This window comes from Pristiophorus japonicus, chromosome 5, assembly GCF_044704955.1.
Source record: "Pristiophorus japonicus isolate sPriJap1 chromosome 5, sPriJap1.hap1, whole genome shotgun sequence".
In the NCBI taxonomy this organism is placed as follows: domain Eukaryota; kingdom Metazoa; phylum Chordata; class Chondrichthyes; family Pristiophoridae; genus Pristiophorus; species Pristiophorus japonicus.
The window spans coordinates 21,986,037-22,107,982 of NC_091981.1; the positions used below are offsets into that span (position 1 = coordinate 21,986,037).

General features: G+C 46.0%; 1 protein-coding gene across 1 annotated transcript; it reads left to right on the top strand.

The window, feature by feature from the left end:
- Positions 1-8,516: 8,516 nt before the first annotated feature.
- LOC139263756 (solute carrier family 22 member 23-like) lies at positions 8,517-112,136 on the top strand. Its single transcript, XM_070879804.1, has 9 exons — positions 8,517-8,957; positions 32,313-32,416; positions 33,851-34,005; positions 67,745-67,913; positions 71,959-72,086; positions 72,255-72,357; positions 79,182-79,408; positions 94,722-94,845; positions 110,602-112,136. The coding sequence occupies exons 1-9, from the start codon at positions 8,517-8,519 to the stop codon at positions 110,954-110,956; spliced, it is 1,806 nt and encodes a 601-aa protein (XP_070735905.1). The 3' UTR covers positions 110,957-112,136.
- The last annotated feature ends 9,810 nt before the right edge of the window (positions 112,137-121,946 follow it).

The window sequence follows — 121,946 nt, forward strand, 5'->3', positions numbered from 1 at the left end:
GGATAGTAGAATTCATGCATTAACAGTATTCTTCAGTCACTGAATATTTTGACTGGAAATAACATTACATATTCTCTTCTCACTTCATTACCTCCTCCGCCCCCACCCCCCACAACACGCACACACAGACACACGCATTAACAGAATAAAGGAGAAGAAATACACAATGGGCCAAATCTTGCTGGAGTGGGGTATCATGCGCCGCGTGGTTAGTTAGACCTTTCCCCTGCTCCCTTCAGCTCTAATATAAATTGCGTCATAATTCGCTGGACGTGCGAGCTGATAATGGCAGGGCACAGACAATGCGGACCTCAGTGAACGAAAGGACCAACAGTCTATCTCCTTAACCAATGAGGTTTAAGGATTGAGAAAGAAACTGAGGAAGGGCAGCGAAGGAGGGTGAGTTAGAGTAGGTGAATTATTAATCAGTGTGTTAAAGTAGCTTTATTGCTTCTAATTTACTTGTGAGCAAATGGCTGCCATGTTTCCCACATTACAACAGTGACTACACTCCAAAAATAATTCATTAACTGTAAAGCGCTTTGAGACGTACGGTGGTTGTGAAAGGTGCTATATAAATGCAAGTCTTTCTTTCTTTCTAATTATTCCTACCCAAACCCAATGGCAGTTACTGAGGAAAATGCAATTATTTCTATGATTGGGCATTATATTTTTATTGTTATGATAGAAATTGAATACTTGGTAAGTTCCTGCAATACTATTAACGGCCCACTCATACAGTGATCATCGTATCTCAGTCATGAGTTATTTGTGAGTCATGAGGCCCTGGGATAAAATGGTATGATTATTATATTTCACGTTTAATACTGCAACCGCACTGGCAATAGTTGAAATCTGTTCCAAAGAATTGCCTCACACAGTTTTGATGCGTTCGTGCACACCTCGGCCCAGCACAAAAACTGCCACTCCCAGGTAATCCATTAATATCATGCTGAGGTCGAACTATAAAAGAGCTGGAGGGGCGGGTCTGGGACATCGTGCCCCCCCCCCCCCCCCCCGACCTGCGAGAGAACAGCTCCACAGGTCGGGCTATAAAAGAGCTGCAGCGGTGTACCACTTCAACCTCCAGCTGGAGCTGCTCCAAATGTGCGACAATTTTGAGATGGGCGACTGGGTGACGTCATCAAAACCCCGGTCGCTGTTTTGAAGCGTGGGCAGGAACATCGGCAGGGCCCAGGAACAGAGGAGTGGGAGGGTCGGGGCGGATGAGTGGCGAGATGCGGTGAATGTTTAGGGCGGAGCAGCGGCGAGAGATCGTGGCGGAGGTGCGACAGATGAGGGTACGGGGCCCAGAAGAGCCGAGGGCCCAGGGGCAGCACGGGCCAGCCCACATTGCAATGTGTGTGTGCGCATGCTAGGTCCGTGCAGCAGAGCAGGTCTCCAGTCGTCCTGGTTGACCCTTGCCACTGGATAAAGGCCTAGCTCTGTCAAGCCCGTGTGGTGGCTGGTGTGCAACAGTCACCACACGTTAAAAACATTCATGCACAGGCATCTTCCACCCCTTCAACTGGAGTTCAGGACTGGAGCATCGGATCCTTCATCGAAACACCTGTGAACTCGTGGAAGCAAGTCATCCTCGTTCGAGGAACTGCCTATGATGATGATGGTTGCTAAGACAACTACTAGCCAGTATAGCATCCCTGACACTCATAGGTAAGGTGGTGAAAGAAATATAACTGATAGGCAAAAATAAAAATAATTGAAAGGGTCATTTTTAATTCCTCTTGTTTCCTCTTGTGAAGGTTCTGAGCTATGCTGGAGTATGTGTCTGTGTGTCCTCGGATACCTTGTTCAAATTCTTTTTCTTAGAACTTCTTTTGCGAGGGATGTTAATGCTGGGAAATGGAATGCTTCAGCATCAAGCACTTCCAGGTCAAGTAATACATAGGATTACATAGGATATACAGCACAGTAACAGGCCATTCGGCCCAACCAGTCCATGCCGGCGTTTATGCTCCACTCGAGCCTCCTCCCGTCCTTCCTCATCTAAATCTATCAGTATAACCCTCTATTCCCTTCTCCCTCATATGCTTATCCAGCCTCCCCTTAAATGCATCGATACTATTCACTTTAACCACTCCCTGTGGCAGCGAGTTCCACATTCTCACCGCTCTCCGGGTAAAGAAGTTTCTTCTGAATTCCCTATTGGATTTTTTGGTGACGATCTTATATTGATGGCCTCTAGTATGCCCTTCCCCACAAGTGGAAACATTCTCTCTGTATCTACTCTATCAAAACCTTTCATAATTTAAAAGACCTCTATTAGGTCACCCCTCAGCCTTCTTTTTTCAAGAGAAAAGAGACCCAGCCTGTTCATCCTTTCCTGATATGTATACCCTCGCATTTCTGGTATCATCCTTGTAAATCTTCTCTGCACCCTCTCCAGTGCCTCTATATCCTTTTTATAATATGGGGACTAGAACTGTGTGCAGTACTCTAAGTGTGACTTCCTACAGGCATTCTGTGGCCTATGAACGAAATTGTCAATTTAATGCTAAATAATGTTGAATTCAGTGCACAGTGGTATCAGTCAAACGGTCTTTCAGGTGGGTCCAGTTTATAGCACCCCTGCAACCAATTTCATGGTTTTTCTGACCTTAGATGCCCAATTAAAGCAGGGTAATCAACTAGAGCTCATACATTTAGTGTGAAGTAACTGATACATAGCAGAGAAAAGAAACACAAATGATCACATGTATAAGCAGTAACTATTAATGGCTGATGGTAGAATCAGAGAAGACTCAACCTTCAGTCGGATTCAGGTGAATTATAAGGGGGAACAAAGAAATGGCAGACCAATTAAACCAATACTTCGGTTCTGTCTTCACAAAGGAAGATACAAATAACCTTCCGAAGGTACTAGGGGATAGTGGGTCTAGTGAGAAGGAGGAACTGAAGGATATCCTTTTTAGGTGGGAAATTGTGTTAGGGAAATTGATGGGATTGAAGGCCAATAAATCCCCAGGGCCTGATAGTCTGCATTCCAGAGTACTTAAGGAAGTGGCCCTAGAAATAGTGGATGCATTGGTGATCATTTTCCAACAGTCTATCGACTCTGGATCAGTTCCTATGGACTGGAGGGTAGCTAATGTAACACTACTTTTTAAAAAAGGAGGGAGAGAGAAAACGGGTAATTATAGACTGGTTAGCCTGACATCAGTAGTGGGGAAAATGTTGGAATCAATTATTAAAGATGAAATAGCAGCGCATTTGGAAAGCAGTGACAGGATCGGTCCAAGTCAGCATGGATTTACGAAAGGGAAATCAAGCTTGACGAATCTTCTGGAATTTTTTGAGGATGTAACTAACAGAGTGGACAAGGGAGAACCAGTGGATGTGGTGTATTTGGACTTTCAAAAGGCTTTTCACAAGGTCCCGCACAAGAGATTGGTGTGCAAAATCAAAGCACATGGTATTGGGGGTAATATACTAACGTGGATAGGGAACTGGTTGGCAGACAGGAAGCAGAGAGTCGGGATAAACGGGTCCTTTTCAGAATGGCAGGCAGTGACTAGTGGTGTGCCGCAGGGCTCTGTGCTGGGACCCTAGCTCTTTACATTATACATTAACGATTTAGATGAAGGAATTGAGTGTAATATCTCCAAGTTTGCGGATGACACTAAACTGGGTGGCGGTGTGAGCTGTGAGGAGGACGTTAAGAGGCTGCAGGGTGACTTGGACAGGTTAGGTGAGTGGGCAAATACATGGCAGATGCAGTATAATGTGGATAAATGTGAGGTTATCCATTTTGGAGGCAAAAACACAAAGGCAGAATATTGTCTGAATGGCTGCAGACTAGGAAAAGGGGTGCTGCAGCGAGACCTGAGTGTCATGGTTCATCAGTCATTGAAAGTGGGCACGCAGGTACAGCAGGCGGTAAAGAAGGCAAATGGTATGTTGGCCTTCATAGCTAAGAGATTTGAATATAGAAGCAGGGAGATCTTAATGCAGCTGTACAGGGCCTTAGTGAGGCCTCACCTGGAATATTGTGTTCAGTTTTGGTCTCCTAGTCTGAGGAAGGACGTTCTTGCTATTGAGGGAGTGCAGCGAAGGTTCACAAGACTGATTCCAGGGATGCCTGGGCTGTCATATGAGGAGAGACTGGATCAACTGGGCCTTTATTCACTGGAGTTTAGAAGGATGAGAGGGGATCTCATAGAAACGTATAAGATTCTGACGGGACTGGACAGGTTAGATGCGGGTAGAATGTTCCCGATGTTGGGGAAGTCCAGAACCAGGGGACATAGTCTTAGGATAAGGGGTAGGCCATTTAGGACTGAGATGAGGAGAAACTTCTTCATTCAGAGAGTTGTTAACCTGTGGAATTCCCTGCCGCAGAGAGTTGTGATGCCAGTTCATTGGATATATTCAAGAGGGAGTTAGATATGGCCCTTACGGTTAAGGGGATCAAGGGGTATGGAGAGAAAGCAGGAAAGGGGTACTGAAGGAATGATCAGCCTTGATCTTATTGAATGGCGGTGCAGGCTCGAAGGGCCAAATGGCCTACTCCTGCACCTATTTTCTATGTTTCTATGTTTCTACACTGAGGCTCTTCGGCCCACCGTGTCTTTCCTAGCTCCACTTTGCAGGTAACTAATCTAATCCCATTTCCCTGCTCTTTCTCCTTAATACCTTTTTTGAAGTGTTTCTCTAATTTTCTCTGAGATGCTGTGATTGATTCTGCTTGTGATAATGCATTCCACATTCAAATAACCCATTTTATGACAATTGTTTTTCCAACTTCTTTATAGTATTGGTCCTACATTTATTTGTGGGAAGCAGATCCTGAGCATAAAACTGTAGTGGTGATTCTGCCTGGCACTTGCAGGGAAGAAATCTTGGGGAACTGGTGATGCACAACACATGATTTTCCATTCACTAACATTAATGCATAAAATATTACAGGCTGTAAACTTGCTACGGTATTTCCTGAGATATGCTTTCTGTGAGCACTGCACCCCACCAGAAAGCCAGATGGAAGAATCATCCCTTTCATCTCCAGTAACTATTCCAAAGCCCTACATAACATAGTCTAGACAATGCAGAGGTTGCTTGATATCCAGGTGGCTTTCAAACCGAATTCCAGTGGCTAAGTACACAGTAGTATAGGAGTGCGAAGGTCGTGGTGGATTTGCGACGAGTGATCAGGGCGGAGGAGCCATGTGGGATCGTGGCTGAGATTTGGTGGGTGATCGTGGCGAAGGTTCTGCAAATGTTATGGTGCGGAATTGCGGTGGGAGATCGTGGCGGAGGTGCGGCGAGTGTTTTTGTGGCGGAGGAGCGGTGAGGGATCATGACGGAGGTGCAGCAAATGTTTGTGGTGGAGGAGCAGTGAGAGATCGTGGCGGAGGTGCGGCGACTGAGTGTACGGGGACCAGAAGAGCCGAGGGCCCAGTGGCAGCACGGGCCTGCCCACACTGCGATATGTGTGCGCACTAGGTCCGTGCAGCAAAGCAGGTCTCCAGTCGTCCTGGTTAACCCTTGCCACTGGATAAAGGCCGAGCTCTGTCAAGCCCGTGTGGTGGCTGATGTGCAACGGTCACCACACGTTAAAAAAATCCACGCACAGGCATCTTCCACCCCTTCAATTGGAGTTCAGGACTGGAACATCGGGTCCTTCATTGAAACATCTGTGAACTCTCGTGGAAGCAAGTCATCCTCTATGGAGGGATTTCAAAAAACGATGTTGTACTATCCGCTGTTTATTGTGGAACTATTTACTTGTAAGGCAATGACAGATAAATATTGGAAATAAGCAACTATCAATTTCTCTCCAGGATCAACAAGCTAATGTTTAATTACAAGTAATGCTAGATAGGTTCACTCATGCTACAGGATACCAGAAGAAACTTCTATATAAATTGATGCTGAAAATCTGAATTTAAACTCTTTAAAGAAAAGACACTTTGGAAATTATGAAACTCACATAACACCATCCTTAAAGCATTGGGAGCAACTTAATGTCACATTTTAGGATCTAATACAGATAGACATATAAAAATGACTGGGTCACATACACGTCAAGATATGAATGGTTATGCTTTGAATGCCCACCAGTCAATGGCCCGGATTTTTCTGTAATAATAATGGTGAGGCTGTCAGCGCTTGCCGTTATTACAGGGTAAAAATGACAGCAACTTCTGGCGTCCGCACATGCGCAGTTAAACGCGGAAATCCGGAAATTGCTGTAAGAGATACCCTGCTCCTCCACAGGGTGTGCTGTTTCAGTCCTCGCCAATAGACCTGGTATTGAAATCACTGTAATGGCGTGTACTTGCTGTACCTGCCCACTAGTTCCGTACTAAAGGCTGCTGAAAAAGTTAGGGCTGATGCATTCAAGATGAGTTTTGAATGGCATTATAAGTGATAATTACTGCTTGACAACCTCTGAGGCCCTGAAAAATTAATGTTTCAATTGTGAAGCCTTATTCCCTCTGAAGAAAATTAATGTTGCAAATTTTTAAAAATTAAAATTACATTTTTCTTTTACTTTTTATGTTTGTCACTTTTACCTCTCTTTTAATCCTTTCTGTATTTCCTAATCTTTATTTTGCCTTTTCTATATGACTTAAATCTAATTTATATTTTCTGCTTTATACTTCCTGGTTTGGACTCTGCATGGCTCAGTGAGGATTCTTCAATCTGATTGGTTGAAGAGTCTCGCTGTTACATGCCCTGTCCACAGATACTACAGATCCCCTGTAGAGGGTGCCTTGTGGGAACAGAGGCCCGATGATTGGAAGTCTGCGCTTTGAAGCCAGTCAAACCTTTGTGGGCAGTTGTCAGCGAGGTAAATGATGATGATGATGATGAAACGCCATTCCTTCACTACAAAAATCCAGGACAATGTTGACAGAAAGTAGAGAAAACATGATACCAGTCAGTATAGACATAGATACTTATGCAACTCATCGCTATTTCTATAACTTGTAAATCAAAGTTGTGTATTGTTCTGAGTTCTGAAGCAGGTTATTTATGTATCTATGGAATCTGTTCAAGGTTGCTTTTTCTGTTCCCCAGTCTGATCTGATGTGTAACAAAGTGGGACCCATTACTGGTGGGCAAAAAAAATGTTGATTTGATTAGTGTGTACATGTGCCGGCCTTTAGAGAGAGCATTTCACAGAAACTACAAAAGTTCAAAACTTCAGAATAGGGTTACCAACCCTCCCGCATTGAGCGGGAATCTCTCGGGGTTGCAGACCGATCTCTAGGAATACATCCAAGAAGAGTTGGCGACCCTGTTAAAAGCCTAGACAGTAAACACCAACCCTTAGATTAGCCATTGCTATTTGGTCATGTGTTTTTGTTTTCAGAAACAAATAAAACAGTATATTAAAAAAACACAATATTCCCAGGGATGTGGAACCAACCCACCTGTGCTCAGTGTCTGGAGGTGCAGCCTCTCAATAATGGGTAAAACTGAGAGAAAATCAAAATTGGACACCAGGCACTTACTGCCAGTCACACTTTACACTAGACCTGTGTTATTTTACCCTTGTTCCCCAAATGCTGTCCCCTCCAAGCCATCAATGTTTTAAAAATATGTCTAAATAAGACATAATTATTATATTTAAGCGTTTAAACATTATTCAGTGACATCAAATTACTGGCGCGTCTATTCCCAGGGTTGCAGGAGCTCTTAAAGCTGCAACTCTAAGCGATCAGACATATTTTCGATTGTACAACGAAAATTGCACGGCGAACACTTTTGTTGTTGCAGGAAGCTTTTAACCGCGACACGAAAGGAGGGAGCACGACAAGCAGAGAGGGGGCGGTGGAAATGATCGTGGTGTCAGGTGCAGGAAAGCAGGGGGGTGGTGAACGGGAGGCGGCAGTGCAGCTTTAAGAGAAGGGGGTTTCGGTGTGATTCACAGCCAGGTATTGGCGGAGGCTGGCTCGCCCTGGTTGAGAAGGGAGTTGGAGAGGGAGAAAGAGAATGCAATCTTTTTTTTAAAAAAAACAAAAAGAAAGTCAATATCATTATTTTTTTTAAGTGGTGTTTCTGATTAGTGCTGTGGGTGGTGGGAGGGTGAGAGTGAGCTGCAATGGGGCACATGTTGCACAAGGTGTGGTTACCTGTCGCCAGGGGAGTGAAGTCATGAGGAGGGCAGGTCTGGGAGCTTAGAGTTCCGGGAAGGCTGTGTCACTATCACAGTGTGTCAGTATCAGTGTCGGTGGGGCAACCCAGGACTTGCTGACTGACTGAATTCAGCTCCCTCCTGCCTGGATCTGGATCTCTCTCTCTCTCTCTCTGCCCCCCTTCTCTTTTAAGCAACATTTACAGCTCGAAGTGGGAGAGGAAAGGCAAAAAAGAAACTGCTTTTAAAGCAAAAAAAAAAGGCGGAGGGGAATCTGCGAAAGCCCAATTGAATAATTTGCAAGTGCTGGAATAATTCCCCCCACCCACACACACGCCCCAGAAGGAATTTATTTCATTAGTGGGCATTTTTTTATTTGTATTTATTTTTTTAAAATAAAAGGGTTATTAATTCAATGGCTGTGGAAAGGGACGATGCACGTCCCGCAGCGGCGGACGGCAGGACTCCGGAGCCAGTGTACCGGGGATTTGACGGGACGGTTTTGCCTCTGTTGGGAGGGCTGGGCAGCCAGCAGAAGAAGCTGATCCTGCTGACCTGGATCCCGGCCATCCTGATCGGCCTGAGCCGCAGCTCCGACTGCTTTTTCAGCGCCCAGCCGCAGCTGTCCTGCCGGAGTAACGCCACCCGGCTGGGCGATGTCCATATCGCTCACGCCCGGGTCGGAGGCGGAGGCGCAGGCGGCCGCAACCAGAGCAGCGAGTGGGAGATCAGCAACCCGCAAGGGGCCAAAGGCCGGCACACCGGCACCAACACCAACACCAACACCAGCCAGTGCCAGTGCAAGGAGTGGGATTACAAGATTCACGCTGCACTCACTCAAAACATCATCACCAAGGTAAGGGCTGCTGCACATTCACCTGGGCTCCAGGTGACCACCTTTTTTTCCCCTCCAAAAATATACTTTATTCATATAAAATTTTCACAATACATTGGAAAATACTTCCGTACCTTGCGGTCAGCAATTCCATACAATTCGTTTGGATGCTGACGGCAGTTCCTTACAAGTTCCATACAACACACTAGCGTGCATTTCATTTCTAGGTACAGTTTAGTACAATCGGTAAATCACGTTACATGTAGTTCTGTGCAAATAAGGGTATTACATGGAGCAGATGAGAACAGGTTTACATTACATTCCAGGATACATACCGATCACGAATCACTATGCAGGTGAAAGCGGCAGACGGAACATTTACATTTCTTTACAAGTTACTACACAGTGCAGAGACTTTGATTATACATGGCACAACACAGGTGTTTTTCAGTACACGGTGCTCTATGTATACAAGCAGATTAACAAGTATAGCCCAAGGGGGTGGTCTGATTCCATCCCCTGGGTTTACCGTGGCGTAAGGGCCTTAAACTGTGGCTCTTCCCCATCGTGCCTTTGCGGCGACTACCTGTAATGTGGATGTGGGTAAAAGCAAAAGACTTCCATTTCTATCGCTCATTTTTTGTGTGCTCAAATTGAAGCCACAACCTTCTGACTGAGGCCAAGTGTCAGCTGTGGTTCAGTGGGAAGCACCCGCGCCTCAGACTCTCAAGGTCGTGGGTTCAAGTCTCACTCCAGAGACTTGAGCATGAAAAATCTAGGCCGACAGTTCAGTGCTGAGGGAGTGCCGCACAGTCGGAGGTGCCGTCTTTCGGATGAGACGTTAAACCGAGGCCCTGTCTGCTCTCTCAAGTGGATGTAAAAGATCCCACGGCACTATTTCGAAGAAGAGCAGGGGAGTTATCCCCGGTGTCCTGGCCAATATTTATCCCTCAATCAACACAACAAAAAAACAGATTATCTGGTCATTATCACATTGCTGTTTGTGGGAGCTTGCTGTGTGCAAATTGGCTGCTGCATTTCCCACATTATACCAGTGACTGCACTTCACGTTACACATTACAACATTTCAAAAGTACTTAATTGGCTGTAAAGCGCTTTGAGACGTTCGGTGGTTGTGAAAGGCGCTATATAAATGCAAGTCTTTTTTAATGGGATGTGCATGCAACCGGTTTTGTTTCACGTGGATTTAGATATCCATCAAAATATTCCTCCAAAGGAAACAATCTTCAGTGGCTAGCTAACTTTCTCTCTTTTTGATGATAAAGTACCATTTTCAAACTATAGAACATTAAAGACAGTTCTTCACTTTTTCCTCTGGATTTTAAGGCAGTTTAGAGAGTGACATTTGTTACGAACGCTCGGAATACATCAACAAATTGAATAAATGGGAGTGATAACCGCCTTGGTCCACCGTCGGATAGTTTAAGGTGATGTGACAGTGAGCTTTTATTTTTTTAAATAATTGTAATTTTCTGTTTCCTCCCTTCCCCCCCGCCCCCCCCCCATAAAGTTTTGCTAACGCAAGAGCTGGGTCATGTCGAGATACAGTTCCACAGGCGGTGGAATCTATGCAACAATTCCTCGTGTGTTGGGTCAGACAGTGAGGGTATGGGTCAGATGATAAGCCAGTTATCTTGTATTGCTGCGCAGTACTTTTGGCTGCACAGCATTGCAAAATGTGCAGCACAACTGAAGCCGGGCCAGTGAGTTCCGATTTTGGGTATGAGACCTCCAAGAGGGGGTAATCTCCAACTGTTTGGGCTTCATAGATTCTGTAGTACACTTGTAACTGGTGAGAAATAGATTTCAAAACTAGATCCAGGCAATTCACTGGAACCTTTCTTTTAAAAAATTTTTAAAACTTTGATAAAGAGTTGGCTGTTTTAGCAGCTCTTGACTAAACATTAAGAACCAGCCCACACTGCGATATGTGTGCGCACTAGGTCCGTGCAGCAGAGCAGGTCTCCAGTCATCCTTGCCACTGGATAAAGGCCGAGCTCTGTCAAGCCCGTGTGGCGGCTGATATGCAACGGTCACCACACGTTAAAAAAATCCACACACAGGCATCTTCCACCCCCTCAACTGGAGGTCAGGACTGGACCATCGGGTCCTTCGTTGAAACATTTGTGAACTCTCGTGGAAGCAAGTCATCCTCGTTCGAGGGACTGCCTATGATGATGAAGAATACCATCATTCAGATAGTGATAGCAGGGCTTTGCACATCTATTTTTTTTCTCTGCCAATGTACTCCAGTCGCCTGGTCTGACTTCAGCTACCAGTGGACACCACAGGATGCAAACTGCATAATTGACTACAAGAAGATCCCAGTTTAGGCTTTATGCTAAGCTGTTAGTTTAGCTGGTCCTTGTGTTCGATCAAGGGTGGGGGGTGGGGGATGGGGGGCGGGGGGCACTCGTGATGCTGATTTCAGTCCTGGTTACACTGGGTTCCTGTGTCACCTTTATTGGTCGCACTAAAATAGACCAGTTCTGAAGGAATTGCCTCTCAACTGGGGTAGCTCTCCACACGTACCAGCCCTATCCAATACTTTGCCCATTATTCATGTATGGGCGTTGATGGGGTTTCTGGATAAGCTCTCTGTCAGAGGGGCCATCACAGCTGAGCCCGATCTTGACCTCGCCCACGTCCACCTATGCACAATTCCAGTGATCCAGAAGAGTAGAAACGCTGGCTGATGTGCCTCCCCTCAACCGGGTCACCGAGGTCTGTTATAACATCCTTCGAGCTGCCTTACCAGCGATCAGCTTACTCAACACAGACTGGGGATTGAACTTGGAATTTTACCTGCCTGCATCAGCTGTTGGCTCGATAAACTCAGCCATTGGGGAAGTGGCATCAGTTCTGAGTACGTTTACATAGAGGACTAGTACTTCATCCTTCTCTTTCCCCCACCCCTCTGCGAGTAGTGCAGGGCTGGCAGTATAACTTGATCCCGCTCCAAAAGCTGTTTCTGCTTTCAAATGGCCCCTACAGTATAACAATTTGAGGACCCATCGGCCATCAAATAATCCATATCCTACCCAGCCTGCCCAATAAGCTCAAAATTACCCATTGTATTGCCACAAAGCCCAACCCTTTAATTTTGGGAGGGAAAAAGACTAGAAAAGAAAGAAAGACTTGGATTTATATAGCGCCTTTCACGACCGCCGGACGTCTCCAACCACTTTACAGCCAATGAAGTACTTTTTTGGAGTGTCGTCACTGTTGTAATATAATAGAAAACTAATGTAGAGAAGGCAGCTTTGTGAGAGTCCCTGGTTATTATCTTGGTTATTCCCACATCCTGTAAAGACAATGTACAGATCACCGTAGGACAGTAGGTGCTAAAATTTGGCTATGGTTTAGAATCCGTATGTTTAAACAAAGCACTTGTTCTTCCCTGAAAATCACTGATCCAGGTAGTTTTAAAAATATTGTTCTTGGGATGTGCACAATACTGGTAAAGCAATATTCAGTGCCTGTTTTTAGTTGCCCAGAGCACATTGAGTCAACCACACAGTCTGTGACAGGAGTCACGTGTAGGCCAAACTGAGATGGGGAGATGGGTTCCTTTTCCTGAAGGACATTAGTGAACCAGTTGGGTTATTTATGGCACAATCACTTTATTTATGGCTATCGATAACATTCTCAAATGTATTTGCCATGTTTTCCTTTATTCCATATTTTAATGTTGCTTTCTATATTTTTCCATTCCTACTTAACTTTCGATATTTTTCTTAATCCGCTGACAGAGGCCAAGATTTGACATTTTTTGGAAAACAAACATTTTCACCTGAAATATTTTCCTCTTGGCCAGTCAGCCCATGTTCATTCCCATGTTATTAAATCCTGTGGGATAATAGACTGGCAGACCTGAAGTAAAGAGGAATAAACGGGTCCTTTTCAGAATGGCAGGCAGTGGCTAGTGGGGTACCGCAAGGTTTAGTGCTGGGACCCCAGCTATTTACAATATACATTAATGATTTAGGCAAAGGAATTGAAAGTAATATCTCCAAGTTTGCAGATGACACGAAGCTGGGTGGCAGTGTGAGCTGTGAGGAGGATGCTAAGAAGCTGCAGGGTGACTTGGACAGGTTAGGTGAGTGGGAAAATGCATGGCACATGCAGTATAATGTAGATCAATGTGAGATTATCTACTTTGGTGGCAAAAACAGGAAGGCAGAATATTATCTGAATTGTGACAGATTAGGAAAAGGGGAGGTGCAACGAGACCTGGGTGTCATGGTACATCAGTCAGTGCAAGTTACCATGCAGGTACAGCAGGCAGTGAAGAAGGCAAATGGCATGTTGACTTTCATAGCGAGAGGATTTGAGTATAGGAGCAGGGAGGTCTTACTGCAGTTGTACAGGGCCTTGGTGAGGCCACACCTGGAATATTGTGTAGTTTTGGTCTCCTAATCTGAGGAAGGACATTCTTGCTATTGAGGGAGTGCAGCGAAGGTTCACCAGACTAATTCCCGGGATGGCAGAACTGGCATAGAAAGACTGTATCGACTAGGCTTGTATTCACTGGAATTTAGAAGAATGAGAGGGGATCTCATAGAAACATATAAAATTCTGATGGGATTGGACAGGTTAGATGCAGAAAGTATGTTCACCATGTTGGGGAAGTCCAGAACCAGGGGTCACAGTCTAAGGATAAAGGGTAAGTCATTTAGGACCGAGATGAAGAGAAACTTCTTCACTCAGAGAGTGGTGAACCTGTGGAATTCCCTACCGCGGAGAGTTGTTGAGGCCAGTTCGTTAGATATATTCAAAAGGGAGTTAGATGTGGCTCTTGCAGCTAACGGGATCAAGGGGTATGGAGAGAAAGCAGGAAGTTGCATGATCAGCCATGATCATATTGAATGGTGATGAAGGCTCGAAGGGCCGAATGGCCTACTCCTGCAGCTATTTTCTATGTTTCTATGTCCTCAATTAGATCATTTGTGTCTGTCTAGTTTTAAAGCATGAAGAGAATGTCTGAGGTATTCTGCCATGAGTGAAGCGGGAAGGGAGCACTGTATAGGGTCGAGGTGCCCCCTTCTCTCGTTACACAGAATAACATGGACACCAAAAACCACACACACAAGGTGGTATAACCACAACTAAAAACTAAGGTGTTCGGCAGGAAAAACCCTTGTTTAGAATAAGCTTTTTTTTCTCTCTTTCCACATAAATCTTTTCACTACTTCCACATGAATCTTGCCTCTAAGTTAGTGATGTCAGGATAATCTGGTGTGGCAACAAAAACTGGAGGATGGTTCTGTTGGAGCTGGGACTTTTAAAACACAATGGGCTGGATTTTCAGTTGCCAGACGCCTCAGTTAGCGGCCAGAGCGGGCGTTAATGGGAGCGTAGGTGCTTACCGACCAGGAGCGCAGTGTTTAGCGCCCAGACCGACAATTCATTAGAAGCTTACCGGGGGCACAAACCAGTAGCGCCTGGCTGCTGACCATCACTCCGATCATGACGTATTCCTTGGTGCAACGCCCACACTTGCGCTCCGGTCGGTAAATTACATGCGGCTGCCTCATTTAGCGGTTGCCAAGAACAACGTCTGGAAAAACAGTGGGAACAGGCTTGCAGAGGCATTAACTGGTGACTACTTAAAGGGATGAGGAAGTGATTCCCTCGGAGGTCACAGTCAGTGCAACGTTTACACACAGCACGATGGTGAGCCGCCCGAGTTTGCAGCGGCAGTCAGAAATACGATTTCAGTTTGAGAAAAAGTGATTTTGAAAATTTAATGGGTGCATTACTATACCGCGCCTTTAAGACTCGGCTTTTCCCGGGATCTGAATCGGAGTTCGGCGCATGCACAATAACTCGGTTAAATTTAGTGCTGGCATTTTCGTTATCCTCCCCCAAATTTCTCTTTCAATTTCTCCAATTTCTAGTCTGTATCAGACTACCCACGCTCCTCATGGTCTGGCATTCTGTATCTTGGGTTGCGTAGCCCAGGGCTAGCAGTTGCCCCATTGAGCAGTAACCCTAAAAGCAGAGGAATTCACGTAATATTCTTACTACATTGCTTCCCCCTCAAAAGACGGGAGATAGCATTTCCAGGACCTGAATGTGACTGCTAAATAATTTTATATTAATCTTCCAAGGCAAATACTACACAACGCAATACATGTTCATGAAAGATGTAAGAAGTGGCTGCAAGCGGTTAATTTACCCTTTTCAAATTTTAGCCCTCCTTCAGTTAAAGTCGAAAGTCCAATAAGCTGCGATGCCTTGTAGTCTGTGAAGCCTCCCTTCATGAGAATAATGTAACATAAGCTTTTGTTGTGGAGTTTCTTCCTTCTGACATGTCCGGAATGAGAAAGAGCAGCAGTAGACTGGGCCCTCTGTATTTTTGCCTTGACACTAGGGTTGCTCAAAGCAATGTCTTTTCCTGATACAATAATGCAGACTCTAGAATAATATTTCCTTCAGAATAGAACACATTACAGAGACCAATTGCTGCAGATGATTAAAGGAACCTTTTTAAAAGAACAATATTACAATTTACAGTGACATTGTCAATGTTACTGACTGCTCCCTTACAATCTTGCATTTGCATTTCAATGCCGGCCCAGATGACGTGAACCTTTTATCTTAACTAATTCCTCATTTTAAAATAAAAATTCATACATTATCACAGACAGTCCATCTCTGCTAAATTCTTTTAAAATTAAAGAAAGAATAGCTGCCATTTTAGCCTGTTGTTACCATTGCTGTTTAAATCTATTCCTATTTTTGTCAAAGGTTCCATCAAAGACCACAGACCCTGGAAATAAGTTTTTTATTAAAGAGTCAGCCAATTCTGTTAACTGAATGGAATCATTTTTATATTGTTTCTATACAAAAAATAATTGAAACAACCCAACTTCCTTAGTGTTGGATAACTTTTCCATCTAGAATTTGTGTTAAAGTATAAGGCTCCATTTTACAAATCTGTATATCAGGAATTCAGGTCAGTGGGTCCCACAGAATTTTCAAGGCAAGATGTTACACATGGACAAGGGGAGTAGATATATACTTGAAGGGGAAACACTTGCAGGGCTATGGGGAACTAATTGGATAGCTCTTTCAAAGAGCTGATGCCGATACAATGGGCCGAATGGCCACCTTCTATGGCTGTATGATTCTGTGACAACAACTACTTGTATTTATATAGCATCTTTAACGTAGTGCCAAGACGCTTCACAGGAGTATTAATGAGATAAAAAGTTTGACACCGAACCGCATAAATAGAAATCATGGCAGGTGGTCAAAAGCTTTGTCAGAGAGGTAGGTTTTAAGGAGCATCTTGAAGGAGGAACAAGAGGCGGAGAGGTTTAGCAGGGAATTCCATAGCTTATAGCAGCTGAAGGCATGGCCACCAATGGTTGAGCAGTTATAATTAAGGGTGCTCAAGAGGGCAGAATTAGAGGAGCGCAGACATCTCTGGGTTGTGAGGCTGAAGGAGATAAGAGATAGGGAGGGGCGAGGCCATGGAGGCATTTGAAAATGAGGATGAGAATTTTGAAATCGAGGCATTACTTAACCGGGAGCCAATGTAGGCCAGCGAGCACAGGGAGGGTGATGGGTGAACAGGACTTGGTGCGAGGTTAGGACACGGGCTGTTGAGCTTTGGATCACCTCTAGTTTACAAAGGGTAGAATGTGGGAGGCCAGCCAAGAGTGCGTTGGAATAGTCAAGTCTAGAGATAACAAAAGCATGGATGAGGGTTTTGGCAGCAGGTGAACTGAGGCAAGGGCGGAGACGGGCGATGGGCGATGTTGGAGGTGGCAATTGGTGGTCTTGGTTACAATACAAGATGCAGTTCACTCACGAGTGCAGATGCTACTGACTGAACAGGCAGAGCTGTCATATATCGGAAATCAAAACCTACCGTGAAGAAACTACAAAGCAAGTCTGTCAGCATCAGTAAAGATAAAAAATGAGTTAATGTTCTGGGTATAATCCTTTTGTCGGGAACACAGTGATATACGCCCTGGGGCATCCTTCATGTTGTATTTGAAGGAAGACAAGTTGAGGTGTTTAAAGTCTATTTTTCTCCATGATGGATGCTCCTTGTAACTCAGTATTCAGATAGAAGAGAATAATCTACATGCTGTTTCTCAACCCACTTATATTAACATTTAAATGAAGGATTTCCCGTCACTAAAGTAACTTTGACTTAATTGGTCTCGGAGCAAAGAGTTTCCCATAGATTCGAAACGTCAATCTTTAATTCCTGAATTGGGAGGCCAGATTTAATCTTAACTCCAGCTAGTATAAAGACTGTATGAAATCAAGACAGAAATTTTCTTCTTTGTCACAAGTAAGCCAATACACTTCGCATCTAAAAATAAATTGTACAGAGTTAATATTAAAGGTCTAGTTCCATGTAAATCACTATTATCACAACCCATTTGATCTCTTTTAAATTGAGTTAATGTTTTCTATTAATTTGAGTGCATTTACCCTCAAAGTTTCCCCCAGGTCCCTCACCACCTGCAAGGACGGAGCCAGCTACCATGATTCTGCCATCATTTCTTGAACCAATTGCAGGAGGCGTGCATGAAGGACCCCAGTGATAACTCTTCCCATGAGTTTGTTTATTTTCTCTCTAAGCTGACACTTCAGTGCAGTACTGAGGGAAGGTCCTTCAGCTGAGACATTAAACCAAGGCCCTATCTGCCCTGGATGTAAAAGATTCCATGGCATTATTTGGAGATGAGTTTTCCATAGTGAGAGGTGTCCTGGCCAATATTTATCCCTCAACCAACATCACTTAAAAAAAAAAAAAATCAGATGAACTGGTCATAATCTCATTAGTGTTTGTTGGACCTTGCTGTGGGCAAATTGGCTGTTGCATTATCCTATATTATATTTTATAACAGTGAATACATTTCAAAAAAGTACTTAATTGGCTGTAAAGCACTTTGGCATGTACTGAGATCGTGAAAGGGGCTATATAAATGCAAGTTACTTCTCGTTCTTTCTTTTTTTTTCTTTCTCGGTCTCTCCTTTTCTCTCGCGCTCGCTCCCTCTCTCGCGCTCGCTCTTTGCATCTCTCTTGCGCTCTCTCTCGTTCTCTGCATCTCTCGCTCCTCCTTTAAAAACATAGTTAAGATGGCAGCTTTGCTCAGGAGGCCAGAAAGTGTGTAATTTATAAAAATACAAGAATTTTATTTTTCAGATAACTGAAAATAAGGACGCACATCCTTATCCTGAGAGATTCCTTGAATAAAATCCTTGTTTTGTAGGAATAAGAAAATAAAATATTTAATACAATTTATTTACGACATTCCTGAATGTCTTGATGATAGATCAGATATGACCGTGCACTTCCTTCCACAAGCATCAGTTCTCGAAGGACAGCAGAACTGCTTGCATGTTGGGAACAATACTGAGCTGTAAATTTTGCTCGGAGGCATATTTCTAAAGAAATGAAACAACTTCAAAATGATTTTGGGATACAAGGAGAGATGACCCAAGTCCTCCCTGGTGGCGAGCGCTCTGACCCGTTGTGGAGGCAGCTTGGAAAATTGTAGCCAGGGTGTGTGTGATTTTTGCAATCTGCATTCACAGTGGGTCATTTACCCCACCCTCGGGTCTGGAACTCACCACCTGAAAGGGTGGTAGAGGCAGAAACCCTCATCGCATTTTAAAAGTGCTTGGATACTTTTAGAACTAGGGGGCATAATTTCAGAAAAGGGGTCGCCCATTTAAAATGGAATTGAGGAGGAATTTCTTCTCTGAGGGTTGTAAATCTACGGAATTCTCTATCCCAGAGAGCTGTGGAGGCTGGATCATTGAATAAGGTGGAGATAGACAGATTTTTGAACGATAAAGGAGTCAAGGGTTATGGGGAGTGGGCAGAGAAGTGGAGTTGAGGCAAGATCAGATCAGCCATGATCTCATTGAATGGTGGAGCAGGCACGAGGGGCTGTATGTTCCTTATGTTCTTATGTGCACTTGTGTAAATTTCTGTGATCCTATGATTCACCCCAGTAGTGGACTCAGAAAATGTACTTTTATCATGTGTTTAGTAGTAAAATTAATTTTAGTAGGAAAAATACATTTCTGTTACTGTGGGAGTGCACTCTGATTTATCATCAAGGCATTTCGGAATATTGTAAATACATTTTATTCAATATTTTATTTTCTCATTCCTTCGAAACTCGGATTTCATTCAAGGAATATCTGCCTACAGTTCTGGTCGCAATATTATAAAAAGGATATAGAGGCACTGGAGAGGGTGCAAAGAAGATTTACAAGGATGATGCCAGAAATGCGAGGGTATAGATATCGGGAAAGGATGAACCGGCTGGGTCTCTTTTCTCTTGTAGGGCTGACCTGATAGAGGTCCTTAAAATTCTGAAAGGTTTTGATAGAGTGGATACAGAGAGAATGTTTCCACTTGTGGGGAAGAGCATAACTAGAGGCCATCAATATAAGATAGTCACCAAGTAATCCAATGGGAAATTCAGAAGAAACCTCTTTACCCAGAGAGTGGTGAGAATGTGGAACTCACTACCACAGGGAGTAGCTGAAGCGAATAGTATCGATGCATTTAAGGGGAGGCTAGTCACCCCTACGAGGGAGAAGGGAATAGAGGGTTATGCTGATAGATTTAGATGAGGAAAGACTGGAGGAGGCTGGAGTGGAGCTTAAATGCTGATATGGACTGGTTGGGCTGAATGGCCTGTTTCTGTGCCGTATATCCTGTGCAATCCGATGTACAATTTACTGAAACCTCTCGAGGATACTGGACCTGGTGTTGCACTGATCCGAAAGTTCCAGGTTCAGTTCCCAATCAGTGCTGTCCTTGCTGATCTTAATTGGTGAGCTGCAGTAAACCTCAATGTCCCTAGGAAAATTAAGTCCGGGTTTCTACCCAGTAACTCCCCACCAGAAAGAAAGACAGACTTGCATTCATATAGCGCCTTCCACCGGACATCCCAAAGCGCTTTACAGCTGTTTGAAATGTCGCCACTGTTATAATGCAGGAAATCTAAATCGGTGTCCACCCATGGATGTTGGTTGAAGATGGGATCAGGCTCAGCTGTGATGCCTTTTATGGTCAAATAGTCTCCAAACACCAACTAGCGAGGCTCACACATTAGAACATTACATAATTAAAGGGCGCGAAAGCATCATTCAGCCCACTAAAACGTATCTATCTAGCACCCCACAGTGTTTTGAATGGGCCTAAGGACATTGGTCTTGATATTAACGCCACCGTCTCCCACCGCCCCACATGGGTGGGAGAGAGTCGGGGGAGGTTAAAGGTTTAAATATGGAGCACAAGCACGTTACCCTTTTTACGGCAGCAGATATTTAAGAGTCTGAGTGTCCTGCCGTGGAAAGGCAGGACACTCGGACCATTGTCATATTTAAATTGGGCTCCCACAGTGCGATTGCGAGCCTGATTTAAAACTCGCTGCTGCTGCGCAGGTTTCCCAGGGATTGGGAAACGTGGCAGTGAAAGGGAGGCGGTAGCTGCCCACCCCACAGTACGTGCCCCTTGAGCAGCCGTTCGGAGCACTACAGCATCGACCTTGACGTTCATGGCCACACTCTCCCTCCATCCCCACTGGATGACCTACTTGTCCTCTCTTCCCCTGCCACCCCCCACCCACACCCTCAAACTCACTTTGTCCCGCTCACCCATCACCCCTGTGCTCGCTGACCTACATTGGCTTCCGGTTAAACAGCGCCTCGTATTCAAAATTCTCATCCTTTGTTTTCAAATCCCCCCATGGCCTCGTCCCTCCCTATCTCTGTAATCTCCTCCAGCCCCTCCCCCCCCCTCCAGCCCCTCCCCCCCCCCCCCCAAACTCACCTTGTCCTGCTTACCCATCACCCCTGTGCTCGCTGACCTACATTGGCTTCTAGTTAAGCAACGCCACTTAGAAACATAGAAAATAGGTGCAGGAGTAGGCCATTCGGCCCTTCGAGCCTGCAGCACCATTCAATATGATCATGGCTGATCATTCAAATTCAGTACCCCATTCCTGCTTTCTCTCCATACCCCTCGATTTCAACATTCTCATCCTTGTTTTCAAATCCCTCCATGGCCTCACCCTTCCCTATTTCTCTAATCTCCTCCAGCCCTCCTCCCCTCCACTCCCCCTGCCGTCGAGATGTCTGCGCTCCTCTAATTCTGATCTCCTGAGCATCCCGGATTGTAATCGCGAAGCCATTGGTGGCCGTGCCTTCTGTTACCTAGGCCCCAAGCTCTGGAACTCCCTGCCTACATCTTTCTGCCTCGCTACCTCTCTTTCCTCCTTGAAGACGCTCCTTAAAACACACCTCTATGACCAAGCTTCTGGTCACCTGCGCTAATTTCTACTTATGCGGCTCGGTGTCAAATTCTTATCGCCTAACACTCCTTGTACAAAAGCTTCTATTTATATAGCGTCGCTAACGTAGTAAAACGTCCCAAGGTACTTCACAGGAGTGTTACAAGACAAAACAAATAAATTTCACACCGAGCCAGATAAGAAGAAATTAGCGCAAGGAGCATCTTATAGGATGAAAGAGAGGCAAGGGGAGGTCTAGGGAGGGAGTTCCAGAGCTTGGGGCCTAGGCAGCTGAAGGCACGGCCACCAGTGGTGGAGAAATTAAAATCGGGAATGCTCAGGAGGCCAGCATAGGTGGAGTGCAGAGGTCTAGGGGGATTATAGGGCTGGAGGAGATTACAGAGATGGGGAGGGGCGAGGCCATGGAGGGACTTGAAAACCAGATGAGAATTTTAAAATCAAGATGTTGCTTAACTGGGAGCCAATGCAGGTCAGCGAGCACAGGAGTGATGGGTGAGCGGGACTTAGTGCGGGTTAGCAAATGGCCGGCAGAGTTTTGGATGACCACAAGTTTATGGAGGGTAGAAATAGGGAGACCGGTCAAGAGTGCATTGGACTGGTCAAGTCTAGATGTGATGAAGGCACAGATTGATTCTATGGCTGGCTCTCGCGATGTTGATGCACACGGATTACTGGCCAGGAAATTGTAGGCCTGTGTTGCCTGATTTCTTGTCTTTTTAATTTAAATGGAAAGAGTATCTGCAATTTGCAGGCCATCTTTCCGCACGAGGCCTATTCTACACAGGGAATGTCTGACAGCAGAATCAGTCCTATGAAGAATTGACATGGGTGAGATACCAGTGGAACCAAACCCAAGCTAGATGGGTGATCATGAGGTTCCTTGTTCCCAGTCTGCACTGCCGCACGGGTTGGAGATGGGGTTATAACATTGCAATGAAGAATGAAAGAGCTTCTATTTATATAACACTTTTAACATCCCAAAGCACTTTATGATCAATGGATCACTTTTGAAGTGCAGTCATGGCTATTATATAGGCAAATGTGGTAACTAATTTGTGCACAGTAAAGTCCCACAGACAGTAAATGAATGACTGACTGGATAATCTATTTTTAATGGCATTGCTACAGGGTGCAATGTTGAGCAAGACACCAAACGAAATCCTTGCTCTTTGAATCTTTTGGGATTTTTAGTGTCCACCTGAGCAGGCAAAGGGGACCTCCGTTTAATGACCCTACTGAAAGACCGTGCAGTGCTTCTGACAATGCAGCGCTCCTTCATTGCTGCAGTGAAATGTTAGCCTTGATTATATGCTCAGGTCCTGGAGCGGAGCTTGCACTGGTGACCTTCTGACTCCGAGGCCAGAGCACGACCACTGAGCTAAGACTGATGTTGTAGCCTGATTCCCCCGCCCCTGATCCTTCGTGGTTCCCGCTCGGATGCAACATTGCGGAATCGCTTCTTCGGAGTGAATGTCCCAAAGAGAAACGGAGGGAGCAGAGATACATTGAAATGTTTGAGACTGTAATGTGTAATGCAAGGAAGATAATCCTGTGTGGACCAGCCATTAATTTGTCTCTGGCACTCTGCCTGGCATTTGGTGCAGACAGGGAATTCTCATCCATTGACTCTCTGGGTGGTAGTAGTAGAGGATTTATTTCACCGCCCAAGCCTTCAAGCGTGTGTCAGAGGACACTAATTAAACGGCATTTCGAGCAAATGTCTGGTAGCTGATCGCGGTAAATGAGGGAATGAGTTGGCAAGTAACTGGCTTTTAAAAATTCTTATTCAGATGGTTTCTTTGTCATGCACTGATCATATTGCTATGTACAGTTGGAATACACTTTTACAATTTACTTCTGAAATATGATGGACTTCAAAAAATTGAGGAGTGCAAAATTAAACGCCAAGGAATATCTGAGAAGTTACCCCACCCCAAAATGGCACTGAAAATATCGCTGATTTCCCACCATCTCTGAGCCAGTTTGATGTGGCATTAGGTTTCTCTAAAGGGCAGTGTTATGTCCCAAATAAAACAATGCGACTGAGTACTGTAGACTTGAGTAAGTGTGACCTTGGTCTCTTTATTCTGACTCCAGAGTGCCGGCACAGCGTGGGAGGCCTGCTTTTATACAGTGCTCCCACGGGATGCTGGGATCCCTTGGGATTCCAACAGATGCGCCCTCTGGTGGCGGTAGAATGCTGGTTACAAGATGTTGCATACATAACATCACCCGCCGCCCCCCCCGCCAAAGTCAATAGTACACTTATTTACAGGGTGAGATGATCTGTGTTTGTACCTAGTCGATCGTCTTGGTACAAACACAGGTGCAGGTGAGTTGGTTGGTTCTTCGCTGGCCTGCTGCGCAGCTGGCCTTCTGGGGATGATGAGTTCAGCTTCATGGTCAACCGTGATGTCGGTTGCCACTTGTGTGTGTATCAGAAGGTCGAAGTTGGTGGTGTCTTCTTCAGGTTGCTCGTGGCTGTCTGTGAATCGCAGTTTGGTTTGGTCCAAATGCTTTCTGCAAATTAGTCCATTTGCAAGTTTGATCTCAAACTCCCTTCTTTGGCTACGACAGTGCCAGCAAGCCATTTGGGACCATGTCCATAGTTGAGTAAAAATGCAGGGTCATTGACTTCAATATCGCGTGACAAATTTGCGCGATCATAGTACATGCTTTGTTGACGCCGCCTGCCCTCGATATGATCATGGAGATCAGGGTGGACTAGAGAGAGCCTTGTTTTGAGTGCCCTTTTCATGAGCAGTTCGGCAGAGGGAACCCCGGTGAGCGAGTGGGGTCTTGTACGGTAGCTGAGCAGGACTTAGGACAGGCGGGTCTGCAGGGAGCCTTCCGACATGCATTTCAAGCTATGCTTGATGGTTTGGACTGCATGTTCTGCCTGGTCGTTAGATGCGGGCTTGAACGGGGCAGATGTGACATGCTTGATCCCATTGCGGGTCATAACTTCCTTGAATTCAGAGCTGGTGAAGCACGGCCCATTGTCGCTGACAAGGACATCAGGCAGGCCGTGCGTGGCAAATATGGCTCGTAGGCTTTCGATTGTGGCAGTGGACATGCTTACAGACATTATTACACACCCAATCCATTTTGAATAAGCATCCACAACAACCAAAAATATTTTGCCGAGAAACAGGCCAGCGAAGTCACGTGGATCCTAGACCACGGTTTGGAGGGCCATGACCACAAACTTAGCAGTGCCTCCCTGGGTGCATTGCTCAGTTGAGAGCAAGTGTTGCATTGGCGCACGCAGAACTCCAAATCTGAGTCGATGCCGGGCCACCACACATGGGATCTGGCTATAGCTTTCATCATTACTATGCCTGGGTGGGTACTGTGTAGGTCGCGTATAAACGTTTCCCTGCCTTTCTTAGGCAAACCCACGCGATTACCCCACAAAAGACAGTCTGCCTGTGTGGACATTTCGTCTTTACGCCCCTGGAACGGCTTGATCTCGTCATGCATCTCCGCTGGGTCACTGGACCAGCTCCCATGGAAGACAGTTTTTTACAAGGGACAGTAAAGGATCCTGGCTGGTCCAGGTCCTGATCTGGCGGGCTGTAACGGTTGACTTTTCATTTTCAAATGCATCTATCACCAAGAGCAAGTCTGCAGGCTGTACCATTTCCACCTCGGTGTTGGGCAATAGTAGCCGACTGAGAACATCATCGCAGTTCTCTCTGCCAGGCCTGTGGCGAATTACATAGTTATATGCAGACAGCATGAGCGTCTATCTTTGGATGTGAGCAGAGGCAAAGGTATTAATACCTTTGCACTCTGAGAATAGCGATATGAGCGGCTTATGATCAGTTTCTAACTCTAACTTAAGCCCAAACAGATACTAATGCATTTTATTTACCCCGTAAACGCATACCAGAGCTTCTTTTTCAATCATGCCTTGGCCTTTCGGCCTTGGACAAACTCCTGGACGCATAAGCGACCATTTGCAATGTTCCTGATTCATTTGCTTGTTGTAACACACCCAACCCTGTACGAAGACTTATCGCAAGCTAGCACTAAACATTTACATGGGTCATACAGAACATGCAGTTTGTTGGAACATAACAGATTTTGGGCTTTCTCAAAAGCTGTCTCTTGTGATTTCCCCCATACTCAGTCATCTCCCTTGCGTAGCAACACGTGTAGAGGTTCTAGCAAGGTGCTTAACCCGGGTAGGAAATGACCAAAATAATTGAGGAGTCCCAGGAACGACCACAGCTCCGTCACGTTCTGTGGTCTCGGCGCGTTCTTGATGGCCTCCGTCTTGGCGTCGGTGGGTCTGATGCTGTCTGCTGTGATTCTTCTCCTTAAGAACTCGACCTCTAGTGCCAGGAAAACACACTTCGAGCGTTTCAACCTGAGTCCCACATGATCTAGCCGACTTAGAACCTCTTGCAGGTTCTGCAAGTGTTCGATGGTGTCCTGACCTGTGATCAGTATGTCATCCTGGAAAATCACGGTGCACGGAACCGACTTTAGCAGACTCTCCATGTTCCTTTTGAAAAATAGCCGGGGCTGATTGAATCCCAAACGGGCATCTATTGTAGATGAACAGACCTTTGTGCATGTCGATGCAGGTGAAGCCTTTCGTAGATTCCGCCAGCTCCCGCATCATGTGGGCCGAGGTCAGGTCCAACTTGGTGAATGTCTTCCCTCCTGCCAGCATCGCAAATAGGTCGTCTGCCTTGGGTAGTGGGTACTGGTCCTGTAGCGAAAAATCGTTGCTTTATAGTCCCCACAAATTCTGACCGTGCCATCGCCCTTGAGAACCAGAACAATCAGACTGGCCCACTCGTTGAACTCAATCGGCGTGATGATCCCCTCTCATTGCAGCCTGTCCAGCTCGATCGCCACACTTCCTCGCATCATGTATGGCACCGCACGTGCCTTGCGGTGGATGGGTCGTTTACCGGGAACCAAGTGGATCTGCACCTTCGCCCCAGAGAACTTTCCGATGCCTGGCTCAAACAACGACGGGAACTCGCTCAAAACCTGGGCACATGAGGCGGCGGCCGCGGACGAAAGCGCTCGGTTGACGTCCCAGTTCCAGCGGATTTTTCCCGGCCAGCTTCCACCAAACAGTGTGGGGCCATCTCCTGGTACAATCCATAGCAGTAGTTCATGCACTGCTCCATCATAGGAGACTTTAACTGCTGCACTGCCAATTACAGGGATCAGCTCTTTAGTGTAAGTTCTCAGCTTGGTATGAATAGGGCTCAGCTTGGGCCTTTGTGCCTTGTTGCACCCCAGCCTCTCGAAGGCCTTTTTCCTCATGATAGACTGACTCGCACCCGTGTCCAATTCCATGGATACTGTTCAACTTTGAACATGATCGGTGGCTATTTCGTGGTGAAGGTATACACCCCGTTCATTTCTGCCTCCTCGGTTCGAGTCTCTAGTTCAGTTTGATCCGCCATGGATCGGTCTTCCTCTGCAACGTGCTGGTTTGCAGAGTTTGCAGCTCATCTGCACATTCGCTGACGGTGTCCCATTGCTCCACAGCCTTTGCACGCATAGTGTTTGAAGCGGCATTGATGGGCTCGATGATCCCCTCCGCAGCGCCAAGAAGATGTTAATTGCCTCGCATTAACGTTTGATGGTGGACTCTGAGTCATCTGAGGTTGTGCAGCTGCAGGCATGTACGTTCTGCCATATGCATTTCTGCCTGAAAACGACATTACTTTGTGTACAGTACTTGCCGATACATCTTTATGCTGCGAAATTTGTTTGGTATTAGCCCAGGCATTTATGTCCGCCAGTGGTATCATTATGGCTTTGCTCAGGTTCGGTGTTTCAACAGTCGATAGTTTGCAAAGGATAACCTCATGGCCAATGCCAAGCACAATAAAGTCTCTTAACATTTGCTCCAGGAAGCAGCCAAATTCGCACTGTGCCTTAGTTCAGCAACGTAGCTCGCCACTTCCTGGCCTTCAGACTGTTGCCATGTATAAAATCGATAGCTTACCATCAGAACGCGATCCTTCTTTTTTAGGTGCTCCCGGACTAGCGTACACAGTTCTTCACACGATTTGGTTGTTGGTTTCACCGGAGCAAGAAGATTCTTCATGAGGCTGTAGGTTGTTGCCCCGCAGATGGTGAGGAAGATCGCCCTTCGTTTGGCAGTGTTCTCATTCCCTTCCAGCTCGTTGGCCACAAAATATTGGTTGAGTCGCTCCACGAAGGCTTCCCAATCGTCACCTTCTGAGAATTTCTCCAGGATACCAACAGTTCTCTGCATTTTGCGCGATGGTTCGTTACCTCTTGCTCGTCGCCAGTTGTTATGTCTCAAATAAAACTAACGTCTTCCTTACTATTACGTTAATCTCCTCTTTAACCAGTAACGCTACCCCACCTCCTTTTCCTTCCTGTCTATCCTTCCTGAATATTGAATACCCCTGGATGTTGAGTTCCCAGCCTTGGTTACCCTGGAGCCGTGTCTCCATAATCCCAATTGCATCATATCCGTTAATAGCTATCTGCACAGTTAATTCATCCACCTTATTACGAATGCTCCTCGCATTGAGACTCAGAGCCTTCAGGCTTGTTTTTTTTTAACACTCTTTGTCCTTTTAGAATTATGTTGTAATGTGGCCCTTTTTGATTTTTGACCTTGATTTCTCTGCCCTCCACTCTTGTTTTTCTCCTACCTTTTGCTTCTTACCTCTTTTTACTTTCTTCTGCCTTCCTGCATAGATTCCCATATCCCTGCCATATTAGTTTAAACCCTCCCCAACAGCACTAGAAAAGACTTCCCCCTAGGACATTAGTTCCAGTCCTGCCCAGGTGCAGACTGTCTGGTTCCACCTCCCCCAGAACCGGTTCCAATGTCCCAGGAATTTGAATCCCTCCCTTCTGCACCATTCCTCAAGCCACGTATTCATCTTAACTATTTTGCTATTCCTACTCTGACTAGCACGTGGCACTGGTAGCAATCCTGAGATTGCTACCTTTTGAGGTCCTACTTTTTAATTTAACTCCTAGCTCCCTAAATTCAGCTTGTAGGACCCCATCCCATTTTTTACCTATATCGTTGGTACCTATATGCACCATGACAGCTGGCTGTTCACCCTCCCCCTCCAGAATGCCCTGCAGCCACTCCGAGACATCCTTGACCCTTGCACCAGGAAGGCAACATACCATCCTGGAGTCTCGATTGCGGCCGCAGAAACTTCTATCTATTCCCTTTTACAATAGAATCCCCTACCACTATAGCTCTCCCACTCTTTTTCCTGCCCTCCTGTGCAGCAAAGCCACCCATGGTGCCATGAACTTGGCTGCTGCTGCCTTCCCCTGATGAGCCATCTCCCAAAAAGGTGTATCTGTTTTGGAGGGAGATGACCGCAGGGGACCCCTGCACTACCTTCCTTCCCTTGCTCTTCCTGTTGGTCACCCATTCCCTATCTGCCCGTGTAACATTTACCTGCGGTGTGACCAACTCACTAAACGTGCTATTCACGACATCCTCAGCATCGCGGATGCTCCAGAGTGAATCCATCAGCAGCTCCAGTGCCGCAATGCGGTTTGTCAAATAGTGAAAGGCGCTATATAAATACAAGTCTTTTTTTTAAATATATGTAAAGCTTCCAACAGACATCAGTGAATCTTGGGAGCCCCCTGTGCTTGTTACAGCTGTCTCTGGCCACATGCTGATTTTCCATTTGATCTAGATAGGATATTTTTTTTAATAATTTGGGTTAATGTTCCAAGTACATAACAATTTTAGTTTGAGCTCATAGTTTTGCTGTAAGTGAACTTGCATGTATCCATTTATGGGTACGGTAGCATAGTGATTATGTTACTGGACTAGTAATCCAAAGGCCTGAACGAATGATCCGGAAACATGAGTTCAAATCCCACCACAACAGTTAATTAAATAAATCTGGAATAAAATCTAGTGTCTGTAATGGTGACCATGAAACTACCAGATTGTTGTAAAAACCCATCTGGTTCACTGTCCTTTTAGGGAAGGAAATCTGCCATCCTTACCCGGTCTGGCCTATATGTGACTCTAGACCCATACCTGACCCTTAACTGCTGTCTGAAATGGCCTAGCAAGCCATTCAGTTGTCAAGAAGGCGTATTGCCTTCTCGAGGGCGATTAGGGATGGCCAATAAATGCTGGCCTTGCCTGCGACGCTCACATCCACCAAAAGCTCAATCAAAGAAGTATGTTTTAAGGAGCGTCTTGAAGGAGAATAGAGAGGTTTAGGCAGGGAGTTCCAGAGCTTGGGGCCGAGGCAACAGAAGGCACGGCCACTTGCTTTCCAAGTTTTAGTTTTTTGCTAAAAATAAGAGATTTTCTTTTTAACTGTTTGTGCTGTTTTATGTCGTTCTTCACCTGCTCAATCCCGCAAGAGCAGATCTCCATCATCATCATCATAGGCAGTCCCTCGGAATCGAGGAAGACTTACTTCCACTCTAAAAATGAGTCCTTAGGTGGCTGAACAGTCCCATACGAGAACCACAGTCCCTGTCACAGGTGGGACAGATAGTCGTTGAGGGAAAGGGAGAGTGGGACAGGTTTGCCGCACGCTCTTTCCGCTGCCTGCGCTTGATTTCTGCATGTTCTCGGCGACGAGCTCTCCACGTAGCTGGCAGCTACGTTAAAATAAACATGTAGTGGCTTTTTTCAATTGGAGGTCAGGAAGACCCATTATTTTTTTCCGGGGTCGTTCTACCTGCCGCGGGTCTACCTGGGAGCAGTAGATGTGCTGCTCCAACAGCAGTGTATTTGAGTGCTAACAAGCTGACTCAATACTACGGTGCAAGATCACGGCCTCATACACGTCATTCATTTTCTGTAATGACGCAGTGATTATGATGTCCCGACATTGTTACTCTGCATGACTTTCCAAAAAGTTGCCACCAATCTATGCTTGCGTAGATCGATGGGCACCACAGCTCTGTGGGTTTACAGAGGTTTGACCGCGTTTAAGTAAATGTGGGAGATCCAAGTGGTTTGTTCCCTCTGTCCCGCTCCCAAGACCCAGACTGCATGATCCGAGCAGCTTGTGAACTTGGGGTCATTGCGGCAGAAGTTTTGAAGTAGGTTGTTCCATGTTCTTCCTGCCTGAAAACCCCTTTAATAATCTTGTTCTTTTAGCTGAGTACAGGATCACCGGTGTCCTGTTTAATATCACTGTGAGACGTCCAGTGACGTTGGGTTATAGAGAATTTAATGCGGTATAATGAACAGTGTGACAAAATGTTGCACTTTGACATCATTGAGAAGCTCTGGACTTTAAGATGTATTCAGTGTTGAAATAATTGTGCTGATGGTGTATTTTGCATGTGGTTTCTGTGTTAATTCTGACCTTTTATTGTACGTTTCTGGAAATATAGGTATAGCTTTCCCTCCAAACCCTGCCAAACATGTTTCCTTTTCCTTAATTTTCTTGGAACGAGATGGAGGGGAGGAGGGGAGGGGAGGGGGAGGGCAGGGGTGGGGAGGGGGAGGGCGGGGGTGGAGGGGTGGAGGAGGGGCGCGGGGTAGAGGACATATGTTTCTTCCAAATAACTGCCCTGACTTTAAATTCTATTCACGATGGTGATTGATAGCAGTTAAATAGATACACACCTAGCAGTTAGATACAATTGTTATCCCATGAGTGGATAAGTCCTGTATGAGCACGACAGCAGTCAGTTGCATTTAGGGCAAGTACAAAACACCAAGCGGTGCATTGGGTACTCTGGTTGTATCACAACAATGAACACCCCTGCATCTAATTTTTTACTCTTTTAAAGATGTGCTGTGTTGCTGGTTCTGCTGACATTACTCTGAATGTTTCTCCCCCTCGCCATGCTGATTGTTATCAGTGATGATATTCCAAAAGTATTTTGGGTAGATGCTGCGTTTGTTAGTAATTCAGAGTAAAACTGACTAAATTACTACTATTAAAGAAATAGGAGGGGAGACTAATTTTGCGGTATTGGAAAACTGAGGCCACATCAACAGGGATGGGAAGAGTCTTATTTTACAATCGGGATATTGGCCCAGATTTTGCAGTTGTAATGACGATGAAACTGTCAGCATCCGCCGTCATTACTCTGTGAACCTGACAGCAACTTCTGACGTCCACACATGCGCAGTCTAATGCTGAAATGCACAAGTTGCTGTCAGTGATTCCCTGCAGCTCTCGAGGGCGTGCTGTTGAACTGTACTGACAGAAACTTCCCCTTTTACCCTGTAATATCACTGTTTAAAAAATCCCTGATAAAGTTGAACGAGGTGTAACTGGTTTTTAACGGCGTACTAGGTCACTACTGCTGAACAATCTCTCTGGCCCTGAAAACCTAATTTTATCTTTGCAGAATGTCAAATTTTTCCATTATGATAAAATTCATCAGGTTTTTAATATAATTTTTTTTGAAGTTTAGGATATTTCAGCTTCTAGCATAATCCCATGTGTATGTCCCAATCTTTATTTCGCTCTTCGTAATATTGATTGAAAGTAAAGAATTATCAGTGCATGTTACTTCCTGGTTTGCTGTCTGTGAGAATTCTTCAATGTGACTGGCTGCTTAGCCTGCTTGACGACATCACTGTTGCTGGACGCTCTGGACCCTGGAGTTCCCCTAGACTTGGCGCCAGATTCTAAGACCGGGGAAGATGAAATCGACACCACGGAGATCACTAGATCTTTGTGGGCGGCTTTCTTCGAGGTCAGCGGCGAGTGTCATCATTTCGCTGTTGACTGCAAAATGTGAGTCAATAAGGATGAATTTTTTTGTTGGGGTGTGGGGGCGGTGGGGTGGGGGAACAGTAGGGGGAAAAGGAAATGTAGAACCAGGAGAGAAAGAAATTTACCCCTGGAGTGGCATACTAGCCTTGTTGTGTACTGCTTCATAGTGGACAAATGGCAGGGTTTTGAAGGGAAAGCTGCACTTTCTAAAGTGTACACCAAAAGGACTGAGTTAGTGCAAACAAACCTCAGGAAAAATGTCCTACCATCAGCACGATTATTTTGACACTGGAACTGTGCTTACTGCTAACAATATTCTAACTGTGTTACTATTTCTTTACCCTCTCCAGTGGAACCTGGTTTGCAATTCTTCATGGAAAGTTCACATCGCCAAGTTTTCATTGCTGGTTGGATTGATTGTTGGTTACTTGGTAACGGGATGCTTAGCAGATTGGTAAGTTCAACATTTTCTGTTTTACCAACAGTTGGATGTGAATTATATTTGGGCATTAAAGAGTAGGATTATAGGGTTAATTCCCCAGTTAAATGGGGTCTTGTGCCTAGTAACATTATGTTCTCGCTCTCGTGTAACACAGAGAGGGAACATAATGGGCTGAAAATGGCGACCGCGCCGGGTCCATATGAAGCGCGCGCAGGCACCCAGCGAGGCCTCGCAAAAATGTCTTTAGACAGATCCTACACATTCCCGCAGGATGGACATCCGTGCTGAAGATATTGGACTATTTTCCCAACACTTGCCCAGCAAATCTCCTTCAAACTCTTACGCCTGGTAAAAGCAGGCATATATATAGCCTACTTTTACCAGCATAACTCTTTTAACACACAGAAAAATTAAATTTAATAATTCATTTTATATTAAAAACCCTGTCCATGAAGGTAAGTTTTATTTTTAACCCTATTAAAACACATTAAAAACCCCCCCAATATTTTTTTTTCTGAAACATTTAATTGAAATTAATTTTATATATGAGGTGTTTTTTTTTTTAATTTATTATGCTGTGTTTCTTGTTTTAGGGTTTTTTTTCTCATTGATAGTAATGGGAGCCCGTACAATTAGAGCTCCCATTTCTATCAATGAGAATACTGCATAGTGATTGGTGGTCCAGGCCCACGTGATTCCAGCAGATGCGTCTGTACACGGAAGACAGGTCCCCGTACTCTGCGCCGTGAATGAAAGCCTCCGACCAGAATCCTACATTCCTCCGGGACCAACCGGCAGTTTCATAGATTTTTTTCGGGACAGAGGCATTCGTACGAAGGAAGCCTCTGACCGCAATTTTCTGCCCAATGTTTGTTACTCAGGTACAAGAAGGCGGCCTTTAATATAAATATGTCTTGACCGTGTTCTAAATAGGGATCTCCTAAATCAGTTATCCTTTATGTACCTCTTTGTTTAGTATTGGTAAACATGAATTATTGAAGAGAAACAGGCGATTACAGATATCCAAATACATCTTGTCCACATGGTTAATCTAATGTACCACAATGTGGTTTGGTAAGATTGAGGAGATGACTATTGGTGGTTAACCTGTTCGGATAGCTGTTAGAAAGAACTGGTTAAGGTTGGTCTATTTTAATGAGTCAAATGACATAGCAGCAGAGTTCCACGTTTTGTCGAGGAAAGAAGGTTCTATTCACTTTGATGGCTGAAAAATCTGAGTCTTGTACACTGTGGAGAAAAAAGGCCCAAATAGTTGGGGGAAGACTAACTTATAGTTTGATCGTAGCTGTGTTTTGGTGAATTTGTCTTTAAAATTAGGGTTTTACTGTTGGGTTTTACTTGATTTAAAAAAATAAATAAAAGAGCACCTTAGTATTGCTGTTGTGAGCCTGTCTTCTAATGATCTCATTCTTATTTCATTCTTAGGATTGGCCGAAAGCTTGTGCTAATGGTGTCTGTCATGTTGGTGTTGGTCTTTGGACTGACGCTAGCTTTTTCTGTGAATGTGACGATGTTCAGCACATTAAGGTTCTTTGAGGGCTTTAGCCTGGCAGGAGTATTCCTCACTCTCTACGTAACACGTGAGTAACACTTTTGATAAAGCAGCTCTGTTAGGTGGGTCAAATTCTGGGTAGCCTCTTAATCCAGAAGCCTTTAATATAAATACAGCTTTACGATGTTCGAAATGGGGATCTCCTAAATCAGTTGTCCTTTATGCATCTCTTGGTTCAGTATTGGTAAACATGAATTATTGAAGAGAAACAAGCGATTACAGATATCCAAATACATCGTGTCCACATCGTTAATCTAATGTACTATAGTGTGGTTTGGTAGGATTGATGAGATGGTTATTGGTGGTTAAGCTGTTCGGATAGCTGTTCTAGTTAGTAGGCTATAATCCATACTGATAACTTGACACCAGGACTGTGTTTCTTTGCTTGTGGTCCCTCGGCAAGAGTGGCCCAACAATTCTGTCAGCTTTGTTTTTTTTTTATTCATTCACGGGATATATGCATCGCTGGCAAGGCCAGCATTTATTGCCCATCCCTAATCGCCCTTGAGAAGGTGGTGGTGAGCCGCTGCCTTGAACCTGCAATCTTTGTAGTGGTTTGTTTCAACTGAGTGGCTCGCTAGGCCATTTCAGAGGCCAGTTAAGAATCAACCACCTTGCTGTGGGTCTGGAGTCACATATAGGCCAGACCGGGTAAGGACGGCAGATTTCCTTTCCTGAAGGATTTTTGTTATATATGTAAACCTGAATATACCTTGTATAGCCACCAGAGGGCCCATCCCCTGGAGTCCCAAGGGATCCCACAATCCCTTGGGAGCACAGGTACTTAAGGAGGCCTCACAGCCTGGAGAGGCACTCTGGAGACCTGCAATAAAAGACTAAGGTCACACTTTACTTTGAGCTTACAGTATCCAGTCAGACTCTTTATTCATACATAACAGTTTTTAACGACAATCTGGTGATTTCATGGTCACCATTACTAGCTTTTTAATTATTTATTTAACTGAATTTAATTTCCCCAGCTACCGTGGTGGGATTTGAATTCCTGTCTCTGGATCATTAATCCTGGCCTCTGGATTACTGGTCCAGTAACATAACACTGTGCTGCCATATCCCATGCTGAACATTCAAAAATCTGACTGTTTTGGCCCGCATGTTTCTTTTTATTAGGAAAATAAATGAATAACGTTTAAAGATATCATGTTGGTGCGTCCTATAAACACATTGTGTCCTCTCCCTCCCTCCCCTTAAAAGATGCATTCAGCTCTGCCTCAACCATTCCATGCACCAGCAATCCATTGTCTAAAGTCATTTCTGTGGCTCAATGGGTAGCACACTCGCCTGAGTCAGAAGGTTGTGGGTTCCAGTCCCACTCCAGGAATTTGAGCATAAAATCCAGGCTGACACTCCAGTGCAGTACTGAGGGACTGCTGCACTGTTAGAGGTGCTGTCTTTCGGATGAGCCGTTTAAACCGAGGCCCCAGGTGGCTGGAACAGATCCCATGGTACTATTTCGAAGAAGAGCAGGAGAGTTATCCCCAGTGCCTTGGCCAATATTTATCCCTCAACCAGCATAATAAAAACAAATGATCTGGTCATTATCACATTGCTGTTTGTGGGTAAGTTGGCTGATGCTTTTCCCACATTACAATAGTGACTACACTCCAAAAGTACTTCATTGGCTGTAAAGTGCTTTAAGACGTCTAGTGGTCGTGAAAGACGCTATATAAATGCAAGCCTGTCTTTCTGTGTCTGTCTGTCTTTCCTTTCCTTTCTCTCTTTTCTTAACAAATGTGTTTCACCATTCAGTAACCAGCGAAGGGCCCACAGTGGCCACTAGCACATTCTGCTTTTCGTCTTACCAATTTATCAACAAACCCACAAAAAGATTAAAGTACACGAACATGTGCCATGTGACTATGAATGTTTGAGATAACATGGCCAAAGACAGTGCCTCTTACTCATATTTTTTATTTACCAATTATAAAGGCAATTTATCATATGTTGATTCCCAGTTAGCCACATGTGGCTAGTGGCCAACATATTGGAGGACGTTGCTCTAGTGAACCTACATTCTTGCTTCCACATCATTTGCAAAAATTGATGGAAAATATTTATTTAATATCTCCACCATATCATCATGCGCCACAATTAGATTCCCTCTTTCATTCCTGAGTGGTTCTAAATTTTTTTTTTTAGCTATTATTTGACTTTAAATTTTCTTATAAAAGAAAACAGTAATGGCTTTTATGTAATCCAGGTCTTTTTTAAACTTCTCTCCCTTTTCACCTACTACACGTTCTATATTCCTCATGATTATCTTTAGTATTTTTAGCACAAAGTTTATTACATGCGTTCCTTTTAAGTTTCGGTTTAGTTTTAATCTTTCAAATGGTCCAATTGGATATAAAACTATTTGAAGAAGAGCCAGGAGTTCTGGCATCCTAGCCAACACTCCACTGTCTCACCCACAGAACCTAAAATACTTGTCTTTCATCTCGTGTCTGCTTGTGGGACCTTGATCTGTGCAAATTGATTGCCTAGCCCTTCAAAAAGTCATTCTTTGAACGTGAAGTGCCTTGGAATGTACTGAGAGATGTGATCATTTGCTCAATAAATGCAAGTTCTTTAATGTATGGAATTTGTGGGAGGTTTAGAGGGGATTTGAGAGGAAATTTCTTCACCCAGAGGGTGGTGGGGGTCTGGAACCCACTACCTGAAAGGGTGGTAGAGGCAGAAACCCTCACCACATTTAAATGTGCACTTGAAGTGCCGTAACCTCTTGGGCTACAGACCAAGAGCTGGATAGTGGGATTAGGCTGGCTAGCTTTGTCGGCTGGAACGGACACGATGGGCCGAAATGGTCTCCTTCCGTGCTGTAAATTTCTATGATTCTAATCTGCACCCTGTGTCTTTTTAACTGCGGTGGTACCTATCGTTGTTGTTAATGGTGCTAATCTCCTGCTCTTAAAAAGGCAAACTGATTTGGTCAGAAATAAAGTTACTGATTTATAGAATGTTAAATATAAAGTATAATATGTGTAAATACAATTGGGTGTTGGCACAGCTAGGTTTCAAGTTGAAGACTATAATAGAATGCATGTATCTTCTTCACCTATAATCCCTGCTCCCGTACAGTGGTCATGTGACTGGTCTATGTCCAATATCGTGGTGATTTGGGGGAAGGGTTTATTTTGTGGTCTTATTTTCCCACCAGTTTGGGGAAGAGGAAAGGCCTACGCGTTCTTATTGAAGAGGGCTCGGTGTAGAGCCAAGCCCCCGAGTGCAGGGCAGGACCCAGGCTAAAGAGAGCAAGGGAGGACAAAATAAATCGGTTAGCAGTGGCGCCAACCTTGGTTTTCAAAAGCCTGAACATTTTTGGAAGATGGAAATATTGAGGGAGGGAAGGGGTTCCACAGTTTAAAGATTCTTTGACAAGCTGAGTTACTGTAACTGGTTTTATTAAGTATACATATTCTTCTGTCCCATATAACAGGCCTTTCTAGGTATCAGCTGTGGCTCAGTGGGTAGCACACTCGGTTATGGGTTCAAGTTCCACCCCAGGGACTTAAGCTCATAAATATCGGCTGACACTCCAGTGCAGTGCTGCACTGTCGGAGGTGCCGTCTTTCGGATGAGATGTTAAACCGAGGCCTTTCTGCTCTCTCAAGTGGTTGTAAAAGATCCCATGGCACTATTTTGAAGAGGAGCAGGGGAGTTATCTGTTATGTATTTAACCCTTTGTAACTTGCATTACACCACCACCAGAGGGCCCACCTGTTGGAGTCCCAAGGGATCCCAGCATCCCTTGGGAGCACAGTATATAAGCAGGCCACCCACGAGGTACCTGCACTCTGGAACCTTAATAAAGGAGCTAAGGTCACACTTGCTCATTACACACCGTACTCAGTCTGACCATTTATTATGAGTATAACATTATCCCCGGTGCCCTGGCCAATATTTATCCCTCAATCAACAGAACAATGCAGATTATCTGGGTCATTATCACATTGCTGTTTGTGGGAGCTTGCTGTGCGCAAATGGCTGCTGCATTTCCCACATTACAACAGTGACTACACGCCAAAAGTACTTCATTGCCTGTAAAGCGCTTTGAGACATCTGGTGGTCGTGAAAGGCACTATATAAATGCAAGTCTTTAATATTTTTTTGGAGCAGCAATTAATTTTTTCGAAGCCATCGCTGCCTCGCCATGTCTCGTGGTTCCTCCCGTAGCCATGGAAACCGCCTATGACCCTGAAATTCCGCAGGATTACCACCGGCCTCCCACCACAACCGCGGCCAGCGGCAACCTCTGAAACTATTCCCAATTCGGGATTCGCGGCATTTCGCTGCGGTTTCCGCTGGCCTCCCACCAAAGCTGTGGTCGCCCCACAGAATTTCAAGATTCTTTAACTGATGCACCATTTGTTGCTGCTATACAGAAAATGATACTGCCATATAAACCACCAGAGCGTGTCCTGCATACAATTAGGAAAAACTTGATTCGAGAATGAAGATATAATTCATATTTACTGTATCGTGAATTTCCAAATAGTCTTCCAGCAAACCATGTCACCGAACCCTTTCGTGAAGCATAGGACTGCCACTCTGCAGTTGTAATGTGACAGGAGATGAAAGATTCTCCGATATCATCAGAAAGTTGACTTATAGCATAAACAAAAAGAGTTATTTTTTTAATGTACAAATTTGGAGCTCCCTTGGATAAATAAGTAATAGGTGTGACGAACATGTCACATCAATGACCTATTTTATCTATACACACACGCGCGCACACACACACACACACTCGGCAGTAGCACTAAGTTCAGGTCACTCCACAGCTCCTGTTGTCTTAACAGGTTACCGTAAAAATTACCCCCCCCCCCCCCCAAATGGTTTCATTTGGGGGGGGGGGGATCATTTTTAAGGTAATCGATACCATTGTGAGATTTTAGATATTTTTATTTTGTGCTCCAACACCGTGTCCCATATTCGCAGCGATGTTGGCGCTGTTATTAATGTGTACGGAACGGAGTGTGCACATCTACTTTCCCCATCTGATGGCCTTAACCCAGCAGCAAAACCGTAGGCCACAATTGTGTGGATCTACAATGCTGTTGATTCCTGGAACCTTGGGTTGTGCAGCTGATGGAGGGAGACATGTGCGTTGACAGCCATGGTCTTTCAATTGTGCCTTTGTGCTTTGTGTGAACGAAATCCCGATTAGCAAAACGCCGCAGTCTTGTGCGTTTGGGGTCATTTCTCACCATAGTGTAGACTTGAGACTGGTGGGGTACACAAGAGGCACAATCCACTCCTGTATGTAGATCCATTGTTGCTGCGTGGTGACTCATCATTTCTTCTTTTCTCTTGGTTGCTCTGCTGCTATTTTGGACTGTAGAATTCGTTTTATTGTGCTGTTGCACTGTGCTGATCTCTCTCTACAGTGGCTTCTGAAGAGTTCAAATCATTGATATTGTCAGGTCTCCTATTGGCTGATCAGTTCCTCATCTACATTCGAACCCGTCTTGCACCAGTACATGGAACTGACTATGGTGCTGGGTCCTTGTGGATTTCTCATTTGGGAGACTAACACGATAGACGATAGTTTCCACGAAAGCTGTGGGTAGATAAACTAATACAGCACAGTATGGTAGAGGCCTTGAAACACACGTCTGTAGTATGGCAGAGGCTTGACTCCTTCCTGACTGCAGATAGATTGGGCCATCTGCTTCCCTTATTTGATGGCCTTTTATCTCTGCCTTTTTTTCCCATGTCTCTACCTCTACCTCTAAATATGGTGGCTTTTGCTGAGGTGCCATTTTATGGATTCCGGAGGCCCTTGGGTACCTTACTCAAGTGGTCATTTCTCATGTGTCTCCATGGTGAGTAAGGGAGGGTGTTCAACCGTGTGGAGCATCAGCATCAAGCCGAACCTTGTTCTCCTGACAGCCACACGTCATGGGTTTTCTAGTGGTTGTGACTGGACAGAAAAGAAAGACAGACTTGCATTTATATAGCACCTTTCACAACCACCGGATGTCTCAAAGCTCATTGCAACCAATGAAGTACTTTTATAACGTGGTAAACGCATCAGCCAACATGCGCACAGCAAGCTCCCACAAACAGCAAAGTGATGATGAGCAGACAATCTGTTTTTGTTATGTTGATTGAGGGATAAATATCGGCCAAGACATCGGGGATAACTCTTCTTCTTTGGGATCTTTTACGTTCACCTGAGAGAGCAGACAGGGCCTCGGTTTAACGTCTCATCTGAAAGATGGCACCCCCGACAGTGCAGCGCTCCCTCAGCACTGCACTGGAGTGTCAGCTTGGATTTTTGTGCTCCAGTTCCTGGAGTGGGACTTGAACCCATGACCTTCTGACTCAGAGGCGAAGGTGTTAAACACTGAGCCATAGCTGACGGTGGTCAGGACCAGAAACTATGGGTAATTTTTTTTAAACTTTGCTAGCCTACGGCCACTGGCCAATTGTAGCAAACCCCTGCCACTGACCAATTGTAGCGCCCCTGCCACTGGCCAATTGTAGCGCCCCTGCCACTGGCCAATTGTAGCGCCCCTGCCAGTGCCCTGGGTGGGATCAGCCAACGCACCATGTTTCAGGGATTGAAGTCGGGGCATTCCCTCACGAATATGATTCAGTGCCGCACCAGCCAACGTTCTCAGCCTTTGCCAAACCTCCGTATCTTCATAACGCGTTGTGAACTGCCTGTGAGCATGTGCGCTGTCACAGAATGGAGTTCTCAAGCTATTGCGATAGTGCACCTGTGGAGTGGGTGGACAGATGTTTGTCCATAATTGGTCCCACCATCTCGTCCTTGGCCCCTCCCCCGATCCCACCGGCACCTCCTGAAGGTCCTACTGATCATTATCATCATCACCATAGGCAGTCCCTTGTATCGAGGATGACTTGCTTCCACGCCATAAAGGGGTGAGTTCATAGGTCTTTCAATGAAGGACCTAATATTCCAGGTCCCGAACTACATCCTGAAGGGTGGAAGATGCCTGTGCGTGGATTTTTTTTTAACGTGTGGTGGCCGTTGCACACCAGCCACCACACGGTCTTGACAGAGCTAGGTCTTGGTCCAGTGGCAAGACGACTGGAGACCTGCTCTGCTGCACGGACAGAGTGTGCACACGTATATCTCCGTGTGGGCTGGCCCGTGCTGCCCTGGGCCCTCTGCTCTTCTGGGCCCCGATCACACCGCTCCACCATCTCGCGCCGCTCCTGCTGTACCTGCCCACGCTCCAATCACCGACCTGGGTTATGGTGACATCCAGTCCAGTCGCCCTCTTCACAGCCGTCGCTCATTCCCATCATCCTACTGATCATTAGCCGAATGGCAGACATGTGCTCTTTGTCAAAATGTCCTCACTGCAGCGCAACTGTTAACCGTAAGCAGGTCAGTCCTTCTCAGTACTTCAGTGATGGCTGTAACACTTTCTCCAGGAATAACATTTTACAAACAAAGCAAAATTCTGCTCTGCAAAGCAGTTGGGGTGCTTTCAGCAATGGTGGTTTGCTTGATGTCTCAGCCTCTTATGCTTGCCCTGTTGCATGCTGTCAATATAATCTCAAAGTTGCTGAAATGGTGTCAGCAAACCGGTGTTGTGCATGGAATCGAAAAGAACAGCACATTCTGTTTGTTCGAGGGTGACCCACAACTGTTTTACGCCAGGGCTCAGTGTGATCATTTGCCAATCAGTAATAACTACTTCACGCAGCGAGGGAGCGTTTGATTTGCCTGATAACAGGGCCAGAATGTACGGCTACAACAGGTGTGGTATTGAACGGGTTGATGGAAAGATTCCCGGTCATGGCTGCTCACGTAACATTCCCATTTTAGTCTATTGCTGAGAGTTGCAATGGAAGTATGTGGGGGAGGAGAGGGAAGAGACCGCCTCGGTCGATTAACTTCTTCAGCTCTCATTTGTTCAGATTGTTGCTGTGTTCAATTTTCAAAATAAAGTTGAAAGCAAGGGGGAGGAACTTGCGCCACCCGTTACGACTTTTCGCACCGCTACCGACTCCCGTGAATTTCCGCGGTGGCGATGACATCATCACCGTCCACGGCGACCCGTTTTCGTCCCGGAGCAAAAATATAGTAGCGCCCTGTGGTGTTGCGCCGGGCGATGACAGCGACACCTTCATGGGGCACGTACCGGGCTGTAGGCCACTCGCGGGGTGAAACTTAAAGGGGAGGTGGGGAATTATTTTTAAAATGGCCGCCTTCCTCCTCGCTCGCGGGGTCGGTGCCGCGATGTTGCAGCCCCGGCGTTCCGCTTTGTGTGCTGGGCTCCTGCCATGACACCCCGCTCCCCGCCGGTCCAGGGATGGGCCCCGTTTCCCACCCGCAGAGCCAGTACCTTGGCCCTCCCCTTTAATGAAGGGGAGGGCCCTGTCTACGCGGCAGGGCCACGCGTCCCACCACGAGGCGCCGCGCCGCGCCCCTCACTGATCCCTTCCGCCCTGCTCCCGTCTCACTCCTGCCCCACTGAGGAAATGAAACGGGATATTTTGTGCTCTACTTGCTCTCCGTGGCGGAAAGCCGAATATAGGTCGCGGGGGCGGGACTTCCGCGGCTGCCGCTGGAACTCCCTCTCTCCTCACGGCTGTTACTGCCCCCAAACGGGGCGCCACGCAATTTCGGCCTGCAAAGCTCTCCACCCATATTGTGAAATAACCTTTGCTAGAAAATGCTGTTTGTTGATATGTCATATGCTGGAACATCATGGGCCGCTCCGACCGTGAGAGAACACCACCTCAGGTCGGGGCTATAAATAGAGCTGGAACATCATGGGCCGCTCCGACCGTGAGAGAACACCACCGCAGGTCGGGGCTATAAATAGAGCTGGAGCACCGGGCCCTGGAACATCATGGGCCGCTCCGACCGTGAGAGAACACCACCTCAGGTCGGGGCTATAAATAGAGCTGGAGCGCGGGGCCCTGGGACATCGTGGCGGAGGTGCGGCGAATGAGGGTACGGGGCCCAGAAGAGCCGAGGGCCCAGGGGCAGCACGGACCAGCCCACACTGCGATATGTGTGCGCACTAGGTCCGTGCAGCAGAGCAGGTCTCCTGGTTAACCCTTGCCACTGGATAAAGGCCTAGCTCTGTCGAGCCCGTGTGGTGGCTGGTGTGCAACGGTCACCACACGTTAAAAAAATCCACGCACAGGCATCTTCCACCCCCTCAACTGGAGTTCAGGACTGGAACATCGGGTCCTTCATTGAAACATCTGTGAACTCTTGTGGAAGCAAGTCATCCTCGTTCGAGGGACCGCCTAGGAGGATGATGATGATGATGATGATGATGATGATGATATGCTGTAAGGTTTGAAGTAATGAGACACAAGCATTAGATAAAACACAGAGAGGGCTATTTTAACCTTACTCGCTCAGCAGAAACCTGGCGGGGTGGGCAGTTAAAATCGCCCCGGCTCTTACCGCCATGATCGCAACATCTGCAATTTTAATTTACTCTCCTGAGCGGGCAGCAAGGACAGGCACCCAGAGCCAACAGGGTCCTTCTTTACATGCGCATGTTGCGATCCGATGACATCATTAAGACCCGGCTGTAATTTTAACTCGGGCCTGAGTGGGGAATCCACCTGGAGTTAAAATCTGGCCCACATCTATGTTTGCGCCCTCACTGCAGTTTTGACACTTTTTTCTCTTCAAGCCCTTTTGCTGTAGGGACTATTGTAAAAAAAAAAAATTCCAATCTTTCTTGCAGCTGGAGGTCTAAAAATGAGCTCTTAAGGGGAGGAGGAAACATTGGCTAATGCAGTACTTCATTGTTAGAACACAGGAGAAAGGATTTGTCCCTCTCGTATTCCACCTCACCCAGCCTGCACCTTGCATTTTGGATCTCTCTACCATCTTTGACACCACTGTCTACCTGGAAGATTTTTTCCAGTGTTTATCGCTGAATTTTTTTATTTCTTAATCGGTGTTAAATTTACTTTTCATTAGTTTTGTGTCCCCTGTTGCACACTTTTGACATAATATTTTGGGTCCACCTTATCTAAGCCATTTAATACATTAAGTACCTTGATGGCATCCCCTTTGTTCTGTTCAGAATAACTCCACAAGTCTCCACAACTCCACAAGTAAGCTCAAACTGATGTGACCTTAGTCTCTTTAATCAAACTCCAGAGCGAAGAAGCAGCATGGCAGACAACCTTTTATACTTGCTTGCACGAGGTGTGCAGGTGACCCCTGGGTCTCCAAGTCTTACTCTATTATAAAGTTTACACACATAACCCCCCTTAAGCCTCTTTCCCGACTAAACGCCTAGACACTTGTCTAATCCGATCTTTCTTCACCGGGTTATCCTTTTTTTTTACATTTGCAAATATTCTTGTCGCTCGTCTCTCTGCAGCCTCTCCATTGCATGCATTACCAGAAGTGCACGTACTGCTCCAAGTCATATCCAACCGGTGCATTAAAAGCTCCAACATAACCTCTGTAACCTTGCATTCCACTCTTCTGATTGTGATCTCAATAATCCATTTGCATTTTGTTAATTGCTTCTCCATATCCGTCTCCAAATTGAAAGTAACGAATCTGCTTTCACTCCCAGGCCCCTTTCAAAGTCTCACTGCACAAATTCCATTCTATTTTCAAAAAGCTCCATTTTAATATATTCGTCTGTAGAAAGCTTGAGATGTGGGGACTTGAAAAAAATCCACCTGTTTGCCGCAGCAGTAACTAAAGCTCGGGAAGGTTTCATCAGTTTGCTACGAGGATGGAGCTGGTTAGACAGGTTATTATAATTGCAGGCTGCTTTGCTGTGCCAGCCGTGGCTCAGTGGGTAGCACCCTCTCACCTCTAAGTCAGAAGGACGTGGGTTCAAGGCTGACACTCCCAGTGCAGTGCTGAGGGAGCTCTGCACTGTTGGAGGTGCCGTCTTTCGGTTGAGACCCTCTCAGGTGGACTTGAAAGATCCCATGGGACTATTTTGTCCTGGCCAATATTTATCCCTCAATCAAAATCACTAAAACCGATAATCTGGTCATTATCACACTGCTGTTTGTGGGAGCTTGCTGTGCACAAAATGGCTGCCATACTTCCTACATTATATCAGTGACTTCAAAAGTGCTTCATTGCCTGTAACTCGCTTTGGGACGTGCTGAGGTCATGAAAGGTGCTATATAGATGCAAGTCTTTTGATCATTAAGTGTTTTTAACACTTGAAAACTATGAGGAGGCCTGTCTTTGCTTTGTTTGCCCCAGAGTTTGCTGTGTGTTTATGGGCTACATGAATAGATTCTTCCCCTGATAGATTATGTTTCAGTAAGGCGATATTGCAACTTTCAGTCCACACAAAGACATCAGGTATATTAACAAATTGAATTTCCAAGACAGTGTCCACTTCCTATATTAATGTGAAGGAGTTATTAACCGCAGTTCTTGTGCACTGACGATGGTGAACTTTGTCAATTCTATCTTAAGATTTAAGAAAAAGCTGGTGGGTAGAAATCTGGAGGAAATACAAACATACTTGATTAATTTCTGCGATGTAAAAGCATAATAGTGTTAACAATTTTTATTGTGGCAGTAAGGTGAAGAGCCAAGGGTCATAGTGCAGGACACTATTGGGGTCAAGAGTCATAGTACAGGACACTATCAAGGTCAAGGATCATAGTACAGGACACTATCAAGGTCAAGGGTCATAGTACAGGACACTCTCAAGGTCAAGAGTCCTAGTACAAGGCACTATCAGGGTCAAGAGCCAAGGGCCGTAGTACAGGACACTATTGGGGTGAACATAAGAATCAGAAGCAGGAGTAGGCCATACGGCCCTCAAGCCTGCTCCGCTATTCAAGATCATGGCTGATCTTTGACCTCAACTCCACTTTTCGGCCCAATTTCCATATCCCTTTGTTCCTCCGTAGTCCAAAAATCTATATATCTCAACCGTGAATGTACTCAACTGAAAAGAGCAGAAGCGACCAGAGAAGCTGGGAAATACTGATTTACTATTTTGAATAAATTTGACGCTTTATTTTTCTGCAACATCATTTTGCAAACACCAGAAAGTGGAAGGAAAGTCTTGCGGGCTGAGAACCTTCTATCCCCTTTCTGCCCTCCCCCTCTATCTCTGTCTGTAAAACATTGGAATCTGGCCGAATGAAGTTGCCACCATTCAGGGAGTCTCTTCTGCGGTATATTGGTTACAGGGACCTATTTTATTGTGACCCTTCCCATTGCAGTGAATGGGCTATTCTGGGATTCATGTGGGGCTGCTCCGTGTAACTGCATTAAGGAGAGGTGTGACGGAAGGGGTTTCTCTGAGACAGCAAATAGGATTTCCCCCCCCCTATTGAGTATTATATCATCTGAACAGGTTTTTTCGTGGGGGTGGGTGGGGGGAGGGAGAATACTTTGATTAGAAAGTATCCCTTGTTACTCCTTCAACTATAAACAGTTTAAAAGTCAAAGGTTTTGCATTGGACATAGAACAGCTGCCTGCTGGAACTCTTTTGGATTGCTGGGCAGGAGCCCACGATTGACTTGCATATACGATGACGGATAATTCCAGAATAGAAGATCTGGTTGCAAGGATCAATAACTAACTATTTTTAAAATCTCATCTTTTCATGCCCTGCTTGGGGTACAGTTGCACGTTTGCCAAGGGCCCTTCAAATAACGAGCCCAGATCCTTCACGTGTGAAGCCGGACCGTGAGCGGCAGTGGGCTATTCAGCAATGGAGGGCATCGCCGCTCAGCCCAGTTCTCTTGTCGGCTGGGCCAGTTAATGCCTGGGAGCTGCTCCCACTGCGGAGGCATGACTTTGTCGGGAAGTGCGGAAGAATCGCAGTTTTTGCGTTTGCTCACCTCCAGCTGCTGTCCCTCGATGGTGATCAGCGACAGGAACTGACTTTTCATTCCTCCCCCTAACCCCAGGAGTTGTTGAAACCTCGTGCAGCATCCCAACTGTCGCCCAGTATAACACGAACTTAACATACTTTCAGCCTTGGATCTGGGACCTCCTTGGCCATTCTTATCTCCCTACCGCAATATCAGCATATTCACTCACTCACCATCCAGCGGAATTTCTATAAACAATACTGTAGCATGTCACAGCTTTGCAGAGCTATTGACACCCTGTGCGGAGGGGAGCGGGTAGTTCCGAGGGCCTCCTCGTAGGACTGCTCCTGGGCACGGCCAATGTGCCATTAACCGATCCAGGCAGCAGGCGGTCGAGGGGGTCATTCAGCCCGACTGCCTGCCCCTCTCCCGCGGTTACATCCGAGCCAGGGTGTCCCTGGAGATGGGGCACGCGGTGTCCACCGGTACGCTCGCGGCCTTCCTCGAGAGGTGGGCACCGGAGGGACTGGAGTGCATCATCACCCCCGGCAACCAAATTTTAATTTGATCCATTAATGTCAAGTTTTTAATTGGTTTATTTTATCGGTTTTAGTGCGCCCCCCCCCCTTTTAATCAGGGGCAACTTGATCTACGGTTCAACTTTAAAATAGTTGTAGAGCTGTTGAATTGTGAGTGGCTTAGCCAGTCACGTGATGTTCACAAGACTCAATAAAACCCCAGCCAGTTGGGTTCGGGGGATCCACGATGAGGCAGGTGGTTGTGAGCCTGGTGGATGAACTGGTAATGTGTAGTGTGATCGTTAAACCTTTTGCTGATAAACCAACTAGTTCTTAATAGCAATGTGTTGCTATGAATTCTTAAGCAAAGAACCCATGAAGCAAATACATATTTGTTTTCTAGTTGAAGTGAAAGTTTAAGGAGTGAGGGGGAAGGCGGCAGGTCCTGTGTAACCTGACCTCTACATGCCCTTCATTTGATAGAGGATTGTTGTGTAAATTACTGTGCTCTGGACACAGCCATTGGCCACTGTTGTTTATGGGCTGTTGCATGCTTTAAGGGATTAGACATATTTGAATAGGTATGTACTTACTTACCTGAGGCAGCTGACTGAATCTGCCTGTACAAAAGGAAGATGGCTTGCTCACTTCCCTGCAGTTTATTCATTACTGATTCATTTTCCCTAACATTTGTCTGAGGCTGATCATCATCATAGGCAGTCCCTCGTGTCCAGGATGACTTGCTTCCCACGCCTAAAAGGGATGAGTTCACAGTCTTTCAATGAGGCCTTAATATTCTAGGTCCCGAACTACATGTTAAAGGGTGGAAGATGCCTGTGCATGGATTTTTTTAATGTGGGGTGGCCGTTGCACACCAGCCACCACACGGTCTTGGTCCAGTGACAAAGATTAACCAAGGCGACTGGAGACCAGCTCCGCTGCACGGACCCAGTGCGCGCACACATCACAGTGTGGGCTGGGCCCGTGCTGCCCCTGGACCCTCGCCTCTCCTGGGCCCCGAACTCACGCCTCTCCTGGGCCCCGATCACATCGCCCCACAATCACTCGCCGCTCCTGCACCCCAACCTCGCCGGCCCTGCTGTACCTGCCCACGCTCCAATCAGCGACCTGGATCTTGGTGACGTCCAATACAGTCGCCCTCTTCACAGCCGTCGCTCTCCACCTTGAAGTGGTATGTCCCCGACCTGCTGATGGTCCTTGCGGGTCGGGGCCTTCAAAGGAGCAGCGTGCGGCCCGACCCAGCAGAGGCTGAACCAGACTGTTCGCAACCTTGGTGTCGTATTTGACCCTGAAATGAGCTTCCGACCACACGTCCGTAACATAACTAACCTGCTTCCATCTCCATAACATCGCCCGTCTCCACCCTTGCCTCAGCTCATCCGCTGCTGACACTCTCATCCATGCCTCTAGACTTAACTATTCCAACGCTCTCCTGGATGGCCTCCCACATTCTACCCTACGTAATCTTGAGGTGATCCAAAACTCGGCTGCCCCAACTCGTCCTAACTCCCAAAAAGTTCCGTTCACCCATCACCTCTGTGCTCGCTGACCTACATTGGCTCCTGAATTTCAAAATTCTCATCCTTGTCTTCAAATCCCTCCATGGCCTCGCCCCTCTCTATCTCTGTAATTTCCTCCAGCCCCACAAACCCCCCGAGATGTCTGCGCTCCCCTAATTCTGCCCTCTTGAGTATCCCTGATTATAATCGCTCAACCATTGGTGGCCATGCCTACTGTTGCCAAGGCCCTAAGCTCTGGAACTCCCTGCCTAAACCTCTCCGTCTCTCTACCTCGCTTTCCTCCTTCCTCCTTTAAGACGCTTCTTAAAACGTACCCCTCTGACCAAGCCCTGCGATAGTTTCTATTTAAGCGGCTCGGTGTCAAATTTTTACCTCAACACTCCTGTGAAGTGCCTTGGGACATTTCACTACGTTAAAGGCGCTATATAAAGAGAAGTTGTTGTTGTCATTTCTGATCTGAATATTTCAGTTTTTAGGTCATTTTTAATTTTGTTCTGCAAATATTCTAGACTTACTAGCGTGTCTTGGCTTGTTAAATATGTACATTATATATCGCATTATATTGATCTACAAGTAGTGACATGTAGACAGTACTGAAGGCTTGTGCTTGTGTTTAATATGTTTGTAGGAAATATAACAAAAATTGGGATATAGTACAGTGGGGCTAAATAATATTCACTCTGGTCTAGTCTATTCTGGTTTGCTCTGTTGTAGAGCTGTACAAAGGTCTGATCAGAAGTGGATTAAGTGACGGTAATTGCAGCAAGTTCTTAATTATTTTGTGCCATTAATGACCCAACTAAATTGTGCAGCATTACAACAGTATCCCGATAGGTCCACAGGCCAATTATCTGTTCTCCCACACACACTCACAGCAGAGTTCTGCAACAGACCTGTCTTTTCCAGAAAATACTTGATAGCAAAGTTCAGTGGGTAGATTTTCTTCTTCTCCAAACCTTGCTACAAGTGGGCAGTATGAGAGAAAAATCCTTGGCCTGTGGACCGATGGGGATACTGCTGTGATGTTGCACCATTTAGTGTAGCGTTAGTTGAGTCATTCATGGCACAAAATGAAACCTATCGAATAGGGCATGCCAATTTTCTTCAAATTACAGTTGGATTGTCAGAAATCCAGATCTGCTGTTGGGACCTTGTGTGTCTATGAGCTAGTTGTTCCGATTCTGGATTTCAAATTAATTCTCCGTGTATGGAGGAGTTGTAATTTTCTCCAAAGCAAACCACTTCAAAACTAAAGTTTAAAAACATTCCCCAGAACACTCCCCAAATTCCCCTTGGAATTTATTGCTTTATAGCTAATTCCATTAGCTATTGAGTGCATTGTTTCTGCCATCCATAGGTTACAGGCAGAACATTGTGCCCACCCTTGTCGACCGTAAGTTTTTTATATTGGACTCAGTGATGTGCTATTGTCACTGGCTCTTGATCCATGGGTCTTGCGCAGCAAGTGGCATTAACACTTCCGACAGCACCTCCAAAACCTGCGGCCTCTACCACCTAGAAAGACGAGGGCATCAGGCACATGGGAACGCCATCACGTTCAAGGTCCCCTCCAAGTCACACACCATCCTTTCTTGGAAATATATCGCCTTTCCTTCATGATCGCTGGGTTAAAATCATTCATAGGTAGTTCCTCGCAGTCGAGGAAGACTTGCTTCCACTCTAAAAGTGAGTCCTTAGGTTGCTGAACAGTCCAGTACGAGAACCACAGACTCTGTCACAGGTGGAACAGATAGTCATTGAGGGAAGGGGTGGGTGGGACAGGTTTGCCGCACGCTCTTTCCGCTGCCTGCGCTTGATTTCTGCATGCTCTCGGCAGTGAGACTCGAGGTGCTCAGCGCCCTCCCGGATGCACTTTCTCCACTTTCGACGGTCTTTGGCCAGGGACTTCCAGGTGTCAGTGGGGATGTTTTATCAGGGAGGCTTTGAGGGTGTCCTTGTAACGTTTCCTCTGTCCACCTTTGGCTCGTTTGCCGTGAAGGAGTTCCGAGTAGAGCACTGTGGGAGTACCTTCACCACACGGACTGCAATGGTTCAAGAAGGCAGCTCACCACCACCTTCTCGAGGGCAATTGGGGATGGGCAATAAATGCTAGCCTTACCAGCGACACCCACATCTCAGGAATGATTTTTTTTTTAAATGGCTCCATGAAGATGTGACGAACAGAGAGCAGAACTTGGCTACCATGGGCAAGGTAGCATTTTGTAAGGTGAATGCACAAGGGGTATTTAAGAAGCTTCTTCATCAAAATAAAATGTACAGCTGGATGAATGGCATTGTGCTATCTAAACCCAGAAATGACCATTGACCAGTGTTATGTATGTAAACATTACCAATGTGTAAGACTTGCCACCAGGGGGCGCACCTGTGGGAGACCCAAGGGTCACCTGCACACCCCGGGCAAGCAGGTATAAAAGGCAGTCTACCATGCTGCTTCCTCACTCTGGAGTTACATTAAAGAGACCAAGGTCACAACAGTTTGAGCTTACAGTACACAGTCTTGTGGAGTTATTCTAAACATAACAACCAGTGTAGTAGCTGAATGCTTAACATTCCTCGGTCTATCTTACGTGAGCTGACGCAGCGGTTCAAGATGGCGGCTCACCATCACCTTCTCGTGGGCAATTAGGGATGGGCAATAAAAGCTGGCCTTGCCAGCGACACCCACACCCCAGGAACGATTTAAAAAAAAAATACTTGCTAAACTCACTAAAGAAGACCCATTTTAAAAATTAGCGCTTCCAACCCCTGCCTTAGTGGTACCCTGGAAGGACCAACGCACCAACATCAGTGTCCTCGTCCAGGCCAACATCCCCCCCAGCATTGAAGCACTGACTACACTTGATCAGCTCCGCTGGGCAGGCCACATTGTCCGCATGCCAGACACGAGATTCCCAAAGCAAGCACTCTACTCTGAACTCCTTCATGGCAAATGAGCCAAAGGTGGACGGAGGAAACGTTACAAGGACGCCCTCAAAGCCTCCCTGATAAAGTGCAATATCCCCTCCGACACCTGGGAGTCCCTGGCCCAAAGACCGCCCTAAGTGGAGGAAGTGCATCCGGGAGGGCGCTGAGCACCTGGACTCTCGTCGCCCAGAGCATGCAGAAACCAAGCGCAGGCAACGAAAGGAGCGTGCGGCAAACCAGATTCCCCACCCACCCTTTCCTTCAACGACTGTCCCGTCCCACCTGTGACAGAGACTGTGGTTCTCGAATTGGACTGTTCAGCCACCTAAGGACTCATTCTAAGAGTGGAAGCAAGTCTTTCTCGATTCCAAAGAACTGCCTACGATGATGGGTACAGGCAAGGTTACACTGCCACGTCAGGAATTGCATCACACATTTTTTCCAGGTTTCTCCCAGTCACCCACCGTAACTTCGGTAAGTCCATGGTTGCAGCCATGTTTTTTTTTTCATTGACCTGATCTGTCCCTAAAGGGATCGTCACCTAATCTAATTATCTGCAAGGCACACGGGTCTCTCTTTTCTGAGCTGAACCAATCCTCTGCCGAAGTTACAGCAACCGATTGGGGGAACCTCTGAGGAAATTCCTGGCATAAATGATTAGTGTGCTGATGTTTCAGTTTATCCTGCTCACCTCACCAGAAGGCATGGGGATCGACTTGAAACAATATGCTGTTATATTTTTAAAATCCTCCCAATGTAAAGGATTGTCTGTGCTTCAATTCTTCCATTGCGTTGGCCTATAAAACCTATTTTATATTGCACCAATAAGTCATCCTCGACTCCGAGGGATGGCCTAAGAAGGGCATCTTATCAACAGAACTCTCTTTCAGATCTTAACGTGCAACCTTTTTTAAAAAAAAAATCTAGCAAATGTTAAGCTTGGTACAAATGTACGAAGCCCAGTGGAAACAACAATGCAAATGTCACCGCTGCTTTTAGTTTAATTTGTTCCATGGAGTCTGTATTGTCTTGCGCGAAAACAACTCTGCTTTTACACTGTAGTGTTGGTTTGGCTTTGCACCAAATGCCCCAGTGAGAGTCTAAGTGCAACTTGAAGCCGGAGTCGGGGCCCAACCTGGACCTGGAATGAAGAGAAGTGAGACTTCCTGCAGTGCCAGCTGTGGCTCAGTGTGTAGCACACTCGTCTCCGAGTCAGAAGGTTGTGGGTTCAAGTCCCACTCCAGAGACTTGAGCACAAAAAATCTAGGCCGACACTCCAGTGCTATGCTGAGGGAGTGCTGCACTGTCAGAGGTGTCATCTTTTGGATGAGACATTAAACCGAGGCCCCGTCTGCTTTCTCAGGTGGATGTATAAGGTCCCATGGCACTATTTCGAAGACGAGCAGGAGAGTTACGCCTCAATCAACATCACTAAAACAGATTATCTGGTCATAGTAACATAGAAAATAAGTGCAGGAGTAGGCCATTCGGCCCTTCGAGCCTGCACCACCATTCAATAAGATCATGGCTGATCATGCAACTTCAGTTCTCCATTCCTGCTTTCTCTCCATGCCCCCTGATCCCTTTAGCCATAAGGGCCACATCTAACTCCTTTTTGAATATATCTAATGAATTGGCCTCAACAACTTTCAGTGGTAGAGAATTCCACAGGTTCACAACTCTCTGAGTGAAGAAGTTTCTCCTCATCTCCATCCTAAATGGCTTACTCCTTATCCTTAGACTGTGACCCCTGGTTCTGGACTTCCCTAACATCAGGAACATTCTTCCTGCATCTAACCTGTCCAATCCCATCAGAATTTTATATATTTCGATGAGATCCCCTCTCATTCTTCTAAATTCCAGTGAAGATAAACCTAGTCGATCCAGTCTTTCTTCATATATCAGTCCTGCCATCCTGGAAATTAGTCTGGTGAACCTTCGCTGCACTCCCTCAATAGCAAGAACGCCCTTCCTCAGATTAGGAGGCCAAAACTGTACACAATATTCAAGGTGTGGCCTCACCAAGGCCTTGTACAACTGCAGTAACACCTCCCTGCTCCTATACGCAAATCCCCTCACTATGAAGGCCAACATGCCATTTGCCTTCTTCACCGCCTGCTGTACCTGCATGCCAACTTTCAATGACTGATTTACCATGACACCCAGGTCTTGTTGCAGCTCCCCTTTTCCTAATCTGTCACCATTCGGATAATAATCTGGTCATTATCACATTGCTGTTTGTGGGAGCTTGCAGTGTGTAAATTGGCTGATGTTGGGACGTCCGGTGGTCATGAAAGGCGCTATATAAATACAAGTCTTCCCTCCCTCCCTCCGCTTAGCTTTAGAGGCAGCTCGGGGCTCCCTCTCTGATTTAGTGTGGATGGACCCTTCCATTTCTATGACAGCCTTGCATAACAAAAACTTATAAGTACTTAAGTCAAAGGGGGCTGAAGGTTGGGAGGAAGGTGGCATGTAAATATTTGCCTTAAAGTTGTTGTTAAACCTATTGCATTTTCTGCCAAAGTTTATTAATCGTATAACTCTTCCCAAAAAAAAATGCAAGAGCTATTTGAGCAGAGAGATAAATATATTGTTTCAAGCCACAGAACAAAGCATTATGCCCAGAAATGCATACTTTATTAATAATTCGCACAAATAAATAGCTCTGGAATTTGAAGCTTGGTGTACAGTTTATTCATGCGTTCCTCAGTATGTTAAGTGTCAAGAAGCCAGAAATTGCATTGCAAAATGTAAAAGAATGGTGGGGTTTGTTTAATGTGCTATTTGAAAGGTTAGGTAGATGGCTGTAAATGGTAGCTGAATAATTTGTCTGTTGCCTTGAATTACTGAACAACATCCAGTTGTGTTATCACTGGACTGACTTTCAATAGCCAGCGCTTGACAGCAGTCACTTATCATCTGTGGAATTTTCTGAGCTGAATCAATAAAGGGAATTCATTTTCGAACTGTAAATGGTTGTTTGTTTTTAATGTGGCAATTTTGTTGTGTGGGAGGGTTTGGATACAATTTTTGCTACTGCCTTTTGACAAGTTAATAAATAGTTTATAGAAAACCTTTTTATTGAACCAACTCGATAAGCAAGCTGGCACAATAAACCAGCTGTTTTCGAGTCAACCCAAGCTGAGGGTCCGAGTTTGCAGTTGCTGAATAAGTCAAATTCTGTTTTTTGTTGTATGGGATTGAAAGGTTTTATTTTAGAACCTATGTCTTTTGGGGTTCTTCACTGTCATTTCATCTGTTTATAATTGAGGCCATCAATTTGTACTGACTGAATAAAATCCAATTCCACTTTTATGATGTGGATTACTTGGGATTTTTACTGTTGTTTCTGGGGGATAGTATTCCACAATTCAGTCCATTTCTCCATGAAAACAGTAATGGCTGTCATCTTGGCAACAAGTAAACTCAAATAAGTTCAGCTAAGGTGTAGGCAGTTTAAAAAAAAATTGACATCTGTCCCTAAAGAGAGAGTCACCTAATCTAAGTGTCTGTAAGGCATGCGATCCTGTATAGCTTCGATTTATGAATATGTCACCAGCACAGTGCTGCTAGTTTCAGATTTGGGCGGTTTGCACGGTAACATTATTTTATCAGATTCTGAAGTTTTGTTTGGTTAACCTTGGAGGAGGGGTTGGTGAGAAATGTCAGGCCATTTATTTGATGTTTGTATTGGTTATCTCCTGTAGGGGACTGAGTAATTTATAGAGCGCTGCAGCAAATCGTGCAAGGCCTGTGGAGAGCATGGGCTCTGTTAGGTATACAAGAACTCCATGAGGCTGAGTACTGTGAGCTAAACTGAGTGTGACCTTAGTCGTCTTTATTACACTCCAGAGTGCCTAAACAACATGGCAGCCAACCTTTTATACTGGCCCTGCACCTGTGTGCAGGTGACCATTAGGACTCGCCCCCTGGTGGTAAGTATTACATCGTTACATACGTAACCGGCTCACTCAGTTGGATGGTCACTGATTCTTACAGAAGCAAAATACTGTGCATGCTGGAAATCTTTAATAAAAAACCCAAAAATACTGGAACAGATCAGGTCGGGCACCATCCGTGGAAAGAGAAACCGAGTTCACATTTCTGCTCGATAACCTTTCGTCAGAACTGGAAAAAGTTCGAGATGGAACAGGTTTTAAGCAAGTGTAGGGGCAGAGAAAGAACAAAAGATAAAGTCTGTGATCGGGTGGAAGGCCAATAATTTTATTATCTCAACATTTTGGAATCACATTGCAATTAAGCTACCCCAACATTAATTTTGTGTCGGATTATAGCAACCTTTTTAAAGGCTCAGTGGGCAGCACTCTTTCTTGCCTCTGAGTCAGAAGGTTGTGGGTTCAAGTCCCACTCCAGAGACTTGAGCACAAAAATCTAAGCTGATACTCCAATGCAGTATTGATTGAGTGCTACACTGTTGGAGGTGCTGTCTTTTGGATGAGATTAAAACAATGCCGTCTGCTCTCTTGGCTGGATGTAAATGATTCCATGGCACTATTTGAAGCAGAGCAGGAAGCTCTCCTGCTGTCCTGGCCAATATTTAATCCCTCAACTAAAACAGATTATTTAGTCATTATCTTATCGCTGTTGTGGGACCTTGCTCTGTGCAAATTGATTGCTGCATTTCCTACATTACAACGGTGACCACCAGAAAAAGTACTTAGGCAAAATACTGCGGATGCTGGAAATCTTGTCCAAAATCTGGCAAAACCCAAAAACAGGCGTGGACTCGGTCCTGAGGTTACTGGATTTCAGACAGTACACCACGCAGTACCTTTGCCCACTAGGACATTGGGAGAGCTGTATGCTTTTGCCTTTAAAGATGCGTAAAATGGCGATTTGTGCATATTTTTGTTGATCCTTCTCCAGCTTTTTGTTGGTGCTATTGTGCTAGGTCTATTTTAATGAGTCAAATGATATAACAGCAAAGTTCCATGTTTTGTCGACAAGTAAAATGCATTTCAAACATTCTCACTATGGGTTAACGAGCTTTAAGCAATCATTTACTGCCGTACAATCCCCCAAAGTAGTGCTATTTTATAATCTGGGCAGGGCTCAGGTGCTCATACTGCTAGACTACCTGAAGGGATTTGCTTCCTAATCTAATGTGTCTTGTGCTTGCTTCAGAAAGCGAGTTCATCTCCTTGTGGAGTTGCTAGACCAAAAGAAATTGAGGTATAAATGTCAAGTGTCATGCTGGGAAATAGCTGGAGTCTGAAATGAATGCATCTCAAATGAGACTGCAATGCAATAATTGGTGTCAATGAAGGTATTTTTTCAATATAACATCTGATGTGATAATTGTGGTGGTGTATTTTCCAATGTAGTTTGCCTGAGTTGAAATGTCTGGTTTCTGATACTTGTCCTACTGCAAAGGAAGTTTTCATCTGGTTAATTGTCTTGCAAGAGAAATTTTCTGCCCACAATGTGGGACATGATTATATCACGGGGGCCGAAATTCTACTCGCTACCTCCCCATTTAAACGGGGAGGTATTGTGACGGAAAAAAGACACCAACTGGCCAGCTGTTGTGCCTGAAACAGCATGGGCCTAAGGAGTACATGTGAGTCGGAGTCAAATGATGCAGTCAAGTCCGCAAAGCGTGGGGGGGGGGGGAAACCCAAGTGCGTGTGGAGTCATAAAATTACCTCCGACTAAGCCGTGACAGTTGGACAAGGCGCGACACAGGATTCAGCTGGTAAAAGGAACTAATGTTATAAAGTTTAACCAGACGTGATCAACAAATAGAAAGGACCTTCATGCAGCGCGATAGCGGGAAAAATCCTGGAGTCATTTAAGAAGCGATTGGATTCCGAAATAGGAGGTTTGCAGGGTCGTTCTGGAAATGTGGAGGGAGGAACCATAAAGGCTTTGCTGGAAGGAAGCTATGGTAGCATAGTGGTTATTTTACTGGAATAGTAATCCAGAGACCTGGACAGATGATCCGGAGACATGAGTTCAAATCCCACCACGGCAGCTGGGGACTATAAATTCGGTTAATTAAATAAATATGGAATAAAAAGCTAGTATTAGTAATGGTGACCATGAAACTACTGGATTGTTGTAAAGACCCATCTGGTTCACTAATGTCCTTCAGGGAAGGAAATCTGCCATCCTTACCTGGTCTGACCTATATGTGACTCTAAACACACAGCAATGTGCATGACTCTTAACTACCCTCTGAAATGGTTTAGCAAGCCACGCCAAGGCAATTAGGGATGGGCAACAAATACTGGCCTTGCCAGCGACGCCCACATTCCATGGACAAATTTATTTTTAAAAAAATGAGCGAAGGTGGGCTGTGTGGCCTTTCTCAGTCATATTTAGCTAAATAAAATAAAAAAGCTCATTTAGTATTTAAATGGAGAGAGATACAAAATGCTGTGGTACAGAGGGACCTGGGGGTCCCTGTACATGAAACACAAAGTTAGTATGCAGGTACAGCAAGTGATCAGGAAGGCAAATGGAATGTTGGAAGGGGGATGGCGTATAAAAGCAGGGAAGTCCTGCTACAATTGTATTGGTGAGGCCACACCTGGAGTACTGTGCACAGTTTTGGTCTCCTTATTTAAAGAGGGATATACTTGCATTGGAGGCTGTTCAGAGAAGGCTCACGAGGTTGATTCCTGAGATGAAGGGGTTGTTTTATGAAGAAAGGTTGAGAAGGTTGGTCCTCTACTCTTTAGAGTTTAGAAGAATGAGAGGTGAAACATATAAGGTTCTGAGGAGGCTGGACAGGATCGATGCAGTGAGGATGTTTCCCTGTGGGGGAATCTAGAACAGGGGGCATAGTTTCATTAAGAGGTCGCCCATTTAAGACAGAAATGAGGAGGAATTTTTTTCTCTGAGGGTCGTGAATCTACCCCAGAGAGCTGTGAAGGCTGAGTCATTGAATGTATTTAAGATGTAGATAGACAGATTTTGAATGATAAGGGAGTCAAGGGTTATGGGGAGCGGGCAGGGAAGTGGAGCTGAGCCCAAGATCAGATCAGCATGATCTTATTGAATGGCGGAGCAGGCTCGAGGGGGCCAAATGGCCTACTCCTGCTCCTATTTCTTATGTTATGTTTGTGAAGTTGTTGGGTTGGAACTGATAGGAATGGTGTGCCCTGGATGGAAGAGCATTGTATCCTCTCCATGGCTATCCCCAGCTGGCTTTCACCCTCACTGAGCTTGTAAAGTTTGCAAGAGTCAAATCTTCATCCAGGACAGGCATGGAGCTGCCACCATGAGGGAGGAGAGGAGAGGAGAGGAGAGGAGAGGAGAGGAGAGGAGAGGAGAGGAGAGGAGAGGAGAGGAGAGGAGAGGAGAGGAGAGGAGAGGAGAGACAGAGACAGAGAGAGAGAACTTGCAAAAAATCAGTCAAGCTTTCAAAACCCTGAAGCCCCTAGCAGCGTACGTTGGCAGAGTGTGGAGAGGAGAGAGTGAGAGGTCCCTCTAGCACAGGAGGACCGAACTTTAAAAGTCCCCGATGCCAGATGTTTGGTTTTGATTGCTGGTCACTTGAGACTGGAATAGCCATTTGCTGAGGGATTTCTCACTGATGCCGACTGGCTCAATGCCAAGCGTCTCATCCAGATGGGTGGAACTCCACACAGCTGCACCAAGATAATTAAGAGTCTGGTATCACTTAACAATCCGTTTCAATGACTTGTATAGTCATTTGAAAGATGATAGGGACTTGATACTGCTTGTACTTTTTATTCTTCCCTCTTCCCCCTCCCACCCCCCCCAAGTAATATTCCTTTTTTAAACTAATTTATTGTCCATGTAACTTTTATACAGTGTACTTGAAGAAAGACAAAAAATAACATAAGAAATAGGAGCAGGAATAGGCCATTTAGCCCTTCGAGCCTGCTCCGCCATTTAATAAGATCATGGCTGATCTGATCGTGGACTAAACTCCACTTCCCTGCCCGCTCCCCATAACCCTTCACTCCCTTATCGCTCAAAAGTGTCTATCTCTACCTTAAATATATTGCAATGACCCAGCCTCCACAGCTCTCTGGGGCAGTGAATTCCACAGATTTACAACCCTCTGAGAGAAGAAATTTCTCCTCCTCTCAGTTTTAAATGGGTGACCCCTTATTCTGAAGCTATGCCCCCTAGTTCTAGATTCCCCCACGAGGGGAAACATCCTCTCTGCACCTACCTTGTCGAGTCTCCTCAAGTATCTTATACATTTCAATAAGATCACCTCTCATTCTTCTAAACCTCAAGGAGTATAGGCCCGACCTGCTCAACCTTTCTTCATAAGCCAAACCCCCTTCACCTCAGGAATTGAGATTGTTGAATTTAGATTTATACACAAGAGTGACTATACCATTTCTGACTTAAGAGCCTAATGCACTGAGATTTTATAGTTTAAATTTGCTTTTCAAAAAAATTCCATGACTGTCTTTACAAAACCTTGTTTGGGAGCCCGGAATTAAACCTATTGCAGTGAACGATGGTTTCAGACCGAGGTGCGAATTATCAGTGCCCATATCTCACTGTATTGAATCCAGTGACAGCATTTGCAATGTTTGCATTCATAGAATCATCGACTGAAATATTATTAAAATAAGGAGACTAAATTTAAAAATCAATTTATTGATGCAATAAATTCTGTAAGTAAATTACATTTGTCTATATTCGCTTGAAAATATGGGCGTTTTGTTATCTCCCTCCAGACAATATTTAATTAGTGCACTATTGGCATCAGCCATTTATCGCATCTGCACTTAGAATCCAGAGAGATATCCTGTTACATCTGATTACACGTATGGAAATATCAGGGAGGAGGGAGAAGGCTGTTGAAGCAAGTAAGGAATATCCTAACCTCAGCTTAGTGGTTCCTTGTGACTGTAAAAGCCTCCCGTACGGATTGGCTAAAGAATCCACCCCTTGGCAATCCCCCACCCAGTGAGTCACTTGTGAATTCTCAGTGTTTCTCTCTCTCTCGGAACGAATTGTGTTCCTGGTCTGGGGGTGGTTTCCTCCGGGGACTTGCAGGTTAATTCATCTTTATCCTGAGACAACATGAAGTGCCTGGCAACGCTAACAAAGTGATGATTCGCCTTGTTTGCTCTATTAAAGCAGCGCTGGAAACACTGTATATTCTGCCCCGAGTGCTCGATGGATTGTGTCCTTTTATCTGGCTTCTGTTTTAAATAAGTAACCCTGACCACCTACTCTATTAAGATCCCATTACATTTCTGTTCAGGATACTCTTCATACTGTGTGACTGATGACGTGGCTGCTTCTCAGACTGAATCTCCCATGTACCTGCTCATTTATTTATCATTTATTATAGGCGTCTCGGGGAACTGGCTGTCGCCTGAAAGTGAATACATTTAGAAAACATTGTTTATATATTTCCAGTCCTGGATCTAGATGAGACAGCGTGGAGAGCTTGGAAGGACTACATTTAATGATCTGTTTTATAAATGGCTGTTTAGTCCGACTTGTCACGGGTCAGACCACTGACTCCTTTCCCGGCTGACAATGTAGGTGGTGAGATTTTTGTGATCTGTTCTCACCTGTTGGATGTTGGGACTAACTCCGAGCTGATGCTCCAGCAATCCCTGTGAATTCACCACGTGCGCATTGGAAGTTAACAACGAGCTACAGAGCCACTTCTGCTTAATCTGAACTTGTAGTTTTAACTGCTTAGCCTGGAAAAAGGGCGCTGGGCTAAAAAAAACGTTTGCAGCACCAGACTATTGATCTAATGATATAAAATTGCATGGCTTCCGCTGATGGCCAAGCTAGCAGCTCATCATCTTGAGTGATCTTGCATAAGAACATAAGAAATAGGAGCAGGAGTAGGCCATACGGCCCCTCGAGCCTGCTCCGCTATTCAATAAGATCATGGCTGATCCGATCATGGACTCGGGTCCATTTCCCTGCCCGCTCCCCATAACCTCTTATCCCCTTATCGCTCCAGAAACTGTCTATTTCTGTCTTCAATGTCCCAGCTTCTGCAGCTCTCTGAGGCAGCAAATTCCACAGATTTACAACCCTCTGAGAGAAGAAATTTCTTCGCTGTAAGGTGTTTGGTGCGATCCCGTGGTCTACAGTGAGTCAGTGAATCTCGGTTGTAGGGGAAATACAATTGAATCGTTGTTCTTGGGCGAAGGTCAGAAAAAGTCAGCCAAGCTTTCTGCTTCTTAACAAAATAAAAACACAACATGCTGGACATACTCAGCGGGTCAGGCAGCATCTGTGGCGAGAGAAACAGAGTTAACGTTTCGGGTCGATGACCCTTCATCAGAACAGGAAAAAAGTTTGAGATGTAACCGGTTTTTAAGCAAGTGCGGGGGGAGGGGAGAGGAGGGGAGAAGAGAAAAGAACAAAAGGGAAGGTCGGTGATAGGGTGGAAGGCAGGAGAGAATAGAGAGACAAAAGGGAAGATGGTACAAGGCAAAAGGAGATGGTAATGGTTCAAATTAAGAAACAAAAGATGAGTCTAGATAGGGTGTAAATGGAGATGGCAGAATCAGCAACAGCTGCCGTGGGAAAGAGAATAAGACAGGAGAAAAAAAAATAGGGGCAGAGGTTAATGTTTGTAATTGTTGAAGTTGACATTGAGTCCAGAAGGTATGTCTGCTGCTTACTGTTGTGTAATAGAACCCCCCCGTCCCTCCTCACTCCGAAACTGTGGTTGTTTGGATGAGTTAGTCTCAGCTGCAGTGCCGTTAAAGTTTAACAGGTCGGGAGACCTCTGTGAATCAATCCAGGACAATATTTGCTTTTGAGTACAGTTATATAGTAAACAAAGAGCCCTCTATGTTTGAGGAAAGAGAGGAACCTGCTTAAAAAGGCACCATCATAATCTGAATCTGTTTTTAAAAATTGATTGGCAGCTTTAATTAACATTCGCGAGGTCGGCTGAGATACAAGTTGCAGGTTAAGACCAGCATCATGCAAAAATGAAGCGCAGGCCAAAGGTCAACATGGAAAGCAGAGGAAAATATTGCAGTCTGACCTGACTAGTATCGGCTGTCCTTTTACATTGCAATTGTTCTCCGATTGTGGCCCACAGACTGTATGCTCTCACTGCAGTCGTGGCCCAGTGCACATGGGACCAAGTGCTTCTGAGTGAGCCTTACCAAGTGGGCTTGGCATTAGGTGACTGGGTACCAGGGATGGGTCGTCATGTTGTGGTGTACTGTTGTGCTTGCCAAATTGGGCCAGCGTCTTAACGGGCAGCCAGAGCTTTAGGTACAATCGCCCAATTTGAGTCCCACATGTTTAATGAGGAGTGCCATGTTACCAATGTACTAACAAGCCAGAAGGCCAGGAAGAATACTAGGGGGGGCGAAATTGCCCCGCGCCCCGATTGGGGGCGGTAACCGTCTGGGGCCGGAACTTCCTGTGCTCGGTGCAGAGGTCCCGTCCCCGCGGCTGAATTTGGCTTGCCGTCCCTCAAAGGAAGTGGAAGCAATCTCGCGCGCTCCACTTCCTTTGGGGCAGTTACCGGGATGCTACTGGGACAGTGAGGGAAGCGCGACGCGGATGCTCCACGTTTCACTGATGCGCTAACGCCCCCCCCTCTCCCCCTTCGCTTAAAGGGGAGGGCCGCTGCACTCTCTGCAAGGCCTCTGATCACCTCCGCTGGGCTTGTCACCCAGCACCCAAGACTGAATGCCGAGCTGCACAATGGCGGGCCTGGACCATGCTAAAGTCCCATTGGCAGAGCCGACCCGAGAGTCGGCAGTCAAAAAAAGATGGCGGCCCGGGGTGCTGGCGCCCTCCCTTTTCAGTAGCACCCCAAGAGCAGATGTCGGCCAGCTTTGTGACCCGTGGGGCATTAAGGGGGGGGGGGGGGGCGGCGAAGGGAAGCCGCGCAGGCCGATGACGTCATCGCCGGTTGCGTGGCGGCTCGGGGCGCTAACCGCGAGGTTCAGCAATGCCGTGGCAGCACCTCTGGAGCAATTCCCCCCCCCCGGGGCGAAAAGTCTCCTTCGCCCCATTAGCGCCCCCCCAGTGGTGTTAACGGGGCGTTAAAACGGGGCAGTTTGGCCACCTAGGTTTCTAAAGTTTCTCGCGGTTCATCCTTCAGAGTGCACAATTTGGCGAATGCACAATTTCTTGAACTCTATTCCACCGAGGAACAATTAACTTTCAGGTAGGTGGGACCACCTCCGTGGTTCGAGGAAAGCTCAGCTTATTGTTTGTCTTTGGATTGAGGGGCCATTTTGGGGAAGCCCAGGAGGCAGAGTACTGGGTCTGATAAGATTGGGTGTTTATTGTATTTGATGTGTTTGAGCATCCTCTTTCCAGACAAAGTGTCCACCAGGCAGGCACCATATTATATTTAAAATGGGATTTTCCAACCTACCTTCCCTGTCGGCTTTCTTGTCTGTGGCGAGTGGAGATTCGAGCAATTACCATTGCGATTAGAGAACCGTGCACAGCGTGCCCCTGGGTTTCTAACATGCTCCCCTGGCTGGTGAGGCGGGAGTGAAGTTGGAAAATGATCCTATATGCAACAGCAGAATGATCAATAACCTTCACCCATGGTGGGGTATATTAAAGCTTAATGCTATTGGGCTTGACAGATTGTTAGTGCCAAGAAGAGCAGAACAAGCGTCTCAGACCTCCAAACCGTAGCGCTGTGAGTGAGGAACGAGAAAAGATTAATTGGGAAAAATTGCATTGGAGTAGAAAACTGCAAGCAATAGCATTTGTTTTAGAGCGAGGTTGTTGGAGACTAATTTAAAATGCACAGCAATGGCAGGCGTAAAGATAACGACCGTTGCCACCCACTATCTCAGTTCAGCTTCTTAGATCCACGTCTTGCGGTAAGCCAGAGGAATTTAAATACTCCAGGTACTGCTGTGCCATGGTACGCTGTGTTGATGGACCAAAGGGCTGTAAGTTCCTGATCTTCACTAGCTGTTGGACAGAGCATTGGAAGAGAGAACGGAGAAGGCATTTTCATCGAGCTCCTTGTCCTCAGTGGCGGAACAAAAAATGGAAAAGGCCCGACAGCGAGCCACCTTTCCTGGGAAAGTGATTCGTGGCCTTCCGAGGAAGAAAGAAAGACTTGCATTTGTATAGCGCCTTTCATGACCGCCAGACATCTCGAAGCACTTTACAGTCAATGGAGTACTTTTGGAGTGTAGTCACTGTTGTAATGTGGGAAACGCGGCAGCCAATTTGCGCACAGCAAGCTCCCGCAAACAGCAATGTGATAATGACCAGATAATCTGGGTTTTTTTTTTGCTATGTTGATTGAGGGATAAATATTTGCCAGGGCATCGGGGTTAACTCCCCTGCTCTTCTTCGAAATAGTGCCACGGGATCTTTTACGCCCACTTGAGAGAGCAGACGGGGCCTCGGTTTAACGTCTCATCTGCAAGACGGCACCTCCGACAGTGCAGTGCTCCCTCAGCACTGCACTGGAGTGTCAGCCTAGATTGCTTTGTGCTCAAATCAAGAAGGTACATTGTGGCTCTATATTGGTGACATCGAAGCCTTTCGTTCAGCCTGGGGTCTGTAATCAAACTTGCCAACAGATGGAACATTTGTTGAGCTTTTAAAATAGCAAAAGGATGTGGCTTTGATGGTAAGATGGTGGTGATGAATTGACGCCTAATGCTTTGATCGGGAGTTCTAGCGGTATGACGGAAAGGGATGTGAACACGTTGCAGAACCCAGTGCTTGAATTGTGTCTTTTCATTTGGAACCAGTTCCAACATAGATTTCTGGCGATTTGCCACAATATTTTGTAAAATGGAACTTAAAGCTTTTAATTTCTTTTTTCCACACCCTTTTTTTATCTTTTTCTCCTTCTCCCTGCATTCTGAGGGGGATTGACAGGGTAGATGCTGAGAGGATGTTTCCCCTGGCTGGAGAGTCTAGAACTAGGGGGCATAGTCTCTGCATAAGATGGTCGGCCATTTAGGACAGAGATGAGGAGTAATTTCTTCACTCAGAGGGTTGTGAATCTTTGGAATTCTCTGCCCCAGAGAGCTGTGGACGCTGAGTCTCTGAATATATTCAAGGCTGAGATAGATACATTTTTGGAGTCTAGGGGAATCAAGGGATATGGAGATCGGGTGGGAAAGTGGAGTTGAGGTCGATGTTCAGCCATGATCTTATTGAATGGTGGAGCAGGCTCAAGGGGCCGCATGGCCTATTCCTGTTCCTAATTCTTGTTCTTCTGCGTTCCAAAATGGAAAGAATCTGGCCTCAATTTCGCTCTGAAAAGCCCAGTCAAGTAGGTTGAATCTGAAATCCTGCCCCACTCCTCTACACACCAGTAGTGCACGGAATCAAAACAGAGGTGACCTCCATCAACAAGCATGTGACAATTCTGGAGTATGTTGAACAGAACATAAGAAATAGGAGCAGGAGTAGGCCATTTGGCCCCTCGAGCCTGCTCCGCCATTCAATAAGATCATGGCTGATCTGATCTTGGCCTCAACGCCACTTCCCTGCCCGCTCCCCATAACCCTTGACACCTCGGTTGAGGACATGTAAAAGTGATGACCAGCCTTCTAGAGCCAAATACCCTGGTCTTATGACAAGTGGTTTAAATATTTAATCAGTATTTAGTTGGACCCAGTACAACAGAATCTAGATGAATGGAGGTAAGGTTCTAGAAGGTCTGTATTACAATGTCCGATCACTAAATCTGAGTTATGGTCGAGATTTCCTAATCCAGCCACCACGCGTCAATACATAAATACAAAAGAATGCTTACAATTCTGCTTCCCCCTCCCTGTTTTTCAATTCACAGCATTCAACATGTTGAATATTATCCAGCTGTTGCCTCAGTTCACTGAAGACAAGAGTTGGATGAAGTGTTTGATTTTGTCCAATTTTTTTTTCCAAGGAGTATTAATACTCTGCTTTATGTTCACACTGGACAGCTGGAGGTAACCCCATGTATCTTTAACAACAACAACTCGCATTTATATAGCGCCTTTGATGTAGTGAAATGTCCTAAGGAGCTTCACAGGAGTATTATGAGACTAAAAATTTGACACCGAGCCACATAAGTAGAAATTAGGGCAGGTGACCAAAAGCTTGGTCAAAGAGGTAGGTTTTAAGGAGCATCTTGAAGGAGGAAAGAGAGGCGGAGAGGTTTAGGGACGGAGTTCCCGAGCTTGGGGCCCAGGCAACAGAAGGCACGGCCACCAATGGTTGAGTGATTTATAATCAGGGATGCTCAAGAGGGCAGAATTAGAGGAGTGCAGATATCTCGGTGGGGTAAGGGTTGTGAGGCTGGAGGAGATTACAGAGATAGGGAGGGGCGAGGCCATGGAGGGATTTGAAAATAAGGAAGAGAATTTTGAAATCGAGGCATTGTTTAACCGGGAGCCAATGTAGGTCAGCGAGCACATGGGGTGATGGGTGAGTGGGACTTGGTGCGAGTTAGGACACGGGCAGCCGAGTTTTGGATCACCTCTAGATTACATCGGGTAGAACGTGGGAGGCCAGCCAGGAGTGCGTTGGAATAGTCAAATTTAAAGGTACCAAAGGCATGGATGAGGGCTTCCGCAGCGGAGGAGCTGAGGCAAGGGCGGAGACGAGATTCCGAGAACAAGCTTGTAGCTGCCTATTTTCTGAACGAAAATTCCATTTCCCTTGGATCTTGGTGGTCAGTCAGGACAAGTCCTGTGAGGATATGCGATAATTTAGGCGACTAACTTATGTTTTTCATTGGAAAGTGGATGGAATTGTAGAATTCGATCTCTTACTAAAAACAATGCTTGATTTATTTAGTCGCTGGAAGCCAGTGACTCTAATTGTAAATGGATGGAATCATCGAATCCAATTTCCAAATCGCCAATAAAAGTGCCGCGATCCTATGTAGCAAGAGTGGAATTTGATTTATTTAATTTGCCGTAAATCAGTGGTCTTGGTGATGATCACCATTTACACAGTTTGGAACTCGGTAAGTGATCAGTTATGGATTGTACACAATGTAAATGTGAACTGTTCCAGCTAATGCCAGTTTCCTTTCTCTGACAATAGGTATTGAGATTTCGCTCCCCAGTCACCGGTTCATGATCACCATGGTAGCAAATTTCATCGCAATGGGAGGTCAACTGCTGATGCCAGGCCTTGCTGCCCTGTGTCGGGATTGGCAGATTTTGCAAGCTATCATCATTTGTCCATTTATTTTCATGATACCTTATTGGTGGTAAGTATGCTGATTTTACAAAATGCACAAATTTTAACTACTAATTGATCAATTTATATTTAATTAATTGGTGTGATTTGGAGTGCCAGCCATTTAAGAACATAAGAGCATAAGAATTAGGAGTAGGAGTGGGCCATTCGGCCCCTCGAGCCTGCTCTGCCATTCAGTGAGATCATGGCTGATCTATCTCAACTCCACTTTCCTGCACTATCCCCATATCCCTTGATTCCCTTAATATCCAAAAATCTATCGATCTCTGTCTTTAATATACTCAACGACTGAGCCTCCACAGCCCTGTGGGATCGAAAATTTCAAAGATTCACCACCCTCTGAGTGAAGAAGTTTCTCCTCGTCCCAGTCCGAAATGGCCATCCCCTTATTCTGAGACCGTGACCCCTGGCTCCACACTCCTCGGCCAGAGGAAACATTTGAAATGATCACTTGAATTAATACTTTTTGAGCAGCTACTGGATGGCACCCAAAGAGACACGAGTGCTGTTTCACCTTGTATAGCGATGTCCCTTAAGGCAGTGGTTTTCTATATTTTCTATGTGTGGGAGACCTCCTTTTAAATAATTGATACACTTCTGGGGACCACTGGCCTCTGTCTGAGGTTGAGCAACATCGGTGTTGTGTTTGACACCGAAATGAGCTTCTGACCACATATCCTCTCCGTCACTAAGACCGCCTACTTTCGTCCTCCTCTTCCTCGTCCTCATCCTCGTCGTATCGAGGATGACTTACTTCCACTCCAAAAAGGGATGAGTTCACAGGTGTTTCAATAAAGGACCTGACATTGCAACAGTGACTGCAATCCAAAAAGTACTTCATTGGCTGTAAAGCGCTTTGAGACGTCCTGCGGTCATGAAAGGTCATGAAAGCCGAATGGCCTACTCCTGCACCTATTTTCTATGTTTCTATGTTTCTATAAATGTTTCAAAGAAGAGCAGGGGAGTTATCCCCAGTGTCCTGGCCAATATTTATCCCTCAATCAACATAACAAAAAAACATTATCTGGTTATTATCACATTGCTGTTTGTGGGAGCTTGCTGTGCGCAAATTGGCTGCCGCGTTCCTACATTACAGCAAGTGACTACACTTACAAAGTACTTCATTGGCTGTAAAGCATTTTGAGATGTCCGGTGGTCGTGAAAGGTGCTAGTCTTTGCCAAAGAGTTGAAAATAAACCTAACCACTTGGTGTAATATCACTATGATCCTGTTGACATGCAGCACCCCATAGGTTAATTACTCAAAACAGTGAGCACAGGGTAATGGGTGAACGGGACTTGGTGCGAGTTCGAATACAGGCAGCAGAGTTTTGGATGAGCTTAAGTTTACAGAGGAAATGAAAGGAAGATTGACATTTATATAGCGCCTTTCACGACCACCGGATGTTTCAAAGCACTTCACAGCCAATGAAGTACTTTTTGGCACGTAGTCACTGTTGTAATGTGGGAAATGCGGCAGTCAATTTGCGCACAGCAAGCTCCCACAAACAGCAATGTGGTAATGACCAGATAATCTACTTTAATGATGTTGATTGTGGGATAAATATTGGCCAGGACACCAGGGATAACTCCCCTGCTCTTCTTCGAAATAGTGCCATGGGATCTTTTACACCCACCTGAGAGAGCAGACGGGGCCTTGGTTTAACATCTCATCCTAAAGACAGCACCTACAACAGTGCAGCACTCCCTCAGCACTGCACTGGAGTGTCAGCCTAGGTTTAGGTGCTCAAGTGTCTGAAGTGGGACTTGAACCCACAACCTTCTGACTCAGCGGCGCGTGTCCTACCCACTGAGCCGCAGGATGGGAGGCCGGCCAGGAGAGCGTTCGAATAGTCAAGTCTTTCTGTCCTCTTCTCTTGAAGGCAGCCATGGTGAGGATGGTACTGTAGCCGGGGACCCCCATTTCCAAGTGTCTGTCTGGGTCTAGATGGTTAATGTTGGCAGCTCATCACCGACAAGCCACAATGACCACCGTTTCCAACAGTGTTGTTGGATACTGATTAACAGTGGAGCCCCTGATATTTCCTGGCCTTGTTGCCGGGGGACAGAGGCTGCTGGTCATGGCACGACAGCATGACTGCTCTATAGCTTGTGCCAAATCATAGAATCCTTTAGCCTGGTGGGTACAAATCCAGCTTTTGAGTGCATAAAGAAAGGCTAGTGAAACCTTGAGCTCCCCCAGTTATGGTCAGGAAGAGAGATGAATGAATGTGAATCTAGGACCCCGATTTTGCCTCTGCGCGCAGCTGCTGGGGAGTGGCAAGTTCGAATCCCGGCAGTGGGTGAGACCCAGAGAAATTTTAACTCCTGGAATTTATTTCAGTGACGGAGTTGAGTCTCCCACCTGAACTCGGCAGAAACTTAACTGGACCAGCAACACAAACCCTGTCAAGAGCAGGTCAAGGGCTGGGTATTCTGCAGCAAGTGTCTCACCCCATGACTCCCCAAAGCCTCTTCACCATCTACAAGGCACAAGTCAGGAAAGAAAGAAAGGCTTGGCTTTATACAGCGCCTTTTACGACCGTCGGATGTCTCAAAGCACTTTACAGCCAACAAAGTACTTTTTGGTGTGTAGTCCCTGTTGTAATGTGGGAAACGCGGCAGCAAATTTGCACACCGCAAACTCCCACAAACAGCAACGTGATAATGACCAGATAATCTTTTTTTGTTCCGTTGATTGAGGGATAAATATTCGCCAGGACACCGAGGATAACTCCCCTGCTCTTCTTCGAAATAGCTCCATGGGATCTTTTACATGCACCTGAGAGAGCAGATGGGACCTCGGTTTAATGTCTCTTCCAAAAGATGGTACCTCTGACAGTGCAGTGCTCCCTCAGCACTGCAGTCGAGTATCAGCCTAGATTTTTTGCACTCAAGTCCCTGGAGTGAACTTGAGCACAAGAAGAATGGAGTAAAAGGAGTGTGATGGAATATTCTCCACTTGCCTGGATGAGTGTAGCTCCAACAACACTCGAGAAGCTCAACACCATCCAGGGCAAAGCAGCCCGCTTGATTGGCATCCCATCCACCACCTTCAACATTCACTTCCTCCACCACCAGTGCACTGTGGCTGCAGTGTGTACCATCTACAAGATGCACTGCAGCAACTCACCAAGGCTTGTTCGGCAGCATCTCCCAAACCTGCAACATCTACCACCTAGAAGGACAAGGGCAGCATACGCAAGGGCACACCATCACCTCCCAAGTTCCCCTCCAAGTCACACACCACTCTGACTTGGAAATATATCGGCCGTTCCTTCATCGTTGCTGGGTCACAATCCTGGAACTCCCTCCCTAACAGCACTGTGGGAGCACCTTCATCACACGGACTGCAGCGGTTCAAGAAGACGGCTCACCACTACCTTCTCGAGGGCAATTAGGAATGGGCAATAAATACTGCCCTTACCAGCAACGCCCACATCCCATGAATTAATTCTTTTTAAGTTATTATCCGACTGACTGGTGAAGGTGAGATTATGGATGATAGAAGGCTGCTGCCGGGGACCCATGGGAAAGGTCGCCCACGGGAATGGTCACCAGTCCCAAGGTTAATGGGGAGGGATTGTTCGGGCAGGCATTGCGGTCTGGGAAGGTGCAGAAGCCCAGGGCAGGGGAGGACCAAGGTTTCATCGTGCGGAGTTTAAGAGCTTCTCATGGCCCCACAAGCAAACCATTTAAAAAAAAAAAACAACTTTGCATTCCAGAGTCTCTGCTGGCCCCGATCCCATTTGCCATCAGGTTGCTCTGCCACTGGTTGAGACTCGTGCAGCTACAATCATGTTGGAGTTCTATTTGCATCAAAGGACTACAACCTTTGTATAGTTATGAGGCCCTCGCCGAGAATCTGTATCTATATTTTTTTAAAAGCCGTAATAATTGTCTTCAAATTCGATCCTCGAAGCTTCTGGTAATGCCCGGCTGTTAGTTAACTAACCGATGTATAGAAACTTTTGAACCTTGCACCTTTGGAATTTAGAGAGTGTCTTTTATTGTATTTACACTTGTAATTACCTTGATGCGCTTTTTTTTCCGCAGTGTTTTCCCAGAATCGCTCAGATGGCTACTGGCCACAAACCAGCTTCAAGCTGCCAAAGAACTATTTCTGGAATTTGCACACAATAATAGAATCGAGCTGGTAGATGATGTCAAAGACTTTCTTCCAGGTAAGATGATTGCGACGTAACCTACTGTTGTACAACAATGCCAGAAATGTGCTCTAATAGGTTAATGAGACCAAGTTGCTCAATGAGGAAAGTTCCATTTCCAAGTGGCCTCTCCAGCGAAGCAGTGCGGCTGAAATAATCATTTACATTTTTTTTCTCTCTCTTTAGAACTCGATAAAGAGCCAACAATAAAGCCCAAAAAAACATTCATCATCAAACTGCTATATACGAGGATCTTGTGGAAGCACATCTTAGTACTCTGTGTGAATTCGTAAGTCCCAGTCTCCTAAAGCAATACTGACAAATGTTTACCATTTGTATTTTGCAAGCTTGGTGGGCTGATGGTTTGAAAACCAATTAACTTTTTTCTTTCTCTCTCATTTTCTTCTCCTGACCACTTCTCCCAGCAGCTGGACTCCTTGCTGGCATCGTGCCCAAGTGGTCATTGTTGATGCATAATCCTTAGTGATGAGTGTTGGCAGGCTGTACAGTCATTGACAACTTCATGGCTGTACAGGGTATTGGTGAGGCCGCACCCAGAGAACTGCGTACAGTTTTGGTCTCCTTATTTAAGAAGGGATATTACTTGCGTTGGAGGCAGTTCAGAGAAGATTCACTAGGTTGATTCCTGAAACCAAAGGTACAGCAAGTGATCAAGAAAGCCAATGGAATCTTGGCCTTTATTTCAAAGGGGATGGAGTATAAAAGCAGGGAACTCTTGCTACAGTCATACAGGGTATTGGTGAGGCCACACCAGAAATACTGCTTGCAGTTTTGGTCTCCGTATTTAAGAAAGGATATATTTGCTTTGGAGGCAGTTCAGAGAAGATTCACTAGGTTGATTCCTGAGATGAGGGGGTTGACTTATGAAGAAAGGTTGAACAGGTTGTGCCTGTATGCATTGGAGTTTAGAAGAATGAGAGGTGATCTTATTGAAACATATAAGATAATGAGGGGCCTCGACAAGGTAGATGCAGTGAGGATGTTTCCACTCATGGGGGATTCTAGAACTAGGGGGCATAGTTTCAGAATAAGGGGTTGCCCATTTAAAACTGAGATGAGGAGGAATTTCTTCTCTCTGGGTTGTAAATCTATGGAATTCTCTGCCCCAGAGAGCTGTGGAGGCTTGATCATTGAATATATTTAAAGTGGGGATACAGATTTTTGAACGATAAGGGAGTAAAGGGTTATGAGGAGTGGGCAAGGAAGTGGAGTTGAGCCCATAATCAGATCAGTCATGATCTTATTAAATGGCGGAGCAGGCTCGAGGGGCCAAATGGCCTACTCCTGCTCCTATTTCTTATGTTCTTGTGGCTGTGTCTGATCATGTCTTCACCTGACACAAATATTTGCAGCAGGGATTACTGGAGCGAAATCCGAAGCAAAAATATTTATTGCCCCCACTCCCTTATGCTGGGTGCTGCTGGCCAATGGTCCCCCTAATTTTGTTTTGGGTGTGCGGCCTCTTTAAGGGGCTGTGCAGAATGTAACAGGGCCCATTCGCAGGTTAATATAACGGGGGCCCATTCACAGGTTACTATAACGGGGGCCCATTCACAGGTTACTATAACGGGGGCCCATTCACAGGTTAATATAACGGGGGCCCATTCACAGGTTAATATAACGGGGGCCCATTCACAGGTTAATATAACGGGGGCCCATTCGCAGGTTACTATAACGGGGGCCCATTCACAGGTTACTAATAACGGGGGCCCATTCACAGGTTACTATAACTGGGCCCATTCGCAGGTTAATATAACGGGGCCCATTCACAGGTTAATATAACGGGGCCCATTCACAGGTTAATATAACGGGGCTCATTCACAGGTTAATATAACGGGGCCCATTCACAGGTTACTATAACGGGGGCCTATTCGCAGGTTACTATAACTGGGCCCATTCGCAGGTTACTATAACTGGGCCCATTCGCAGGTTACTATAACGGGGCCCATTCGCAGGTTACTATAACTGGGCCCATTCACAGGTTACTATAACGGGGGCCCATTCGCAGGTTACTATAACGGGGCCCATTCGCAGGTTACTATAACGGGGGCCCATTCGCAGGTTACTATAACGGGGCCCATTCGCAGGTTACTATAACGGGGGCCCATTCGCAGGTTACTATAACGGGGCCCATTCGCAGGTTAATATAACGGGGGCCCATTCACAGGTTAATATAACGGGGGCCCATTCACAGGTTACTATAACGGGGCCCATTCACAGGTTACTATAACGGGGCCCATTCACAGGTTACTATAACGGGGCCCATTCACAGGTTACTATAACGGGGCCCATTCACAGGTTACTATAACGGGGCCCATTCACAGGTTACTATAACGGGGCCCATTCACAGGTTACTATAACGGGGCCCATCCACAGGTTACTATAACGGGGCCCATTCACAGGTTACTATAACTGGGCCCATTCAAAGGTTAATATAATGGGGGCCCATTCAAAGGTTAATATAACGGGGGCCCATTCACAGGTTAATATAACGGGGGCCCATTGAAAGGTTAATATAATGGGGGCCCATTCACAGGTTACTATAACTGGGCCCATTCGCAGGTTACTATAACGGGGCCCATTCACAGGTTACTATAACGGGGCCCATTCACAGGTTACTATAACTGGGCCCATTCACAGGTTACTATAACTGGGCCCATTCGCAGGTTACTATAACGGGGGCCCATTCAAAGGTTAATATAATTGGGGCCCATTCACAGGTTACTATAACGGGGGCCCATTCAAAGGTTAATATAATGGGGGCCCATTCACAGGTTACTATAACGGGGGCCCATTCAAAGGTTAATATAACGGGGGCCCATTCAAAGGTTAATATAACGGGGGCCCATTCACAGGTTACTATAACACTAGAAACGCCAGTCCCGGGCTGTGCGGGACCAGCAGAGAGCTATGTGGCCACAGAGCTAATGGGGAACGTTGGTGCTGACCCAGTTGTCGCAGCCTGGCTATGGCCCTCATTGAGACCAGCTACTTCCGCACAGAGCTCGGATCAAACATCGGGTTTTCCCGATCTTTATGCCTCAGCGTTTAGTCGTTGGGTTCGCTAAGCTGTCGCATGATGTACATTAAAATGGAGCTGATTTTAACCCTGCTCGCTCAGCGGAAACCTGGTGGGTGGAAAGTTAAAATTGCCCTGGTTCTTACCTGTCCAAAAGCCGCCATGATCGCAGCATCTGCAATTTTAACCTGCTCTCCTGAGGACATGTGCTCACAGCCAACAGGGTCCTTCTTTACACACGCATGTCACGGCCCAATCACATCATTGAGACCCGACTGTAATTTTAACTCTGGGCCCAAATAGGGAATCCACTTGGAGTTACAATGGGGCCCATTTGTTTCAGAAGTTTGCTTTGCATTTTGGTTATAGGAGGTCAAAGGTGAAAGGTTGTGAATGGGAGGGGGATGTTCGTGGTGAGCCACAGGGAAGTTGCGGTCGTGCTTGCTGATCTGGCAAAGGCTGATGAGACTAAAGTTGAGGGGCCATGTCACTGTTGGGAGGAGTGAAAGTGGAGGTGCAGGAAAAGGTCACGGATACCAAAAAAAATGGTGGGAAGATACCTCATCCAAGTAATTGTGGGAGTGTATGGCTTGTAATCGATATTTCTGGAAAACCCATGGTTAGAGATGGAGATGGGGGCGAGAGAGCGAGTCAGAGAGCGAAAAGTCCAGGAAGGACGAGGAGGAGTCAGAAATTGGCCATGTCAAAGTGGGGAATGGGAAGTGATGTATAGGAACCTTGCAGGTCAGTCTGAAAGCAGGAAGCAGCATAACCATTGATGAAATGGAGGAGATCACCAAGGAGTGGGCCTAAGTCGGACCGGAACAAGGTCCAAAGGTCTGCCCTGTTTATTATCAGTAATAAGATCGTAACTGTATGTGTAAAGAATACATTTATAGTTTACCTACAGATAACAAACAGAGGAAACCATCCCCAGTCAGTGCGCCATATATCCTATAAAAGGGCCATATAGCTGGGACCCACCTTTGCGTGAGATCCCTGTGTGTGAACTCATTGTCCACACTAAGAAGTCTGTAAAGTTCAAAGATAATGGGTGCCATCTGCCAGATACGAAGCTGCACCTTTTAAAACTATTTTGACAATGTCTCTTTATCAAAAAAAAACTAGCTGAATCACTTGTGTAAAACCTTTGGTGCTCTAATCTGGGTACTATTTGCCAGATATTGCTGTTTAAAGAGCAAGGGGTCCCACCAGGCTTCTTGCCTCTTTTTAAAAAAAAAATCACCTTTGCAAAGAAAAACTACCACCATCCGAATAATGTTCTTGTTTTTGTCCATATTTTTGTTTAACCAACATGTGCTGGTAGCATTTGATGAAGTAGCTTGGCAAAGTTACTAAACCTAACAATTTGACTGAGCTGAATCAACAGTGTCAGCTGTGGCTCAGTGGGTAGCACTCTCGCCTCAGACTCCGAAGGTGTTGTGGATTCAAGTCCCACTCCAGAGACTTGTATCTCAGTTGGCACATATATCTCAGTTGACACTCCAGTGCAGTGCTAAGGGAGTGCTGCACTGTCGGAGGTGTCGTCTTTCGGATGAGACGTTAAACCGAGGCCCCGTCTGCTCTCTCAGGTGGATGTAAAAGATCCCATGGCACTATTTTGAAGAAGAGCAGGAGAGTTATCCCCGGTGTATCTGGCCAATATTTATCCCTCAATCAACATAACAAAAAAAAACAGATTATCTGCTCATTATCACATTGCTGTTTATGGGAGTTTGTTTGTGCGCAAATTGGCTGCCGCGTTTCCTACATTACAACAGTGACTACACTCCAAATAGTACTTCATTGACTGTAAAACACTTTGAGACATCCGGTGGTCGTGAAAGGCGCTATATAAATGCAAGTCTTTCTTCATTCTTCTTTCTCCAGCCAAGGTGGTGCTATAGTTGAAGTACCGTGCGATTAAGGACTGATCTAACTACAGATGTTAGTTCAGTTCCCTGATTGTGTCAAAACTCATTCCAGCCTATCGGGTTCATCCTGCTGCCACATTCAAAATGCTTGGCATACATTCAAGAGGGAGTTAGGTGTGGCCCTTACGGCTAAAGGGATCAAGGGGTGTGGAGAGAAAGCAGGAAAGGGGTACTGAGGTGAATGATCAGCCATGATCTTATTGAATGGTGGTGCAGGCTCAAAGGGCCCAATCGCCTATTCCTGCACCTATTTTCTATGTTTCTATTTAAATGATGGTTACAAACCGCCTGAGATTGGCTCTTTAGTATAAGATGTCCTTTAAAGTCATTAATTAGATTACAGGCTGATAATTCATTCTCTGGGGTTAAACATCTTCTTTGATCCAGACAATGGGATCAAATGTCCTTTTAACTTTACTTCCTGGCTGTGAAATCATTTTCTAATTTTATACTGTCGCGAGTAATATAATAGTAATATTGTATAGCCACCGTGATAACCTCTCTTGATCAATTGTTGGACTGGTTTTAAAATGAATTTTGTTTCATCGGTAAGTTTAAAACAAAATAATAGATCATAGATAGGCTGTAATTTAATTTGGGAGATCTAAGGACATGCAGAAAGCACTCGAGCCGTACTCTTGTGGTTTAAGACTGTAACAAAAATGGATTTAATCGCCCCGATTTTAACCTCCCCCAGCCCCCAGTCCCAAGCGTTAACGGGAAGCCCAAAGCAGCCAAATTTCTCCCCCATTTTGTCTTCATATCTGCCAGAAGAATGAACAGGAGACTGTTTGGATTGATATATGTGCTTAACCCTTGCAAACTGTCACCGGGTACCATTTAGTGCCTCCCTTTATTGCTTGCTTCTGTAAGCAATTTTATTTGTAAATAATCTGATTTAGTAGATTAGGCTGTTAAGAAAAGTGCATTATGCAGCTGATACCATCTTCTGATAGTGATTGTGTGATGTACTGCAACACTATATGCTTCCCAATAACAATTTTACCATAAAAGACTCCGGAGGGCTAGAAATTTGTCTTGGGCAAAGCCGGCAGTATCGGATTGACTGTCCATTATACACAGTGCCTGATAGTCAGTTCCACACGTCTAGCTTGTTAATCTTGAGGCAAGCTATTCGCTTTCACTGTCTACTCTATAAAATTGTAGGGTTCGAATCATGAAAAACACGGGTTCCCCTATGTAAACTACAGCATGCCGAGAACACCAATAAAGTGACTGAAGAGAAGGGTTGATTCATAATATCCTCTGAACCTCTCTCTCTCAAAGCCTTTTACTTGCTGCCAACCACTCAGAATTCTATGTGAATATCATATGTGTGGCTCTGTGGGTAGCACTCTCGCCTCTGAGTCAGACGTTTGTGGGTTCAAGTCCCACTCCAGGGACTTGAGCACAAAAAAAAATCTAGGCTGACACTCCCAGTGCAGTGCTGAGGGAGCGCTGCACTGTCGGAGGTGCCGTCTTTCAGATGAGACGTTAAACCGAGGCCTCGTCTGCTCTCTCAGGTGGACGTAAAAGATCCCACGGCACTATTTCAAAGAGCAATAGTTATCCCCGGTGTCAATGTTTATCCCTCAATCAACGTCAATAAAACAGATTATCTGGTCATTATCACATTGTTGTTTTTGGGAGCTTGCTGTGCGCAAATTGGCGTTTCCCACATTACAACAGTGACTACACTTCAAAAGTAATTCATTGGCTGTCCGATGGTTGTGAAAGGTGCTATATAAACCCAAGTCTTTTTAACTGTTCCAGATGGGCGCTTAATTCACAGAACCTTTATTTTTCCTCGCGGGTTTTTCTCTCTCAATTTTCCATCTAGTACCCGGGTAAGCTGGCACATATGCTAACGACAGCCCTGGATAACTTCCACCAAGTGCCCATTGTCCATGTGTCTACACCCATTTGACGGTGGTGTGGGGAAACGGAGGCCAGTGATTGTTACTCGTGCCAATGTGGGGTTTATTTCATGTTGCTGTAACTGGCTATTGTTAATACTCCATTTGAAAAGGTATTGGGAGTTCTGTTTGCTGCCCAGATTTGTCAGAGCTCTAGAAATTGGTAATTTGTAAACGGGTTGTGTTTTTTTTCCCCCCTGTTGACTCTTGATATATTTTGCAGCCTTACAGGATTTGGGATCCATAACTGTTTTGCAAAGAGTCTGATGGAATACGAAGTGAACAGCCTGAGCAATTTCTACACCCACTACTATATCATGGAAGTGATCGGCATTCTGTCCTGCGCCATCATGTGCGTTCTTGTCGGACTTATGGGCCGAAGAGGAACTCTGCTGCTCTTCACCATCCTCACTGCACTGGCTTCCCTCCTTCAGTTGGGCCTCATAAGCTGTAAGTTCTGCTTTTGCTTGTTCTCCCCCCGCCCCCCCAATCCCCCACTTCTAGGGTTGTCAACTCTGATTGGACATGGTCCTGGAGGTGTTGTCACATGACCGCTTTCCTCCAACCGTCGCGCCCCTTACACTCCTGGCATTGGTCAGCCGACATGTCCATCTTCACGGTATCCCGTCTTCCTGTACCAATTGGAAAGCGAATAGACTCTTCGCTACCCGATTGGATGATTCCCGACTGTCGGTCAAACAACCTTCCCCCCCCCCCACCCATGTCCATTCTTTTTAATAACTGGTAAACAAAAGCGTTCAAAGAAAATATTTTAAAAACACATATTTTTTTTTAAATGTGTTTTCCGCCATTTTATGATGTTTCTCCTGGATTGCTTGCGGCAGTATCCTGGAGATTGGTCTTTAATTCCTGGAGACTTGAGGGCAATCCTGGAGGGTTGGCAACCCTACCCACTTCACCTCTGGGTTTTTTTGCGGGGGTGGGCGGGATGGAAGTTGAAGGTTATATTCCACTCGGGAATAACATTATTCCAAGTGGCGCATGAAGTGGTTCACTGGAGAGTTTTAAATGGAAAGGGAGGGGCAGAGTGATGATGTACATCATTTTTATGAAGATCCAACTCCCAGATAAGCAATTAAAAAAAAACTATAATCTACCTCAGAAAATAATTCAACTCGAAGGGCCATAATTTGCTGCTGCAAGTCATCCAACGGCATCTGTATGTTCAGGTTTTTACATTATTTTTTTTGCGTGACAAGTTGCTGGATGTGTGAGCTGATAACATTGCAGTGAGGTAATCGGGGCATCTGGGATCTGAGTGAGCAGGGAAAGCAACTGGGTGTCTCCTCAACCAATCAGATTGAAGAGTTGTGAACTTAACAGCGTAAGGTCCGAGAAGGAAGTGTAAGTTAGTGCGGGTGAATTCAATGCCAAATGAGTGCACAAAGAGAAAGCGAGGGGAAAAGAAAGATTCGATTAAGAGAGAGAAAAAAAGGGACAGGATTTTTTAAAATATTAATTTTTATATTTTAACTATTTTAAATCTCCAACAGCAATTAAAACCCGAAGGAATGAGACTCCTCACTTGTAATAACAACAACTTGTATTTATATAGCACCCTTAACATAGTAAAATGTCCCAAGGCGCTTCGCAGACGTGTTAAAGGACAAAACAAATAAATTTGACACCGAGCCACATAAGAAGAAATTACAGCAGATGACCAAAAGCTTGGTCAAAGAGAGAGGTTTTAAGGAGCGTACTAAAGGAGGAAAGGGAGGTGGAGAGGTTTAGGGAGGGAGGTCCAGAGTTTGGGGCCCAAGCAGCTGAAGGCACCGCCACCGATGGTTGAGCGATCATAATCAGGGATGCTCGAGGGCAGAATTTGAGGAGCGCAAGGGGGTTTGTGGGGCTAAAGGAGATTACAGAGGTAGGGAGGGGCGAGGCCATAGAGGGATTTGTAACAAGGCTGAGAATTTTGAAAAGTGCCAGAGAAGTTGACTGGCAGTAATTAACACTTATCACATTGCTAAAGGAGTACTTGCACTTGAAATGACTTGACATAACTTTCTGTGTTGAGGTTAGTTTGTATTCCACGGAGAGAAGTCCTGTGGGAAGGAGGATGGAAGGAGGACAGTAGGAGTATGTTTGAGTTTGTGTGTATGTATTGGCACATACGGCGGAGCCTGGTCTCCAGTCGTCTTGGATCCCCTTGCCACTGGACCAAGACTTGCTCCGTCAGGCCCGTGTGGTGGCTGGTGTGCAACGGCCACCCCACGTTAAAAGAATTCACGCACAAGTTTAAAATGAGTTCATCAGTCACCTGAGTATTCATTTTTAGTGTGGAAGCAAGTCATCCTCGACCCCGAGGGACTGCCTATGATGATGATGAGCTACTGAACAAATACAGCAACCTCAACATTCATTACAGTTCAATGGTGAGTCAGACAGCGAGAGGCCTTTTTCGGAAAGCTAATGGTGGAGTGTCACCACACGGACAGCAACTTTACGACATTTGACCTCCCATCTGCCTCTGCGAACACCATTAGCCTCACCGTTATTTTTACAAGTATTTTGTTTCTAAGTATTAATATACATTGAGCTGTATTGTTATTTGGCCCTAAATTGCACAAGGCCCTTGCTTTGTTTGGAAATTACGTCCACTTGGTTTCCTTTGTTCCTGTAATGTATTTGCTTCATGGGTTCTTTGCTTAAGAATTCATATCAACACATTGTTCTATTAAGAACTAGTTGGTTTATTAGCAACGGTTTAACAATCACACGACACATTACCAGTTCATCCACTAGGCTCACAACTGCATACCTCATCGCGGATGATCTAGACCCAACTGACTGGGGTTTTATTGAGTCTTGTGAACATCACGAGACTGGCTAAGCCACTCTCAATGCAACAGCTCTGCAAACCTGTGAACATACTCACAACCGTCAGATCCAAAATATTTTTCTTTTGACTGATTGTCCGTAGTATTACACACAATTCCATAACTCGATAATCTTGCTGCCTTCACATTATACATCTTTTGGGAGCCTTTATTACAGGATCCCATCCATCCATAATTCTACGGGTTTGGCCAGTCTCTGATCACCACCTTGGCGGTTTAATGAAAATGTCTCGAACCTCTTGTTTCTAAAGTCTCCTATTTTGTACTTAAATATCAATCCTTGGATGAAAGTCACCACACCACAGCGACTTCACTTCAGCAACTGCCCAGTCAAATACGCAAACGGAAATACTGGCAGATGATTTCGAGGACAGTTAAATTGTACTTTGTGCATACACGAGAGAATATCGTCCGTGCTGTCCAAAAAACCATCCCATGTTGTAACTTGCAGTTGGACCGACCTGTTCTTCAGGTGTTTATGCAAATAATTTAGCTGGAAAAAGTTATTTCCAATCTTCCTGGATGTTTCTGTTGGCCAACAGAGATTTTGTGGGTTCTGTGTGTTTTTGTTTGTCAGGTACTAGTAGACATGCCAACATAATGCAAATGTGACGTGAAGTGCAGTCACAAAGAAAAATTCATGGTCTTCAGTTCAAGCATGATGCATAAATAATTTTGTGCATGCAAACATCATTTAAAGGGATCGCATCTCCATTTGAAAAAAAAAGGTAGCAGACTTTTATTTTGTTTTTCTGTTTACAGATCGTTCAGTAATGTGAAGCCTATCCTGTGCATACTACACCATTCTAGTGAAAATTACATGAAGCTCTTTCCCTCCCCGCCCCCCCTCCAAACCACAATATTGATTTCTCCAGCATGAAGACAGTATCCCTTCCAACAGTTAACTGTACCATGTATCGGCAGGTTAAAGAACTATTGTCCTCCAGACTTAAAATGATCTCAATGGCACAGTGGTGCTTTTGATGATGCAAAGATACAATCTACTTTTAATTCAAAGTCGCTCAATTCAAATGACCTGATCATTCAATTTTTTGGCCATTAACTTCCTGCTTTCAGCGCCTTTAATGTGGTAAAAACGTCCCAAGGTGCTTCACAGGAATGTTATAAGACAAATATTTGACACCAAGTCACTTAAGGAGAATTTATGGCAGGTGACCAAAAAGCTAGGTCAAAGAGGTAGGTTTTAAGGAGCGTCTTGAAGGACGTAGAGAGGTTTAGGGAGGGAATTCCAGAGCTTTGGGGCTAGGCAACAGAAGGCACGGCCACCAATGTTTCCTATGTTATTTATATTGCTAGATTATTCCATTTTTTATGCAACTTGGAATTATTCAGAATAGACTGCATGGCATCACTGATTACTATCGCTACTAAAAATGTTTTGGTTTATCGAAAGTTTTTTAAAAATTCCCATAACCTCCCACTTCCTCCCCTCCTCTGCTTTATCGAGTGCAGTTCCACATGGAATAGTCAACCTTCAGTGTTTCACCCAACTGGTAATTCTCCATGCATGTGTGTATGGGTCTCAATAGGAGGAATTTGACTGGGACATCAAAGAGGAGCCCTGATCTCATTGAAACATACAACATTCTTACAAGGCTCAACAGGGTAGATGCAGGGAGGATGTTTCCTCTGGCTGAGGAGTCTAGAACCAGGGACCCTGGGTCACAATCTCAATAAAGTACGAGAGGAAGCTTGCAGGGAACATTAAAATGGACTGCAAAAGCTTCTATAGATATGTAAGGAGAAAAAGGTTAGTAAAGACAAACGTAGGTCCCCTGCAGTCAGACTCGGGGGAAGTCATAACTGGGAACAAAGAAATGGCAGACCAATTGAACAAGTACTTTGGTTCGGTATTCACTAAGGAGGACACAAACCGCCTTCCGGATATAAAAGGGGTCAGAGGGTCTAGTGAGAAGGAGGAACTGAGGGAAGTCCTTATTAGTCGGGAAATTGTGTTGAGGAAATTGAAGGCAGATAAATCCCCAGGGCCTGATGGTCTGCATCCCAGAGTATTTAAGGAGGTGGCCTTGGAAATAACGGATGCATTGACAGTCATTTTCCAACATTCCATAGACTCTGGATCAGTTCCTATGGAGTGGAGGATAGCCAATGAACCCTATTTTTTAAAAAAGGAGGGAGAGAGAAAACAGGGAATTATAGACCGGTCAGCCTGACATCGGTAGTGGGTAAAATGATGGAATCAATTATTAAGGATGTCATAGCAGCACATTTGGAAAGAGGTGACATGATAGGTCCAAGTCAGCATGGATTTGTGAAAGGGAAATCATGCTTGACAAATCTTCTGGACTTTTTTGAGGATGTTTCCAGTAGAGTGGACAAGGGAGAACCAGTTGATGTGGTGTATTTGGACTTTCAGAAGGCTTTCGACAAGGTCCCACACAAGAGACTAATGTGCAAAGTTAAAGCACATGGGATTGGGGGTAGTGTGTTGACGTGGATTGAGAACTGGTTGGCAGACAGGAAGCAAAGAGTAGCAGTAAATGGTTACTTTTCAGAGTGGCAGGCAGTGACTAGTGGGGTACCGCAAGGTTCTGTGCTGGGGCCCCAGCTGTTTACATTGTACATTAATGATTTAGACGAGGGGATTAAATGTAGTATCTCCAAATTTGCGGATGACACTAAGTTGGGTGGCATTGTGAGCTACGAGGAGGATGCTATGAGGCTGCAGAGTGACTTGGATAGGCTAGGTGAGTAGGCAAATGCATGGCAGATGAAGTATAATGTGGATAAATGTGAGGTTATCCACTTTGGTTGTAAAAACAGAGAGACAGACTATTATCTGAATGGTGACAGACTAGGAAAAGGGGAGGTGCAACGAGACCTGGGTGTCATGGTACATCAGTCATTGAAGGTTGGCATGCAGGTACAACAGGCGGTTAAGAAAGCAAATGGCATGTTGGCCTTCATAGCGAGGGGATTTGAGTACGGGGCAGGGAGGGAGGTGTTACTACAGTTGTACAGGGCCTTGGTGAGGCCACACCTGGAGTATTGTGTACAGTTTTGGTCTCCTAACTTGAGGAAGGACATTCTTGCTATTGAGGGAGTGCAGCGAAGGTTCATCAGACTGATTTCTGGGATGGCGGCACTGACATATCAAGAAAGACTGGATCAACTGGGCTTGTATTCACTGGAATTCAGAAGAATGAGAGGGGATCTCATAGAAACGTTTAAAATTCTGATGGGTTTAGACAGGTTAGATGCAGGAAGAATGTTCCCAATGTTGGGAAAGTCCAGAACCAGGGGTCACAGTCTAAGGATAAGGGGTAAGCCATTTAGGACTGAGATGAGGTGAAACTTCTTCACCCAGAGAGTGGTGAACCTGTGGAATTCTCTACCACAGGAAGTTGTTGAGGTCAATTCACTAAATATATTCAAAAAGGAGTTGGATGTAGTCCTTACTACTAGCGGGGGATCAAGGGGTATGGCAAGAAAGCAGGAATTGGGTACTGAAGTTGCATGTTCAGCCATGAACTCATTGAATGGCGGTGCAGGCTCGAAGGGTGGAATGGCCTACTCCTGCACCTATTTTCTATGTTTCTATCCAATCTCCTCTCAACCTTCTCTGCTCCAAGGAGAACAACCCCAGCTTCTCCAGTCTATCCACGTAACTGAAGTCCCTCAACCCTGGAACCATTCTTGTAAATCTTTTCTGCATCCTCTCTAAAGCCTTCACATCCTTCCTAAAGTGCGGAATCCGGATTTGGACACAATACTCCAGTTGAGGCTGAACCAGTGTTTTATAAAGGTTCATCATAACTTCCTTGCTTTGATACTCTATGCCTCTATTCATGAAGCCAGGATCCCGTAAGCTTTTTTAACCGCTTTCTCAACCTGCCCTGCCACCTTCAACGATTTGTGCACTTGTATCATCAGGTCTCTCTGTTCATGCACCCCCTTTAAATTGTACCCTTTATCTTAGCTCTCCTCATTCTTCCTACCAAAATGTATCACTTCGCACTTTTCTGCATTGAATTTCATCTGCTACGTTGTCCGCCCATTTCACCAGCTTTCTATGTCCTCTTGAAGTCTATCACTATCCTCCTCACTGTTCACTATACTTCCAAGTTTTGTGTCATCTGCAAATTTTGAAATAGTGCCCTGTACACCCAAGTCTAAATCATTAATATATATCAAGAAAAGCAGTGGTCCTCGTACCGACCCCTGGGGAACATCACTGTATATCTTCCTCCAGTCCGATAAACAACCGTTCACCAGTACTCTCTGCTTCCTGTCACTTTGCCAATTTTGTATCCGTGCTGCCACTGTCCCTTTTATTCCATGTGTTGTGTATCTGTAAAGCATGCACTCCCATGTTCCGCCACCAGGGCGCGCATCCCCTGAAGTCCCAAGGGATCCCAGCATCCCTTGGGAGCACTGTATATAAGCCGGCCCCTAAGGCCGGTTCCTCACTCTGGAGTGTCTTATTAAAGACTGAGGTCACTGTTACTTTAACCTCCCTGTGTGCAGCCTCATGTGTGTTAGGAACACACTACCATGGGCTTCAACTTTGCTGGAAAGCCTATTATGTGGCACTTTATCAAACGCCTTTTGGAAGTCCATGTACACAACGTCAACCGCATTGCCCTCATCAACCCTCTCTGCAACCTCATCCAAAAACTCAATCAAGTTAATTAAACATGATTTGCCTTTAATAAATCCGTGCTGGTTTTCCTTAATTAATCCACACTTGTCCTAGTGACTGTTAATTTTGATCTCCAAACTGCCATACAAATGCATGTTGGAGCCTCATCCTGCTGAGAAGCCGTCTCTCGCCATGTCTAATAGTAGACAGGAACGCAGTAGCCAGCCACTGTGGCCTTTGACGTACATGTGACCAATTACCTTTGGTATCACAGTTCCTTTTGTTTTCTGTTTGCAAGCAGGACATGGGCAGTTTATTTGTCCATGCCCAATGGACCAGAGCTCCCTCTGATCATAGCAACATAATTGCTTTACGAATCACTCGTCTCGTCACAAGCTCGACCCTGCATAGCTAACCCTTTGCCAGTTTCTGCCCAGAAGACTAAGGACCAACTACAATATAGAGCTAATCAACAAACCTGGCATTTCTACATGTTCTTCTCCTTGGTCTGGCCTGCTCTCGCTCGGCCTTGCTCCAGCAGTCAGGCCTTCTATCCTGGTCTTTGAATTCAGATTTGGGGAGCCTGTGTGCCCACATGGCCATTTGTTAAATCCAGTTACCCATGTCTCACTATATTGCTGGTCTAGAAAAACAAATGAAACAAGGGATATGGAGATCGGGCAGGAAAGTGGAGTTGAGGTCGAAGATCAGCCCTGATCTTATTGAATGGCGGAGCAGGCTCGAGGGGCCGTATGGCCTACTCCTAATTCTTGTGGTCTTAGCACAGGCTCCTGGAACATGAATTTCAAAAGACCAACGTACAAGAACCTTTTTCCAGATTTGCTCCACACTGGTATGGCGGAGGGGTGGTGTGTGCTGGGCCAAACAGATCACCGCTGCACTTTATTGCTCCAACATCTTTTATGTGGAATGTTCAAGGTATATGAGCTTTCGACGACCTATCCGCTGCATAACTTTGATTTCCAACTCTCTAACATCGCCCATCTCTGCCCTTACCTCAGCTTATCTGCTGCTGAAGCCCTCATCCATGCCTTTGTTACCTCTAGACTTGATCATTCGAAAGCACTCCTGGCTGGCTTCCCACGTAATCTAGAGGTGATCCAAAACTCAGCTGACCGTATCCTAACTCGCACCAAGTCCCACTCCCCCATCACCCCTGTGCTCACCGACTTACATTGGCTCTCGGTTAAGCAACGCCTCGATGTCAAAATTCTCATCCTTATTTTCAAATCCCTCCATAGCCTCGCCCCTCCCTATCTCCAGCCCCATAACCCCCAGAGATGTCTGCGCTCCTCCAATTCTGCCCTCTTGAGCATCCCTGATTATAATCGGTGAACCGTTGGTGGCCGTGCATTCTGTTGCCTAGGCCCCAAGTTCTGGAACTCCCTGCCTGAACCTCTCCGCCTCTCTACCTCTCTCTCCTCCTTCAAGACATTCCTTAAAACCTACCTCTTTGACCAAGCTTTTGGTCACCTGCGCGAATTTCCACTTATGCAGCTTGGTGTCAAATTGTTTATCTCATAATACTCCTGTGAAGCACCTTGGGACGTTAAAGGCGCTATATAAATACAAGTTGTTGTTGTTGTTGTATGTGTGTCCTGTACAAAGGCATTCTTGCCTCCAGTGCACTTTACACCTGCTTTTGTGCGGCAATCATTATACAGAAATTCCGAATCAAAGGTGGTAGGCTGCACAAAACGCACGGCGATTTCACACTGAGCCGCACTTGTGTTTGGACCCAATAACAGTGTGAGCTGCTGAGGTGAAACTCCTGCTGTAGATCTTGGTGAAAGGGATGTTTGTTGTCAAATGGTGGCAGCTCCGTTGATTTGTTTCCGTGCCAGCTTTACACAGAGCAGTATTAGCACAATCTGTTGCAAAGAAAATAGGTGAGCCAGGGGCTTCCGAAAACACAGGAAAGGTAATGATATCATCATTGTGCCCGGAGACATTGGTTTACATGAAGAAAGCGCTTTTGGAAATGCAGAACAATCACTCCGCTGACTCTTTCCTCCGTCAAAAGCCATTATGCAATCATTGGAACAGGTTTTTCCAGTGGCTTGACCCTGAAACTCTTAGACAACTATGGTGGCTAATTTGCTTGAACAGGGAGTTTGGGCTTCTGAATGTACAGGATTTTGGGTGTCACCAAAGGAAGGCTGTGACATTATCCCTTCGTTTATTGGCCACTCATTCGGTGCGCATTATCCCCAAGGAGGATAATGTTGAGTGTCTCTCCTAAGCAAAAGGAATTCAGCAAAAAAAAATTACTTCTGTGAAATAATTTCAATGCAAAAAAAAAATAAGCTTATTTAAACAGCAAAGAAAGAAAGACTTGCATTTATATAGCGCTTTTCACGGCCACCGGATATTCCAAAGCGCTTTACAGCCAATGAAGTACTTTTTTGGAGTGTAGTCACTGTTGTAATGTACAAAGCGTGGCAGCCAATTTGCAAGCACAGCAAGCTCCCAAAAACAGCAATGTGATGATGACCAGATAATCTGTTTTTGAGATGTTGGTTGAGGGATAAATATGACATAGGATATACAGCACAGGAACAGGCCATTCGGCCCAACCAGTCCATGCCGGCGTTTATGCTCCACTCGAGCCTCCTCCCGTCTTTCCTCATCTAAATCGATCAGCGTAACCCTCTATTCCCCTCTTCCTCATGCTTGTCTAGCCTCCCCTTAAATGCATCGTGACTATTCGCTTCAACCCCTCCCTGTGGTAGTGAGTTCCACATTCTCGCCTCTCTAGGTAAAGAAGTTTCTCCTGAATTCCCCATTTGATTTCTTGGTGGCGATCTTATGTTGATGGCCTCTAGTTATGCTCTTCCCCACAAGTGGAAACACTGCGCTGGATTTTAGCTTTCTCCGTTTTTGGGCGCAAACGTAAGCGATATGTGAAAATTAGCGCTCCGTTAACGTTGCCGATTAATTGCCTAACTTTGGGCATTTGGGGTCTGCCGCAGGGTCGCGGCGCAAAGGGAGGCGTTGCACTGTTATTCGCAGCGTAAAAACGGGATCTTTGGCAACTTTAGTGCGGGACTGGGAGTGCTCCAAGGGGAGGGGAACAAACTTTTTTTTTTAAAACATTGCCAACACCCTTACCTTACAAATCACTGCAGAAATATTTTAAAAATAAAAACTTTAACTTGGCTTTTGTTTCCCGTTTTTCCAACTTGGCTCTGCCGGCAGGCAGGGCTGGACCGCTGTGTTCTCCCTGGCGGTCGTCACGGCGCGGTGTACGGGTCGGGTGAGTCCCGAAACCCGGACAGTAACACAACGCGAGTCGTTACACTCTGGCGCAGCTCTCCCCGGCAATGCTTCTAAGCGCCGGCCCAAAAGCCGAGCCGAGGATCGCGACCGGGCGAAAAACAGCTGAGTGCCTCACCTTTTGCCGCGGAGGGTCAAAACACGGCGAAAAACCGGTCGCAAACGACCCGAAAATCCAGCCAATAAGTGTCCACTTTATCAAAACCTTTCATCCTTTTAAATTCCTCTATTAGGTCAGCTCTCAGCCTTCACCTTCCAGCCTGTTCATCCTTTCCCGATGGGTATAACCTCACAGTTCTAGTATCATCCTTGTAAATCTTTTTTGCACTCTCTCTCCAGTGCCTCTAAATCACTTTTAGCCAGGACACCGGGGATAAACTCCCCTGCTCTTCTTCAGAATAGTGTCATCAAAACCCTCCTGCAGTACTTGAGTGAGTTGGCAGAACTTCACCGCAAACAGTTTATAAACACAGAAGGCTAAACAACTGTAGATGCTGGAAATTGGAAACAAAAACTGAAAATGGGGAAGACACTGAGAGAGCAGACAGGGCCTCGGTTTAACGTCCCGTCCCAAAGCCCCTCAGTACTGCACTGGAGTGCCAGCCTAAAGTTTTGTGCTTGGGTCTCTGGAGTGAAGCAGATCCGTCAGTGTTTGTGGAGAGAACAGTGAAGTTTGGTTAACTCGCCTGTTCCCTCCACACGCACTGACTGACCTGCCGAGTGTCTTCCCCATTTTCAGTTTTTGTTTCCAATTTCCAGCATCTACAGTTGTTTAGCCTTCTGTGTTTATAAACTGTTTGCGGTGAAGTTCTGCCAACTCACTCAAGTACTGCAGGAGGGTTTTGATACAAAGTTAGATCATTACAGTTGCTTCTCTCATGCCGGGGATTCCTGCTAATTCCCAAATGTGCCGGCTGGGTGGATTTCCTGAATCTTGCTATAATGAGTTCAGCATTGAAACGCTATGTAGTGTTCGTCGAGGGATAATCTGTAATCGTCCAAAAGCCTTAATAGCCATTCATTTGAAAGAGTCTAACTTTTCTCTTTCTTTCCCCATATCATTTGGTTCATGCACAAAATTAGGACCAAATCCGTGCAAAAACCTGTCCTCCATGCAGAAAATACCTTCTAATGAGACTAATGTGCACCATTTCCTTCATTGCGCAAAGTTAAAGGCCTTGATTTTAACCCTCTGCCAGCGGAAAAGGTCAGGCAAGGGTTTCAAATCTTGAAAATCGCAAACCCACCATGGTCCCGGCCACCATAACATTAACGCCGGCGATTCAGGCCATCAATGAGGCTCCCACTAAAGGCAGGCGGGGCCTCCCTGCATGCACGATCACGGCCCGCTGACACCATCGCGCTGCGTCCTAATATTCACGCCAAGCCAGGGAGAGTCCTGTACGTGTCTACAGCCCGGTGGCAGAACCACGGCGGGAAAGGCCCAGGTCAGTTTAAGACATTTCCTTTTTCTTGAACTCATTGTGGACCAGGACGAGCCGGAGTGCTTGCCCCGGGCCCCGCAAGGAGACCTTCGGCCCTCCTCTGCCCCATGCGAGCAAAACTCCAGCCTCTACACCCCCCCTCACCCCCCAATATTGGGAGGGAATTCCCAGCCCCACCTTCCGTTCCCCTCCTCCCCCACTCCCCACGATGGCCTATCCACCACTGCCCAGGAACCCTTCCTCCCTGTCTGCCGTGGACCGTTCCCATGGATACCTGGCTGCGGCAGAATTCCCGCCCTCGCCCGCCCGCCCGCCCGCCAAGTAATGTAGCTGTTCGGGTGTGGAGCAGGACTTCGGAGACTTTTATATAAATGAGGCCCTGCTGTTAAAATGGGCAGGAGCTCCGCCTGCTTTATTCCCCGAACCTCCCCACCTGTAAAACTCAAGGTCGAAAGGACTGTGTTTGTAGCCACCTGACATGCTGTTTGTAGCCACCAGATGGTGTCATTGTTGGAGGCCACTGAGCAGCACGCACATGGTGCTGCTCTGGTATAAAAGGCCAGCCATTTTGAGAGTCAGGCACTTTGGGCTGTAATAAAGCAGAGCCAAGGTTGTACCTTGTTCAGTTAAACAGTACTCAGTTTGTACCTTTATTGCATACTTAACAGACTGAAGCGGTCCCGCTGCTGAGCCAGCACAGACTGCGGATCAATCAAAGGACCACAAGCACAGGAGGAGGCCATTTGGCCCCTCGAGCCTGTTCCGCCATTCAATTCGATCATAGCTGGTCTGTATCTTAACTCTGTCTGCCCACCCTTGGTTCTGTAACCTTTAATACCCTTGCCGAACAAAAAGCTATTAATCTCACTTGTGAAGTTTTCAATTGACCCCCCCGCCTCAACAGCTCTTTGGGGGGGTAGAGTTCCAGATTTCCAGTACCCTTTGTGTGAAGAAATGCTTCCTGACATCACCGCTGAATGGCCTAGCGCTAATTTTAAGGCAATGTTCCCTTGTAGAGTCCCCCACCAGAGGAAATGGTTTCTCTCTATCTACCCTATCAAACAGCTCAAATAGATCACCCATTAATCTTCTATACTCCAGGAATACAAGCCTAGTCTATGCAACCTGTCCTCATATACTTTAACCCTTTTAGCCCTGGTATCATTCTGGTGAATCTGAACTGCACCCCCTCCAATGCCAATATATTCTTCCTGAGGTGGGATGCCCAGAACGGAATGCAGTGCTCCAGAAGTGGTCTAACCAGAGCTTTATACAACTCGAGCAAAACTTCCATACCTTTTTTGTATTTCAGCCCCCTTGAGATAAAGGCTAACATTCCATTAGCCCGTTAAATTATTTATGTACCTGTCTATTGGCTTTTAGTGATTTCTGTACTTGGGCCCCTAAATCTCTCTACTTCTCTGCAGTTCCCAGCTGCTCACCATTTAGTAAATACTCTGATCTATCTTTTTTGGGTCCAAAGTAGATGATCTCGCCCATCCCCACATTGAACTCCATCTAAGAACATAGGAACAGGAGTAGGCCATTGAATCCCTCGAGCCTGTTCCGCCATTCAATAAGATCTATGACCTAACTCCATATACCCACCTTTGCCCCATATCCCTTAAAACCACAGTTTTGCCCCCTCACTTTAATCGATCAATGGCCCTTTGCAGCTTACTGCGCCCATCAACAGTGCCACTCTTCACTTGTAGTTTTACCTGGGAGGACAGACGCACCAACATTAGCGTCCTCGACCAGGCCAACATCCCCAGCATTGAAGCACTGACCACACTTGATCAGTTCCGTTGGGCAGGCCACATAGTTCACATGCCAGACACGAGACTCCCAAAGCAAGTGCTCTACTCGGAACTCCTTCACGGCAAATGAGCCAAAGATGGGCAGAGGAAACGTTACAAGGACAACCTCAAAGCCTTCCTGATAAAGTGCAACATCCCCACCGACATCTGGGAGTCCCTGGCCAAAGACCGCCCTAAGTGGTGGAAGTGCAACCGGGAGGGCGCTGAGCACCTCGAGTCTCGTCACTGAGAGCATGCAGAAACCAAGCGCAGGCAGCGGAAGGAGCATGCGGCAAACCAGTCCCATCCACCCTTTCCTTCAACCACTGTCTGTCCCACCTGTGACAGGGACTGTGGTTTTCGTATTGGACTGTTCAGCCACCTAAGGTCTCATTTTAAGCGTGGAAGCAAGTCTTCCTCGATTCCGAGGGACTGCCTATGATGATGATGACTAGTGGACACTGGGCAAGTTCCAGCTTTGATTCCAGGTCACCACTGATCTTGGGTGAGGTTGCAGTGAGCTGCTCTAACTGCTTTAAATATACCCAATGAATGCTCCAACACAGTGGACCCTGGAAACCATAGTTACCCGCTACCAGTACTCTGAAAGTGACCAACCTCATTCCCCACGTTAAAACAGTAACCTCCCTTCAAAAGTACTTCATTGGCTGCAAAACGCTTTGGGACGTCCTGAGGTTGGAAAAGACGCTATATAAATGCAAGTTCTTTCTTTACCTCATCTGTCACTTTGCCACATCCAGCACCCCCCCAACCCCCAGTTAACAGATGCTCTCTCCCAGCTTCTGCTCTTTTCATAACCCTCCCAGCGGTAATCCCACCCAAGTCCTGCTGCTCGTTTCAGTAATTCCGGCCATTGAAATGCTGTGGTTGGGAATTCCTATTTCATGAGAATACTTGGCACAGTATGTAGTGCCAGACTTGGGTAGGGGGCGACTCTGCAGAGGGACACAGTCCTTGCTGAGTTTCGTCTTGGGGACACAGACGTGTGGGTCAGATCCCCAATACACTGCCTGTGTCAAACACGGACGCTTGGCATATGTGTATTAGTATTAGGCAGTCCCTCGTATCGAGGAAGACTTGCTTCCACACCAAAAAGGGATGAGTTCACAGGTGTTTCAATGAGGGACCTGACATTCGAGGTCCCGAACTACATGCTGAAGGGTGGAAGATGCCTGTGCATGGATTCTTTTAAAGTGGGTTGGCCGTTGCACACCAGGCACCAGACTGGCTTGACCGAGCTAGGTCTTGATCCAGTAGCAAGGGTTAACCAGGACGACTGGAGGCCAGCTCTGCTGCACGGACCTAGTGCACACACATGCTCCTACTATCCACAGATCGCAGTGTGGGCTGGCCCGTGCTGCCCCTGGGCCCTCGCCTCTCCTGGCATATGTGTGATATATAAAGGGCTGCATTGTCCATTACTTGAATGCTCGGTATCTTCGGATCAGGTAACCTTCAATCGCCTTGCCTGATTTGCCTTGTTTCAGTTTTGTTGAAGCTATTCTCACTTTCACCATCTCACAGGAAGTGGGAAAATTGTGTACAGGTTCTCTTTAGTGGCGGTGATTTAAAAAAAATTATTGCTGTGTTATTCACAAAGCTTAAATATTTTCTTGGGGCCTGTGCTCTTGTTAGTAATTTGAAATATTAAATGTGTGGCAGTGTTTTTAATGCCAAGTTGCCTGAAGTAAACCAATCCTTTCCTCTCTCCTGTAGATCTGGCCAAACATTTGCAGCTTCCATTTTCCATCGTGTTCTCCATTGTGGGTATGTTTGCTTCCCATTCAGTGGGAAATCTGAGCATCTTCTTCTGTGCGGAACTCACGCCGACTGTTATCCGGTAAGACAAACAGACATCATGTTTTTGTGTCTTTGATTGCAAAGTGACTATTCCCCTTTAAACCGGATGTATACAAAGTTCACCTCATGAGAGCAGGAGTAGGCCCCATGGGTCCTCGAGCCTGCTCTGCCATTCAATAAGATCATGGCTGATCTTTGACCTCAACACCACTTTCCCGCCCGATCTCCATATCCCTTGATTTTCCCCCTTGGGTCCGAAAATCTATCGATCTTAGCCTTGAATATACTCAACGATTCAGCATCCACAGCCCTCTGGGGCAGAGAATTCCAAAGGTTCACCACCCTCCTGAGTGAAGAAATTCCTCCTCATCTCGGTCTTAAATGGCCGACCACTTATCCTGAGACTGTGCCCCCTAGTTCTAGACTCTCCAGCCAGGGGAAACAACTCTCAGCATCTACCGTCAATCCCCCTCAGAATCTTAATATGTTTCAATGAGATCACCTCTCATTCTTCTAAACTCCACAGATTATGGGCCCGATCTACTCAATCACTCCTCATAGGACAACCCTATCATCCCAGGAATCAATCTAATGAACCTACGTTGCCCCACCTCCTGAGGCAAGTATAGCCTATCACAGATAAGGAGACCAAAACTGTGCACTGTGCACGGTCTCCCTAAACCCTGTACAATTGTAGCAAGACTTCATTACTCTTGTACTGGAAGACATGTGGACTGTGTTCCTGGCTTATGAGCAAAAAAGTAGAGGGGAAATTTAAAAATCTTGGGAGAAACTTTAGAAAACCTCAGAAGAGTTAGGGAACGAGTTAAAATGTTCTTCACCTTCTGGGACCCAATTTCAAGCCATCTACTTGCTTGAAAATACTCTATGTTTCATCCACAGTTCAGTCACAGGGGTATTGCAATTAAACACAATTAAATGTGTTCCTGCAGTGCGAGGACTGGTGCAGGGAAAATCTCACCGGGTCTTTTTAAGAAGGATTACAATTTTATACTGATCTTGAACGGTCACAGAAGACGTAGAACGGCACAGAGTTTCATTTTGATTTGTTTGTTTTTCGTGACATTTGCTTGAAGACCGATCTCGCAGCATTTCCTTAATTCTTGGCCTTCCACAGATTTAATACTTTCACACGAATTGTGAATCTAATTTCACTGCCACAGCTGAAACGTTCAATGCAACTCGGCAGCTAATTATTAAAATTAAGCCCCTGCACATCCCTCCACTAAGGTCATAAAGCTGCCCACACATTGATCTAACCTTCTGTTGTCCCATTTACCAGATCACGAGACCGAGCTGTCACTTCATCCCCAGGCCCAGCTTGCGTGCTGTGTATCAATAAAATTATGCGTCTTATTTCACAGGCATCGGGCAGTCGATCTTCATTTCAACTGTCAAGCTTTGTTCGAAATATGTATTCAAAATATTCTTGAACATTTGTCAAAAAAAAACTAGTCTCCAGAAATGACAGGATTGAATGGCTACTTAACGAGGCAGCAGCAATTCTGGTCAGTCTTTGAGGAGAGGCTTCAGAGAACACGTTCCTTCACCAGTCCATACACTAGCCATAATCACCGTCCCCCCGAAGGTACGCGGGTCCATGACTACGCACCAATCGGAGAGTCCCGCGCAGACTGCTCACCAGCTGTCACCGCGGGAAAATATACCGTGCAGAAAATTTAAAGGGACCACGCACGAAAAGAAAAATTAAAGAAAGACTTGCATTTTTCTAGCGCCTTTCATGACCACCGGACCGTCTCAAAGCACTTCACAGCCAATGAAGTACTTTCAAAGTGTAGTCACTGTTCTAAAGTGGGAAACGCCGCAACCAATTTGCGCACAGCAAGCTCCCACAAACAGCGATAATGACCAGATCATCTGTTTCTGTTATGTTGATTGAGGGATAAATATTGGCCAGGACTCCCCTGCTCTTATTTGAAATAGTGCCATGGGATCTTTTACATCCACTTGAGAGAGCAGACAGGGCCTCAGTTTAATGCCTCATCCGAAAGACGGCACCTCCGACAGTGCAGCGCTCCCTCAGCACTGCACTGGAGTGTCAGCCTGGATTTTTTGTGCTCAAGTTCCTGGAGTGGGACTTGAACCCACAACCTTCTGATTCAGAGGCGAGAGTGCTACCCACTGAGCCACAGCTGACACTGTAGGCTTAGACTACAGGTATGCACAAGACTCAGTAAGGATGTGAACATAATGTTAACTCGAGTAGGACACACCTACCTTGCATTCTTTTCTGCCCCAGAAATGAAGACCTATTACTGAAGGCTCATTTTTAACTGGTGCTTTTGCAAACTAATTCCCTGCTTTTTGACTGTCAGTTTCTTAAATCTACACCCACCTCCATACTAAAAAAAAACACCATTGTCCATCCCTACTCTTTACTACTCTTCCCTACCACCCCTACTCTTTACCCTGTCTAATGCCCACTTACCTTTCTAAACTATTTGTCCTCCTTTAATAAACTTCTTAAAAAAACATCTTTTCAATCTAGTACTTGGCCACTTCCCCCATGGTCTCAGCGTCTCTTTCTAAAAGACCTTACGATATCGTTATATTAACAGCACTATACAAAAAAGGGATGTTGTCTTTAGCTCATTGTGGAGCGAACGTGGGAATGGCAGTAGATCATTCAGTCATTCGAACATCTTCCACCATTTAATTAAATCATGGCTGATCTGTATCTTAACCCCATCTTAGTTCCCGAACTCTTGATAGCTTTGCCCAACATATTTATCAATCTCTGTTTTGCAATTTTCAATTGACCCCTCCCCCCTCCCCACAGCCTTAACAGCTTTGGGGGGAGGGGGGAGAGAGTTCCAGATTTCCACTACCCTTTGTGTGAAGAAGTGTCTCCTGACATCATCCCTGAAAGGCCGCGCTCTAATTTTAAGACTATGCCCCCTTGTTCTGGAATACCCTCCCTCGAGGAAAATGTTTCTTTCCATCTACACAATCAAATCATTTAATCATCTTAAACACCTCAATTAGATCACCTTAAACCTGCTATACTGAATACAAGCCTCATGTCTGCCTCGCACTTTAACCCTTTTAGCACTCTGTAACTGGGGCGACGATGGTATCACTGGCGAAATCTGCACTGCACCCGCTCCAAGGCCAATATGTCCTTTCTGACGTACAGTGCCCAGAACTGAACACAGTATCCAGGTGGGGTCTCACCAGAGCTTTATACAGCTGTAACCCAACTTCCACCCTTTTATATTCCAGCCCCCTTGAGATAAAGGCCAACTTTCCAGTGGCCTGTTAAATTCCACTCGCACCCCTGTACTCCATGACCTACCAATGCTCCTGGTCTGGCAACACCTTGGTTTAAAAATTCTTGTTTTTAAATCTCTGCCTAGGCCTCGATTCTCCCTATCTCTGTAACCTCCTCCAACCCTCCAACCCTCCGAGTTCTCCTCGCTCCTCCAGTTCTGGCCTCTTGCGTATCCCCGATTTCAATCCCTCCCATCGGCGGCCGCGCCTTCAGCTGCCTGGGCCCCGGGCTCCGGAATTCCCTCCCACCACATCTCCACCTCACTCTGCTCCTTGAAGGCACTCCTTTAAAAACGACCTCTTCACTTGTTCTAATGTCCCCTTATGTGGCTCAGTGTCAAATATTGTTTGATGCTGCACCTTTGAAGCACCTTGGTAGTTTTTAACTCTATTAAAGGTGCTGTATAAACGCGAGTTGTTACTATAAATGATTTGCTGTACCTGTCTACTAGCTTTTAGTGGTTTCTGTATTTGGACCCTGTTATACTCATAATAAATGGTGAGACTGAGTACTGTGTGTAATGAGCAAGTGTGACCTTAGCTCCTTTATTAAATGTTCCAGAGTGCAGGTACCTCGTGGGTGGCCTGCTTTATATACTGTGCTCCCAAGGGATCCCTTGGGACTCCAACAGGTGGGCCCTCTGGTGGTGGTGTAATGCAAGTTACAAGGGTTAAATACATAACCGACCACTAAGTCGCTGCTCATCCACAGTTCTGAGCTTCTCCCCATTTAGAAAACACTTTGATCGCTCGCTCTTGGGTCCAAATTGGATGACCTCGCTCTTCTCCACACTGAACTCCATCTGCCACCGTTTGGCCTTGATCTAGTCCTTTTTCAGTTTGCTTTCATAGCATTTAGATTTTATGGCCATTTAGCACTTAGTTTTTGCATCAGCTTTTCGATATATGGATTTTGCCTATTTGTGTTTTACTGGGAGGGCAGCATGAGTGGACAGTGATGGGCGATGAGTTTCCATTTGTGTTTCATGGGTGAGAAATGGCCCAGTACCACATGACTGGGCCATACTGATGGGATTCATTTCACAAACTGATGCAGGGAAATGGAGATTACATTGAAAGCCGCACTGCGGACTCGTGAATCAGAACGCAGCTCCACCGAGATCCTGTTAATCCATGTGAATTGAACAGTGTCTCACTTCCTGAGATGATTCGTCGAACAGTCAGCCAGTGCTGAAGCCATCTGGTGCAGCTTCCTGGTTCAATGTGAGTTCAGCGTCTGGCAGAGTTGACCGTCTGCTGGATGAAGCACAAAATGTTGAGCTGTCATTTTTTGCGGGCAGTTCGTGGGGGGAGCTTGACAGGGTGAATGCAGAGAGGATGTTTCCACTGATGGGGGAGACTAGAACTATTGGGCATAATCTTAAAATAGGGGGCTGCCCATTTAAAACTGATATGGGGAGGAATTTCTTCTCTCTGAGGGTTGTAAATCTGTGGAATTTGCTGCCTGAGAGCTGTGGAAGCTGGGACATTGAATACATTTAAGACAGAAATAGATAGTTTCTTAACTGATAAGGGGATAAAGGATTATGGGGAGCGGGCGGGGAAGTGAAGCTGAGTCCATGGTCGGATCAGTCATGATCGTATTAAATGGCAGAGCAGGCTCAAGGGGCCGTATGGCCTACTCCTGCTCCTATTTCTTATGTTCTTATGTACATCTGTTAGTTGGCCAGTTCAAAAAATGGGCCGCATTTCAGGGCGCATTTTGTTATTGTAGTAATGCAAGTGTCCGTGTATTGTAGAAACCAAAGCCGGATATTGCCAGCAACATTGGGCTCAAGTTTCGGACTCCCGCTAGAACGGCGCACATCGGAGAGGCCCGCCTAATTTGCAGAATAAAAATTGCTCCGAATACTTACCTCGCGATTCTCCGATAGCTGTAGACCCGTTTCTAGCTGGGCGCGGTGCAGCAGGAGCTGCTGGGGGCGGAGCTACAGCCCTGCGCCAAAAACAGTGCTGGCAGCTGCGTGCGTGCACAGTAGCTCCCAGAGTGTCCTGTCTCCAGGGCGACGACCCTATCCCAGGCCGAAGGACCGTCATCCCTATCCCGGGCCTGATGCATCTTACATCGTCGGCGGGGCCCGCCCGGCCTCTCGCTGGGGGCGGGCTCCACCCGAAGAGTCATCGGCATCTTCTGCATGTGGGCCCCGCCCGAAGTGTTCAGCTTCTTCTCTCTCTTCCCCCCCCCCCTCACCCCACCTTCTCTCCTCTCCTCTCCCCCCCCCCCCACCCCACCCCCCGTTCATCTTCCTCCTCTCTTTCCCCCCCCCTCACCCCACCTTCTCTCCTCTCCTCTTCCCCCCCCCCACCCCACCCTATCTCCTCTCCCCCCTCCCCACCCCCCTCACCCCACCCCACCCTATCTCCTCTCCCCCCTCCCCACCCCCCTCACCCCACCCCACCCTATCTCCTCTCCCCCCTCCACCCTATCTCCTCTCCCCCCTCCCCACCCCCCTCACCCCACCCCACCCTATCTCCTCTCCCCCCCCCCCCTCACCCCACCCCACCCTCCCCCTCACCTCACCCCACCCTATCTCCTCTCCCCCCCCCCCACCCCCCCCTCACCCCACCCCACCCTATCTCCTCTCCTCTCCCCCCTCCCCACCCCCCTCACCCCACCCCACCCTATCTCCTCTCCCCCCTCCCCACCCCCCTCACCCCACTCCACCCTATCTCCTCTCCCCCCCCCCCTCACCCCACCCCACCCTCCCCCTCACCTCACCCCACCCTATCTCCTCTCCCCCCACCCCCTCCTCACCCCACCCCACCCTATCTCCTCTCCCCCCCCCCCCTCACCCCACCCCACCCTCCCCCTCACCTCACCCCATCCTATCTCCTCTCCCTCCCCACCCCCCCCTCACCCCACCCCACCCTATCTCCTCTCCCCCCTCACCCCACCCCACCCTATCTCCTCTTCCCCCCCCCCCTCGCCCCACCCCACCCTATCTCCTCCCCCCACCCCACCCTATCTCCTCCCCCCACCCCACCCTATCTCCTCTCCCCCCCACCCCCCTCACCCCACCCCACCTTATCTCCTCTTCCCCCCCACCCCCCTCTTCTCCCCGGTGCTGCAGTATGTTAGTGGACATAATTTTTTATTTATTGAGTGATTTTTTTTACTTTTTTAAAAGTTTTTTTTGAATTAATTTTTTTTGGTTGATTTATTGATTTCTTTATTATTGATGATGGCTCTTTATTTGTAAAAGTGAAGTGTTTAATGTTTGTAAACTTCCCTCCCCGTCCCCCTATCTCTCGTTCCCTGCGCCTGATTTCTAAGTGTCGGCAAGGTTTTTCTGAACGTACAAAAATCTACACTTACTCCATTCTAAGTTAGTTTGGAGTAAGTTTTCGCTGCTTAAACTTGCAAAATAGGCGTAAGTGGCTGGACACGCCCCCTTTTGGAAAAAAAATCTGTTCTAAAATGAAACTATTCTAACTCACTAGAACTGGAGCAAACGAAATGCCTAGAATTGCAATTTCTAAGATGCTCCATTCTAAACTAGTTGCTCCAAAAAAAAATAGGAGCAACTCGGGCCGAAACTTGAGCCCGTTCAGTGGAGAAAACCGAGCAGGTACGGTTTCAGGCCTAGACCCAGCAACAGAAGTAGGAAAAATGACAGATGAAAGGAATGGAACAAAAAGAAGGGGAGGGGCAAAACACGTGCGTGCGCACACACAAGAGGAAGTAGAAAGACCTGTAAAATGCTTGGAATGGAAAGAGGAGATGGTGACGTGGCTGAAGAGAGGACAGGAATTATAATGAGAGAAATTGGAAACATTTCAGAGACACACAACATCAGAATGGCTGAGCGGTTAAGGACAAGGGAGTTAAAAATGGAAACGGGCCGAGACGATGATGAATGTAGGCCAACACCATTGGTGCAGACCACTCCACAGCATGCTGTTTTGGCAGAGGGTCCCCACTCCGATAGCCAGACAGTCTCTTCTCTTTTCTCTCTCCTCTCTCTCTCTCTCTCCCCACCACCCCCCATCCCCCCCCCCCCCATAAAACCCACCGGGACACCCAAACCATTTTGCAGCATCTCCTGCCATACAGAAAGTGGGATATAACCGTAAGGTCGGAAGTTAGCGTCAATCTTCAGGTGCTGAATAGAAAGATTACAGCGCGGTTCCTTGAGCTTGAACTTGTATTGTACCTATACCTGGATCAAATGTGGGAGTAAACAAAGACAGACTTTTATTTATATAGCGCCTTTCACAACCTCCGGACGTCCCAAAGTGCTTTACAGCCAATCAAGTATTTTGAAGTGTAATCACTGTTGCAATTTAGGAAACGCAGCAGACAATTCGCGCACAGCAAGCTCCCACAGACAGCAATGTGATGATGACCAGATAATCTGTTTTTGTTATGTTGATTGAGGGATAAATATTGGCCAGGACACCGGGGAGAACTTCCCTGCTCCTCTTCGATAATAGTGTCATGGGATCTTTTATGTCCACCCAAGAGAGCAGGCGGGGCCTCGGTTTAACGTCTCATCCAAAAAACGGTACCTCCGACAGTGCAGCGCTCCCTCAGCACTGCACTGGAGTGTCGGCCTAGATTATGTGCTCAAGGCCCTGGAGTATTACATTCCGAGTGATTTTTGTTTGATTGCAGTCAATGCCAGTTCAGCAGTCGCTGTTCCCGACAAACTGCAATAATAATGTGTGGCTAATTGTATCAGCAGTTGCAGTTAAATGGAGGCCATTTGATAGGGAGTGCAGACTGTTCTAAGTACAGGATAATCTGTAATCAAATCTGACTCATTTAATAATCACTTTGCCTCACCAGTACATCTTGCACCAAAATACTCTTTGCTTTGAAATCATAATGGTTAGAGTTTGGCAGTGAACGGACAGCATCTCTCGGTTGCAGGTTGCGATGCAATGTGCAGATGCAACCCAACAGAATACTAAAAAAAATTATATAACATATTTGCTTTCTCAAGCACTGCTGTGCCTGACTAAAGGGGGCGGGGAGGGTGGGGGGGCTGGTCTCCTTTTCTGAGGCCACTGCTGTTGCCAACCTATTATACAAATCCCCTGAGAGGACTGACGCACCAACATTAGCGTCCTACATAAGAATTAGGAACAGGAGTAGGCCTTCTAGCCCCTCGAGTCTGCTCCGCCACTCAACAAGATCATGGCTGATGTGGCCGTGGATTCAGCTCCACTTACCCGCCCGCTCCCCGTAACCCTTAATTCCCTTAATGGTTAAAAATCTATCTATCTGTGATTTGAATACATTCAATGAGCTAGCCTCAACTGCTTCCTTGGGCAGAGAATTCCACAGATTCACAACCCTCTGGGAGAAGAAATTCCTTCTCAACTCGGTTTTAAATTGGCTTCCCCGTATTTTGAGGCTGTGCCCCCTAGTTCTAGTCTCCCCGACCAGTGGAAACAACCTCTCTGCCTCTATCTTGTCTATCCCTTTCATTATTTTAAATGTTTCTATAAGATCACCCCTCATCCTTCTGAACTCCAACGAGTAAAGACCCAGTCTACTCAATCTATCACCATAAGGTAACCCCCTCATCTCCGGAATCAGCCTAGTGAATCGTCTCTGTACCCACTCCAAAGCTAGTATACCCTTCCTTAAGTAAGGTGACCAAAACTGCACAAATACTCCAGGTGCGGCCTCACCAATACCCTGTACAGTTGCAGTAGGACCTCCCTGCTTTTGTACTTCATCCCTCTCACAATGAAGGCCAACATTCCATTCACCTCCCTGATTACCTGCTGCACCTGCAAACTAACTTTTTGGGATTCATGCACAAGGACCCCCAGGTCCCTCTGCACCGCAGCATGTTGTAATTTCTCCCCATTCAAATAATATTCCCTTTTACTGTTTTTTTTTCCCAAGGTGGATGACCTCACATTTTCTGACATTGTATTCCATCTGCCAAACCTTAGCCCATTCGCTTAACCTATCTAAATCTCTTTGCAGCCTCTCTGTGTCCTCTACACAACCCGCTTTCCCACTAATCTTTGTGTCATCTGCAAATTTTGTTACACTACACTCTGTCCCCTCTTCCAGGTCATCTATGTATATTGTAAACAGTTGTGGTCCCAGCACCGATCCCTGTGGCACCGATTTCCAACCCGAAAAGGACCCATTTATCCCGACTCTCTGCTTTCTGTTAGCCAGCCAATTCTCTATCCATGCTAATACATTTCCTCTGACTCCGCGTACCTTTATCTTCTGCAGTAACCTTTTGTGTGGCACCTTATCGAATGCCTTTTGGAAATCTAAATACACCACATCCATCGTTACACTTCTATCCACCATGCTCGCTATAATCCTCAAAGAATTCCAGTAAATTAGTTAAACAGGATTTCCCCTTCATGAATCCATGTTGCATCTGCTTGATTGCACTATTCCTAACTAGATGTCCCGCTATTTCTTCCTTAATGATAGCTTCAAGTATTTTCCCCACTACAGATGTTAAACTAACCGGCCTCTAGTTGTCTGCCCCCTTTTTTAAACAGAGGCGTTACATTAGCTGCTTTCCAATCCGCTGGTACCTCCCCAGAGTCCAGAGAATTTTGGTAGATTATAACGAATGCATCTGCTATAACTTCCGCCATCTCTTTTAATACCCTGGGATGCATTTCATCAGGACCAGGGGACTTGTCTCCCTTGAGTCCCATTAGCCTGTCCAGCACTACCCCCCTAGTGATAATGACCAGGCCAACTTCCCCAGCATTGAAGCACTGACCACACTTGATCAGCTCCGCTGGGCAGGCCACATAGTTCGCATGCCTGACACAAGACTACCAAACCAAGCGCTTTACTCGGAACTCCTTCACGGCAAACGAGCCAAAGGTGGACAGCAGAAATGTTACAAGGACACCCTTAAAGCCTCCGTGATAAAGTGCAACATCCCCACCGACACCTGGGAGTCTCTGGCCAAAGACCGCCCTAAGTAGAGGAAGTGCATCCGGGAGGGCGCTGAGCACCTCGAGTCTCGTCGCCGAGAGCATGCAGAAATCAAGCGCAGGCAGCAGAAGGAGCGTGCGGCAAACCAGTCCCACCCACCCCTTCCTTCAATGACTGTCTGTCCCACCTGTGACCAAGACCGTGGTTCTCGTATTGGACTGTACAGCCACTTAAGAACTCATGTTAAGAGTGGAAGCAAGTCTTCCTCGGTTCTGAGGGACTGCCTATGATGTTACTGAGAGAGGGACAATAACTGAGAATTTAATTCCGGTTCATGCCTCTCCGTCCCTCCGGAGGCATACCGCCACTTCACTTGGTGTCCTCTCCTGGTTGCAATCCAGAGATCGGCACACGATGGTGTTTTCTGCTGGACTTTGGATCGCTTTGCTGAGTGACCAGACCCCTGTGCGCGATTCACTGTTTTCAGTCGGGCTGGTCATCCACCAATACGTGTGGTACAAACATAATCCTGGCCCCTTTTCTTCCCCAGAGTGCTGTGGAGGCTGGCTCATTGAACATATTTAAGGTGGAGATAGGCAGACTTTTGAATGATAAGGGAGTAAAGGGTTATGGGGAGCGGGCGAGGAAGTGGAGCTGAGCCCATGATCACATCAGCCATGATCTTATTAAATGACGGAGCAGGCTCGAGGGGCCATATGGCCTACTCCTACTCCTATTTCTTATGTTCTTTTTCCCCCCCCACCCCTGCTGATGTGCCCAACCACTCCATCACCCATGTCCAAGTGGCTTGCTAAAAGAACAGTGCTCCGGTGGTGTAGCGCACAGCAACTGGTCAGCTCTGCTGTGGCAGAAGTTATTTTCTCCCTTTCGAATCGAATGTGTATGAGACAATTTCAGCTGTCCTGCGCTCCTGAACAACACGAGCTTCTTTTTTTCATTCCCTTTACTCTGTCTGAGGAGGCCTTAAACTCAGGCCCCCAACTCCCAGTTCGAGTGAATGTGTTGGATCCCTGCCGACTTATTGAAGAAGAGCAGGGAGTTCTCCCACTGGCCTAATATTTGTCCCGCAAAATCAGCGCCTCGCACAGAAATAAAAAGCCGGGAGAGATGTTAAACGTTGCTCGTGTCAAAATTACACCGGTTATCTTCAAATTGCACCCAAATTTGACACGGCCCTTCGCCACATCATGGTGGTAAAGAATCACACCAATGTATCCAAAAGTGTCAAAAATAAAAAGTATCCTGGTTGGGGGGCATATCTCAGCCTGTCTTCGCCCCCCTCAAAATAAATCTGGTACCTTCAGTGCTCACTTCTGCCTTCAGAAAGTTCGAGCTCTGCCGCTGCATTTTCTGTGCTTTGGTTTTTCCCGCTATAATACAGCTGATGAAATAGTGAGAATACCTGCAGTTTATGTTGCAACCAGCTCATGTCCCACTGCACTCCAATGCCGCAGACCGTGCAGGACTCCCTCTGCGTGGACCTTAAAACTAAGTCGCGGTGTCGATCAAGTCATCGGGCTGTGACTTCTGAACCTTAAGCAGGAGTCCCATCGACGGCCTGAATCGCCACCGCTAATATTATGGTGGGTGGGAACAGATTTTCAAGATTTTAATCCCTCGCCTGACTCTCTCATCCCCGGTGTGGGGGGGTGGGATTAAAGTCGAGGCCAATGTTTCCACAAGTTAGTTTTGAATTTCCCTTGCTTCAAGTGAAAGTTGTGTTCCGCTGGTTCTACTGTTCTGGACAAGGAAGGATATCTCGTCGTGGTGCATTATCCAGACCCTTTGGAACCCTAACAGCAGCAATTATGTCACCCTTCAACCTTCTCTTGTCCAGGACATGCCCAGTTTACATAACCGCCCCTTTATAATCCTCCATCGCCTCAATCACGCTGGGTGTTCCTTACTGATTTTAACACCGGCTAAAAATCCTGAATCCCCCCTTATAATGAGAGAGGAATTTCATGTGTTCAGTCACGCTGAGGGCTGTTGTTCTGAGTTCAAGGTTGGTATTTGTGTGGTCAGCTTTTTTTGAAGCTCTTTTTCAGCTTTTGCGAGTTTTCTGGATTATTGTGTGTAGGGTTTCCAGTGACATACAATAGCAAACAATCCTGTTTAGATTTAACCAGACATATGCCCGGGGGGCTCATGAGTGTTAATCCGGTAAACTCTTATTTATCCGCCAGCACTCGGTCCTTAATCCCTCTGAAGGGTGGGTTGACAGTACAGTGCAAGGTGCTTACATTTGATGCAACTCGACAGCCTATTTTTATTAATAGTAAGAATCCCAAATTATACATCGTGATATTTCATTAGCAATGTGGCCCGTTCCACGCAAATTCACAGGGGTTGATCTTCAGCCAGCACGAGCGGGAGAGAGAACAGCTATGTTTGCTGTTTGTCTCCACTCTGTGACTGCTTTCTTTATGATGACGCTCTGACAACTGAGCCAGCAGTGCGGGCCGCCACAATGATGCACTCGCCCCGTCCTGTGATTCCTCTCCTCACGTGAAACTACAGTCAGCAATTCCAGCCGCCACGTTTATTTTGAGTCACCTCTTTTTTTTTTTTTTGGGAAGCATTGTGCGAGATTTTGAACGGCAGCTTTCTGGGCCAACCAGATTATTTTGTTTAGTCCCGACTGTGCCACGTGCATTCAGTACACCAGTCAATTTGATTGATTGTACAGACAAACGACATCCTCCCACAGCTGTAGCGACTTTCTGTTTCCTTGCTCGCTACTCGTGCTTGTAAACCGAGTGGGGATAAGGCCTATAAATAGCCATGACGCATCAATACACAAAACAAGGCACATCAGTCAATCTCCCAAGAACTTTTAAACTAATCCATCATATAAGTTTTTTTTTAATTCGTTCATGGGATGTGGGAGTCGCTGGCAAGCCCAGCATTTATTGCCCATCCCTACTTGCCCTTGAGGAGGTGGTGAGCCACCATTTCAGAGGGCAGTTAAGAGTCAGCCACATTGCCGTGGGTCTGAGTCAAATATAGGCCATGATAACATCAGGATTAGGAGCAGGAGCAGGCCATTCGGCCCCTCGAGCCTGCTCCGCCTTTCAATAAGATCATGGCTGATCTTCTACCTCAGCTCCACTTTCCTGCACTATCCCCATATCCCTTGATTCCCTTAATACCCAAAAACCTATTGATCTCTGTCCTGAATATACTCAGACTGAGCCTCCACAGCCCTCTGGGATAAAGAATTCCAAAGATTCACCACCCTCTGAGTGAAGAAGTTTCTCCTCATCTCAGCCCTAAATGGCCGACCCCTTATTCTGAGACTGTGACTCCTGGTTCTAGACTCCCCAGCCAGAGGAAACATCTACCTGTCGAGCCCTGTAAGAATGTTGTATGTTTCAATGAGATCACCTCACATTCTTCTAAACTCTAGAGAATATAGGCCTAGTCTACTCAATCTCTCCTCATAGGACAATCCCCCCATCCCAGGAATCAGTCTGGTTGCACTCCCTCTGTGGTAAGTATATCCTTCCTTCGGTAAGGAAACCAAAACTGTTCACAATACTCCAGGTACAGTCTCACCAGGACCCTATATAATTGCAATAAGACGTCTTTACTCTTATACTCAAATCCTCTTATAATAAAGGCCAACATACCATTTGCTTTCTTAATTGCTTGCTGTACCTGCATGTTAACTTTGTGATTTGTGTATAAGGGCACCCAGGTCTCTCTGAACACCAACATTTCCCAATATCTCACCATTTAAAAAAAAAATAAATACTTTTCCAGACCGGGTAAGGACGGCAGATTTCCTTCCCTAAGAGATTTTAGTGAACCAGATGGGTTTTTATGACAATCCAGTAGTTCCGAGCTTTTTATTTAATTTAAATTCCCCAACTGCTGTGATGGGATTTGAACTCCTGTCTCTGGATCATTAGTCCAGACTTCTGGATTACTAGCCCAGTAACTTTGAGCACTATGCTATCATACTCCGATGCCGAGTGTCCCAGGCATCCACAGTGGGCAAGCAGAGTATTGCTGCTGTGGCAATTAGTGAGTGCTAGTCTCCTATTAAAATGAAGGAAAAATAAGACGACAGTAACAATTGGAAGACAACAGTCATAATACCAGTGATAGTAAACTGCTGGTTACAGTATATTATCGTCCTGAATGGTAACTTTCTTTTTTGGCTGGGCGCCACTCCGATGAAATGAACAGCATGCAGATAACATTGTACCACTCATGATTTATGAGACCAGTTATTCTGTTTTATGGGGTGAGACGTGGTCAGTGAGCACTTAGTGTTGAGGTCAGGTTGCTCTGCCCTCAATGCTCTGGCTTGCAGTGCTTGAAATGTTCCTGCAGTGGAAAGGTCTATTGACCAGGCCTGATCAAGAAAGCAAAGGAAGAAGACGGAGAATTTACAGAACATCCCTATCTCTGTAATCTCCTTCAGCCCCACAAACCCTCCCCCTCGCCCCCCCCCCCCCCCGAGATGTCTGCGCTCCTCAAATTCTGCCCTCTTGAGCATCCCTGATTATAACCATTGGTGGCCGTGCCTTCAGCTGCCTAGGCCCCAAGCTCTGGCACTTCCTCCCTAAACCTCTCCGCCCCTCTTTCCTCCTTCAAGACGCTCCTTAAAACCTACCTCTTTGACCGAGCTTTTGGTCATCTGCCATAATTTCTTATGTGGTTCGGCATCAAATTTATTTGTTTTGTCTTCTAACACTCTTGTGAAGCGCCTTGGGCCGTTTTACTACTGAACAACTCGAGTCTCATCGCCGAGAGCGCGTAGAAAGCAAGTGCAGGCAGCGGGAGGAGCGTGCGGCAAACCAGACTCCCCACCCACCCTTTCCTTCAATGACTGTCTCTGCCACCTGTGACAGGGACTGTAATTCCCGTATTGGACTGTTCAGTCACCTAAGAACTCACTTTTAGAGTGGAAGCAAGTCTTCCTCGACTTCGAGGAACTGCCTATGCATCATCATCATAGGCAGTCCCTCGAAACCAGGATGACTTGCTTCCATGCCAAAAAAGGATGAGTTCACAGGTGTTTCAAATGAAGGACCTAATATTCCAGATCCTGAAGGGTGGAAGATGCCTGTGCGTGGATTTTTTTTAACGTGTGGTGACCGTTGCACACCAGCCACCACATGGACTTGACAGAGCTAGGTCTTGGTCCAGTGGCAAGGATTACCCAAGACAACTGGAGACCTGCTCTGCTGCACGGACCTAGTGCGCGCACATATCGCACAGTGTGGGCTGGCCCGTGCTGCCCCTGGGCCCTCGCCTCTTCTGGCCCCAAACTCGCGCCTCTCCTGGGCCCCGATCACGTCCCTCTACAGTCTCTCGCCGCTCCTTCGCCCCGACCTCGCCGCTCCTGCAGTACCTGCCCACGCTCCAATCAGCGACCTGGACCTTGATGATGATCCTCTTCGCTGCCATCTCCCTCCTGCACCAGCTCGCGCTGTACCTTGCCATGGTACACCATCACATCAGCGGCAGGTCGGGGCCATAAAAGGAGCGGCGAGCGGTGGCCCCTGATCAATATAAGATGTTGTTAACCTAGCTTCCCTTTGTGTCTTGCAGGGGTGGCGGACTGGGCTTGGTTTTGGCCAGCGCTGGCTTTGGTCAGCTGACCGCGCTGATCATGGAGCTCCACAACCAGAAGGGCTACTTCTTGCATCACGTGATCTTCGCCTGCTGCACCGTGATCTGCATCATTTGCATCCTGCTGCTGCCCGAGAGCAAGGGGCAGGACCTGCCGGAGACCATCGACGACGGCGACAACTACACCCGGCAGCCCTTCATCCCGCCCAAAAAGGTGGAGCAGCCGCTGCTCGCCAACAACACGGAACTCAAGGATTACTCGGGCCTGAGCGAGACCCCGAGTCCTGAGCAAACTGCCGCCATCGCCGCGGCCAACGGCACGCGGTCAACATGATTTTACTTCAGGTTTACACTCGTGTGTTTTTGCACAAATATCATCCCAACAAACGGGTTTTTCTTTTCGTGGAAGGATAACGGATTGAGCGGCTGCTTTTCGCAGAGATGTTTTAGTTATGGACTGGGCAACTTTTAAATGATATATAGAGTTGGCTCTCCCTAGCACCAAAGGGATAGCCGTTAACAATTGTCAAACAATGTGAAGAGAGCTCGCGGGGCCTCCTGCACACTTTTGGATCCCTGGAACACACTGGTCATCTGCAGCAGAAGCTGGTACACTACATTCGGGGAAAGTAAAGTGTCGGGAAGGACTGCGCTGAGCGAGCGGCCCTAGTACTGAAGGAAGACCAAAGGGTCTGTGTTCAAACTACCGAGCGAGACATCAAGATGAACTGCAGTTCGACTGGCTGCTCACTTTCCCCTCACTCACCCTCTTCCCTCCCCATCTCACAGCTAAAATGGCAGAGTAAATAATCTACCTTGCTAGATTTTTTTTAAAAAACCTGCGGTTCAAAATTACTTCCCACTTGACAAACTAATCTGAGGCAATCTTTTTTTTTCTTCTGAAACTGTCAAACAGAATCACAAAGTGTTGTCTAACCCCCTGTTAACAGCTTCTCCTGCCAGTGCTGTTTATCAGAATAAGGACTTGATGGACTGTGTTAATATGTGTGTTTTTAACAGCAGTATTTCCCCTCTCCCTCCCTCCCCCCCCCCCCCACCCCCACTTTTATGAGGTCTTGAATTTTAAATTACAGTGGTGTTTTGTTTTGTAACTTCTAGGCTGTGGTATGCGATTAATCATTTTTTTTTAAAATATGTACAGGTGTAACTTATGTTAAAAGTATGAATTGAATTTTTAAACGGATTCCCCACTGACACTCTGTTTTTTTTTAAGCCAGTGGCTCTAAGTGTCACTTGCAAATCTATCACGACCAATTATTATTTTTTTCACTACCAAAAGTCACCCGGGTCACCCATATACGTTCCAACGTATTTCTGTCCACCACTGAATGAAGGTTGAATGCTGACCGAAGCACACTGGTTGTACTGGCACATGTGACGTTGACTGCCATTCGATTTTGTCAGTCAACCAGCATTACGTCTGAGCCCTGTACACCTATCCCTGAAGTGCTGGAGTGCAAACTAATCCAGTTCTGCATATTACTTCGACCGAGTGAATATTTTAAAATGCAAATAAAGTCATTTTCATTGTTCACTATCTTATCTGCTTTGTATATCTACTTTGATAGAAGAGCGGGTAATGGTGAAGAGGCCTTTGCTTTGGTAGGAAAAACATCAGGACAAAGTATTATTTAAATGGTGATGGCTTGGAAAGTGTACAGAGGGACCTGGGTGCCCTTGTACACCAGTCACTGAAAGCAAACATGCAGGTGCAGCAAGCAGTTAGGAAGGCAAATGGTATGTTGGCCTTCATTGCCAGGGGATTTGAGTACAGGAGCAAGGCTGTCTTACTACAGTTGTACAAGGCCTTGGTGAGACCGCTCCTGGAGTATTGTGTGCAGTTACCTAAGAAAGGATATACTTGCCATAGAGGGAGTGCAGCGAAAGTTCACTAGACTGATTCCTGGGATGGCAGAACTGTCGTATGAGGAGAGATTGAGTCGATTAAGCCTGTGTTCTCTACAGTTTAGAAGAATGAGAGGGGATCTCATTGAAAAGTATAACATTCTGACTGGGTTGGATAGACTGGATGCGGGGAGGATGTTTCCCTTGGATGGGAAGTTTAGAACAAGGGCTCACAGTCTCAGGATACAGGGTAGGAAATTTAGGACCGAGATGAGGAGACATTTTTTCACTCGAGGGTGGTGAACCTGTGGAATTCTCTACCACAGAAGGCTGTGGAGGCCAAGTCACTGAATATATTTACAAGGGAGACAGATAGATTTCTAGACACAAAAGACATTAAGGGGTATGGAGAAAAAGCGGGAATATGGTGTTGAGATAGAGGATCAGCCATGATCATATTGAATGGCGGTGCAGACTCGAAGGGTCGAATGGCCTACTACTGCTCCTATTTTCTATGTTTCTACTTCAACTTACTGGTACTGTGCACCTTTAATTGTGAGGTGAGAACCCCTGAGAGGAGAGGATAGTGAACTAATAGATGATAATTGGCAGGGATACTTCAGTCTTCACATTGCTTACAAAAGAGAAGAATATTACATAGGATGTACAGCACAGAAACATGACATCTGTAATATAATGTAATGTCGCGAAGTTTGCTGATACAAAGATGGGTGGGAAAGCAAATTGTGAGGAGGACACAAACAATCTGCAAAGAGATATAGACAGGCTAAGTGAGTGGACAAAAATTTGGCAGATGGAGTATAATGTGGGAAAATGTGAGGTTATCCACTTTGGCAGAAAAAATAGAAAAGCAAATTATAATTTAAATGGAGAAAAATTGCAAAGTGCTGCAGTACAGAGGGACCCTTGGGGTCCTTGTGCATGAAACACAAAAAGTTAGTATCCAGGTACAGCAAGTAATCAGGAAGGCAAATGGGATGTTGGCCTTTATTGCAAGAGGGATAGAGTATAAACGCAGAGAAGTCCTGCTACAACTGTACAGGGTATTGGTGAGGCCACAGCTGGAGTACTGCGTACAGTTTTGATCTCCGTATTTAAGGAAAGATATACTTGCATTGGAGGCTGTTCAGAGAAGGTTCATCAGGTTGATTCCAGAGATGAGGGGGTTGACTTATGAGGATAGGTTGAGTAGGTTGGGCCTATACACATTGGAGTTCAGAAGAATGAGAGGTGACCTTATTGAAACATATAAGATAATGAGAGGGTTCGACAAGATGGATGTAGAGAGGATGTTTCCCCTCATAGGGGAAACTAAAACTAGGGGACATAGTCTCAGAATAAGGGGCCACCCATTTAAAACTGAGATGAGGAGGAATTTCTACTGAGGGTTGTGAATCTGTGGAATTCTCTGCCCCAGAGAGCTGTGGAGGCTGGGTCATTGAATATATTTAAGGCGGAGATCGAGAGGTTTTTGAGCGATAAGAGTAAAGGGTTATGGGCAGGGAAGTGGAGCTGAATCCATGATCAATTCAGCAATGATCTTATTGAATGGCGGAGCAGGCGCGAGGGGCCAAATGGCCTAATCCTGCTCCTATTTCTTATGTTCTTATAACCAGTCCATGCCAGCATTTATGCTCCACTCGAGCCTAACCCTCTATTGCCTTCTCTGTCATACGCTCATCTACACCCAAACGCGGTGCCGAGCTGCACAATGGCGGCCCGGACCATGTGACATCGCTGGAGCAAAGGCCAATCGGTGAGTCGGTCGAAGGAAAATAATGGCGGCACGCAGCGCACCTTCCGCCCTGGGAGTGAAGGTCGGCCCGGTTTGCGGGACGGAAAAGGGGTCGCCGCGCAGTGATGATGTCATCGCCAAAGGCGCGTCGGCCCGGGATGCATCGTTAGTGTTGGCGCCTCCGCTAACTCCCGTGCAATTTCATGGGAGTCGGGAAGCGCCCCCTGGAGGTGCTAATGGGAGGTGCAGAACAGGGCAATTTTGGCCCCATAATATCTAAATGAAGAGAGAATGCGAAGCAGCCAGTGTGGATTTCAGAAAGGAAGATGGTGCCTGACAAACCTGGGAGAATTCTTTGAGAGGCCAACAGACAAAGTGAATGGGTTTATATGGACTTTCAGAAAGCCTTCAGCAATGAAGTGCACAGGAGACCATTCCAGAAGAATTAGGGGAAGTGTATTACAGCAAGTTGGATTAAACGTTGATTAGAGGAAGCGGAGAACAAGAGTTGAGGGTAGTTCCTCAGAGTGGTTGAAAGTGGGCGGTGGTGTCCCATGGGGTTCTGTTTTGGGACCACTTCTGTTCATAGAGTCAGAGAAAAATTACAACACAGGAGGCCATTTGGCCCATCGTGTCCGTCACTGTGTACACCAGTGAGAAACTGCCCTGAACTCCTCCTCACATCTCCTCTACCCTGCTGTCTGGTGTGAGGACATACACATAAAGATGTGGAAAATTGCAGCTATTTTCATTTGGGGAGGTTGTGGAGTGATTGGCTGCAGGTCTTTGAAATAATGAAGGGAATGGGACAAGGCAGATTAAAAACGGGCAGTTTCCAGTGGTTGAACAATGTAGAACAAGGAGAAATAGGCAGGGGATTAAACGTAAGAGATTTAATCCAGAGCGCAGCAGAAACTTTAGTACACAGAGGGTTGTGAAATGCACCACTGCAGTTGGTGACTGAAACAGAAACCATGGCCCTAAGGTTGCGGCCTGTCCGGGTGTGTACGATGTGCGCGTGCGCCCGAAAAACGCAACTTCCGGGTTGAGGCGCGTGAAGCACATGCACTTGCCATCTGACAAAATGTCTTTTGACAAAACCGCACGCATCCCCAGGAGAAGGCCCTTCGCGGGCAGAGATTTGGGCTATTTGCCCAACCCTTGCCCAGCGAATGTCCTTCAAACTCTTACACCTGGTAAAAGCAAGCGTAAGGCCTGCTATTACCAGCCTAAGAGTTTTAATAGATTTTAAAAAAAAATTTATTACATATTTTTATATTAAAAACTTTGTCTATGGGTAAGTTTATATTTTTAACACAATTGAAACTTTTTTAAAATTCAAACAAATACATTTTTCTTAAACATTTAATTTAATGAAATTTCTATTAATTTTTTTGAAGTGAAGTGTTTTTAAAATTTATGTGGGGTGTTTTATTTGATTTTGGGTGTATTCTCATTGATAGTAATGGAAGCCTCCGACTGCAAGTTTTGGTCCACAGTCAATATTTAAGAATAGGTTAAGTAGGTGGTAGAAGGTCAGATGAATAAACGAATATGGGAACAGGATGAGCGCATGGGATTAGGACCTTTCTGCATGTGGAGGATAAACATTGAAACAGACTGCTTCGGCTAAATAGCCGGTTTCCATGGTGTCATTTCTGTGTAACCTGCGAACTATTTGGTGAAGTGATGCAGATATTGTTACTAATCATGCCCTCTTGAGGATGAAAATGCTACTGCAGCATTTGATTAACAACTTAAAAGTATATATATAATTATGAATGCATTAAAGCCTATGTATACAATTTGAAAAAGATAACTGGGTGCATATTCCCTTTAGTGTTGTGCAGGAGTGTCACTGCTGGGGATAACTTATTTGTTCACCTGACTTCAGTCACACAAGGTTGCCCAAAAGAATATTTTTTCCACCTCCAATTTCTTCTCATGAAATAGCTGGCTCATACTGGGGTATGGCTCCCTCCACATATCTTGCCCAATAGCCATTCTTTGTGTGTGAGCATAGACTGTGGGATTCAGTGTGGGGTATTCAACTGTGGGTGGCATCACAATAGTGCCTGATCACATCCTCACTTGATGTCCCTATGCACTTTCCAGCATCAATCATTGGATAGCTATATATTGACTGATTTTTTTTTTTTACCCCTCCATCCCCTGTCCAGGGGTACTGAGAAGATTTGAAAAACCCCATTCGCTGTCCCAAATGTGATTAACTTAGTAAACATTGAGAATGAAACCTCTGATCTTACATGGCTCAGTTTGTCACTAAATAGAGTGCTTACCATTCTAACCACTCAGAGAGCAAAGCATCCATCTCTTGGGTCTGCCTATGGTCTTTATAGAAGGGTGACACAGTTGATGGAACTACTGTATAATTATATCTCTCCAATACCACCAATCTACTATTACAATCTGACAGTGAACCATATACCAAAAACATGTTGCTGTGATTATAGCTTAAAGTCTTGCTACATAGAATGTTGTCTTTTTTCTTTTGAAGTAATATTTAGGGGCACATTTTCCAATTGTCTGTGAATTCTCTGGTCATGCCCAGGCAGAAAGTTAGGTTTCAGTAGAATTTTCACCATTTTGTACAATCCACGCCGTATTAAACTGGGCATCATGTTTTTTTCCGTAATGTTGTGAAATCTGCTAATTGAACCATTTCTCAGCGTGTAAATTCAATCGCTATTGCCCTCACTTTGTCTCCAATAAATGAGCCTCTCCTCGGGTACAGAATTGAAACCAGATGCAACAGGCCCATGAAGAGGAGCAGAAAACCTAATGTAACATCATTCAAAATATAGCACATTAAGAAGACTTGTATTTATATAAAAACATAAGAAATAGGAGCAGGAGTAGGCCATTTGGCCCCTCGAGCCTGCTCTGCCATTTAATAAGATCATGGACTCAGCTCCATTTCCCTGCCCGCTCCCCATAACCCTTTATTCCCTTATCGCTCAAAAATCTGTCTATCTCCACCTTAAAATATATTCAATGACCCAGCCTCCACATCTCTCTGGGGCAGAGAATTCCATAGATTTACAACCCTCAGAGAAGAAGTTCCTCCTCATCTCAGTTTTAAATGGGCAGCCCCTTATTCTAAGACTATGCCCCCTAGTTTTAGTTTCCCCTAGGAGTGGAAATATCCTCTCTGCATCCATCTTGTCGAGCCCCCTCATTATCTTTTATGTTTTGATATAGTGCCTTTCATGACCACCGGATGTCCCAAAGTGCTTTACAGTCAATGAAGTACTTTTTGAAGTGTAGACACAATTGCAATGTAGGAATTACAATGATATTTAACATCTATCAGATTTAGTTTCGGGGTAAACCAAACCTGTATATTTGAAGCCACAGTTTTATAACGTACATTCTCAGTAATGTTGCATTTCATTACATAAGTTTAAAAATAAAATCTCCTCTTCCAACTTAAAATGAACATAATACAGCAACAACTTGCATTTATATAGTGCTTGATTGTAGAAAAACATTTCCAGTGGTTTGACAGAGGTGTAATCTGTCAAAAATGTATGCCAAGCCAAATTAGATGGGGGACCAAACCTTGGTCAAGAGTTGGGATTTAATGATGCTGTTAAAGGAGAAAAGGGAGACGGAGGGGTTTCGGCAGGGAATTCGAGCGTGGGACCTCGGCGACTGAAGGCACAACTGCCAAATGTGGGGCAAAGGGAAGGAGAAATGCACAGGAAGCCAGAGTAGAACAAGTGCAGAGTTACGAGTGAGTTGGAGAAGATAGAGATGACCCCATGAAGGTATTTAAAGACAAAGTTGAACATTTTAACTTTGTGACATTGGGGGATATTTTTTGATGTATAAATGCATTGTGGGTCAACGAGCAGAGGGGTGGTGGGTGAGTGGGATGTGGTGTAAGATAGGATATGGGCAGGGTTTTGGATGAGCTGAAGTTTTGCAGAGGCTGGCCACGAGAGTACTGGAATAGTGACGTCTTTAGGTGTCAGAGATATGGGTCAGTTGGGCTGAGGCAGCGGTGGAGGTGAGCATTGTACATCCTGAAATTCTTTCAGCTTGCTAAAAGGCTTGCATTTATATAGCGCCTTTCATGACCACCGGAAGTCTCAAAGCGCTTTACAACCAATGAAGAATTCTTTTGGCGTGTAGTCACTTTTGTAATGTGGTAAATGTGGCAGCCAACTTGTGCACAGCAAGCTCCCACAAAGAGCAATGTGATAATGACCAGATAATGTTTTTGTTATGTTGATTGAGGGATAAATATTGGCCAGGACACCTAGGATATTTCTCCTGTTATTCTTCAAAATAGTGACCAGGAATCCTTTGCGCCCACCTGAGAGAGCAGAAGGGGCCTCGGTTTAACGTCTCATCCAAAAGATGGCACCTCTGACAGTGCAGCACTCCCTCAGCACTGCACTGGTGTGTCAGCCTAGATTTTTATGCTTAAGTCCCTGGAGTGGGACTTGAACCCACAACCTTCTTACTCAGAGGTAAGAGTGCTGCCCACTGACACATCTAGGCCTTAAGCTCTGGAATTCCCTCTCTCCACTTCCCTTTCCTCCTTTAAGACTTTCTGCAAAACTCACCTCTTTCACAAAGTTTTGTCATCCTGCTTAATATCTCCAGCAACTCATTGATTTTTGACTCATTATTCTACAATGAAGTTCCTTGGGATATTTTTTGATGTATAAATGTATTTGGGAGGGTATGAAGAGATGCCATTGCTGGAGATGTTCTGACTATGATTGGATTAGTAAGAGTGGAACCAAGCAAGGGCAGACCGACTAAACTGGACAATGGAGAGCTATTGGAGGCGATAGTGTGGTTCGCCATGTCAAAGGCTGCAGAGAAGTCAAGGAGGGACAATGCACCATGATCACAGTCGCAGAGGAAATCATCTGTAACTTTGAATAGGGCTGTTTCAATACTGAAATTGGGCAGAAACTTGATTGGAGAAATTCAAACTTGGAGTTGCAAGAAAGGTGGGTAGAGTCAGGATAAATGGTCAGTTTCAGGTTGGCGAACTAACGAGTGGGGTGCCTCAGGGATCAGTGCTAGCCTCAACTATTTACAATCTATATTAATGACTTGGATAAAGGGACCGAGTGTAATAGCCAAATTTGCTGATACAAAGATACGTGGGAAAGCAAGTTCTGAGGCCACAAAGAATCTGCAAAGTGACAGATAGGCAAGTGAATGGGCAAAGATTTGGCAGATGGAGTAAAATGTGGTTATCTACTTTGGTAGGAAAAATAAAAAAGCAAATTATTTAAATGGGGAGAGATTACAAAATGCTGTGGTACAGAGGGATCTGGGGGTCCATGCACATGAAACACAAAGTTAGTATGCAGGTACAGCAAGTAATTAGGAAAGCAAATGGAATGTTGGTCTTTATTGCAAGGGGGATGGAGTATAAAAGTAGGGAAGTCCTGCTACAACTGTACAGGGCATTGGTGAGATCACACCTGGAATATTGCATACAGTTTTGATGTTTCTATAGCAGGAAGGGGGTACTGAATTTGCATGTTCAGCCATGAACTCATTGAATGGCGGTGCAGGCTAGAAGGGCCGAATGGCCTACTCCTGCACCTATTTTCTATGTTTCTATTAAAGGAGGGATATACTTGCATTGGAGGCAGTTCAGAGAAGGTTCACTAGGATGATTCCTGAGATGAAAGGCTTGTCTTATGAAGAAAGGTTGGGCCTATCCTCATTGGAGTTTGGAAGAATATGAGGGGATTTTATTGAAACTTAAGATTCTGAGGAGGCTTACCAGGGTAGATGCAGTGAGGATGTTTCCCCTCGAGGGAGAATCTAGAACTAGGGGGCATAGTTTCAGAATAAGGGGTCGCACATTTAAAACAGAAATGAGGAGGAATTTCTTCTGAGGGTCGTAAATCTGTGGAATTCTCTGCCCCAGAGAGCTGTGGAGGCTGGGTCATTGAATATATTTAAGGTGGAGATAAATCTTTGAATTACAGGGGAGTTGAAGCCAAGATCAGATCAGCTATGATCTTATTGAATGTCAGAGCAGGCTCGAGGGGCCAAATGGCCTCCTCCTATTTCTTATGTTAATGTTCCACAAATAGACAAGGCAAAGAGCTTGGGGGGGGAAAGAGAAAAGAAATAGACAGCATCGGTAATGAAATATAAAGATTCTACTAAGAATTCAGAAAATGTTTTGTTACTCAGCTGTAATTTTTAATCACGCTCTTGAGTCAGGAAAAGACTCATTTATTTTGCAAGTACCAATTTTAAATTTTTTTTACAAACTTGCCTCATTATCCCCGAGATCTCTTACAAACTTTTCCCCCCCAAATTCTGACACCCTTTCCCAACCCAGGATACCAGACCCTGGAACCTGCTCCTTCAGGGCTGCAAGATCCCAGGCCTCCAACCCTTTCCCAGAAATCTCCCACTGAGAAAACCCCTCACTGAACCCAGAAGTTCCGCCAAGCCCCCAAGATTTTCCCACCGCAATGCTGCCAAACGCCAGGGTTCTCCTAATGGGCTCAAATCCTGGAAACATTACCCCGCTGCTTTCATACCTTGGGTCCCACCTGCTAAGTTTCAGATCATCATCTGGTGCTGAAAAACTGCAGGAACTCATTACTGTCAACTCCTCATAGGCAGTCTCTCAGGGGCGAGGATGACTAAAAATGAGTACTCAGGTGACTGATGAACTCATTTTAAACGGTGGAAGGTGCCAGGGCGTGAATTCTTTTAACGTGGGGTGACCGTTGCACACCAGCCACCACACGGGCTTGACAGAACAAGGTCTTGGTCCAGTGACAAGGGGATCCAAGATGACTGGAGACCAAGCTCTGCTGCATGTGCCAATATATATATATATATATATACACACACACACAAACTCAAACATACTCCTCCTGTCTGCCTTCCCACAGGACCTCTCTCTCTGTGAAATACAAACTAAACTCATCACAGAAAGTTATGTCAAGTTATTTCAAGTTCTTTAACAATGTAATAAATGTTAATTACTGCCAGTCAACTTCTCTGGCACTTTTCAAAATTCTCATCCTTGTTTACAAATCCCTCCATGGCCTCGCACCTCCCCATCTCTGTCAGCCCCACAACCACGCTTCCCCCCCCCCCCCCCCCCCCCCCGAGATTATAATCGGCAACCATCGGTGGCCGTGCCTTCAGCTACCTGGGTTCCAAGCTCAAACTCCCTCCCTAAACCTCTCCGCCTCTCAAATGGACAGATAATCACAGGTAGACTGCCCATGAGCCATCCACTACATGCAAGACCCTACTGGGCCCCAGAGCCTCCAAGGATCCGCCTTGGATCTGCAGTGGAATTGTAAGATTTACAGTGCAGGAGGCCATTTGGCCCATTGCACCTACACCAGTGCTAGCTCTTCGAATCCATTTCCCCTCTGCTTTTGCTCGGCATCCCATGGAAATGGTCTTTCACTGTTGAGTCGCTCATAGCCTTCCATCATTTTGAAAACCTTTATTAGTGCCTCGTAACCTTCTCTGTTTCAGTGAAAAAGGCACACATTTTAAAGCCTATATTGACAAAAGTTACCTTCTTCCTGGTATCCGAGTGAACTGTCGCAGCATCTTTCCATGGCTCCCATCTTTCCTATAATGGGGTTTCCAGAATTGCACTCTGAACTTCAACTGTGGTCTTATCCAACTTCAACATCAGATCCTTGTTTTTAAATTC

Bases quoted from the DNA above. Each gene is read 5' to 3' on its own strand.
- LOC139263756 (XM_070879804.1), top strand. From the start codon at position 8,517: ATGGCTGTGGAAAGGGACGATGCACGTCCCGCAGCGGCGGACGGCAGG. The intron at 8,958-32,312 runs GTAAGGGCTGCT...TACCCTCTCCAG, and splicing joins CTCAAAACATCATCACCAAG to TGGAACCTGGTTTGCAATTC. The intron at 34,006-67,744 runs GTGAGTAACACT...CTCTGACAATAG, and splicing joins CCTCACTCTCTACGTAACAC to GTATTGAGATTTCGCTCCCC.